Source organism: Oncorhynchus gorbuscha, linkage group LG10 (genome assembly GCF_021184085.1).
Source record: "Oncorhynchus gorbuscha isolate QuinsamMale2020 ecotype Even-year linkage group LG10, OgorEven_v1.0, whole genome shotgun sequence".
NCBI lineage: Eukaryota > Metazoa > Chordata > Actinopteri > Salmoniformes > Salmonidae > Oncorhynchus > Oncorhynchus gorbuscha.
Genome location: NC_060182.1, coordinates 42,795,610 through 42,927,216, shown reverse-complemented (window position 1 = coordinate 42,927,216; position 131,607 = coordinate 42,795,610). Strand labels below are relative to the sequence as shown.

The following is a 131,607-nucleotide window of genomic DNA, read 5'->3' as shown; positions in this document are numbered from 1 at the left end:
AGACCCTAGCCGTGATTGGGAGTCCCTTAGGGCGGTGCACAATTGGCCCAGTGTATCCCGGGTTAGGCTATGGCCGGGGTAGGCCTTCATTGTAAAGAAGAATTTGTTATTAATTGACTTGCCTAGTTAAATAAAGGTTAAATACATGTTTTTTTTAATTACAGCTGAAATATCTAAACTGAGTTGACAAAAGATTAGGAACACCTTCCTAATATTGAGTTTCACCCCCCTGTGCCCTCAGAACAGCCTCAATTTGTCAGAGCATGGACTCTACAAGGTGTTGAAAGCATTCCACAGGGATGCTGTCATGTTGACTCCAATGCTTTCGACAGTTGTGTCAAGTTGGCTGGCTGTCCTTTGATGTGCTGGACCATTCTTGATAGACACAGGAAACTGTTGCAGTTCTTGACACACTCAAACCAGTGTTCCTGGCACATACTACCATACCTCGTTCAAAGGCACTTAAATATTTTGTCTTGCCCATTCCTCCTTTGAATGGTGAACATCCACAATCCATGTCTCAACTGTCTCAAAGCTTAAAAATCCTTCTTTGACCTGTCTTGCCCCCTTCATCTACATTGATTGAAGTGGATTTAACAAGTGACATCAATAAGGGATCACAGCTTTTACCTGGATTCACCTGGTCAGTCTGTCATGGAAAGATCAGGTGTTCCTAATGTTTTGTACACTCAGTGTGTATCTGACAGCAACACCTGAAACCATAAGGGAACGCCTGAGACACAGAAATGTTATCACCATCTTTACAGTATACTTCTTGTCTTATGCCCAAAATCAAATACTACAGTAGGTTCCTGATTGTCCAGAATAAAGTCAAAGCATGAGAGAGCAAAGACAACAAACATAGCGAAGTAGACAAAAGGACACAACGTGAAAGCAAGGCATTGTCAACTCCCAAACTCTGCCAGCTAACTGGCAGCCCTTTGGGGAAAGCAGACTTTGAAGGAGACCAAATCACAAAACATTTGTTGTTTGGTCTTAAGCGGTCCGTTCTCTCCCAGTGGCTTTGAAGACTCTCCATTGATTCTAGATGGGAGCAAGCAACCACAACAAAGTATTATACAATGACATCCAACCACTCCAAATCCCTTGCAGCCTATTATTCATTGAAATGGTAAAATATTGCATATCTCTCATGCATTTGGTGACACGTCATTCAGGGCAGTGTTTTCAGCCCCACATTTTTTACAAAGAACCAACACTTCAGCGAGCAGGCCTTTCTAATCGACCTGGCCCCGGGTATCCTGGAAGGATATTGACCTCATCCAGTCAGTAGAGGATGCCTGGTTGCTCTTTAAAAGTGCATTCCTCACCATCTTAAATAAGCATGCCCTGTTCAAAAAATGTAGAACTAAGAAGCGATACGGCTCTTGGTCCACCCCAGACTTGACTGCCCTCGACCAGCACAAGATCATCCTGTGGCGTTCTGCATCAGCATCAGCATCGGATAGCTACCGCGATATGCAACCTTTCAGGGTAGTCAGGAACAAATATACTCAGTCAGTTAGGAAAGCGAAGGCAAGCTTTTTCAAACAGAAATTTGCATCCTGTAGCACTAATTCCAAAAAGGTTTGGGACACTGTAAAGTCCATGGAGAATGAGAGCACCTCTTCCCAGCTGCCCATTGCACTGAGGATAGGAAACATTGTCACCACCAATAAATCTACAATAATCTATCATTTCAATAAGCATTCTTCTACAGCTAGCCATGCTTTCCACCTGGCTACCCCTACCTCGGCCAACATCTCAGCAACCCCTGCAGCAACTTGCCCAAGTCCCCCCGCTTCTCCATTCATCCAAATCTAGACAGCTGATGTTCTGAAAGAGCTTCAACATCTGGATCCCTACAAATCAGCTGGGCTAGACAATCTGGACCCTCTCTTTCTGAAATTATTTGCCAAAATTGTTGCAACACCTATTACTAGCCTATTCAACCTCTCTTTCGTATCGTCTGAGAACCCCAAAGATTGGAAAGCTGCCATGGTCATCCCCTTCTTCAAAGGGGGAGACTCTAGACCCAAACTGCCAAAGACCTATATCCATCCTGCCCTGCCTTTCTAAAATCTTCAAAAGCCGGGTTAACAAACAGATCACTGACCATTTCGAATCCCACCGTACCTTCTCCACTATGCAATCTGTGTTATGCTGGTGAATGAGGACCCAAAAGCGACTTAACAGAAACAGAGTCTTTATTCCAGTCTTTAACAAAAACGATAATCCTGGAAATTATCTCAGGAAAATACTAACAGGAAAACTGAAATCCTCTCGTCAGTAGAGAGGAACAACTGGAGACGCGACTACAGACTGCAGGTCGCTTCGGGAAGGCACAGGCCGTAGCTGACATAGACACCTGCTCACACGCAGCATCTGAAGAAGGCAAAAACACGACGGAACAAGAACACAGCACAGCAAACATCAAACAATGATCCGACAAGGACAGAAGCGGAAAACAGAGGGAGAAATAGGGACTCTAATCAGAGGGCAAAATAGGGGACAGGTGTGAAAGAGTAAATGAGGTAGTTAGGAGAATGAAGAACAGCTGGGAGCAGGAACGGAACGATAGAGAGAGAGAGAGAGAGAGGGAGAGAGGGAGGGGGAGAGAGAGGGATAGAAAGAGGGAAAGAACCTAATAAGACCAGCAGGGGGAAACGAACAGAAGGGGAAGCACAAGGACAAGACATGACAATATATGACAAAACATGACAGTACCCCCCCACTCACCGAGCGCCTCCTGGCGCACTCGAGGAGGAACCCTGGCGGCAACGGAGGAAATCATAGATCAACAAACGGTCCAGCACGTCCCGAGAAAGAACCCAACTCCTCTCCTCAGGACCGTAACGGGAGACGATGAAGAGGGAATCTAGGGCTATTACTCTTATAAAAATGAGACACGGGTAGAGAACTGTAAGCGTTAGAGCAATCAGGACCAAACAGGCCAGGAGAGTAACAACTAGGGACAGACTGAGACACAGCAAGGCTAAGACCAGGAACAGGAGAGAGGCGGTGGCTGTGGACTGACTGAGACACAGCAAGTGCAGGAGCAGAACCAGGAGAGATGCGGTGGCAGGGGACAGACTGAGACCCAGCAAGACCAGGAGCAGAAGCAGAAAAAAAATTACCGGACTTATTCTGCGCGCAGTCCGAACAAGCAGCCACGAAACGGCGCGTGTCACGCTCCTGAGTAGGCCACCAAAACCGCTGGCGAATAGAAGCAAGCGTACCCCGAACGCCGGGGTGGCCAGCTAACTTGGCAGAGTGAGCCCACTGAAGAACAGCCAGACGAGTAGAGACAGGAACGAAAAGAAGGTTACTAGGACAAGCGCGCGGCGACGGAGTGTGAGTGAGTGCTTGCTTGACCTGTCTCTCAATTCCCCAGACATTCAACCCGACAACACGCCCCTCAGGGAGAATCACCTCGGGATCGGTAGACGCTACAGAAGAACTGAAGAGACGGGATAAAGCATGAGGCTTGGTGTTCTTAGTACCCGGGCGATAAGAAATCACGAACTCGAAACGAGCGAAAAACAACGCCCAACGAGCTTGACGCGCATTGAGTCATTTGGCAGAACGGATGTACTCAAGGTTCTTTTGGTCAGTCCAAACGACAAAAGGGACGGTCGCCCCCTCCAACCACTGTCGCCATTTGCCTAAGGCTAAACGGATGGCGAGCAGTTCGCGGTTAGCCACATCATAGTTACGTTCTGACGGCGACAGGCGATGAGAAAAATACGCGCAAGGGTGGACCCCATCGTCAGTATGGGAGCGCTGGGACAGAATGGCTCCCACGCCCACCCCCGACGCGTCTACCTCGACAATGAACTGTTTAGTGACGTCAGGTGCAACAAGGACAGGAGCGGATGCAAAACGCTTCTTGAGGAGATCAGTACAACAATTATACGACCGGTGAGGAGGAAGGGAGTTGGCTCTGGACCGACTGAAGACCGTGCGCAGATCATGATATTCCTCCGGCACTCCTGTCAAATCACCAGGTTCCTCCTGTGAAGAGGGAGCAGAAGAAACAGGAGGAATAGCAGACATTAAACATTTCACATGACAAGAAACGTTCCAGGAAAGGATAGAATTACTAGACCAATCAAAAGAAGGATTATGACACACTAGCCAGGGATGACCCAAAACAACAGGTGTAAAAGGTGAACAAAAAATCAAAAAAGAAATGGTCTCACTATGGTTACCAGATACTGTGAGGGTTAAAGGTAGTGTTTCACATAATATACTGGGGAGAGGACTACCATCCAAGGCGAACATGACCGTGGGCTCCCCTCACTGTCTGAGAGGAATGTCATGTTCCCGAGCCCAGGCTTCGTCCATAAAACAGCCCTCCGCCCCAGAGTCTATTAATGCACTGCAGGAAGCTGCCGATCCGGTCCAGCGTAGATGGACCGGCAAGGTAGTACAGGTACTTGACGGAGAGGACAGTGTAGTAGCGCTTATCAGTCGCCCTCCGCTTACTGATGAGCTCTGGCCTTTAACTGGACATGAAATGACAAAATGACCAGCGGAACCGCAATAGAGACAGAGGCGGTTGGTGATTCTCCGTTCCCTCTCCTTAGTCGAGATGCGAATACCCCCCAGCTGCATGGGCTCAACACCTGAGTCAGTGGGGAAAGATGGTAGTGTCGGGGAGAGGGGGGACACAGTTAACGCGAGCTCTCTTCTATGAGCTCGGTGACGAAGATCTACCCGTCGTTCAATGCGAATAGCGAGTTCAATCAAAGAATCCACGCTGGATGGAACCTCCCGGGAGAGAATCTCATCCTTAACCTTAGCGTGGAGTCCCTCCAGAAAACGAGCGAGCAACGCCTGCTCGTTCCAGTTACTGGAGGCAGCAAGAGTGCGACACTCTATAGAGTAATCCATTATGGATCGATTACCTTGACATAGGGAAGACAGGGACCAGGAAGCTTCTTTCCCAAAAACTGAACGATCAAAAACCCGTATCATCTCCTCTTTAAAGTTCAGATAATCGTTAGTACACTCAGCCCTTGCCTCCCAGATAGCTGTGCCCCACTCCCGAGCCCGACCAGTAAGGAGTGATATGACGTAGGCGATCCGAGCTCTCTCTTTTGAGTATGTGTTGGGCTGGAGAGAGAACACAATATCACACTGGGTGAGAAAGGAGCGGCACTCAGTGGGCTGCCCAGAGTAACATGGTGGGTTATTAACCCTAGGTTCCGGAGACTCGGAAGACCAGGAAGTAGCTGGTGGCACGAGACGAAGACTCTGAAACTGTCCTGAGAGGTCGGAGACCTGAGCGGCCAGGGTCTCAACGGCATGACGAGCAGCAGACAATTCCTGCTCGTGTCTGCCGAGCATCAAATCAAATCAAATCAAATCAAATCAAATTTTATTTGTCACATACACATGGTTAGCAGATGTTAATGCGAGTGTAGCGAAATGCTTGTGCTTCTAGTTCCGACAATGCAGTGATAACCAACAAGTAATCTAACTAACAATTCCAAAACTACTGTCTTATACACAGTGTAAGGGGATAAGGAACATGTACATAAGGATATATGAATGAGTGATGGTACAGAGCAGCATACAGTAGATGGTATCGAGTACAGTATATACATATGAGATGAGTATGTAGACAAAGTAAACAAAGTGGCATAGTTAAAGTGGCTAGTGATACATGTGTTACATAAGGATGCAGTCGATGTTGTAGAGTACAGTATATACATATGTATATGAGATGAATAATGTAGGGTAAGTAACATTATATAAGGTAGCATTGTTTAAAGTGGCTAGTGATATATTTACATCATTTCCCATCAATTCCCATTATTAAATGGCTGGAGTTGGGTCAGTGTCAATGACAGTGTGTTGGCAGCAGCCACTCAATGTTAGTGGTGGCTATTTAACAGTCTGATGGCCTTGAGATAGAAGCTGTTTTTCAGTCTCTCGGTCCCAGCTTTGATGCACCTGTACTGACCTCGCCTTCTGGATGATAGCGGGGTGAACAGGCAGTGGTTCGGGTGGTTGATGTCCTTGATGATCTTTATGGCCTTCCTGGATCTCGACAGTAGAGTAGAGAGAATCCGTAGTCGCTGGGTCCATTCTTGGTCGGATCATTCTGTTATGCTGGTGAATGAGGACCCAAAAGCGACTTAACAGAAACAGAGTCTTTATTCCAGTCTTTAACAAAAACGATAATCCTGGAAATTATCTCAGGAAAATACTAACAGGAAAACTGAAATCCTCTCGTCAGTAGAGAGGAACGACTGGAGACGCGACCACAGACTGCAGGTCGCTTCGGGAAGGCACAGGCCGTAGCTGACATAGACACCTGCTCACACGCAGCATCTGAAGAAGGCAAAAACACGACGGAACAAGAACACAGCACAGCAAACATCAAACAATGATCCGACAAGGACAGAAGCGGAAAACAGAGGGAGAAATAGGGACTCTAATCAGAGGGCAAAATAGGGGACAGGTGTGAAAGAGTAAATGAGGTAGTTAGGAGAATGAAGAACAGCTGGGAGCAGGAACGGAACGATAGAGAGAGAGAGAGAGAGAGAGAGAGAGGGAGAGAGGGAGGGGGAGAGAGAGGGATAGAAAGAGGAAAAGAACCTAATAAGACCAGCAGGGGGAAACTAACAGAAGGGGAAGCACAAGGACAAGACATGACAATATATGACAAAACATGACAATCTGGTTTCCGAGCTGGTCATGGGTGCACCTGAGCCACGCTCAAGGTTCTATTTATTGCCTTTACCTCCCTACTCTTCCACATTTGCACACACTGTACATAGATTTTTCTATTGTGTTATTGACTGTCCTTTTGTTTATGTGTAACTCGGTGTTGTTGTTTTTGTCGCACTGCTTTGCTTTATCTTGGCCAGGTCGCAGTTGTAAATGAGAACGTGTTCTCAACTGGCCTACCTGGTTAAATAAAGGTGAAATAAAGAAAAAAAAAATAAATACACAATTATATATCTACACTACCAATCAAAAGTGTTATTATAACACCTACTCATTCAAGGGTTTTTCTTTATTTGAGCTATTTCCTACATTGTAGAATAATAGTGAAGATATCAAAACTATGAAATAACAGCCACCCTTTGGCTTGTTGACAGCTTTGCTCACTCTTGGCATTCTCTCATCCAGCTTCATGAGGTAGTCACCTGGAATGCATTTCAATTAACTGGTATGCCTTGTTAAAAGTGAATTTGTGGAATTTCTTTCCTTCTTGATGCGTTTGAGCCAATCAGTTGTGCTGTGACAAGGTAGGGGGGGGTATAGAGATGATAGTCCTATTTGGTAAAAGACCATGTCCATATTATGGCAAGAACAGCTCAAATAAGCGAAGAGAAAAGACAGTCCATCATTACTTTAAGACATGAAGGTCAGTCAATCCGGAACATTTCAAGGACTTTGAAAGTTTCTTCAAGTGCAGTCGCAAAAACCATCAAGTACTATGATGAAACTGGCTCTCATGGACCACTTTTAAAAAATTAAGGAGAGCCGCACACTCTTGGAGCTCAGATGCAAAAATATTTATGTCCAATGTTTCGACAGACCGCTGTCTTCATCAGGGTGTAATGACAAACTATGCGGGATGACTCATTTATATGGTGTCAAAACACACACGCAAGTGTCTGTAATCATGACCTGGTGTGGATAGCAAAAAATAGCATACAAAAAACATAAATGGATAGTGTACGATCATAGATACAGTTTGGCTACGTAAGCCTACAAACATTTACAATAGCAAAATCACAACAATCACAAGAATGGCTTCAGATCAAAGTCTACGTTGAGACCAATAGTCTTTAAATTAAAGATCCAGGCAGCCTCTCATTTTAACAATAAATTGTCGAGGTCACCCCCTCCCCTAGAGAGGGTGACATGTTCAATGCCAATATAAAGTAAAGACGAAATCAAGTGGCTGTCTTCCAAAAAGTGGGCCGCAACTGGGTAATGCCTCTGGACTACCTGGCCTGATGACTCCTTGCTGTCCCCAGTCCAGCTGGTCATGCTGCTGCTCCAGTTTCAACTGTTCTGCCTGCGGCTATGGAACCCTGACCTGTTCACCAGATGTGCTACTTTGTCACGGACCTGCTGTTTTGGACTCTCTCGCAACCACACCTGCTGTTGGCTATGAAAAGCCAACTGACATTTAGTCCTGAGGTGCTGACCTGTTGCACCCTCTACAACCACTGTGATTATTATTATCTGACCCTATGGTCATCTATGAACATTTGAAAATCTTGGCCAAGTACTGTTATAATCTCCACCCAGCACAGCCAGAAGAGGACTGGCCACCCCTTAGAGCCTGGTTCCTCTCTAAGTTTCTTCCTAGATTCTGGCCTTGCTAGGGAGTTTTTCCTAGCCACCGTGCTTCTACATCTGCATTGCTTGCTGTTTTGGGTTTGGGTTTCTGTACAGCACTTTGTGACATGATGATGAAATAAATCATTCTCATACTATTACTATAGTATTCTCATAGTATTCTCATACTATACTAGTATTCTTATACTATACTATTATTCTGACATTTCAAATTCTTAAAATAAAGTGGGGATCCTAACTGACCTAAGACAGAGAATTTTTACTAGGATTAAATGTCAGGAATTGTGAAAAACTGAGTTTAAAGGTATTTGGCTAAGGTGTATGTAAACTTCCGACTTCAACTATATATGTAAAAACAAAAATTGGTGGACTTGCCTGTTTTGCATATTTATTTATTTTATTTTATTTTGATATTAAATGCAGGTGTTTCAGCCTAGCTCAGTGCTATCTGTGGTGGTGGGGAGAGCCAGCAAAAAATAGGAGCATTGCGCCATGATTGGCTCATGATTGGCTCATTATGTCACTCATGGGGACACTACGCCATCGCAAAGTTTATGTCCTTCATATGGATAGACATTCAACATTTCAGCCCTTTGGGTCCTGCCATAGAGTAATATTATAAGTGCCCTTCCAAGAAGCCCCAAGGTCATTGGCCACAGATGAAATGATGTCAAATCACATTATATGTACAGTAGCTTTGATTCGACTGATCATGTCAACATCTTACATTCAAAGTCTTAGCTAGCAGTCATCCTCATGAATCAAGTCGACAATCTACTGGCAAATCCTTTTTAATCCTTGTCATACGAATAGAAATAATGAAGCGAAATTATCGATAAAACGTATCGGTGCTCATCGGCCATTGGACATAAAGACTACACAACAAGTCGGAAATTGCAAATTCAATGAGTCTTTTGGAAGGAATCAGTGGTTAACTGCAAGTAGTGCAAAGTAGCCTGCTATTCAATTCAGTGGCTGTGTTTTTTTTTAGCATTCCCACCATAAATCCAGAGAATACCAGACTTTGATGACAAAGTTTGATGACAAAACCGCCGCACCAGCTTTATGATTAAGTGAGCACATCACAAGCCAAGATGAGTCCAAAAATGTGTTGTATGCTGCTGCATAAATTATGTAATATGTAAGGGAGATATGTATACTATAGCTAAGAAAGTAATACTAAGTGTATGTTGTGTAGTAAGCTGTTAGTAGCCGATGTGCCTCACTGTAATAATTTGGTCTATTTTCACCTCTTAATTTCCCCTAACGTTACTGTTCTGACTCGGTGGCACTGTACATGTAGCCTATAACCCTTTTTTGAGAAATGTCATAATCTAATATTGTAAGAGGTTTCATTATCTGCTTGTGTGCCCCCTTTATTTATCCTACGGTTGTGACTTGGTGTACAGGGAAAATTCTGTAAGAGCAGCCCATGTTCTGCATTCTGTCGCTGTACATTTCAAAGGTGCTGAACACATAATTATATTGACTATGTTCGTCGTCGCTCGCTCAGTAATGTCTTAATCGAAATGACGGAATGCCTCTTATCCGCTCATTGTTCCTTTATGCCATAGTTTGTACATCTCAATTGTCAATATAAACCACATCTGTTGAAGCAAGTCAGCCATATGAGCTATGTTTTTTTTAAAGGCAGTAAACGAGGCCAGACAAGGTTCCGCTGATAGCCAGGTGTAGCGGTGGTAAGGATGAACTTCATTGTGCTGGATAGAAAGCTCTGCTGTCGGGACAGCTTTATGTAGGCCCTAACAGTTTGTGGGCATCGCTTGTCGCCATTACAGTGCAATTAATGCATTGTTTAGTGTTGTGTTGTGTAGTGTCTTTGCTGGCATGCATCAACATTTTTTGGTTGTTGAGTTTGCCCCACCAAGATTTACATGCTAAAATCGCCACTGCTTTCATGGATCTTTGCTACAGTAGTGCCAAGTACCTTCTCGTTATTCCCAGAATATTGTTTCTCTAAACTGGTCTATTTTGCATCTGAGACAACACAGAATAAGATTCTAGAGTGGAAGAAAGTAGCACCAGACTCTGTGTAAGGAGAGTGGCATTGATGGTTACTGTCTTGATTTGGCGCAGTGATGATGTGATGGGGAGTTGGGGGGTCCTGTTCATTCTACTGAAGGTCACAATGAGCTAACCTCTATTCTATCACTTCAACTATGGTGAGGTTCCGCATGCCGAATCAGAGGGGGAGATCAAATGAACCCCGTCATGCAATGGATCGGTCCGGCCAAGTGTGACGAGGAGCGTGTAACATTGCACAATCGCCATGTCACCACAGCGCACTGTCACGGTACAATTTACCGTGCAGTGGAATCTCCATTTCAGACTGTAGTGTCAGCTGTCTGTGAAAGAGGCTCTGTGAGTGAGTGAGTGAGTGAGTGAGTGAGTGAGTGAGTGAGTGAGTGAGTGAGTGAGTGAGTGAGTGAGTGAGTGAGTGAGTGAGTGAGTGAGTGAGTGAGTGAGTGAGTGAGTGAGTGAGTGAGTGAGTGAGTGCGTGCGTGCGTGCGTGCGTGTGTGTGTGTGTTCATAGCTGTGTGCATGGGATGACATGCGTTTGCGACTGCTTGTGTGGTGGAACGGGTGTATGTGTTTGTGCACACAATCTAACATTTAAAAAAGTGCTTATGCAACATTATTTGTTAACCAGAGGGGTGGAGCCTGCTGTGAATACTGTAAAACAAATGGAAGTTAGAGGAAGCAAGTTAGAGGAAGCTGTTATCAGGTTGAAAAACATCATAAAGATGTAATCATACAACATATGTTTCCTATAGGCATACCTGATTGATTGATCTAGTCTAGCCTAAACCTTCCAAAGTATGCCCAATAAATGTATTTCATTACACCCTAAAGAATAGGTGCATGCATGCTAAAATGTGAAAGTTTTTCCATATGATAGCAGTACAATGCATCCTAGCTAGGCACAAAACGTTCTCCTGCTCCGTTGGACAGCTTAATAATAACAGCCAAACTGTTCTGGAACTGCTCTGCTCTCAGGGCCCAGGAGAATACCAGCCATGCTACGGCATTTCTAACAGACCTCAACAATAAGTTGATGACCTATGATAGCATGGCCAGAAACATTATAGAAAGACTGAATGAATGGGCATTATAGAACAATATAGCATTTATCCATTCACAATGGGATAATCCACATGGTTTCCATAATTCCTTAAAATGAAACAATAGTAACCATTGTTTAGGTTTTAATATTCCCCGATTTATAATCGGCAGGAATGCATGTCATGTCCACATTCATCAACTGTCCACTATTTAATAATGTTGTGTTTTTGTTGATGGAATTCCCACATAACATTCCTTATAGACCCAGTATACTCATTACTGGTTCTCTGCTCTATGCCACCCTGCTCCATGCTGCAGATGAAGACAATGGGTCCTGCACTCAGTCAATTTTTTATCCAGAGAAACCAGAGTGGAAGAAGGTTTTCAGACCTCACATGCACCGCCTGTACCTTTCGGGACATGAATGATTGAAATGCAGCTCCTGGTGGGAAAACAACATGAGACAATCATACCTGTTGTTGATGAACTTGAGCATACATGAGTTGGTATTTCATTGAGAAATTTGGACCATTTTTTAGTTGCAGGTATTTGCGTGCAGCCCAGTGGGTGTTCGGTATAACATGTGTTGGCTGCCCTGTCAGCCGAGCCAATATCAACCATTACTGAAGTCCTTCCAACAGATTGTGTTTGAGTTGTTTTGACACAAAATGAGTTTTGATCGAACTCTTTGTTATTAAAAGACTATGAAGTTGAAGACTTCTATGCAAAGCAGAGAGCTGTTTGTAAATTCTCCCCCAGGCTCCTTGCAGGCCCATCTCTGAGCAGGTAGGTTTCCTTTCGACAAATCACTCCACTCTCCACACAGTGTGTTATTTATGACTCATGGTATTTTCTGGGTCATTAAATGCATCTTTAAATGGCTAAGGGCTACTGGGGCCAGGGCCCAGCAGTCATGCGGATTGTATCCAGGCGGAAATGCAGTCAACCTCCGCAGAAGAACAGGGTCTGAGAGTGTTTTGGAGTTGTGGGGTTGTGTGACCACATTTTAATTTTTGGACCTTTATTAAACAGGATAACCAGTCTGGCCGCCAACTTAGTCATTTTCAGTCATTCATTCATAGATGGTGTTAAGTGAAACAAGCCCAAGATTATTAACCTCTCAGTCGATTAACTTGGCGTAGTCACTGTTGCATTGTTTAATGCATAACATGCATCGGTTATAGGCCAATAATGAAGAGGGATGTGGGGAATAGGGGGGAAGCCTTTCATAATACAGTTTCAATAGGGAGTCTCATTTAAGGAGTACTCTTGTTTTAGAAGCCCTCCTTGACATGTGTATGCTTTGTGTGAGAGTTCAGTGACCAGTTGGAGGAAGACGACACAACGGCACCCTCCTCGGGGGATAGGTACTCAGTGTAAAGCCAATTAGTACACACCTGGGCCCACTAATTGCTTTGTGTCTTCCTCTGTATAGGGGTGCCAGGAGAGCAGCTGGGGGAGAATGGGGGAGAATAGAGACGGGGACCTGGGAGGACATCAGATTTTCCTGTCTCAGAGAAAGCTTCGTTTACTGGGGCACCTTGACTCTCTGTTAACCAAGGCAGGCTTTAGGTAGAGAGAAGCATTCCTCCTGTAACTATTATGTCTAGACGATAGTCTAAAGACAGGAGTAGCCGTTTGTTGTTTTGCTTTCCCTTTTTGGTCAAAGGCTTAGTTTATGTTTATTTGTATTGTTACGCTGGTGTTTCAGCGTTGGACGTTACCCTGTACTAGAGTTATTTTGTGGGGTGAAAGAAAACCCGTTTAGTAAACATTCACAAGAAAAGGAATCACAACCACTGCCTCTGATCTGTTCATTTTTTTTAACCTCCCGCCTGTGTTAAAACTTCTTATGGCTGGGGGCAGTATTGAGTAGCTTGGATGAATAAGGTGCCCAGAGTAAATTGCCTGCTACTCAGTCCCAGAAGCTAAGATATGCATATTATTAGTAGATTTTGATATAAAACACTCTGAAGTTTCTAAAACTGTTTGAATGTTGTCTGTGAGTATAACAGAACTCATATGGCAGGCAAAAACCAGAGAAAAAATCCAACCAGGAAGTGGGAAATCTGAGGTTTGTAGGTTTTCCTATCCAATATACAGTGTCTATGGGGTCGTATTGCACTTCATAAGGCTTCCACTAGATGTGAACAGTCTTTAGAACCTTGTTTGATGCTTCTACTGTGAAGGAGGGGGGAATGGGAGCTGTTTGAGTCAGGGCTCTGGCAGAGTGCCACGAGCTTACTCAGGCACGCCCCCGTGAGAGTTAGCTGGGTTCCATCGCATTTCTACAGACAAAGGAAATCTCCGGTTGAAACATTATTGAAGATTTATGTTGAAAACATCCTAAAGATTGATTCTATACATCGTGTGACATGTTTCTACAAACTGTAACGGAACTGTTTGACTTTTCGTCTAGCCTGCGCATCATCAATTTGGATTTTGGAACTAAACGCGCGAACAAAAAGGAGGTATTTGGACATAAATTATGGACGTTATCGAACAAAACAAACATTTATTGTGGAACTGGGATTCCTGGGAGTGCATTCTGATGAAGATCATCAAAGGTAAGTGAATATTTATAATGCTATTTCTGACTTCTGTTGACGCCACAACATGGCAGATATCTGTATGGCTTGTTTGGGCTCTGAGCGCTGTACTCAGATTATAGCATGGTGTGCTTTTTCTGTAAAGTTTTTTAAAAATCTGACACAGCGGTTGCATTAAGGAGAAGTTTATCTAAAGTTCCATGTATAATACTTACGTCTTTTATCAATGTTTATTATGAGTATTTCTGTAAATTGATGTGGGTCTCTGCAAAATCACCAGATGTTTTGGAGGCAAAACATTACTGAACATAACGCGCCAATGTAAACTAAGATTTTTGGATATAAATATGAACTTTATCGAACAAAACATACATGTATTGTGTAACATGAAGTCCTATGTGTCATGTTTGTCATTTATTATCATGTCTTGTCCCTGTGCTCCCCATTCTATTCGTTTCCCTCTGCTGGTCTTATTAGGTTCTTTCCCTCTTTCTATCCCTCTCTCTCCCCCTCTCCCTCTCTCACTCTCTCGCTCTCTCTTCTCTCTATCGTTCCGTTCCTGCTCCCAGCTGTTCCTATTCCCCTAATCATCATTTAGTCTTCCCACACCTGTTCCCGATCCTTTCCCCTGATTAGAGTCCCTATTTCTTCCTTTGTGTTCCGTTCCTGTCCTGTCGGTTCCTTGTTTAGAATTCACCGTGCTGTGATTGTGTATCGCCCTGTCCTGTCGTGTTTTTGCCTTCATCAGATGCTGCGTGTGAGCAGGTGTCTCCGTCAGCTACGGCCTGCGCCTACCCGAAGCGACCTGCAGTCTGTGGCCGCTTCTCCTGTTATTCCCCTCTACAGACTAGAGGATTTCTGTTATTCCCTGTTTGGACATTTCCTGTTAAGGATTCAGGATTTGTCGTTTTCTGTTTGGACTTGAATAAACTCTGTTTCTGTTAAGTCGCTTTTGGGTCCTCTTTCACCTGCATGACAGAAGGAACCGACCAAGGAATGGACCCAGCGACTTCAGACGCTCGTTACACTGCCGTCGAGATCCAAGGAGCCATGCTCGGCAGACACGAGCAGGAATTGTCTGCTGCTCGCCATGCTGTGGAGAACCTGGCCGCTCAGGTTTCCGACCTCTCTGGACAGTTCCAGAGTCTACGTCTCGTGCCACCTGTTACTTCCTGGCCTGCCGAGCCTCCAGAACCTAGGGTTAATAACCCACCTTGCTACTCCGGGCAGCCCACTGAGTGCCGCTCCTTTCTCACGCAGTGTGAGATTGTGTTCTCTCTCCAACCCAACACATACTCTAGAGAGAGAGCTCGGGTTGCTTACGTCATTTCACTCCTTACTGGCCGGGCTCGAGAATGGGGCACAGCTATCTGGGAGGCAAGGGCTGATTGCTCTAACAAGTTCCAGAACTTTAAAGAGGAGATGATTCGGGTTTTTGACCGTTTAGTTTTTGGTGGGGAGGCTTCTAGGGCCCTGGCTTCCTTATGGCAAGGTGAACGGTCCATAACGGATTATTCTATTGAGTTTCGCACTCTTGCTGCCTCTAGTGAGTGGAACGAGCCAGCGCTGCTCGCTCGTTTTCTGGAGGGACTCCACGCAGTGGTTAAGGATGAGATTCTCTCCCGGGAGGTTCCTTCAGATGTGGACTCTTTGATTGCTCTCGCCATCCGCATAGAACGACGGGTAGATCTTCGTCACCGGGCTCGTGGAAGAGAGTTCGCATCAACGGTGTTTCCCTGCTCCGCATCGCAACCATCTCCCTCCTCTGGCTTTGAGACTGAGCCCATGCAGCTGGGAGGGATTCGCATCTCGACTAAGGAGAGGGAACGGAGGATCACCAACCGCCTGTGCCTCTATTGCGGAGTTGCTGGACATTTTGTTAATTCATGTCCAGTAAAAGCCAGAGCTCATCTGTAAGCGGAGGGCTACAGGTGAGCGCAACTACTCAAGTCTCTCCATCAAAATCCTGTACTACTTTGTCGGTCCATCTACGCTGGACCGGTTCGGGTGCTACATGTAGTGCCTTGATAGACTCTGGGGCTGAGGGTTGTTTCATGGACGAAGCATGGGTTCGGAAACATGACATTCCTTTCAGAGAGTTAGAGAAGCCTACGCCCATGTTCGCCTTAGATGGTAGTCATCTTCCCAGTATCAGATTTGAGACACTACCTTTAACCCTCACAGTATCTGGTAACCACAGTGAGACTATTTTTTTTGATTTTCCGTTCACCGTTTACACCTGTTGTTTTGGGTCATCCCTGGCTAGTATGTCATAATCCTTCTATTAATTGGTCTAGTAATTCTATCCTATCCTGGAACGTTTCTTGTCATGTGAAGTGTTTAATGTCTGCCATCCCTCCCGTTTCTTCTGTCCCTACTTCTCAGGAGGAACCTGGCGATTTGACAGGAGTGCCGGAGGAATATCATGATCTGCGCACGGTCTTCAGTCGGTCCCGAGCCAACTCCCTTCCTCCTCACCGGTCGTATGATTGTAGTATTGATCTCCTTCCGGGGACCACTCCTCCTCGAGGTAGACTATACTCTCTGTCGGCTCCCGAACGTAAGGCTCTCGAGGATTATTTGTCTGTGTCTCTTGACGCCGGTACCATAGTGCCTTCTTCCTCTCCGGCCGGGGCGGGGTTCTTTTTGTTAAGAAGAAGGACGGTACTCTGCGCCCCTGCGTGGATTATCGAGGGCTGAATGACATAACGGTTAAGAATCGTTATCCGCTTCCCCTTATGTCATCAGCCTTCGAGATTCTGCAGGGAGCCAGGTGCTTTACTAAGTTGGACCTTCGTAACGCTTACCATCTCGTGCGCATCAGAGAGGGGGACGAGTGGAAAACGGCGTTTAACACTCCGTTAGGGCATTTTGAGTACCGGGTTCTGCCGTTCGGTCTCGCCAATGCGCCAGCTGTTTTTCAGGCATTAGTTAATGATGTTCTGAGAGACATGCTGAACATCTTTGTTTTTGTCTATCTTGACGATATCCTGATTTTTTCTCCGTCACTCGAGATTCATGTTCAGCACGTTCGACGTGTTCTACAGCGCCTTTTAGAGAATTGTCTCTACGTAAAGGCTGAGAAGTGCTCTTTTCATGTCTCCTCCGTTACTTTTCTCGGTTCCGTTATTTCCGCTGAAGGCATTCAGATGGATTCCGCTAAGGTCCAAGCTGTCAGTGATTGGCCCGTTCCAAGGTCACGTGTCGAGTTGCAGCGCTTTTTAGGTTTCGCTAATTTCTATCGGCGTTTCATTCGTAATTTCGGTCAAGTTGCTGCCCCTCTCACAGCTCTTACTTCTGTCAAGACGTGTTTTAAGTGGTCCGGTTCCGCCCAGGGAGCTTTTGATCTTCTAAAAGAACGTTTTACGTCCGCTCCTATCCTCGTTACTCCTGACGTCACTAGACAATTCATTGTCGAGGTTGACGCTTCAGAGGTAGGCGTGGGAGCCATTCTATCCCAGCGCTTCCAGTCTGACGATAAGGTTCATCCTTGCGCTTATTTTTCTCATCGCCTGTCGCCATCTGAGCGCAACTATGATGTGGGTAACCGTGAACTGCTCGCCATCCGCTTAGCCCTAGGCGAATGGCGACAGTGGTTGGAGGGGGCGACCGTTCCTTTTGTCGTTTGGACAGACCATAAGAACCTTGAGTACATCCGTTCTGCCAAACGACTTAATGCCCGTCAAGCTCGTTGGGCGTTGTTTTTCGCTCGTTTCGAGTTTGTGATTTCTTACCGTCCGGGTAGCAAGAACACCAAGCCTGATGCCTTATCCCGTCTGTTTAGTTCTTCTGTGGCTTCTACTGATCCCGAGGGGATTCTTCCTTATGGGCGTGTTGTCGGGTTAACAGTCTGGGGAATTGAAAGACAGGTTAAGCAAGCACTCACGCACACTGCGTCGCCGCGCGCTTGTCCTAGTAACCTCCTTTTCGTTCCTGTTTCCACTCGTCTGGCTGTTCTTCAGTGGGCTCACTCTGCCAAGTTAGCTGGTCATCCCGGTGTTCGAGGCACTCTTGCGTCTATTCGCCAGCGCTTTTGGTGGCCGACTCAGGAGCGTGACACGCGCCGTTTCGTGGCTGCTTGTTCGGACTGCGCGCAGACTGTCGGGTAACTCTCCTCCTGCCGGTCGTCTCAGACCGCTCCCCATTCCTTCTCGACCATGGTCTCACATCGCCTTAGACTTCATTACCGGTCTGCCTTTGTCTGCGGGGAAGACTGTGATTCTTACGGTTGTCGATAGGTTCTCTAAGGCGGCACATTTCATTCCCCTCGCTAAACTTCCTTCCGCTAAGGAGACGGCACAAATCATTATTGAGAATGTATTCAGAATTCATGGCCTCCCGTTAGACGCCGTTTCAGACAGAGGCCCGCAATTCACGTCACAGTTTTGGAGGGAGTTCTGTCGTTTGATTGGTGCGTCCGTCAGTCTCTCTTCCGGGTTTCATCCCCAGTCTAACGGTCAAGCAGAGAGGGCCAATCAGACGATTGGTCGCATACTACGCAGCCTTTCTTTCAGAAACCCTGCGTCTTGGGCAGAACAGCTCCCCTGGGCAGAATACGCTCACAATTCGCTTCCTTCGTCTGCTACCGGGTTATCTCCGTTTCAGAGTAGTCTGGGTTACCAGCCTCCTCTGTTCTCATCCCAGCTTGCCGAGTCCAGCGTTCCCTCCGCTCAAGCGTTTGTCCAACGTTGTGAGCGCACCTGGAGGAGGGTGAGGTCTGCACTTTGCCGTTACAGGGCACAGACGGTGAGAGCCGCCAATAAACGCAGGATTAAGAGTCCAAGGTATTGTTGCGGCCAGAGAGTGTGGCTTTCCACTCGCAACCTTCCTCTTACGACAGCTTCTCGTAAGTTGACTCCGCGGTTCATTGGTCCGTTCCGTGTCTCCCAGGTCGTCAATCCTGTCGCTGTGCGACTGCTTCTTCCGCGACATCTTCGTCGCGTCCATCCTGTCTTCCATGTCTCCTGTGTTAAGCCCTTTCTTCGCACCCCCGTTCGTCTTCCCTCCCCCCCCTCCCGTCCTTGTCGAGAGCGCACCTATTTACAAGGTACATAAGATCATGGACATGCGTTGGACGGGGTCACCAATACTTAGTGGATTGGGAGGGTTACGGTCCTGAGGAGAGGAGTTGGGTTCCGTCTCGGGACGTGCTGGACCGTTCACTCATCGATGATTTCCTCCGTTGCCGCCAGGATTCCTCCTCGAGTGCGCCAGGAGGCGCTCGGTGAGTGGGGGGGGTACTGTCATGTTTGTCATTTATTATCATGTCTTGTCCCTGTGCTCCCCATTCTATTCGTTTCCCTCTGCTGGTCTTATTAGGTTCTTTCCCTCTTTCTATCCCTCTCTCTCCCCCTCCCTCTCTCACTCTCTCGCTCTCTCTTCTCTCTATCGTTCCGTTCCTGCTCCCAGCTGTTCCTATTCCCCTAATCATCATTTAGTCTTCCCACACCTGTTCCCGATCCTTTCCCCTGATTAGAGTCCCTATTTCTTCCTTTGTGTTCCGTTCCTGTCCTGTCGGTTCCTTGTTTAGAATTCACCGTGCTGTGATTGTGTATCGCCCTGTCCTGTCGTGTTTTTGCCTTCATCAGATGCTGCGTGTGAGCAGGTGTCTCCGTCAGCTACGGCCTGCGCCTACCCGAAGCGACCTGCAGTCTGTGGCCGCTTCTCCTGTTATTCCCCTCTACAGACTAGAGGATTTCTGTTATTCCCTGTTTGGACATTTCCTGTTAAGGATTCAGGATTTGTCGTTTTCTGTTTGGACTTGAATAAACTCTGTTTCTGTTAAGTCGCTTTTGGGTCCTCTTTCACCTGCATGACACTATGAGTGTCATCTGATGATCATCAAAGGTTAGTGATTAATTATATCTCTATTTCTGCTTTTTATGACTCCTATTTTTGGCTGGAAAAATGGCTGTGTTTTTCTGTGACTAGGTACGGACCTAACATAATCGTTTGGTGTGCTTTCGACGTAAAGCCTTTTTGAAATCGGACACTGTGGCTGGATTTACAACAAGTGTATCTTTAAAATGGTGTAAAATACTTGTATGTTTGAGGAATTTTAATTATGATATTTTTGTTGTTTGAATTTGGCGCCCTGCACTTTCACTGGATGTCGTCAAGTCGATCCCGTTAACGGGATCTCAGCCATAAGAATGAAGGTGTTTCCGATGAGCTGATCCGTTCACATTTGCTTCGAAACAACTGTTTCATGTTCCTTTAGGTGTGCATTGCCAGAGAATTAGAAATCCACTAGATTACTTTTGAAGTAATCCAAAGTAAAAGTTTGATAAATGAAATGATCCACTATTTTCAATAAAAAGCATTTGGAATATCCATAAACATCATATATGGCCAGTCAGAAGTTAGTAAAAACGCTTTCTTCTCCATAATCTACCTTCTTTTACAAGTTCATAAACACATGCAGAGCTTACCCTTTCTTGAGGAAAAATAGGATCTAAATATTGGCCCCCTTTATCCTGGCGTAATTAGCCTGCATCGCCTGAGGGAAGCTCTGATCATTTAATCTATGTTTGAATATCCAACACAAAGACACTGAGCCAGGCGGACCGCAGCCAGTGTGCCAGCACACCTGTAGAGAATTACCCACTGTTTTGTAACATTACACAAAGACATTACACATCATTTTAACAAGCAAAGGAGAGGAGAAATATACATGCCTTACCTTAAACCTGAACTCTATGGATAACCATTTCATACACATTAGCACTAATTGGGTTTCCATTTACACTTTTAAAGTGTTTCTTGATTCAGCCAAGTAAGTGTTACTTGCAAGTTTTTAGTGTTGTGTTTCTGTTATTTATTTTCCCGTCATGTCAATCATTTTTCCGCTTGAAATGGCACGAGGAAGTTATTTTTTCAAGGTGGTTTAATGACCTCTAACCTTTTCATGCAGAAACATTGCAGGGAAAGTAATTTACACACAGCCAGACCTGTTGGCTGAGTACAGTAGTACAGAGATGTCAGGTAACACCCATCTGTTCGCCGAAGCCTATGGACATTAGATGAGATTGGAAAAAATGACTGTTCTGGATACATTTACTACATAGTTACTGTATTTGACCAACAGATGGGTGAAGGAATGATCTCATAACCCAATTAACACAATCTCATCAGACATCTAATCAGACTTGGCAGATGAGATTGGCTGTTAGCTGCCAGCACCCAGGCTGGTGGAACTGGAACATGGGATCATGGGATGGACAGGGAAACACAAGCATGGCTGGGGCTAAGATTGTGGGACAATGACTGACTGTCTCAATCATCGTCCGGGACAGGAGTGTACTTTCTGTGGATGCTATTGTTTTTAGAGCTTTAGTGGGGGTTTTTAAATTCAGGTTTAGTTTTTTTTTCACAGAAAAGGCAGATGAAGCTACTGTTGTTGCCTCTCGTTTGTGGGTCTATGCTTGGCCACCTAGCCCCCACCCAGTCACGGTCCATGGCATAATCACTCCTCACATTTCAAATGTCTCCCTCCCTTCACCAGAACCATATTCAGGGTTAGGATAAACACTCTAAATCAATCCCTGCCTCCCCTTCCCCCCTCAGGAGAAGTCCTAAAGACTCAGAGTGGCAAAGTCATGTTTTGTATCAATCTTTGGAATATGCCTAGGCATTGATGATGATGACAGTGTGGATTCACAAAAAATACGGAATGTACTCTCATACAAATGTGCTGCTCTTTAGGAAGTGCGTGTCAAATATTTGGAATTGTGTAATATCTACGTAGCTACTGTCCTGACATGTTGATGTAAATAAGTTATCAGGATAATGAAGACTGCAATGCTCCATTTCTCCAACAAGAGAATGGTCATTCTGGAAAACATGTACCCATCCTTCACAACGGGAAGGACCGGAGGGATACGGGCATCTTTCCAAATGGGCCCCATAAACAGCTTATTTTTACGGTCATGACTCTGCACCTTTATCCTGCCCCCCCATGTATCCCGCTGTGAATGAGTGCACACACACACACACACACACACACACACACACACACACACACACACACACACACACACACACACACACACACACACACACACACACACACACACACACACACACACACACACACACACACACACACACACACACACACACACACACACCACCACATCCAGTGGGGCCCCACTGCTGACTGACTGACTGATAGAGGCCCATTCACAAGTGTAAACATGTCAGAATGTCAGTCAGAGCATGGCTATTCCCTGTCCTCAAAATACGTTCTGTATTGTTTTGAGCTAGCACCTCAAAAGATTAGCATTCCAAAGACCACTCTTTCAATGAATGTCACATACAGTGCCTTCAGGAAGTATTCATTGATATTCCACATGTTGTTGTGTTACAGCCTGAATTCAAAATGGATTTAAATAAATAAAAAAGCTCACCCATTTACACACAATGCCCCATAAAGACAAAATTAAAGCATGTTTCCATACATTTTTGCAGATGTAATTGAAAATTCAATACAGAATTATCTCATTATTCACACCGTTGAGTCAATACATGTTAGAATCACCTTTGGAGTATTTTCTGGGCAACTCTCTAAGAGCTTTGCACACCTGGATTGTACAATATTTGCACATTATCCTTTTCAAAATTCTTCAAGTTCTGTCAAGTTTCTGGGGGTTCATTGCTAGACACACAATTTGTCATGAGGCTGAGAGAAAAAGTTGATGTAATAAAGCAAATTCCGTGCAATTCTATGCATTTTGCCATGGGGCAGAGTGAGAATTGTGCAGTTTTATAGTTAATGTAGTGCTATTATACACATTTTTTTCATGAGGCTGAGAGAAAATAATTCAGTTTTTTTGGCATGGCTTATGACGTATTCATGTGCTAGAAAAAAAACATGTTTTTTGGGGGGCCCCAGAGCCCGTGGGGGCTGTGGGGGATGTGGTATGCCAGTCATGACGGTATGTACTTAGTAGTACAGAGTACAATTTAACAGGTTCAAACATGACACATCTTCAAAACAAGACAGAGAGCCAGCATTTCTTTTTTTACAATTAGACAGCTCAAGATATTAGGAAGACCCTGACGCAGAAACTGAAGGCAAAACATAGAGACAGGGTCAATTTGAGAAGGAGTAACCTAAGTGAATGAGTGAGTGAGTGAGAGAAATAAGTAGAGGGAAAAAAAGAACTGGAGATCCCAAATGGTGATGGAAGGGGGGTTGTCGGGGGGGGGCAACTGTGATTTAAGAACTCCACTACATTTTATACACTAGTTATTTATGGCCTCCGAGAGCCAGCAGCTACATTATTGTTAGAAACACACTTAGAGAACTTTTTGGAGAGAAAAAATTACTGTCAATTACCAGCACACTTTTGAAAGGGAACATTAGACTGCCATAAAACCTGGAAACACAACACCCTTACAGGAAGAATTTCTCATTCAAAGCGGCCCTACGGGCTTATGAATGCACGGAAATCACAAGGTAGAGTTGAACATATTCACCACAGGCACTCCTACACTGCTTACGCTTTTAGGGGCCGATTCAGACTTAGGAACTGTAAGCCTTTCCTATGCAATTCTTAGTAGCTGGTTCCATTGCGCGTGCTGAATAAATTTAACTCAACCATTGAAAACCCTCCCACTTGCTGGCCAACAGCAAACTCTTGTGGAGTTTTCATTCAATGGGGTTTTTAGTACATGTATCTAAAGCCATCCCTTTAAATTTGGTATACCCTTCATTTGAATATATGGCGAGAACGGTTCAAATTATTAGAGACCAATTATTTCAAAATATAGGCCTAAAAACATGCATATAGCGGCTGAATAGCATGCTATTCTCATGCTTAAATTCAAGGTCAGAATACGCGTAGAGAGAAAAGTACATAATAAGGGAATTACGTCTATTTACATGTGCTTAACTTGGGTCGGAATCCCCCCCATTGTACACACACCTTAGAACATCAGGAGACCTTTAAAAATACCCACAACTTTCACAGCTGGGTTGTTTTGGCCTGTTCTACCACATAGTGTTGACTGTTCCTGACTGGTCTAATAGTTCACATACCTGTAGGATATTCTATCTAAACATATTTATGGACTATCAAAGTGTCTTCACATCTATCTTAAGCATTTATGTATTCTATGAAAAATATTCCTCTTAAGCCATTTCATTTTTATGCACTTTTCTCTTGTGGTCCAAGGAACCATAGTTCTAAAAGGCTTATTCTCTTTCCATACTTTCAAGAATTAAGGCAAGTAGCTTCCTGTGGAGCTTCCTGTTTGCACAGTACAGAGTTGAATATTTAGTGGAAAATATACTGGTAACAATGGCTTTTTTCATAGAACCTAGAATGTTTACAGTGGGGAGAGTGAGGTAAGATGAGCCAACGTGTTAGTTGAGCCATCCCTTATATCTAGGAAACCATACACAAAATGAGTAATGTGACCATTTAGGAAGAGGTAATCATTTCATGGAGTCTGTGAAGGAACAAGCCACATGGAAAAAGTTAGATCCAAAAAAACGGATTTTCATCAAGTCAAATCAATGTATTGTGTTATACTGTAGGTTTCGTGAAGCTTGTATCTAAACCAAAGTAGATTGTTTCAAGATTATTTTATACATCAGTTGGGGTCTCTATAAGCTACAATATGAGGTCCTAAACTTAGCCTGAAAGTGCATCATTGTAGCAGTGTGGACATATAAAGTCAAAATGTTTGCCTTGGGTTAAGTTGAGCTAATGGCCACCATGCACGTGATGATTACATTTTCATCCATACTATGCACAGTATTTTTTCAATGTGTCATGCATATGAAGGGAATGTGTTATTGTACAGAGCAGACATCCTCATGAGCAGTGTGTACAAACCCGAAAACAAGCACGGGTCTAGCAGCAAAGGAAGTGAGAGCCGGGAAGAAGTCTATTAGAGCAGGAGCAAGAAAGGTAAAGATAGTCTGAATGATACTGAAGACGTACATTGACAAAACATATTATGAACATGTACCTATGTGAAAGAGAGGTTATGACAGAGTAGCAGAGGCACACAAGGTCTCATCTGATGACACGGGGCCTTAACTTACTAAACATATCAAGATGGACCCGTTTGGACCAGTTTCATGGTCTCAAATGCAGAGAACTTACCTACGAATTTGCACATCAAAACAACATCCCTGTCCCAGGGCACTGTTCAAGAAATGGAAAGGTACGTGATATTGAACAGAGATATCTGTTCAGTATATCTGTATGTCTGAATGTGGGCATACATTTAAGATATACAACATACCAACCCCGCATTCCATGAACTCAACTTTGACCTATGGACCGTACCAGCACCATCCCCCACTGTCACAGGACACCATCACCCACTTACCCCAAGGTGGCTCACCATGTCCCTATGCACAATTTACCCCATGCCCGGGGTAAGTTGTGCGAAGAGACCACATTCTTTGGACAAGCTATGTATTAAAATCTGTAATGTTGACATGAATTCGGATTGTTTCCATGGATACACGACATCCTGAAATATATGTAGCTATCTTTGTTAGAAATAATACTATATTTCCCTTGGCGTAGAGATGCTGAATGTAAAAATAAAGTCTCAACTTACCCCACTCTCCCCAATGTGTGTTGGTGTGCGTTGATGTGTGTGTGTCTATGATGAGGTAGTGTGTATTTGTGGAGTGGGGGGGGAAGTGTTCTAACCAAAGGAGTTCATCAGGTCCACCCAAAGCTCATATAACAACACACAGCACAGCCAATTCGTTTTGTCATTTTCACTTCATTGATGCGTAAATGTATTTGTAAAAACTAACATACTTCAGTTGTCAACCCTCTTATCTTGAACCTGGCGAACACATCACGTTGTGCTAATAATCACAGTAACACATGCCCTCTCTCGTTCATTATTGCTTTAGTAAGGTGTTCTCAGCACTCCCAGGCAACTTGAGGTTTAATCAAACAGTCAGCAATCAGATGTGGTCCAGATCCGTGCCTCCCATCACTAGTGTGAGCTTATTACTGTAAGCATGCTTGACAGCAGATCAAAGAGGTTATATACCTATACTTTATAAGACTGAAAATCTGCAGTATCTGCAAATGCCCTTTACCTTCTACACAGCTGCACCTTGAATTGATTGATTCATTTTATTTGCCAGTTATAAAAACATATACACACAATGCATGCATTTTCAAAAAGTGACGAGGATATCACAAAAAGTCAGACCCTTACAAAAACAAACACATGAAAACGGGAGAAGATGTTTTCAACATGTGTGAACATACTTATGAACAAATCACCTAAAAAATGTCATGTGAATAATATACATACAGTATATACAGTACCATCAAAAGTTCGGACACCCCTACTCATTCAAGGGTTTTTCTTTATTTGTACTATTTTCCACATTGTGAAATAATAGTGAAGATATTAAAGCTATGAAATAACACATATGGAATCATGTAGTAGCCAAAAAAGTGTTAAACAAATCCAAATATATTTTAGATTTTAGTTTCTTCAAAGTAGGCACCCTTTGCCTTGATGACAGCTTTACACACTCTGCCATTCTCTCAACCAGCTTCACCTGGAATGCTTTTCCAACAGTCTTGGAGTTTCCCCATATGCTCAGTGCTTGTATCGCTGGTTTTCCTTCACTCTGCGGTCCAACTCATCCCAAACCATCTCAATTAGGTTGAGGTCGAGAGGAGGCCAGAATCATCTGATGCAGCACTCCATCACTCTCCTTCTTGGTCAAATAGCCCTTACACAACTGGGTCATTGTCCTGTTGAAAAAGAAATGATAGCCCCACTAAGCTCAAACCAGATGGGATGGCATATCGCTGCAGAATGCTGTGGTAGCCATGCTGGTTAAGTGTGCCTTGTATTCTAAATAAATCACAGACAGTGTCACCAGCATAGCACCCCCACACCATCACACCTCCTCCATGCTTCACAATGGGAACAACACATGCAGAGATCATCCGTTCACCTACACTGAGTCTCACAAAGACACGGTGATTGGAACCAAAAATCTCAAATGTGAACTCATCAGACCAAAGGACAGATTTCCACAAGTCTCTTCTTCTTATTGGTGTCCTCCAGTAGTGGTTTCTATGCAGCAATTTGGCCATGAAGGCCTGATTCACACAGTCTCCCCTGAACAATTGATGTTGAGATGTTACATGTCTGTTACTTGAACTCCGTGAAGTATTTATTTGGGCTGCAATCTGAGGAGCAGTTAACGCTAATGAACGTGTCCTCTGCAGCAGAGTTAACTTTGTGGATCTGTTGGGGCGGTATGCAAATTGGAGTGGTTCTAGGTTTCTTGGATAATGATATTGATGTGAGCCATGACCAGCGTTTCAAAGCATTTCATGGCTACAGAGGTTAGTGCTACTTGTCAGTAGCTAGGTTACCCTAGTGTTCTTAGGCACAGGGACTATGGTGGTCTGCTTGAAACATGTTGGTATTATAGACTCAGACAGGGAGAAGTTGAAAATGTCAGTGATGACACTTCCTAGTTGGTCAGCGCATGCTCGGAGTACATGTCCTGGTAATCTGTCTGACCCTGTGGTCTTGTGAATGTTGACCTGTTGAAAGGTCTTAATCACATTGGTTGCGGAGAGCGTGATCACACAGTCGTCCAGAACAGCTGATGCTCTCGTGCATGTTTCAGTGTTACTTGCCTCAAAGCGAGCATAGAAGTTATTTAGCTCGTCTGGTAGGCTCATGTCACTGGGCAGCTCTCGGCTGTGCTTCCCTTTGTAGTCTGTAATAGTTTGCAAATAGTGCCACATCCGATGAGTGTCGGAGCCGCTGTAGTATGATTCAATCTTAGTCCTGTATTGACGCATTGCCTGTTTGACGGTTCATCAGAGGGCATAGCAGGATTTCTTATAAGCTTCCGGGTTAGAGTCCCGCTCCTTGAAAGTGGCAGCTCTATCCTTTAGCTCAGTGTGAATGTTGCCTGTAATCCATGGCTTCTGGTTGGGCTATGCACTCATCGATGCACTTATTGATGTGGTGTACTCCTCAATGCCATTGGAGGAATCCCGCAACACATTCCAGTCTGTGCTAGCAAAAGAGTCCAGTAGTTTAGCATCTGCTTCATCTGACCACGTTTTTATGGACTGAGTCACTGGTGCTTCCTGCTTTAATTTTTTGCTTGTAAGCAGGAATCAGGAGGATAGGATTATGGTCAGATTTGCCAAATGGAGGGCGAGGGAGAGCTTTGTATTTGTCTTTGTGTGTGGAGTAAAGGTGGTCTAGAATTTGTTTACCCTCTGGTTGCACATTTACCATGCCACAAAAATGATTCACATTAACATTATTTCCTTGCAATATTTAGTTTTGCCACCAATACTTTTGGGTTTATGTTTCACTTTGAATATAATTATTTGTGTTTGCAATACTAATAATTGTGTTATCTTTTGATTTGCTTGATAATAATGGTACAAATGTAACTCACTCACTAGAGGATTGCACCATCTAAAAACACTATTTTTCCACACCACAGTTTCTGTAAAAAGCTGAGGGATGGTGCTGAAGAAATGCAACCATAGGGATGCAAGCTTTTATTTTAGGTTCTGATGGGGTACAACAGTTGTACTAAGCTCATAAGGGAATTATACGTTATATTCTTCAAGAATCAATGGGTTCATATCATTCATTTCTAAGTCCAGAAATGTGTGGTGCAACTAAGGATTGCCTCTTTAACAGGCAGTGAACTTCATACAGCCATTTGAATGTGATTCATTAACCTGCCACCCGAAAAATTATTCTGTCCACAATGTCCTGCAAAAATTGTTTCCTTGTCCTGCATTTGGGCTTGTGGTCAACCTAATTCCACTGGAGGAAACATTGCTACTGCAACATGTTAACACCATCTTTGCACGTAAGGAGAATGACATTATTTCAACCTCACATGTGATCTGAATTTAAAAATCCTTCTTTATTCTGTCTCATCCCCTTCATCTGCACTGATTGAAGTGGATTTAACAAGTGACATCAATAAGGTTCAGTCTATGTCATGGAAAGAGCAGGTGTTTTTCATGTTTTGTACACTCAGCGTATACTTCATTATCTGATTAGGGTTGATCAAACTATGGATTTCATCTGAATGTATGGGGACATACTCATACTGTACAAGTAACATGCACGTGACTATGAAGCATTCTCCAGATGGTGAACAAGCTGAACAAAAAACTATTTTTAGAATTTGAACATTATTAGAATAGAACCACTTGTATAAGTTGCAAATGCATTAGTTGACACATTGAACATGCAAATGTTTCCGATATCATTGCAGTACTTAAGAGAGATTGTGGGGTTTGAGAAATGGGGTGGAGTACCATTCATGATGCAGCCCTGCAGCCCTAGAAGTTCTGAAAGACAGACTGTGAGTGCCAGGTTGACTGGTGTCTCTGTCCAGAAGCAGTGTGGGTATTAAGTGGGCTGCCACACCCGTAGGCCGCAGGACGTGACTGTAAGGAAATCAGGCTCCAACTGAAATTCAAGTGTTTATTGGAAGCCATTAAACAAAATGATTTAAAATTGCAATAATGAAGGTAATTATTTTGGATCTCAGGTCAAATGATCTCTTGTCCTCGACAGTGGCGAGGCTTTCTGTAAATACAGACCACCATTAGGAAAAGTCAATCATACAAACTTGAGTGTCAGTACGAGTTGACAACTTCTAAAACAGTCTGACAGTAAATGTCTGTCTTAGTGGAGAGAGTTGAGTTGGTGGTGTTGGTAGTGTATTGGCTTCTTCCTAAACTGAACTGTTTTGACTCTGCAGATGGATTTCTGCCATACAAAGTTCTATGACCTCAGGGTTAAAGGGATGTTTCACCATTGAAGAAAATTTTTCATACCGTTTTCCGAAAGTCGATCTACAACCAGCTAATTCTAGCACATTTCTTCCAAAATATTACTTCAACTGATCAAGAAAATAAGTGAGCAAATGGTATGTTGAAAGGTGAACTCCTAAACGAGCTGTACGTCTTCCGTACTGTTTTTGGCCGTATTCCTGTCAGATCAGCCCAAATCACCATGCATGCTTAGTAACTAAGCATGCGCAGAACCACGCAGGTAGTAATAATAATAATAATAATAATAATAATAGTAACCGAAAGGTTGTAAGATCGAATCCCAGAGCCGATAAGGTAATAATCTGACATTCTGCCCCTGAACAAGGCAGTTCCTAGGCCGCCATTGAAAATGAGAATTTGTTCTTAACTGACTTGCCTAGTTAAATAAAGGTTTAATATACATTTACATTTACATTTAAGTCATTTAGCAGACGCTCTTATCCAGAGCGACTTACAAATTGGTGCATTCACCTTATGACATCCAGTGGAACAGCCACTTTACAATAGTGAATCTAAATATTTTAAGGGGGGGGGGGGGTGAGAAGGATTACTTTATCCTATCCTAAGTATTCCTTAAAGAGGTGGGGTTTCAGGTGTCTCCGGAAGGTGGTGATTGACTCCGCTGTCCTGGCGTCGTGAGGGAGTTTGTTCCACCATTGGGGAGCCAGAGCAGCGAACAGTTTTGACTGGGCTGAGCGGGAACTGTACTTCCTCAGTGGTAGGGAGACGAGCAGGCCAGAGGTGGATGAACGCAGTGCCCTTATTTGGGTGTAGGGCCTGATCAGAGCCTGGAGGTACTGAGGTGCCGTTCCCCTCACAGCTCCGTAGGCAAGCACCATGGTCTTGTAGCGGATGCGAGCTTCAACTGGAAGCCAGTGGAGAGAGCGGAGGAGCGGGGTGACGTGAGAGAACTTGGGAAGGTTGAACACTAGACGGGCTGCGGCGTTCTGGATGAGTTGTAGGGGTTTAATGGCACAGGCAGGGAGCCCAGCCAACAGCGAGTTGCAGTAATCCAGACGGGAGATGACAAGTGCCTGGATTAGGACCTGCGCCGCTTCCTGTGTGAGGCAGGGTCGTAATCTGCGGATGTTGTAGAGCATGAACCTACAGGAACGGGCCACCGCCTTGATGTTAGTTGAGAACGACAGGGTGTTGTCCAGGATCACGCCAAGGTTCTTAGCGCTCTGGGAGGAGGACACAATGGAGTTGTCAACCGTGATGGCGAGATCATGGAACGGGCAGTCCTTCCCCGGGAGGAAGAGCAGCTCCGTCTTGCCGAAGTTCAGCTTGAGGTGGTGATCAGTCATCCACACTGATATGTCTGCCAGACATGCAGAGATGAGATTCGCCACCTGGTCATCAGAAGGGGGAAAGGAGAAGATTAATTGTGTGTCGTCTGCATAGCAATGATAGGAGAGACCATGTGAGGTTATGACAGAGCCAAGTGACTTGGTGTATAGCGAGAATAGGAGAGGGCCTAGAACAGAGCCCTGGGGGACACCAGTGGTGAGAGCGCGTGGTGAGGAGACAGATTCTCGCCACGCCACCTGGTAGGAGCGACCTGTCAGGTAGGACGCAATCCAAGCGTGGGCCGCGCCAGAGATGCCCAACTCGGAGAGAGTGGAGAGGAGGATCTGATGGTTCACAGTATCGAAGGCAGCCGATAGGTCTAGAAGGATGAGCGCAGAGGAGAGAGAGTTAGCTTTAGCGGTGCGGAGCGCCTCCGTGATACAGAGAAGAGCAGTCTCAGTTGAATGACTAGTCTTGAAACCTGACTGATTTGGATCAAGAAGGTCATTCTGAGAGAGATAGCGGGAGAGCTGACCAAGGACGGCACGTTCAAGAGTTTTGGAGAGAAAAGAAAGAAGGGATACTGGTCTGTAGTTGTTAACATCGGAGGGATCGAGTGTAGGTTTTTTCAGAAGGGGTGCAACTCTCGCTCTCTTGAAGACGGAAGGGACGTAGCCAACGGTCAGGGATAAGTTGATGAGCGAGGTGAGGTAAGGGAGAAGGTCTCCGGAAATGGTCTGGAGAAGAGAGGAGGGGATAGGGTCGAGCGGGCAGGTTGTTGGGCGGCCGGCCGTCACAAGACGCGAGATTTCATCTGGAGAGAGAGGGGAGAAAGAGGTCAGAGCACAGGGTAGGGCAGTGTGAGCAGAACCAGCAGTGTCGTTTGACGTAGCAAACGAGGATCGGATGTCGTCGACCTTCTTTTCAAAATGGTTGACGAAGTCATCTGCAGAGAGGGAGGAGGGGGGAGGGGGAGGAGGATTCAGGAGGGAGGAGAAGGTGGCAAAGAGCTTCCTAGGGTTAGAGGCAGATGCTTGAAATTTAGAGTGGTAGAAAGTGGTTTTAGCAGCAGAGACAGAGGAGGAAAATGTAGAGAGGAGGGAGCGAAAGGATGCCAGGTCCGCAGGGAGGCGAGTTTTCCTCCATTTCCGCTCAGCTGCCCGGAGCCCTGTTCTGTGAGCTCGCAATGAGTCGTCAAGCCACGGAGCGGGAGGGGAGGACCGAGCCGGCCTGGAAGATAGGGGACATAGAGAGTCAAAGGATGCAGAAAGGGAGGAGAGGAGGGTTGAGGAGGCAGAATCAGGAGATAGGTTGGAGAAGGTTTGAGCAGAGGGAAGAGATGATAGGATGTATATATATATATACATATATTTATATATATATATATATAAATATATATATATATTTTTTTTTTTGTAATGGATATGTACAACTATTGTAGGAGTCCTAGTAACTGAATCATTTACTAACATTTGAAGTTGATTCTTTTTAATAGTTGTACTAGAATTACCTGGTGCTTTTTTTCATTCCTACTGGGAACTAGACCACACAATAAAAATATATAAACGTGCCCACAATGCCCAGTATAATTGTTTGAAATACCAGGATTGCCCTCAAAGCTTCCAAAAATGGACAGTCACACTTTACAGAACACAAGTTCAAATGTACAGTATGTAATAGCACATGTTCAATCAATGACAACAGTTCAAACCCTGTAGGGAATGTTCTCTTTCAAATACCATGTCACTACACCAAATAAAAACTCAAGTGGTTTGTCACGACAACACTGGTCCATGTCAAGTGAAACTTGAGTCATGTGCACCCAGTCAGGCCTGACAGCTGACAGGCAGCAGTGATGACGTCCTTACGGAGAGCAGGACAGCACAGCGGTGGTGTGACGCTCAGCTAATATGGAAGAGGTGGGGTATCAGCAGCACTGTTCACTGCTGTGCAGGGTGCTGGGGGATGGCAAGCACAGGGCTGTTTCCATCGGGTCACTGACACCAGGCCAGAAACACAAGGGGAGAGGAGCCAGGAAGGCAGGCAGGCAGGCAGGCAGGCAGGCAGGCAGGCAGGCAGGCAGGCAGGCAGGCAGGCAGGCAGGCAGGCAGGCAGGCAGGCAGGCAGGCAGGCAGGCAGGCAGGCAGGGTGGTTGGGTCAGCAGGTTGGATCAGCAGGGCTAGCTCTCCATGAAGGGTCTTGGCTCTGTGGCTAAGTATAGACACTTATGATGGGGTGATGCACCAGCCAGCTGTAATGGGAAACGTGCTTGCGTTATAGTGTATTTCTTTAGGGTACAAAACAAACAAGACATATTATTTACCATTGGGACTAGAATTAGGCTAATAGCAATGGCACACAAGTCTTACACAAGAGAGTACACACTCTTTATCAGCCAGACCAAATGAGGCGTATTGATGAATACCCCAGAGTAAAAAGAAAATAGTTTGGACATTATGTTGAGATATGTTTGTGTGCCTCAAGTCAGCTTATAATCGGCTCAGAAATCAAAATATTTCAAAACATTTAAGGGTTTTGGGTCTCTGGGAATGAGAATGCCTGTGATTGTGAAGAATAATTTAGCTATCACAATTGGCCAAGCACCGCCTTAGTAATAGCCCTGTCATTATGGCTATGATTACACAGATCGTAAGTAGGAGTTCGCTGTCAGCTCACAGAGAGGGATAGCTGTTGACATATCTAGATATGGAATTGATATTGAAAAACTGCTGGGTAATTCTGTTTCTCTGGCCTGCTTCCGCTCCTAAGGTGTGTGTGGACATTGTGTGCTGTACTGTAGCAGTGGAGCACGTGGCAGACACTAGAAGCATGCCCTGTCCTGTGTCAGTTCTGATAAGAGGTGAGGAGGGAGAAATGAAAGGAAGCATTAATTAATTTTTCAACAACAAACTGATCTGACCCACATATGAGATGGAGATGGTCATCCTCAAAGAGGATTGTTTTGGTCCTGTTTTGGTCCTGTTTTGGTCCTGTTTTGGTCCTGTTTTGGTCCTGTTTTGGTCCTGTTTTGGTCCTGTTTTGGTCCTGTTTTGGTCCTGTTTTGATCCTACCGTTGTGGCTTTAGCCTTAGTTTAGTCATACTCCCGTTGTTGACACTTAATTGTGTTCAGCTCAAGGGGAACTCATATGTATGGGTTTCCTTTGAACTCATATGTATGGGTTTCCTTTGAAATGAAAACAGTTATTCTAATGGAGACATGTAGGTGGGTACAGTAGAGGGTCACCTACACTACCATTCAAAAGTTTGGGGTCACTTAGAAATGTCCTTGTTTTCGAAAGAAAAGCAAATGTTTTGTCCATTAAAATAACATCAAATTGATCAGAAATACAGTGTAGACATTGTTAATGTTTTAAATGACTATTGTGGCTGGAAACGGTGGATTTATTATGGAATATCTACACAGGCCTAGAAGGCCAAAATCTGCCTACAACATTAACACTGTATTTCTGATCAATTTGATGTTATCTTGATGGACAAAAAAATAGCTTATCTTTCAAAAACAAGGACATTTCTAAGTGACCCCAACCTTTTGAACGGAAGTGTAGGTCAGTATGTTTAATATCACACTAATCAGAAACAATTTCTACGTGTCCAATTAACCCTGCTCAGAGGACATGATTTGAATTTAAAACAGATTATAAACAGCAAATTTGCTCCTCCAAACGGCATGTGGCACAAACTGTTCCTTCATATTAATTGCCTCATCCTCATGCAAAATATAGGCATAATTAAGACATTCGTTACATTTCCAGCCTTAGGTAAGATGCTGATTAGGACTCACTTATCTTCGTCTTAGACTCTAGAGAGGAGGACTCCATGTTCTTTGCATTAGGAGATGTTAATAAATAGTAGTGGGTCCATTACACCAGCCAAATCCTAATCTTGCAGATAAGGGTGTAACCCAGTTCCTTTACTACGACTTCTAATACAACTGTCACAACTCATGATACCATAACAGTCCAGGAAATGATCATGGGAAGAGAGATACCACTGAAATTAGCCAAAACATGACCTTTTTTTGCACTATTGGTTAGAGCCTGTAAGTAAGCATTTCCCTGTAAGGTCTACACCTGTTGTATTTGGCGCACGTGACAAATAAACTTTGATTTGATTTGAGTTTACCCTGACGGTGTGACAAGGTGCTTCAGAGGCCATGGTTTCCTGCTCGGTGTATAGGACTAACAGAAAGCACTTCATATAGCTTCTGTTAAATAGCAACATTTAACAGTGGCGAGTGTAAAAGTACAGTCAAATAGTCATAAAAGTGGGACTTGAGAATGACATGATGTGTATGTAAATCTTTTGTGAGGATTTGCACACACAGGCCCCTGGAAGGACTACTGTATTTCGTCAATGCCACTCCGACATTGCTGTGAGGACCAAACAAAAGTGTGTCATGTAACAGCTGAAGATGAATGAGAGAGCCAATCAGCAGTGTCATTGAGGAGGCTTTTATTGACCAGTCTCTGGTTTGGTTGGTTATTATGATGGCTGCTCCCTGATTGGGTGATGGCAACATAAACAGAGAACATTATACACAGTTAGGCGCAGAAGGGTTTAACAAAGTCCATCTTTATGTGCTGGGGATAAACTCTGTATCTCAGAGTATAGTGCTTATTAAACAGGGTATAGTGTCACTGCTATGTTAGGGAAGCAAATGCTGTGTGGCAATACCGCTGTAGTCTACTCGTCTGAATGAATGTTCAATGAATTCAGTCTGTTGATTCATATTAGAGTTATTCATCGACCAAGGCTCCAATACTCCGTTGGTTACCACGTCACACTAATACCTCCAATGTCCTACCAGGCCGTATAATGTTTTCCTGGTTGTGTTTGTTTGCTGTTTCCCTGTACAGCAGTGAACCTCTACATGCATTGTTCAATAAAGAGGACATTGTTACCCCAACACTTCCTAGTGTAATGCAATGTAAGGCAATAATATTGTCGTCACGAAAAGGGCAATCGTTTTCATTACTTGAAATCTATGAACTATGTACTTGCTGTTATTCGTTAAAGGCAAGGGGCAATATGATTATGTGATCTACATAGACACATATTAATAACAGCACTGGCAAAAAGCTATCAACAAATCCAATCCAGAGGGGCAACATCAAAGCGTTTGTGATTGGGGTTGATTACAGAGTCTTCACCTTACCCATGTGCAGCACAGAAGGATCTGGGCTCAATGGGCTGACTTTTTAAGTACCAGCAAACACTTTGTTTAAAGGAATGAGTGCAGAAAAAAAACCCACAGAGTGGGTACCATACGTATAACATACATTTCCAACAGAAATGAAATCCCGTCACTAAGCTGTTTCTCAGTCAATTTAACGTTTCTACTTTGAGCTGTGTTTCATTGTGTTTTTCTTCTCAGACCGCTTTTGAGTTTTCAGCGTCTTCTGGTTTCTCCACATTCCTGTGCACCGTTCAATGTTTTCATTCATCCTATAGAAACAAAGAGACTCTCTTCCTTGAGTTTAGAAAATCACATTACCATCTGCAGCTCCATATGGCTAGGCTTTTGCTTTCACAAACACAGATTCTCTCTACGAAATCCACACACACGGGGATGCACCCGCACGTGCTCACACACGCACGCACACGCACACACACACACACACATACACACACAGTCAAACACAGGCACGAATGCATGCACACCTGTTACTGTTTTATATAAATGGACAACTTCTCTCAATGCTTACCTAACCATGATGTGGTCAACACTTTCTATTTAATATCAGTGTGCAAAGAGGAGCAGAGAATATCACACTGTAAACCAGATCCTTTAAACCATCCCCCTTTGCAAGACTATGTGGAAAGTCTGACCCATTTCAACAGTCCATAGTATCTGTTACAATTTAACAGACTGGTCTGGTCTCTCCACAATGCAAACAGATGGGAGATAGGAGAACACTTGGCAGTATGAGTTTATTACTGTTTGGTTACATATTCCAACATGATAGATCGCTTCATACAGGTCAAGACACAATATGAACGCAATATTGTTACACCTCATGTGCAACTGAGTGTACAAAACATTGGGAACATCTGTTCTTTGTGAATCAGCAGACAAAACATTTAAGTGCCTTTGAATGGGATAAGTCGCTCTGGATAAGAGCGTCTGCTAAATGACTTAAATGTAAATGTAATATGGTAGCTGGTGCCAGGCGCACCGGTTTGTGTGTGTCAAGAACTGCAAAGCTGCTGGGATTTTCACGCTCAACAGTTTCCCGTTTGTATCAAGAATGTTCCACCACCCAAATGACAACAAGCCAACTTGACACAACTGTGGGAAGCATTGGAGTCAACATGGGTCAGCATCCCTGTGGAACGCTTTTGACAACTTATAGAGTCCATGCCCCAACGAATTTAGGCTGTTCCGAGGGCAAAATGGGCTGCAACTCAATAGTAGGAAGGGTTTCCTAATGTTTTGTACGCTCAGTGTATAAAAGACACTCCATAGTTCTCTAGTTACAGTACATTCACATTTGGGTTGCATTTACACATCAGTTCTTCCCTTCAAGAATACTGTTGCTGTTGTATCAAGCAGCATACATTCTTCTCTCTCTCTCTCGCTTTGTCTTTGTAATGGAGATATTAAGGGACACAGCAGGGACAGAGGAAAGAAGAAAGAACATTATATGCAGTCGAAAACAGGAGGAAAGAAACCCAACTGATGACAGTGAAAGGACTCTGTGCCAGAATTGACTGCCCCACAAGAGCCTCTGGATGTGAAAGTAAACACAGAAACACACACACACATGGGTTTGCTCACTGGCACCATATAATTTGTGGTGGAATCTCAAAATTGGGCCTCTGAACAACTCGGGCTCTGGCGGGATGGTAAACAGACTTATATTGTTGCAAGAATGGAATGGAGGGAGAGAGTGAGGAGGGAAGAGGGAGGACAGAGGGGGGTTTCAAGTAACAAAGAAAGGAGAAAATAATGTCCTCAGATCTAACCGTCGTAAAAGAAAAAGCACTCTAAATAAAGAGAATGCTGAGGGAACACATTCATAAGACAGGCTTCTGTTTTTCTTTTCCTTCTTTTTGTTGCATTCGTTTATTAGAGATTCCTTTGGTTGAAATGCTTGGGGAGGTATGGTATGTTCAGGATGCCGATTCAAGAATTTCTTCTTCCATTGTGGGCACCTGGGTATAAAAGAGATGTGTTGATCAGTTGAGACAGGGCACTGACTCAATGGATCTGTTTCAACATTTCACAGTAAATTCAGTACATTTTTTGCATTTGTATTCCCTTAACTTTACGCTGACAGAGTGTTTGATCGATTCCACTAGGTGACTTCAGGTGGAAAAAGCACTGAGGGCATGTCTCAGGGTGTCTGAAAATATTTGCTTCACCACAAGAGACCCATGCCAAGGAATTGTGCAGTTTGGGATCCTAAATCAGCCACCATATTCCAGTCCCTCCAGGATGTTGGCTCAGTTTTAGAAGTCACAATGCCCCAGGGCTGCAATCTGTCAAATGTATTCTTTAGTAGCTACAACTAGATAGCCTACATCAGGGTTCCCCAACTGGTGGCCCGCGTCCGTATTAGGCCCTCCAATTTTTCTGAGCAAAAAAATTATAATTTCTTTTTTTTATGGTTGGACATAAAGTACTTTAAAAACACCAGCAAATCAGCTCCAAATGATTTTACATTTACATTACATTTAAGTCATTTAGCAGACGCTCTTATCCAGAGCGACTTACAAATTGGTGCATTCACCTTATGACATCCAGTGGGACAGTCACTTAACAATAGTGCATCTAAAACTTAGGGGGGGGGTGGGGTGAGAGGGATTACTTAACCTATCCTAGGTATTCCTTAAAGAGGTGGGGTTTCAGGTGTCTCCGGAAGGTGGTGATTGACTCCGCTGTCCTGGCGTCGTGAGGGAGTTTGTTCCACCATTGGGGGGGCCAGGGCAGCGAACAGTTTTGACTGGGCTGAGCGGGAGCTGTACTTCCTCAGTGGTAGGGAGGCGAGCAGGCCAGAGGTGGATGAACGCAGTGCCCTTGTTTGGGTGTAGGGCCTGATCAGAGCCTGGAGGTACTGAGGTGCCGTTCCCCTCACAGCTCCGTAGGCAAGCACCATGGTCTTGTAGCGGATGCGAGCTTCAACTGGAAGCCAGTGGAGAGAACGGAGGAGCGGGGTGACGTGAGAGAACTTGGGAAGGTTGAACACCAGACGGGCTGCGGCGTTCTGGATGAGTTGAAGGGGTTTAATGGCACAGGCAGGGAGCCCAGCCAACAGCGAGTTGCAGTAATCCAGACGGGAGATGACAAGTGCCTGGATTAGGACCTGCGCCGCTTCCTGTGTGAGGCAGGGTCGTACTCTGCGGATGTTGTAGAGCATGAACCTACAGGAACGGGCCACCGCCTTGATGTTAGTTGAGAACGACAGGGTGTTGTCCAGGATCACGCCAAGGTTCTTGGCGCTCTGGGAGGAGGACACAATGGAGTTGTCAACCGTGATGGCGAGATCATGGAACGGGCAGTCCTTCCCGGGAGGAAGAGCAGCTCCGTCTTGCCGAGGTTCAGCTTGAGGTGGTGATCTGTCATCCACACTGATATGTCTGCCAGACATGCAGAGATGCGATTCGCCACCTGGTCATCAGAAGGGGGAAAGGAGAAGATTAATTGTGTGTCGTCTGCATAGCAATGATAAGAGAGACCATGTGAGGTTATGACAGAGCCAAGTGACTTGGTGTATAGCGAGAATAGGAGAGGGCCAAGAACAGAGCCCTGGGGGACACCAGTGGTGAGAGCGCGTGGTGAGGAGACAGATTCTCGCCACGCCACCTGGTAGGAGCGACCTGTCAGGTAGGACGCAATCCAAGCGTGGGCCGCGCCGGAGATGCCCAACTCGGAGAGGGTGGAGAGGAGGATCTGATGGTTCACAGTATCGAAGGCAGCCGATAGATCTAGAAGGATGAGAGCAGAGGAGAGAGAGTTAGCTTTAGCAGTGCGGAGCGCCTCCGTGACACAGAGGAGAGCAGTCTCAGTTGAATGACTAGTCTTGAAACCTGACTGATTTGGATCAAGAAGGTCATTCAGAGAGAGATAGCGGGAGAGCTGGCCAAGGACAGCACGTTCAAGAGTTTTGGAGAGAAAAGAAAGAAGGGATACTGGTCTGTAATTGTTGACATCGGAGGGATCGAGTGTAGGTTTTTTCAGAAGGGGTGCAACTCTCGCTCTCTTGAAGACGGAAGGGACGTAGCCAACGGTCAGGGATGAGTTGATGAGCGAGGTGAGGTAAGGGAGAAGGTCTCCGGAAATGGTCTGGAGAAGAGAGGAGGGGATAGGGTCAAGCGGGCAGGTTGTTGGGCGGCCGGCCGTCACAAGACGCGAGATTTCATCTGGAGAGAGAGGGGAGAAAGAGGTCAGAGCACAGGGTAGGGCAGTGTGAGCAGAACCAGCAGTGTCGTTTGACTTAGCAAACGAGGATCGGATGTCGTCGACCTTCTTTTCAAAATGGTTGACGAAGTCATCTGCAGAGAGGGAGGAGGGGGGGGGAGGGGGCGGAGGATTCAGGAGGGAGGAGAAGGTGGCAAAGAGCTTCCTAGGGTTAGAGGCAGCAGCTTGGAATTTAGCGTGGTAGAAAGTGGCTTTAGCAGCAGAGACAGAGGAGGAAAATGTAGAGAGGAGGGAGTGGAGGGAGTGAAAGGATGCCAGGAAATCTGTTCCAAAGTATTCCTACGGATAATAATATATATGTGATTGTATACAAATGTATGCTAGATTTGAAATGAGGATGCTTCAGTCAATTTGCAGTCTATACATTTTTGTAGTTGTGTTCTGGCCCCCTAACCATCCTCTCAAGATAAAAAAATCGTCCACGACTGAATCTAGTTGATGATCCCTGCCCTACGTACTAAATGTTTTGTGAGATTGGAGAATACTTTGGGAATACTCCATACAGATCCTTGATATCCATCATCCGCGCTGGACTGCTCTCTTCAATTCAAACCACAGGTTTTCAATGAGGTCCAAGTCCGCAGATTCAATTAACAATTTTGATGTGTGCTTGGAGTTAAGCCCCATAACATCAAAACTGCACCACCATATTTTACTGTAGGTAAAGTATGAGATACTTTTCTACATATTCTTCAGTTTTTTTTAACGCCAAATCCACAACTGGTGTTTCTTGGCCAAGGAGCTCTATTTTCATGTACAGTAATCTGACCATAGCACCGCATGGAGTTTTATCACCAGCGCTTTGGGTTTGGTATGTGGCTTGAGTGTGGCAGGCAGCCTCTGTCCAACTCTGATATCACCTCCCTTTACGACTGAAAATACCTACATTTAATACATTGTCATCTCAACACTACTAAACCTATCCTCCCCCCTCTCTCTCTTTCTCTTTCTCTCTCTCTCTCATTCTCTTTCTAAGTAAGAGTAAAATACTTGGCATAATGTAGTAGCTTGATCATGTTGTGCATAATACCTGGGTCATCTAATGTGTTTTACATTAACCTTGGTTAACCCTATGACCCATCAGTCACGCGCCCAGCTCCCTGTGGCAGTCCAGTGAGTCCACCCAGCATGTTTCCCTGCTCACTAATGAACTGAACCTTCTCTTCATTACTCAACTCTTTGCCACTTTGGATGTGGAAACAAGCACTTTCAATCTCTGGCTGTTTCACATACAGCAGCATTTACACTATAATTAAGTAAATATAGCTACTGTAGCAGATCATTTTCCTTATGAGTTCTTTGTTCAGCACACTGAATGCTAAGAGGTCTTTGTTCAGCACACTGAATGCTAAGAGGTCTTTGAAACAGCACACTCCGAATGCTACAGTAAGAGGTCGTTGTTCAGAACATTCTGAATGCTAAGATGTTTTTGTTCAGCACACATAGAATGCGAAGAGGTCTTTGTTCAGCACACCCTGAATGCTAAGAGGTCTTTGTTCAGCACACCCTGAATGCTAAGAGGTCTTTGTTCAGCACACCCTGAATGCTAAGAGGTCTTTGTTCAGCACACCCTGAATGCTAAGAGGTCTTTGTTCAGCACACCCTGAATGCTAAGAGGTCTTTGTTCAGCACATTCTGAATGCTAAGAGGTCTTTGTTCAGCACACCCTGAATGCTAAGAGGTCTTTGTTCAGCACATTCTGAATGCTAAGAGGTCTTTGTTCAGCACATTCTGAATGCTAGAGATATTTGTTCAGCACATTCTGAATGATAAGAGGTGTGAAGGTGAAGGAATTATTTTATTTCTTTCCAACACACCTCACACGATTGAGCTTTTGCATGCATATGATGCATGAATGAAGCACAGGTGAAATTATTGGATTGTTTGGACAGCTGAGCTCACTGTGACATATGATATGCACATTAATAAACACACACACACCCTTGTTGACTGACACCGATGCTGATCGGGTATCAGCTTTATGTCACTGTTAAACCTATGTGTCCTGAATATTTGGCTGTAAGTTGATTTTCTGCAAGTCTGTATCAATCTGGGTTATAGGCCTTTTGCTTTTTATTGCAGACTGTGTACTCTCTGAAGTAATCAGAAATACCGGATATACGGTACATGGATGAAAGATGCAAACAAGTAAACAGCAGACAAATGCATATGTGAAAACGATCTCTCTCTTCAACTTCTCTCATTCATTATCTATCTATCTAGCACATGCACACAGACGCATGGACACACTTACCCTAGTCACAAGATAGAATTTGAGCTCTTTATGTAATTGTGCTGTGTTCTGCCAAATATATAATTACAAGGGCCTTCGGTGCATTCACTTTACTGATACTGCATCACACATGTTCTCTCCCTGCCCCCTCAAACTGTGAACTCAGAGTACCGGACTGTTTCCCCGGTATGGTAGGTTCCGGTCATCAATGGAGGCCAATGCAGCCAGTTAATCTGGGTCCTTGGATCAGAACAGGTGAATGGAGCGGACAGATCTTAAAGGGATACTTTGAGATTTTGTCAATGAGGCCCTTTATATACTTCCCCAGAGTCAGATGAACTCGTGGATACCATTTTTATATCTCTGCATGCAGTTTGAAGGAAGTTGCTAGCTAGCATTAGCGCAATGACTGGAAGTCTATGGGTATCTGCTAGCATTTAGCATTGGCTTGCTAAACTACCTCTAACTTCCTTCATACTGGACACAGAGACATAAAAATTGTATTCACAAGTTCATCTGACTCTGGTAGTAGATCAAATACATTATTGGCAAAATATCGAATATCTTTTTTTTTTGTTCTTTTTTTTGAGGTGGCCAAGCACAGCGCATCACGATGACATGACTCACAACTCACACTTTTACTTTGTGTACATTAATAATGTGATATGGCTCCTAGGATATCTCCTTTTCCTATAAAAGGGGACTTTACAAAGACAGACATTGCCACTCCACTGCTGCAGGTTGGCACAAGCAGAGATAGACCACCTTTGATAAATGGCTAGCAGTGGAAAGTGAGAAAGACCTTGCTGCCTCTGCTCACTGCGTCAAGAGTTATTTTAAACACTACCACATGCAAGGAAGCACATGGTGATGGATCCCAGATGTGTGCGAGAGAAGGAGCTAGCTCCATTTGGACTGTGGCCACAACAGTCCAGACCAGATTGCAATTGTATTGTCCAGTGTTGTGTTGATGGTTTAGACTAATTATAAGACTGATTAGAGTAAGCTTGGCGATGGACTGAAAGGCCTTGAGTGCTTTGAGTCAACAAGTACCAATGCCAAAGACTGATAGTGGTTGATAAACATACAAACCCGCACGCATGCACGCAAAGGGAAATGTACATGAATGCACACCATCGGTGCATAATACAACGCACAATGTCTTTCAAACCAATTTATGCAATGTGTTAAAGATGATGCCAGAAATGTGTTTTATAGAGACTGTCATCATCCACTAGATCCAGGATAATGTTCCCCGTCCATGCTCTGAATATTTTCTCCGTTTTTTCTTTCCATTTTATGATTGTCAGCACAGCCCTGTATATTTCCAAGAGAGCCAGTAACCAACAAGACATCATGCTTAAATGCCTTAATGAGCTGATAAAATCAGATTCAGGAGATTTCTCGGGGAGATTTTCCTTGACTGATCAGAGGCTTGTAGGCCTAAAGAGGGATATCTTTGTGTTTGTGTTTGTGAGATGGGGAGGTGGGGGGGGGGGATTTTAGAGTCATATGTAAGATATTAAGATATTCCTTTGAAGAGCAGCATAAAATGTGGAGGATTCCAGAAGTACCGACAGAAAGGGCCAAACCCAGAAGATTATGTCATGCACACACACACACACACACACACACACATGTGTGCACATGCACACACACGGACACACACACACACATCATAGTGATTGTAGATGCAGGACTTGCCAACAATTTGACTCAGGGTGTCATGCATTTGGTGTGTGTCCGAGTAAAACTTGTGGGCCAATGGGTCACACGATTAATGAAATGCTAGTGTGGGAAACATTCAATTGTGATTGTGATGTTGACTTTGTTTCCCTTTTTAATCTCCTCCTAATCTTGTTTTAATCTTTGATTCATCAGCATTGATTATATTGAATAACATAGCCCAAGGTCCTGGCGCTCAGTGTTGTTTTGCCTGTAAATGAGGACCAGGTCCCCGTTTCCTCGGTTCTCTCACTTTGAACGTTGTCTAATATGTAACTAAGAATGGCCAGATAATTTAGACATGTTGTGATGTCATTGTGATCTAATTCTGTGCACTTACACTAAGTTGTGATCAAACAAATGTCCAAAGCACAAATACAGATCTAAAAACAAACTGCTTACCAGAGGAGGCTGGTGGGAGGAGCTATAGGAGGTCGGGCTCATTTTAATGGCTGGGATTGAATAAATGGAACATGTGGTTTCCATTTGGTTCACGTGTTTAATACCATTCCATTTAGCCACTACAATGAGGCGATCCTCCTATAGCTACTCCTACCAGCCTCCTCTGCTACTTTCTATTGGAAGATTTGGGAGCTGAAAAACACAAGACAAAAGTAAAATCGACAAACATGCACGTACAGGCACATGCCCACGCACACACACACACACACACACACACACACACACACACACACACACACACACACACACACACACACACACACACACACACACACACACACACACACACACACACACACACACACCACTGGTTTCTCTCAATACCCAGGCTATCCAGACATCCACCCACATCTTTCCACAGTACTTGTCTACAGTAGCCCAGTCAAAGCCAACACACGTAGGTCGCAGCACCCTTGGGCCCGTTTTTCCACCAAAACATCATGTTTCCTGGTGTGTAGCCTGCCAGGTGCACGGAAGACTGGACAAAAACATTTTGTTCAGGGTAAATGCTTCTCCACCACAGCCCTGCAACCATTCTAACCACTGAGAATAAGTAGTAGGGGCCTATCTGAAATTCCCTTGGGTGTGAATAATTGAATTAATTTATATTTATAGTGCATAGCCTGTACTCATAATCATGCTAATGTATATGATTTAGTGTAATCAACTGCAAAGCTCTAATGGCTAGTTCTCTTCACAATACGGAAAAGGCCAATGGTATTATCTTTTCACCCAATACTTTAAGGGTAAGGAAATCAGAGTCAAGATTGTAAGGCAGTGTTTAATAGTTTCCTATCTCAGCTTCCCAAACTGATCTTTAATTAGTCAGAGTTATATTTATTGAAAGATTGTCATCATTGAACACATCATTATGCATGTGTGTATGTCTGTGGATGAACACTAGTCCATTGTGCAGGGAGGAACACCGAGCTAGCTGAATAAATATATTATACATTATTATGTCATTACATGTTTAGATTGTAAATAACGTGTTGTTATGTAACACTCCATTCCCCCAAAATAAATAGAGCTATTTGAGATCAGAACATAGTCCTGGGAAATTCTTGAAGTATATCTGCCAATTTGACATGAACATAGTCAAACACTAGTCTACATAGTGCGAGAGGGGAATGAGAGAGCCAGGAATCCAGAGAGATCCAGCCTTGTTATTTGATTTGAACATGTCAGCAATACATGAAGCAATCCCTCAGCTTCCAGGGTCAATCTTGAAAATATATTATGCTTGCCAGCATGCTACTTTCCAGGTTCTTTTGATCTCTTCAGCTCACAGCTTGCCACGGTGCTGTGAGATTAATCAAATAAACCCTGCAGAACAAACACATAAAACAAACTAGCCTAATTTTTATCAAGGACATTTATCAGCAATTAGTAAGGCAGATATTAAATCACCATCAATGAAAATGAATCTGCCTTCAATCACTACAACTTCAATCACCTACTGTAATTCAAGTTTGATCATAGGTATCTATTCCCCTTTCCCGTAAGGGTCAGGGGTGTCAGGGCTCAGGAGTACATGTACATGTGTGTGAAAGTGTGCCTAAGTGAGTGTGTGTGAAAGGGGGAAGGGTTGTTAACACCTGCTGTTATTCTGGGGAGAGCATGTGCAAAAGCAGAGGACGGTGTGAAACTGAGGAGGCTAGAGGAATGCAAATGGACAGTAGGGTTGATTTCCTGCTGGCAGCATCTGTCAGAAAGTCGGCCTCAAACCAACATGCTGACACTGCTCCGCCCAGCATTAGACCCTAACTTGACCACTGCAGACCCACTCTAATCTTATCGAATGTCAATTTGAACAAAAAAAGAAAACGGTTCAGGGTTTCATTTGATACAGCCTGGTTCGATTCCGTTATTGGGAGTCCCATAGGGCAGCACACAATTGGGCCAGCGTCGTCTGGGTTTGGCCGGTGTAGGCCGTCATTGGAAATAAGAATTTGTTCTTAACTGACTTGCCTCGTTAAATAACGGTAGAAAAAAAAGTAAATATATTTTGCCCTTCCTCTCTAAAATCAACATATCGGGTTCCCTATGTGTTATAATTTGATAAGACTGGGAAGAAAAGGAAGGTTGAGAATACAAGCAGAGAAGAAAGTATTGGCACAGCGCAACTGTAAGCCGAAGCCATCATCAATCAAGTTCAGTACGATTATGTAATATATTTTTTTATGAAAGGGTCAGAAGGCAGCGTAATAACAGATGGTGGATCTGAACACATTCAGTCATGGTGCGGATATGTGTCTGCTCAAACACACACACATGCATTGCACCCACACGTGTTTTCTTCTGATAGGGTCGTGCAAAGGCTGGCTTCAGCAGTAAATGTTATTGCCATCAGACAAAGGGTAAAATAAGCCATGTACTAAATAATTATTAGGTGTGCAGTTTACTCCCTCTGGACTAAGATCTACTTCACATCTATGACATTTAGGTTGGTCCACAACTCAGCACGGGGAAACAGATGGAGACTTTGTTTGGACCAGGCTGGAGGAGTCATGACCTAATGCACGAGAGGAAGTCCTTCATATCAAACAAGCCCTTTGAATGACTGCCACTGCTTTACAGAAACACATAGGAAACTCCTCAACGATTGGAGTGTCCCCATACATGTGAGAGCTTGATGAATACTATACCCACCGTCTGCTTAACAAGATCAGCTTCCACATACGGCTCCCAGGTGGCAGCACTGAGGGCCACATCTAAGCACAGCAGGTTGGTGGCCCCTTAATTGAGGAGGACAGGCTCGTAGTAATGGCTGGAGCAGAAGAAGTGGAATGGTATCAAATACGTCAAACATATGATTTCCCATGTGGTTTGATGCCATTCGATTCGCATCTTTTCAGCCATTGATTATGAGCCGTCCTCCGCTCAGCAGCCTCCACTGCATCTTAGGGTATTATTTAATTTGGTTTTATTACTACTGGTATCCCAAGCAGCTGAAGGGCAGACAGTGCTCAAGATGAGCTTCAGTGATAGTGGTGTGAATGAACACTAGCGCCCTTGTGAGATTAGGCTTTGAGGATCTTATCAGGGGAAGTGACAATTTATCTGGGCATATGTAAACGTGATGACAAGTGTTCACAGTGGATTTGGTTCCTACGACTAGATTTAATAGATACAAATAGATGTAGGATTTTAATTTGAGTCCATTTGCTACAACAGTCCTGCAGAAACAGGAAATGTGAGTTATTATGTGGATTATAACATCATGGAATTATTATTATTATTTTTTTGATACATTTTTTTATGAGGGCAGATCAAGTCTGACATTTTAAAGTGGAAATTACTAACTTCAGAAGCCTTTTTAAACCTTGAATACACTACAAGTTTGAATTTCCAACTGTGCAGAAAATTCTCAGCAACAAAAGTTTGATCAAGATAAGATCAAGATCCTACATCTGTACATAAAGTAAATTACCATAAATAGACCTGCATTCAGTTTTTCAAGCAACATTTTTTTTGTTGGCATACAGTGCATTTGGAAAGTATTCAGACTCCTTGACTTTTTCCATATAATGTTAAATTACAGCCTTATTCTAAAAATGATTAAATAGCTGTTTTCCCTAATCAATCCACACACAATACCCCACAATGACAAAGCAAAAACAGGTTTTAAGAACTTTTTGCAAATGTAATACTACATTTACATAAGTATTCAGACCCTTTACTCAGTACATTGTTGAAACACCTTTGGCAGCAATTACAGCCTTGAGTCTTCTTAGGTATGACTACAAGCTTGGCACTCCTGTATTTAGGGAGTGTTTCCCATTTTTCTCTGCAAATCCTCTCAAGTTCTGTCAGGTTGCTGCATAGCTATTTTCAGGTTTCTCCAGAGATGTTCCTTTCTTCACCGTAGAGATGGTGCCAGGTTTCCTACAGATGTGACGCTTGGCATTCAGGCCAAAGAGTTCAATCTTGGTTTCATCAGATCAGAGAATCTTGTTTCTCATGGTCTGAGAGTCCTTTAGGTGCTTTTTGACAAACTCCAAGTGGGCTGTCATGTGCCTTTTACTGAGAAGTGACTTCTGTCTGCCCGCTAACGTAAAGGCCTGGTTGGTGGAGTGCTGCCGAGATGGTTGTCCTTCTGGAAGGTTCTCCCATATCCACAGAGGAACTCTGGAGCTCTATCAGAGTGACCATATGTTTCTTGGTCACCTCCCTGACCAAGGCTCTTCTACCTCGAATGCTCACTTTGGCCGGGAGGCCAGCTCTAGGAAGAGCTGTGTTCTTGGGGACCTTCAATGCTACAGACATTTTTTGCTACCCTTCCCCAGATCTGTGCCTCGAACACAATCCTGTCTCGGAGCTCTAAGGGCAATTCCGTCAACCTCATGGCTTGGTTTTTCCTCTGACATACACTGTCAACTGTGGGACCTTATATAGACAGGTGTGTGCCTTTCCATACATGGCCAATCAATTGAATTTACCACAGGTGTAGTTGTAGAAACATCTCAAGGATGATCAATGGAAACAGGATGCACCTGAGCTCAATTTCAAGTCTCATAGCAAAGGGTCTGAATACTTATTTAAATAAGATATGTGTTCTATATTTTTTATTCATTTGCATAAATGACAAAAAAATCTATTTTGGCTTTGTCATTATGGAGTATTGTGTGTAGATTCATGAGATCTTTTAAATTTATTTAATACATTTTCGAATAAGGCTGTAACAAGAAAATGTGGGAAAAGGGAAGGGGTCTGAAGACTTTCCGAATGCACTGTAGATATACTTCCGGAGTATTGTGTTGGGCAATGAATTTTCACCACAAGTCATTGTGTAAATATATAAAATGTACACTTGGCAGAGTAAAAGGAATGCAAGTCATGCTAAAAGTGTAGGATAGAAAGTGTATGAGAATGGTGTGGGAGAATGAACAATAAATAAATGCCTGCAACAATATCATAAATCACACTTCTGTTTCAATGGAAGTCCTTGAGTGACACGACACCCACATGATTTCATTGGCATACAACCAGTCAGCCCATTTTCTCTTCTCATGGGTTGTGCCTATGGTGACAGTGTCAGAGATCACACACAGAGGTGATGCAGGAGTGTTGGAGAAGAGAAAAGTGAAAGTAGCATTGAGGCTAACAGCTGTTGGTTGTTGGGCTGGCAACAGGTGTCCAGAGACAGACAGCCCAGGCCCAGGGACATGTATTTTTAGCCCTGAGTTTCCACCATGCTGGCCAGAGGGTCTGGAAATACCTATCCTCAGGTTCAGAGAAGCTAGGACAGTCCCCTTCTGTTGAGTTTAGACACTAACTCAAAATACTCAATTCAATGATCCACACCACCATTGATATAACCGTCTCATACTCCAAATGACAAATACCAAACATTTATAAGACAGAAAATTGCAATAAAACTTCACCAGTGAACAGCAGAACTGTTTGATTCTCAAGTCACAGATTTAGCAGCTTTAGCAGCTTTAGCTAGAGGGGACTGTTTCCCCTTAAGGCATCAGCATGCTTCGGTTCAGCTGGCGCCTAGTTGAACTCGGCTAGGAGAACAAGTGTGCTTGCATACTCCCTTAAAACCCCTCTTCAAAAACGTGATTAAAGCAGAAATAGTATTGTTTGTCCATCTTGAGACGCCGTAGTCTGAAAAGAATTGTCCGAATTAATCCAAGATATCTCAAGAAATCTTTGTCGCACAACTAGAGGAGATCTTTGTCACACAACTAGAGATCTTTGTCACACAATTTTGCATCGAACTAAGATGTTTGGTGTAGTATTCTCAAGTGAACAAATGTACATGAAAGCAATTCATCTCTTGTGGAATGACAGCAAACACTTTATTGGCCAATCACAGATGAAAGGGCATAGACTTCAGCTACCAACTTCGGCTTGTCTTGAGGAAACATTTATTGTGCATGAACAGCTGAAAGAAAACACTTGCCGAAGACCAAAACTAACAAAAACATCCCAAAATGTCCATATACTGTCAAACTGTTTTGGGTGGGATGCCTTTAAGGCATCCGCATGCCTTTTCGACAGCTCCAGAGTCCACAGTGACGCCCCTGAGGCCCTCCTGTGGAGTGCACGTGTGGAGTCCATATTGAACTGTATGTATGATTTCGGCATGGAGGTGTTAATGAAGTGATGAAAACATCACAGTTCATGCTGACGGCGGATTCACTGCCAAAAATCCTAATGCAAAAAAAAGTTGGGGAAAATGAATAAAGGGAAAACAGACATAAAGGTAGTATTTGCACCTTACTGATTTCGATTTAATATGACGTTAAAATAAATATCAGTGGACCGTCAACCAGATCCCATTCATCTATCTCCTAGATAGTTTGTGGGTATACATGGATATGTAGGCTACGTGAGCCTTTACATTTGTTTTATGTAGTTCTGTCCTTGAGCTGTTCTTGTCTATTGATGTCCTGTATTATGTCATTATGTTTCGTGTTTTGTGTGGGCCCCAGAAAGAGTAACAGCTAATGGGGATCCTAATAAAATACCAAATACATTTCCACCTCTCAGAGGGGGCTTACACTCAACTCCATAACTACAACAAAGATGATGAGAACAATACGACTGCTACTACTACTTCTACTGCTACAAACAATACAACCATTCATTGTGTCCTTACTACCATTACTACCATGTTGTATTGACAGGAATGGAAATATGTTTCGAAACGATTCTTTCAAATCGGATCAACATGCCACTGTACATTTCAGTATGTGGCTCCTGTAAAACAGCACTGCTGTCTGCTGTTAGACATCAGCAACTCTGTTGCAATCCACAGCCAACTATCAGTGAAGGATTCCCGCTATAATGTGGTGAGTGATACAAATACATTTTTACCTGCATGGCTGACTGAGGAATAATAAAGACATTTAGGTTTTCACTTTACAGTATGTTCTGTTTGATTCGTTATTCCATACCACCACCTAGTGGAGGACCACACCACTCTGCAATGGGAAGGTTTGGTAAAAGGTGACAGAGGAAAACATCTCAGAGCCCTGTGGAACGGTTAGGATTGAGCATTAATCTATGGACATGAAGTTAGGGTTAGGGTTGAGGCTAGAGTTAGGGCTGAGCTGGGATGGGAAAATAAAGCTACAGTAGGGTTTCTGGTTAGGGTAGGGTTGATGCTAGGGTTATGGTTGAGCCAGGATTAGGGTTATGGTTGAGCCAGGATTCGGACAAGAAATCAGATGCAACAGACTGCAGATGTTAATGTGACTGCAGCAAAATGCTTGTGCTTCTCTAGTTCCGACAATGCAGTAATAACCAACGAGTAATCTAACCTAACAATTTCACAACAGCTACCTTATAGGTGGTATAGAGTACAGTATATACAGTGGGGCAAAAAAGTATTTAGTCAGTCACTTATTTTCCACCATAATTTGCAAATAAATTCATTAAAAATCCTACAATGTGATTTCCTGGATTTTTTTTTCTAATTTTGTCTGTCATAGTTTAAGTGTACCTATGATGAAAATTACAGGCCTCTCTAATCTTTTTAAGTGGGAGAACTTGCACAACTGCTGGCTGACTAAATACTTTTTTGCCCTACTGTACATATGAGATGAGTAATGTAGGGTATGTAAACATTATATTAAGTGGCATTGTTTAAAGTGGCTAGTGATACATTTTTACATGTATGGCAGCAGCCACTCAATGGCTGTTTAACAGTCTGATGTCCTTGAGATAGAAGCTGTTTTTCAGTCTCTCTGCTTTGAAGCACCTGTACTGACCTCGCCTTCTGGATGATAGCGGGGTGAACAGGCAGTGGCTCGGAACAGGCAGTGGCTCGGGTGGTTGTTGTCCTTGATGATCTTTATGGCCTTCCTGTGACATCGGGTGGTGTAGGTGTCCTGGAGGGCAGGTAGTTTGCACCCGGTGATGTGTTGTGCAGACCTCACTACCCTCTGGAGAGCCTTACGGTTGTGTGCAGACCAGTTGTCGCACGAGGCGGTGATGCTCTCGATTGCGCATCTGTAAAAGTTTGAGTGCTTTTGGTGACAAGCCAAATTTTTTCAGCCTCCTGAGGTTGAAGAGGCGCTGCTGCGCCTTCTTCACCACACTGTCTGTGTGGGTGGACCAATTCAGTTTGTCCGTGATGTGTACACCGAGGAACTTAAAACTTTCTACCTTCTCCACTACTGTCCCGTCGATGTGGATATGGGGGTGCCCTCTGCTGTTTCCTGAAGTCCACAATCATCTCCTTTGTTTTGTTATTTTCCTGACACCACACTCCGAGGGCCCTCACCTCCTCCCTGTAGGCCATCTCGTCGTTGTTGGTAATCAAGCATACCACTGTAGTGTCGTCTGCAAACTTGATGATTGCGTTGGAGGCGTGCATGGCCACACAGTCATGGCTGAACAGGGAGTACAGGAGAGGGCTCAGAACACACCCTTGTAGGGCCTCAGTGTTGAGGATCAGCGGGGTGGAGATGTTGTTACCTACCCTCACCACCTGGGGGCGGCCGTCAGGAAGTCCAGGACCCAGTTGCACAGAGCGGGGTCGAGACCCAGGGTCTCGAGCTTGATGATGAGTTTGGAGGGTACTATGGTGTTAAATGCTGAGCTGTAGTCGATGAACAGCATTCTCAAATAGGTATCCCTCTTGTCCAGATGGGTTAGGGCAGTGTGCAGTGTGGTTGCGATTGCATCGTCTGTGGACCTATTGCGGGGGAAAGCAAATTGGAGTGGGTCAAGGGTGTAAGGTAGGGTGGAGGTGATATGGTCCTTGACTAGTCTCTCAAAGCACTTCATGATGACGGGGCGGTAGTCATTTAGCTCAGTTACCTTAGCTTTCTTGGGAACAGGAACCATGGTGGCCCTCTTGAAGCATTTGGGAAAAGCAGACCGGGATAAGGATTGATTGAATATGTCCGTAAACTCACCAGCCAGCTGGTCTGCGCATGTTCTGAGGACATGGCTGGGGATGCCGTCTGGGCCTGCAGCCTTGCGAGGGTTAACTCGTTTAAATGTTTTACTCACGTCGGCTGCAGTGAAGGAGAGCCCACAGGTTTTAGTAGCGGGCCGTGTCAGTGGCACTGTATTGTCCTCAAAGCGAGCAAAGAATTTGTTTAGTCTGTCTGGGAGCAAGACATCCTGGTCCGCGACGGGGCTGGTTTTCTTTTTGTAATCCATGATTGACTGTAGACCCTGCCACATACCTCTTGTGTCTGAGCCATTGAATTGCGACTCTACTTTGTCTCTATACTGACGCTTAGCTTGTTTGATTGCCTTGCGGAGGGAATAGCTACACTGTTTGTATTCGGTCATGTTTCCGGTCACCTTGCCCTGGTTAAAAGCAGTGGTTCGCGCTTTCAGTTTCCCACGAATGCTGCCAACAATCCACGGTTTCTGGTTGGGGAATGTTTTAATAGTTGCTGTGGGTACGACATCGCCAATGCACTTGCTAATGAACTCGCTCACCGAATCAGCGTATAGGTCAATGTTGTTGTTTGATGCAATGCGGAACATATCTTGAAGCGTGGAATCAGATTGGTCGGACCAGCATTGAACAGACCTGAGAGCGGGAGCTTCCTGTTTTAGTTTCTGTCTATAGGCTGGAAGCAACCAAATGGAGTCGTGGTCAGCTTTTCTGAAAGGGGGGCGAAGGAGGGCCTTATATACGTCGCGGAAGTTAGAATAACAATGATCCAGGGTTTTATCAGCTCTGGTAGCACAATCGATATGCTGATAGAATTTAGGGAGTCTTGTTTTCAGATTAGCCTTGTTTAAACCCCCAGCTACACTGAATGCAGCCTCAGGATATGTGGTTTCCAGTTTACATAGAGTCAAATAAAGTTTGTTCAGGGCCATCGATGTGTCTGCTTGGGGGGGTATATATGCGGCTGTGATTATAATCAAAGAGAATTCGAAGAGAATCATTGGATGATCAATGGAAACAGGATGAACGTGAGCTCAATTTTGAGTCTCAAAGCAAAAGGTCTGAATACTTATGTAAATAAGGTATTTCTGTTTTTTATTTGTAATACATTTGCAAAAATGACTAAACCTGTTTTGGCTTTGGCATTAAGGGGTGTTGTGTGTAGATTGATGAGAATTTAATTTAATCCATTTGAGAATAAGGCTGTAGCGTAACAAAATGTGTAAATAATCAAGGGGTCTGAATACTTTCCGAATGCACCGTATGTCTCTTCTGCCTATTTGAAGCAGGATGTGAAATCTGACACCACTTGAAGCTGGGATGTCCCTCCCATAGCCACGGAAAGTATCAGGTCACTGGGCCATTTACTATCAGTAGCGGTGCATGGGAAGCCAAGCCCACCCTGATAAAAAAAAAGCCATATTAGAACCTTGTGTTGTGATAATTGTGTTGTTTGTTCTATAAATCGTGTTAATTCATATGCATTGTGACTGTGATATATAGGCCTAAAGGCAGAGACAATAACAAGGAGACACAATGGCAGAATAAATTCAACCACACCTTTGTTTTATCACAAAACCGGACAGCAACATTTGTCCAGTGAAGCCCACAAATCATATTGCATGTACAGAAACAGACAGTTACATTACCTACAGCATGATCAAGCAAGTTAATGTTTCCAACTAAACAACTATTGATTTAGAACCACAGAGTTACCTCAAATCGCAAAGAAAACAGGAGCTGCCTCCACTAATTCCAGCAACTTCAACATTTCAACATCATCAAATCACCTCTGCTTAGTCTAATACAGTGATAACTAAAAGATACCAAAAACAATTTAGTCCAATCAACGTAAGCTTAATATGATGTGACTGTCCATGGTTCTTATTTCTGTGCGTACAGGGCGTGTGGGTGTGTGCGCGTGCGCATTTATGAAAGTAGAAAAACTCACCCTACTTGTAGAAAATCGCCAATGCCATCCTCCCTCTTTTTCATGTTGACGAAACAGTCTATCACTGTCATACAGTACATGCTTTTATTTTTTGTTGTCCTAAGCTACCTGGCTCAAAAGCTTGCTCGCTAGCCTAACTTCCATTCATGGACAACGTTAGCTAGTTAACATTAGCCTTCTACATCTAGCTACATATTGAACTTCCATCCTCTCAGGCCAGCGGCACAACAATATATAAATTAATGGTTGGATCAGAATCGTCGTTATAATCATTGGCCAGTACGGAGAATTAAGTAAAACCACAAGTCCAAATCCCTATCTCCATACATTGCTAATTTAGGAAAGGGGCAACTTTAGCTAGCTGGCTAGCTAGCCACCAGAGGACAACAACACAACGAGATAAATCAATGCAAGTTTTTCTGTCAATGACGTATGCTCTTAATGTGATTTGATAGGAGTGATGCCAAATCCAAGCTGGCTTTCCACACAAAGTTTAGCTCAAGGCTGATTGGCAAAAATGTATACTTTTTTGTCAAGAGAGGACAGATGCTCGCTGGCTTCCTTCCCTTGCATTCTCTATGGGCGGGAACAATGTCATACTGTGATCATTTGGATCAGATAGAATCATATAGATGGCTACACGTAGAGAGACAGAGGGGGGCTGTTTCGCTCGCTCGGAAGCTTTCTCCTGTGAGATACATTCAGCCTCTTCCGAATTTAAGGAAAATTATGAAACACAGAGAGACGAAAGATAAATAATTTTATGTTATATATATTTTTTTTTATTGGTACATTTTTTGGGAGAGCCTGGCTTCTCTTGGCATTCATGAATACACGCCACTGATTACTAGTCCTCTATTAGCGGACCGATACAGCCGTCTGTAGCGCAGGCTAATGTTTCTTTTTTAAATTTGTATTTTTTTTCTCACAAAAGTAGTGCACTTGGCCATTACTAGTTCTGTATTAACGGACTGTTATAGCAGTCTGTCGCGCAGGCAAATGTTTTCTTATTTAGATTTTTTTCACAAAAGTAATGCACTGGGCCTTTACCAATCATGTGCACTACTTTTGTTAAAAAATAATAACAAATGAATAAATAAAACATTAGCCTGCGCTACAGATGGCTATATCGGTCCACTAATACAGGACTAGTAAAGGCCCAGTGCACTACTTTTATAAAATATTTATATTTTCATATTTTTACTGTGTACTTGAGCTTGTGTCCTCAAAAGTGACTACACATTTACATTCAACATTTAAGTCATTTAGCAGACGCTCTTATCCAGAGCGACTTACAAATTGGTGCATTCACCTTATGACATCCAGTAGAACAGTCACTTTACAATAGTGCATCTACATCTTAAAGGGGGGTGAGAAGGATTACTTATCCTATCCTAGGTATTCCTTAAAGAGGTGGGGTTTCAGGTGTCTCCGGAAGGTGGTGATTGACTCCGCTGTCCTGGCGTCGTGAGGGAGTTTGTTCCACCATTGGGGGGCCAGAGCAGCGAACAGTTTTGACTGGGCTGAGCGGGAACTGTACTTCCTCAGTGGTAGGGAGGCGAGCAGGCCAGAGGTGGATGAACGCAGTGCCCTTGTTTGGGTGTAGGGCCTGATCAGAGCCTGGAGGTACTGAGGTGCCGTTCCCCTCACAGCTCCGTAGGCAAGCACCATGGTCTTGTAGCGGATGCGAGCTTCAACTGGAAGCCAGTGGAGAGAGCGGAGGAGCGGGGTGACGTGAGAGAACTTGGGAAGGTTGAACACCAGACGGGCTGCGGCGTTCTGGATGAGTTGTAGGGGTTTAATGGCACAGGCAGGGAGCCCAGCCAACAGCGAGTTGCAGTAATCCAGACGGGAGATGACAAGTGCCTGGATTAGGACCTGCGCCGCTTCCTGTGTGAGGCAGGGTCGTACTCTGCGGATGTCGTAGAGCATGAACCTACAGGAACGGGCCACCGCCTTGATGTTAGTTGAGAACGACAGGGTGTTGTCCAGGATCACGCCAAGGTTCTTAGCGCTCTGGGAGGAGGACACAATGGAGTTGTCAACCGTGATGGCGAGATCATGGAACGGGCAGTCCTTCCCCGGGAGGAAGAGCAGCTCTGTCTTGCCGAGGTTCAGCTTGAGGTGGTGATCCGTCATCCACACTGATATGTCTGCCAGACATGCAGAGATGCGATTCGCCACCTGGTCATCAGAAGGGGAAAGGAGAAGATTAATTGTGTGTCGTCTGCATAGCAATGATAGGAGAGACCATGTGAGGTTATGACAGAGCCAAGTGACTTGGTGTATAGCGAGAATAGGAGAGGGCCTTGAACAGAGCCCTGGGGGACACCAGTGGTGAGAGCGCGTGGTGAGGAGACAGATTCTCGCCACGCCACCTGGTAGGAGCGACCTGTCAGGTAGGACGCAATCCAAGCGTGGGCCGCGCCGGAGATGCCCAACTCGGAGAGGGTGGAGAGGAGGATCTGATGGTTCACAGTATCGAAGGCAGCCGATAGGTCTAGAAGGATGAGAGCAGAGGAGGGAGAGTTAGCTTTAGCAGTGCGGAGCGCCTCCGTGATACAGAGAAGAGCAGTCTCAGTTGAATGACTAGTCTTGAAACCTGACTGATTTGGATCAAGAAGGTCATTCAGAGAGAGATAGCGGGAGAGCTGGCCAAGGACGGCACGTTCAAGAGTTTTGGAGAGAAAAGAAAGAAGGGATACTGGTCTGTAGTTGTTGACATCGGAGGGATCGAGAGTAGGTTTTTTCAGAAGGGGTGCAACTCTCGCTCTCTTGAATACGGAAGGGACATAGCCAGCGGTCAGGGATGAGTTGATGAGCGAGGTGAGGTAAGAGAGAAGGTCTCCGGAAATGGTCTGGAGAAGAGAGGAGGGGATAGGGTCAAGCAGGCAGGTTGTTGGGCGGCCGGCCGTCACAAGACGCGAGATTTCATCTGGAGAGAGAGGGGAGAAAGAGGTCAGAGCACAGGGTAGGGCAGTGTGAGCAGAACCAGCGGTGCCGTTTGACTTAGCAAACGAGGATCGGATGTCGTCGACCTTCTTTTCAAAATGGTTGACGAAGTCATCTGCAGAGAGGGAGGAGGGGGGGGAGGAGGATTCAGGAGGGAGGAGAAGGTGGCAAAGAGCTTCCTAGGGTTAGAGGCAGATGCTTGGAATTTAGAGTGGTAGAAAATGGCTTTAGCAGCAGAGACAGAGGAGGAAAATGTAGAGAGGAGGGAGTGAAAGGATGCCAGGTCCGCAGGGAGGCGAGTTTTCCTCCATTTCCGCTCGGCTGCCCGGAGCCCTGTTCTGTGAGCTCTCAATGAGTCGTCGAGCCACGGGGCGGGAGGGGAGGACCGAGCCGGCCTGGAGGATAGGGGACATAGAGAGTCAAAGGATGCAGAAAGGGAGGAGAGGAGGGTTGAGGAGGCAGAATCAGGAGATAGGTTGGAGAAGGTTTGAGCAGAGGGAAGAGATGATAGGATGGAAGAGGAGAGAGTAGCGGGGGAGAGAGAGCGAAGGTTGGGACGGCGCGATTACCATCCGAGTAGGGGCAGTGTGGGAGGTGTTGGATGAGAGCGAGAGGGAAAAGGATACAAGGTAGTGGTCGGAGACTTGGAGGGGAGTTGCAATGAGGTTAGTGGAAGAACAGCATCTAGTAAAGATGAGGTCGAGCGTATTGCCTGCCTTGTGAGTAGGGGGGGAAGGTGAGAGGGTGAGGTCAAAAGAGGAGAGGAGTGGAAAGAAGGAGGCAGAGAGGAATGAGTCAAAGGTAGATGTGGGGAGGTTAAAGTCGCCCAGCACTGTGAGAGGTGAGCCGTCCTCAGGAAAGGAGCTTATCAAGGCATCAAGCTCATTGATGAACTCTCCGAGGGGACCTGGAGGGCGATAAATGATAAGGATGTTAAGCTTGAAAGGGCTGGTAACTGTGACAGCATGGAATTCAAAGGAGGTGATAGACAGATGGGTAAGGGGAGAAAGAGAGAATGACCACTTGGGAGAGATGAGGATCCCGGTGCCACCACCCCGCTGACCAGAAGCTCTCGGGGTGTGCGAGAACACGTGGGCGGACGAAGAGAGAGCAGTAGGAGTAGCAGTGTTGTCTGTGGTGATCCATGTTTCCGTCAGTGCCAAGAAGTCGAGGGACTGGAGGGAGGCATAGGCTGAGATGAACTCTGCCTTGTTGGCCGCAGATCGGCAGTTCCAGAGGCTACCGGAGACCTGGAACTCCACGTAGGTCGTGCGCGCTGGGACCACCAGATTAGGGTGGCGGCGGCCACGCGGTGTGGAGCGTTTGTATGGTCTGTGCAGAGAGGAGAGAACAGGGATAGACAGACACATAGTTGACAGCAATGTATAACTATTTCTTACCAGAAAGGTGATATTTGAGCCTTTATTGGAGTACGCAGCATTACTAGTTATTGTTTATGGCCCTCTCATGATAATTACTTTTGGGGATTATGTAGATTACATTTAGTTACATTTAAGAGGTTTTAATCCCCACTGATGTGTATAAAGGTAGTTTACTGGAGGTATACACCATATACATTAATAAGGCTGATGGAACAGATCAGAATGTTTAGCTTAAAATGTTGATAAACTATATCTTCACATTTGAAGTGCAGCAATGTGCACTGTAGGCCTACGCATGAATGTTACAAAATGCATTTTGTGGGAAAACACTTTTCTAAAATGCGCACTGCACATGAAAGCAGTTTCATGGAAAGAGATGGAAATATCAATTAGAAATTTAGAAAGAGATGAGATCTAAAGATGCAACAACTATCATGGGTTGCTAATATGACTACGATAATGCGTTTGCCTGCTAGACAATAAAAGTTGATTTGCAAACCAATAGAACAGGAGAGCACATATGTTTATCAAATATTTACATCAACATTTCTATTTGTCGAATTTTGACATGCCTCATAACATGCCTCATAACATGAAGTAAAACATCCAGGTTTAAAACAATTAAGGAAGTGGAAAAATGAGGATGCATAGAAGGAAATTATTAAATGTTAGCTACAAACTAGCCTATACCTACCCGAAAGAATGATTATTTGCATCAATCCAGTTGCCATTTAATTTGCAAACCATATCGTAATAAACATGGCTAACCAAAAAAAACAGTGCTAGGTGCCGGCTTGCTTGAATTAAAGGGTAACTAAACAACAACAAAAACTAAATTCTCCAGACCTCGAAATTGATCTCCTGATGTGGCATTGTTGTGGATTTAGAATGTCCAATTGTGTTGTTTTTCTATTTAAAAAGTGTGCCTTTGAGAGCGACAACCTGAAAATGTTGAATTTCTGACTTAGTTGACAGCCTCATGTATTAGTACAGCTTGGGTTGGCCTGACAGAAAAACCAACATGGCATTTATAATTTTAGTTCTTTCTGAGTACTTGTCACTGTTTCTCATAGGGCAGCTTTACTTCGCCAGGCAGGCCGTTTGGGATTGTTTGTCGTTGTTGCTATATCAGAGTATTGTCATGTTCGCTGGAAGGAATATCGGACCAAGGCGCAGCGTATGTTGAGTTCCACATCATTTTAATGATAAAGTGAATCTTAACAAAGACAACAAAAAAACACAACAATAAATAAACTAACAACGAACCGTGACAACAGAGATGCTAAGTGCACTAACTCAAAATAATATCCCATAAAACACAGGTGGAAAAATTCTACTTTAAGTATGATCCCCAATTAGAGACAAGGATAGCCAGCTGCCTCTAATTGGGAATCATACTAAAACACCAACATAGAAAAAACTAACTAGAACCCCACATAGAAAATATAAACTAGACTAAACCCCTAGTCACACCCTGACCTACTCTACCATAGAAAATAAAGGCGTTCTTTGGTCAGGACGTGACAAGTATACCCACTTCTCCAGGCACCACTACAGCACTGGTTTCTTACCTTGATCCATTTCTGATTGGGCTGGTTCAGTGTGTGACATTTCAAAGTGTCTTAAATGTGATGTCACTATATGCCTCTGTGTAGTTGAGTTTCAACACTCCTTACACTAAGCATATAGGTACAGTGCAGGCTACAGTGTTTGAAATCCCAAAGCTCAATAAAATATGAAAAGAGGGTTGGATATCACTCAACTTTAAAGGTCCAATGCAGCTGTTTTTATCTCAATATCAAATCATTTCTGGGTAACAATAAAGTACCTTACTATGATTGTTTCAATTATAATGGTCAGAAAGAAACAAAAAGAGTTTCTTGGCAAAGATCAATTTATCAAGCAAGACTTTTGCTAGGACTGTCTGAGAATGGTCTGAGTTGGAAGGGGAAAACTGAAAACTTGCTGTTATTGGCAGAGAGGATTGGACATCTCTTTCTTATTGGTCTAGCTAGCCGGTGTCATTGCTAAATTCTCAATCATGGCCACCCAATCATCCCTAGCTTCCAATTGTCTCATTCATCTCCCCCCTCCTTTTTAACTATTCCCCAGGTTGTTGATGTAAATAACAACGTTTTCTCAGTCAACTTATTGGTAAAATAAGGGTAAAATAAATCAATAAAATAAAATGAATATATCACCAGGCAGGCCATAGCTCCATCCCAACAAAACAGGTTGAAATTTCAGGTGGCCATTTCAAACAGCTCTTAACCTAAAAGGGCATTATCAGCATTTACACAATTTAACAGTATTATTCCAACCTCATAAGGCAAAAATATATATAAAATACAAGCAAATCTCATTTTGGACTACACTAGGTCTTTAAAAAAAATAGTTGCCACTGACCATAGGAGCACTTGAGTAAATGACTTGGCACTGATGCTGGGTAAACTCAAACAAATTCCTCTGATGTGGGTGCAACCATTGCAATTTGAATTTCTGTTCAGTCAAGTTGCTTACATACGTACTTGTAGTTTACACACAAACAAATGTAGTGATTTGAGTGTTTGAAAGTGCTTGCTGGCTGCTGCTGTCGCCATCCTCTAAGGCAGATGAGGTCAGGCAGGCGGGTGGTATCCTAATTTGCCAACCGGGCTGAAATTTAAGACGACCCCCTCTTTAAGCCACCAGTTCTGGAGCCCCCACTCCATAGATCAGTTATTCTTGGTGTCCACTGAACTTTGTGACCATATTTTTCTGGAGCACTATCTCGGCCTCATATGCTCTTCTTTAAGAGCTTCTGCAACAACAGGTAAGAACATTGAATATGACCGTTGCATATGAGTGTTGTGTTTAGAATGACTGCATCAGGATCCACAGCATTGAAAGAACAGGTCAGATAATGAGAAAATGTATAAACTTGCTAATGTAAAGAACAAATTACAAAGTACATTCATTGGAATGTAATAGATTAATTATAGTTCTGATGTTACAAGTTATTGTTTTGCTTATTATTAAATGAAATTGAAGACTATAATAGAATATAGTATGTTCCTCAATGAATTCATCAGTCATCAATGATATAGCCTATCTTGTTTTTAATGGATACATATATAATGCCTTAGGCTACTGCTGTCGTCGTTGTTTCCAGAGCTACAATATGGATGGAATTTAATTTCACTTTCCGTCACACCATCACACACCACTGTTCACTTTCTCTAATGGGCGGGGTTATACATTACTCTACTCCACTACTCCAATTCCGATCCAATCAGACTCTTTTGCTGGTGTAACCATTGGTTACCAATGCACAAGCATTATGGGATGTGCACGTCAGCTTCCTGTACAATGGTATTCCCTACAACTACACGTCAACATTTTCGCTAGGCTAAAGCTTCTTACTACTTTAGGAATTTATTTTAACAAGCTTTCAGAGGTTTCGTCTTGATAATCGGGACTTGCTTTATCAAAGGGAAAATGAAGGAAAATAGTCAGCGGGAATACCTGGACATAACGTCAGAGCAGTGGGGTAATCGGATTTGATTGCTACATAGCTGTCTGTTGAATCAGGGGTGTAAGTAATCAATACTCAAAAATTTGCAACGAAAACAAGCGTTTCTATTGGACAGCTTTAGTAAACAGGGCGGTACCTACCCAATTATGTCCAATAGAAACACTAGTTTTCGTAGTAAAACAGAACGTTTTGCAACTGTTTAGGGTAATGCTTACACCCCAGGTGGTGACAGTATAATGAATGGTTCAAGGCAGGAGTAGTGGGTCATTGTCATGCATAAATCTATGGTTGTCATCAACCAACCGTTTTTGTTTATGCATGCTATCAAACATAAATCACGTATCATTCGTTGGCAAGGTCTTGGCGTACTTTCTACTAAAGAGCCTCTACTACATTGTCAAAAAGGCAAGGGGTCAGGTTTTATCCCACTAAGTAGTTTTTGGTGCAGTCCAGACTGGCTTTTATTTTCAACGTCGTTGATGTTTGGTTCAGATTTTGTCCAGTTCTGGACGACAATTTCACGGATCCACCAGCACCTGAATACCCGATAATTGCAGCTAACGTCATGGGTCTGGGTCAGATATGATATGATTGTCTGGGGTATGTGTAATTTGAATTGTGTTGTCCGGTAGGGCCCATACAGATCCGAACACGATTGCTGCAGTGGAGATAAATTGTATAATTAATGCTGCTGCTCTTGTTTTTTACGAGAGTGGAGCGTGGCACGTGTAGCTTGTTGTTGGCCAATCACGAGTCATCAAAACGGGAGTAGGCTACATTCATAGAGCCTCTGTGTGTCAAAAATTTGGAGCGTGGTTGGGGAGTAACGGATTACATGTAATCGTTGGCAAGGTCTTGGCGTACTTTCTACTAAAGAGCCTCTTCTACATTGTCAAATCCGTTACATGTAAAGGATTACAAAAACGGTAACTGTAGTCCGTTACAGGCAAATATATTGTCATCAGATTAGATACTTTTGAAAAACTAGATAATTTAATTTTAAATTCAGAAGGGATGTTTGCGAAAAAAAATATTTGATAGTTATGTTTTCTCAATGACATTCAAATCAGCATTGAAAAACGCAGCAAGTTTAAATGTATTCAATTTAAGCGAGTCTGACCATAAATCAGAGACCACTATGATGACACACCAAGTGAAAAATGCCTCTTGCAACAGCTGCATAGTGTGGATCCCAGCCTATGGAATAAAAGTGAAGCTTTTTTTTTGCTCAAATTAATTCATGCTGATTTTTAAAAATAAATCCATAAGCCTAATGGACACATGCTCAAACTGGCACACTTTTGATAGACTTAAAGGGTCTGAATCTGGGGTATGTGTAATTTGAATTGTCTTGTCTGTTAGGGCTCATACAGATCCAAACACAATTGCTGCAGTGAAGAGAAATTGTATAATTAATGCTGCTGCTCTTGTTTTTTTACTAGAGTGGGGCGTGGCACGTGTAGCTTGTTAATTTTTGGATTTATAATAGGCAGCATTGCAAAGAAAAAGCCGTATCTCAGACTGGCCGGTAAAAAGAAAAGATTAAGATGGGCAAAGAACACAGACACTGGACAGAGGAACTCTGCCTAGAAGGCCAGCATCCCTCCCACTCCTCTTTCTATTCTGGTTAGAGGCAGTTTGCGCTGTCCTGTGAAGGGAGTAGTACACAGTGTTGTACCAGATCTTCAGTTTCTTGGCAATTTCTCGCATGGGATAGCCTTAATTTCTCAGAACAAGAATAGACTGACGAGTTTCAGAAGAATGTTATTTGTTTCTGGCCATTTTGAACCTGTAAACAAACCCACAAATGCTGATGCTCCAGATACTCGACTAATCTAAAGAAGGACAGTTTTATTGCTTCTTTAATCAGACCAACAGTTTTCACCTGTGCTAACATAATTGCAAAATGGTTTTATAATGATCAATTAGCTTTTGAAAATGATAAACTTGGATTAGATAACACAAGGTGCCATTGGAACACAGGAGTGATGGTTGCTGGTAATGGGCCTCTGTACGCCTATGTTCCGTTTTTTTATTTTTTTTATCTGCTGTTTCCAGCTACAGTAGACATTTACAACATTAACAATGTCTACATATTTCTGATCAATTTGATGTTATTTTACTGGACAAAAAAACAGCTTTTCTTTCAAAAACAAGGACATTTCTAAGTGACCCCAAACTTACGGTAGTGTAAGTGCATGTGGTAGATGGGAGCAATAATAAATATTTTGGTGCATTCTTCAGTTGGCTCGTCTTTCCTATATTAAGACACTTGAAAAAATATTATTGTGATATAATGCTTACTAATTATGTGCAATTGAAATTTGGCCATAAAAATCAATGACCGAAATGACATATTTTCATCTGTAAATTACGTATTTTGAACGTCCCGAAAATACGTTTTTTCAACATCCGAAATGGACATCTTTTCAATGTTCTAAAAATGCATGTTTATTTATAGCCCGGAAAATACATATTTTTGATGTTCAGATAATATATATATTCGACATCCAGAAAAGTCTTTATTTTCACCTTTCTTTCAGCCACTAAAATGCACATGACGTCAATGGCAGGAAAAGACGTCTAAAATAGGTATTTTCATCATGAGTTTGCTTACTGGGATGTTTCTGCAATGTTGCCATCATGCTGGAGCTTGCCAGTGCCAATGCAAGACATATTACAATTTGCCCTATGTCACTGTATCTAGCAAGCAGGTCTGGTGCATGATATGTAAGACTATTGATTACCTTTGTGTGGAACGTGTTATCTCTCTTCAGTGTAAGACATCACATCCACCACCACCATGCCAGAAGGGGAGGTACACCAGAGGAAGGGGAAGTCCAAGAAGTCCAAGTCAAAGGGCAAGGGGAAAGGCCAAGGTGGCAGTGCCAGCCCCAAGGTGGGAACCTTAGATGGGCAAGATGAGCTGCCATTATTGCCCCCCATCCAGCCCGTCAAGAAGGCTGTGGAGGAGAAGGTGGCCGTGGCCAAGGTGGAAGAAGAGTCGTCCATTTTCATCGGTCTCCAGGTGCTGTTTCCCTACCTGCTGGCTGGGATGGGGATGGTGATGGCTGGGATGGTGCTGGACAGTGTCCAGGTGAGTGCTCCATGTTGTCTTGAACCCCGATATCCAGCCTTCTCATGTTCGAGTGAATGCATCACATGACTATGAAGTATATACAGTAGGCAGTCACTTACGCTGTTGGATGATCTATCAGGTAATAATACCAACATCTTGGTGTGTCTAATCTCATCAGTATTTGAGGACATAAATCATACTTCCAAAGGAATAAAAGTGTATTAACACTTCAATATTGATTCTTAAAACATAAATGACCTTAAAAAAACATGCCACTCAGATTGGTTAAAACATGTCATTTGTTTTGCTATAATGCTTTCATCAGTCCAAAGTAGATCCAGCTCGAAATGTGTTTAACCCTTCAAGACCTTGCTAAATATGCATTAGATTTTTGACAGTTTTTGACAGTGTTTGGATGACAACCAGCTGGTTACAGCTTTAGTTTCAAATCATTTTTCTAATTCCTTGCTACCTTTGGGGAAATACATTTTCAACTAATTTATTCAAAGGTTCAAGATGTCCACCCCAATTGTGTTTTCTAGTTGGACTGGCAAAGCCGTCTGATCTCGCGAGCTTACATATATGTTCGCTAGCGAAACAGACGGTAAGCTTGCGAGATCAGGATGGTTTGTACGAGGCTACCATCTAGTGCCCTAAAGCTCAAAAGCAAATGACAGTCAGTGGCAGTGCAGTGAAGAAGAAATCAACATGGGCTAGGTGTTGTTTAGAAATAAATGGGATTCAGGGACATGTTAGTATGTTAGGCATAATGTTAGTACGCAAGAAGTTGGCATACTTTAGGTTTAGGTTATGCATTGTGTCCTTAAAGTTGGGCTGGGCAATATATCTAATATTCAGGGTGGTTGTGAATGTGATGCATATTTTATTAGATTGCAGCATTCCATGATTTCAACATTATTGGATTAGAAAAGTAAAGAGAAGTGTCAACAGCAGAGGGTTGGTATGCTGCTGAAGTATGGCTCATTGCATGTCTCTTTCGCTGAATCACTGCTCTGATGCTCCATGGCGCTGGCTTTGTCCTCTACTCTGCCCGTCGTCCCTGGCATTTGGCAGCCGGCTTACCCACCGGTGAGTAATCAGATGCTGGCTCTCGCTTCCTCTCTCTCCCTCTCTGTCTCGCCTTCTCTTTCCGTCCCTCCGCATCGTGCATGTGGTTTAGGTGGAAACACAGCGGTGAGATCAGCTCTACGTATACTGCTGACGGCAGAGAGGGAAGTGGTAGGATGCCCTAACATAAAGAGACAGTCACAGCATGCAGAGGGATAGACAGAGGCAGCCTGAGCAGAGGGGCATGAAAATAAGGACTGAGGGAGGATACGAGAGGGGCAGATACCAAGTGGTCACATGAAATGGGGTGACACTACACCCAGAGAGGAGCAAAGCCAGCCCACCAGTTAGAGTAAAGAGCAGGTCCCTGACATATGTTTCTGACAGGACTTGAACCTGTTAATACAACCGAAGAGGAAAGAGACTCTGTGTGCTAGAATAACGAGAGGAAAGTCAGAGGGGGGGATAAACTGTGCATTTAAGAGGGAGAGGGAGCATGGAGTGAGTGAGTCACGATACTAGAGAGAGAGAGGGAGGAATAGAGAGAGTGTGTCTCAGTCTGTAAGCCGGTCATCCTCCTGAATGACTGTGGCGCAGACAGCCCTCCCCCTGCAGAGGCCTCCCTTGATGGTGAATGAGTCTCCAGGAACCTACTGCGTTGCCGTTTTCTCAGAGGACACAGAGAACACTTCAGCAAAGGACCATCGAAAAGTCAAACAAATGGAACAGGAGCATCTAATGGGGCAGAAGGATCAACTGCACCTGCTGCCTCTTTCTCTTCTCTCTCAAGGACCGGCGATTGAGTGAAAGCCTCTTGGTATAGGTTAATGGTTTGTTTGTGAGGTAGTAAGATGGAGCCTGCAAGCTGCTGGTGTATCATATGATGGAGAGAGTGATCACTCTCGTGACATCTGGACCCCTCACCAGGACTGACGCATCAAAGGACTCGACTGTTGGTGTTTTCTGGGTTTGTTCCATTCACTCTCATTTCTTCTGGGGTAAAGGAGTATTCTAAGGTCAAGGGCATGGCGAGGACAGAAGAAGAACAACGTCTAACTTTAAGAGGACTTTAATCAAGTTCACCCACTTTTCAGGGTCCATTGTTACTACTTCATAGTCACCAGCTTTGTTGTAATGACCTTTCATGAATCACAGAAAGCAACATTGCAGTGAAGTCAAGCTCCCACCTGTGAGGTAAGCGGCAGAGACACTAGCTTGTGGTGCTTACTGGCGAAAGAACCAAGTACTTGTCTGTGGATCTCAGGCTGTCACTGTCCACCCCCCGGCCCTTTATCCCTACCAGTCAAGGGTTTGACTAATGGGGTAAGTGTGTACAATCATGGTGGTGACTCGGCTGGAACTGGAGCTGTGCTACCAGGGGAAGAAGTTGCGTGGCTTCACCTGTAAGCTGACCCGCTCTGCCCATGGCTTCCTGCCTGAGAGCTCCTGGCAGATCGCAGCCCAGGTGCTGCTGCCATACCTGGTGGCTGGACTGGGAATGGTCTCCGCTGGCATCATCATGGATATTGTTCAAGTATGGATCTATGTGATGTGCTTCCTATCTCCTCCTACTTCTGTATAACCGTGTGTGTGTGTGTGTGTGTGTGTGTGTGTGTGTGTGTGTGTGTGTGTGTGTGTGTGTGTGTGTGTGTGTGTGTGTGTGTGTGTGTGTGTGTGTGTGTGTGTGTGTGTGTGTGTGTGTGTGTGTGTGTGTGTGTGTGTGTGTGTGAGCGAGCGAGCGTAACCTATTATAGTCCTATTTTTATGTAGTTTGATAGGAATCAAAATGGTCAGATCATTAAAGGCCAGCAGGGACAGGACCTCTTACAGCACTGCATTTTAGAATATCTGAGAGAATTGTTTTGAGAATGGTTTCCCTCCTGTTGTAACCCCTCTGGGAAATAGCAATGCATTTGGGGCAGGTGTGGGCAGCGATCAGTTGAAGAGCATGCATTTGGTTTTACTTGCATTAAAGAGCAGTTGGAGGCCACGGAAGGAGAGTTGTATGGCATTGAAGCTCGTCTGGAGGTTAGTTAACACAATGTCCAAAGAAGGGCCAGATGTATACAGAATGGTGTCACCTGCGTAGAGGTGGTTCAGAGAATCACCAGCAGCAAGAGCGACATCATTGATGTATACAGAGAGAGAGAGAGTCGGCCCGAGAATTGAACCCTGTGGCACCCCCATAGAGACTGCCAGAGGTCCGGACAACAGGCCCTCCGATTTGACAGACTGAACTCTGTCAGAGAAGTAGTTGGTGAACCAAGCTAGGCAGTCATTTGAGAAACCAAGGCTGTTTAGTCTGCCGATAAGAATGTGGTGATTGACAGAGTCGAAAGCCTTGGCCAGGTCGATGAACACGGCTGCACAGTAATGACTCTTATCGATGGCAGTTATGATATCGTTTAGGACCTTGAGCGTGGCTGAGGTGCACCCATGACCAGCTATGAAACTAGATTGCATAGTAGAGAAGGTACAGTGGGATTCGAAATGGTCGGTAATCTCTTTGTTAGTTTGGCTTTCGAAGACCTTAGAAAGGCAGGGTAGGATAGATATAGGTCTGTAGCAGTTTGGGTCTAAAGTGTCTCCCCTTTGAAGAGGGGGATGACCGCATCAGTTTTCCAATATTTGGGAATCTCAGACGATACGAAAGAGATGTTGAACAGGCTAGTAATAGGGGTTGCAACCATCCGAGGACACCCCCGGACAGGGCCAAACAGGAAGGATATAACCCCACCCACTTTGCCAAAGCACAGGCCCCACACCACGAGAGTGATATCTTCAACCACCAAATTACCATCCTGAGACAAGGCCGAGTATAGCCCACAAAGATCTCCGCCACGGCACAACCCAAGGGGGGGCGCCAACCCAGACAGGAAGGTCACATCAGTGACTCAACCCACTCAAGTGACGCACCCCTCCTAGGGACGGTATGAAAGAGCCCCGTAAGCCAGTGACTCAGCCCCTGTAATAGGGTTCGAGGCAGAGAATCCCAGTGGAAAGAGGGGAACCGGCCAGGCAGAGACAGCAAGGGCGGTTTGTTGCTCCAGAGCCTTTTCGTTCACCTTCTCACTCCTGGGCCAGACTACACTCATTCATATGACCCACTGAAAAGAATCAGACTGGGAGTGAGAGAGACAGAGGTTTGCATCCAAAAATGGCACCCTATTCCCTATGTAGTGCATTATATAAGGGCTAGGGTGCCAATTTGGTCACAGAGTCTGAGCTCTGAGCTGGAGCTAGGGCTCTGGACCGCCGACCAGTGGAGGCAAAATTAACTGGGACGCTTCCCAAGATAGGGCCCGAATGTGACAGCCTTTAGTCGACATTTGAGAAGAACTTGAGAGCGGCGTTTAAAAATAACCTACCCCACCCCCATCCTGGCAAAGCTGACTTGTCTGTTTATTTATACATGCCTCTATTTTTAGATCTTCAGTAAGGGGTTTGTAGACACGTTGTCAAGAGGAACTCTTAGACACTCAATTAAGCTATTTTAATGTTCTGTCTGACAAAGTCTATCTGACAAAATAGTTGCCAATATATCACTGAGATTAAACTCAAGTAGAATTTGAGACTAATATTTCATTTTGAAGATCACAGTTTACAATTGAAAGAAGGGCTGCTGGTGTTGGATGATTTTCTTTTGTGTTGGGATGATGGTTGTATTTAAGGACAATATAAGTGTTTATCCCTGTCGGGGTCTGGCTGAAAGGATACAGTTGATGATGATTTCTGTGTGTTTCAGCACTGGGAGGTATTTAAGGTCATCACAGAGATTTTCATCCTGGTTCCAGCTCTGGTGGGACTGAAGGGCAACCTGGAGATGACCCTGGCTGCTCGCCTCTCCACTGCAGTGAGTCCACATTTAAACATTTTTTATTTTTTTCACCTTTATTTAGCCAGGTTGGCAAGTTGAGAACAAGTCCACATTTACAACTGCGACCTGGCCAAGAATAAAGCAAAGCAGTTCGACACATACAACAACACAGAGTTACACATGGAATAAACAAAACATTCAGTCAATAATACAGTAGAAAAAAAGAAAAAAGTCTATATACAGTGAGTGCAAATGAGGTAAGATAAGGGAGTTAAGGCAATAAATAGGCCATGGTGGCGAAGTAATTACAATATAGCAATTCAATTAAACTGAGATAGAAAGATGGGCTGTTTACAGATGGGCTATGTACAGGTGCAGTGATCTGTGAGCTGCTCTGACAGCTGGTGCTTAAAGCTGGTGAGGGAGATATGAGTCTCCAGCGTCAGTGATTTTTGCAGTTTGTTCCAGTCATTGGCAGCAGAGAACTGGAAGGAGAGGCGGCCAAAGGAAGAATTGGCTTTGGGGGTGACCAGTGACAACTACGTGCTGGAGGGTGTGCTACGAGTGGGTGCTGCTATGGTGACCAGTCAGCTGAGATTTACCTAGCAGAGACTTGTAGATAACCTGTAGCCAGTGGGTTTGGTGACAAGAGAGTACCACGTGAGCGTACAGGTCGCAGTGGTGGGTAGTGTATGGGGCTTTGGTTACAAAATGGATGGCACTGTGATAGTCTGCATCCAATTTGTGGAGTAGAGTGATGGAGGCTATTTTATAGATGGCATCGCCAAAGTCGAGGATTGGTAGGATGGTCAGTTTTACGAGGGTATGTTTGGCAGCATGAGTGAAGGATGCTTTGTTGTGAAATAGGAAGACATTTCTAGATTTAATTTTGGATTGGAGATGCTTAATGTAAGTCAGGAAGGAGAGTTTACAGTCTAACGAGACACCTAGGTATTTGTAGTTGTCCACATATTCTAAGTCAGAACCGTCCAGAGTAGTGATGCTGGGCGGGCGGGCAGGTGTGGGCAGCGATCAGTTGAAGAGCATGCATTTGGTTTTACTTGCATTAAAGAGCAGTTGGAGGCCACGGAAGGAGAGTTGTATGGCATTGAAGCTCGTCTGGAGGTTAGTTAACACAATGTCCAAAGAAGGGCCAGATGTATACAGAATGGTGTCACCTGCGTAGAGGTGGTTCAGAGAATCACCAGCAGCAAGAGCGACATCATTGATGTATACAGAGAGAGAGAGAGTCGGCCCGAGAATTGAACCCTGTGGCACCCCCATAGAGACTGCCAGAGGTCCGGACAACAGGCCCTCCGATTTGACAGACTGAACTCTGTCAGAGAAGTAGTTGGTGAACCAAGCTAGGCAGTCATTTGAGAAACCAAGGCTGTTTAGTCTGCCGATAAGAATGTGGTGATTGACAGAGTCGAAAGCCTTTGCCAGGTCGATGAACACGGCTGCACAGTAATGACTCTTATCGATGGCAGTTATGATATCGTTTAGGACCTTGAGCGTGGCTGAGGTGCACCCATGACCAGCTATGAAACTAGATTGCATAGTAGAGAAGGTACAGTGGGATTCGAAATGGTCGGTAATCTCTTTGTTAGTTTGGCTTTCGAAGACCTTAGAAAGGCAGGGTAGGATAGATATAGGTCTGTAGCAGTTTGGGTCTAAAGTGTCTCCCCTTTGAAGAGGGGGATGACCGCATCAGTTTTCCAATATTTGGGAATCTCAGACGATACGAAAGAGATGTTGAACAGGCTAGTAATAGGGGTTGCAACAATTTTGGCAGATCATTTTAGAAAGAGAGGGTCCAGATTGTCTAGCCCAGCTGATTTGTAGGGGTCCAGATTTTGCAGCTCTTTCAGAACATCAGCTATCTGGATTTGGGTGAAGGAGAAATGGTGGGGGCTTGGGCGGGTTGCTGTGGAGGGTGCCGGGCAGTTGACCGGGATAGGGGAAGCCAGGTGGAAAGCATGGCCAGCCGTAGAGAAATGCTTATTGAAATTCTCAATTATAGATGATTTATCGGTATTGACAGTGTTTCCTAGCCTCAGTGCAGATGGCAGCTGGGAGGGGGTGCTCTTATTCTCCATGGACTTTACAGTGTCCCAGAACGTTTTTGAGTTTGTACTACAGGATGCAAATTTCTGTTTGAAAAAGCTAGCCTTACCTTTCCTAACTTCCCTGAAAAGTTGCATATCACTGGGGCTATTCGATGCTAATGCAGAATGCCACAGGATGTTTTTGTGCTGGTCAAGGGCAAACAGGTCTAGAGTGAACCAAGGGCTATATCTATTCCTGGTTGTAATTGTTTTTGGAATGGAGCATGCTTATTTAAGATGGTGAGGAAGGCACTTTTAAAGAATAAACAGGCATCCTCTACTGATGGGATGAGGTCAACATCTTCAGCATCCTAATATAAATATAACAATATACTGTATACCATTTAGAATATGCTTTAATCCTAATAATAATACTTGCATACATTTTATGTACGGAATCGAACCCACTATCCTGGCGTTCAAAGCACCATGCTCTACCAGCTACTGAGCTACATAGGACCGCATACTATTGTATATAGTATGTAGTATTAGCCCAAGTAGGACGGCAAAGTGACCTGGTCTCTCTATGCTCTCTTGCTAACTCCTAGGGGCTAGTGTCAAAGTGTAAATAAACACACATTTCCCCACACATAATCAAATGCAACGCTCTTGTTGAAATGCCAAAGTTTGATGTTGGTGTAGGCTGTACTAATGATGAGCTCTCTTGTTTAGGCTAACACTGGACAGATGGATGACCCCAAGCATCAGTGGACGATGGTGTGCAGCAACCTGGCTCTCATTCAGGTAATCTCCAATTGATTTATTGGGAGACAGGAAGATGAACATAAGTCTTCCACGGCACTACTTGGCCTTTTATATCCAAATCTGAAAGACAACCTTGGGCTACAGTTACAGTGCCTAACTTGACCTCGAGGATCAACAGGATCACCATAAAAACAGCTGTGTTAGACTCGTCCAAGGTTAGGAAGAGGTCAAGATAGCACTTGGTCACACATTATCCAAGGCATAATAATGAAGGTAGCCTAAGCCCATAAGGTACATTAGATGTGATGGATGGACCCAGGGGATATGAAGATTGATTCTCTCCACAGGTTCAGGCCACGGTGGTGGGCTTCCTGGCTGCAGTGGCAGCCATATTACTGGGGGCCATGTCTAGAGGTGGGGTGGAGCTGGACCAAGCTGCTGTGCTCTGTGCCAGCAGCATCATCACTGCATTCGTGGCAGCACTGTCTCTAGGTGCGTTCACCCTCAGTGTGTCTTTATTAGATGGAGATTCCAATTGTCTTGACCGTAGTATCTGTTAACGGTTGTGCTCACAGTCACCCCCTCTCTCACTTCTCCATCCCTCGCTCTACCACCCTTCCCTTCCCTCTCTCCTTCCTTCCCTCCATCCCTCGCTCTCCCTCCCTCCATAGGTCTAGTAATGATTGGGGTGATCATTGGCGCCAGGAAAGTGGGCATCAACCCAGACAATGTGGCCACACCCATCGCTGCCAGTCTGGGAGATCTAATCACACTGTCTCTGCTGGCAGGAGTCAGTACTATACTCTACCAGTACCGAGGTATGGCTTTATAATAATGGATGAAGGGTTTAATTCAACTTTTAATTAGAAATCAGTAATTAGGGCCTCCCGAGAGGTGCAGCGGTCTAAGGTACTGCATCGCAGTGTTGCGGCGTCACTACAGCCTGGGGATCGATCCCAGGTACAATTGGCCCAGCGTCGTCCGGGTTAGGGGAGGGTTTGGCCGGGGGGGCTTTACTTGGCTCGTCACACTCTAGTGACTACTTGTGGTGGGCCGGGTGCCTGCAGGCTGACTAAGGTCGTCAGTTGAACGGTGTTTCCGCCGACACTGGTGCAGCTGGCTTCAGGGTTAAGCGAGTGGGTTAAAGAAGCTCGGTTTGGCGGGTCATGTTTCGGAGGGCGCATGACTCGACCTTCGCCTCTCCCGAGCCGTTGGGTAGTTGCAGCGATGAAAGAAGATTGTAATCACAAAATGGGGGTAAAAATTACAAAAACAATACACAAAAAAAAGATGGCAGTAATTAAACAATTAATAGAGTCAGTAGAGTGCATGTATCTGGGTAAATAACTATTTAAGCAAATTAAGACCTCCACATTGTGGTAGTATTATTCAGAACCAGCAGAGGTCAGAAGTTACACTGAACAAACATATAAATGTAACATGTTAAGTGTTGGTTCCATGTTTCATAAGCTAAAATAAAAGATCCCAGACATTTTTTCATATGCTCAAAAATATTATTTATCTGAAATGTTATGCATATTTGTTTATATCCCTGTTAGTGAGCATTTCTCCTTTGCCTAGATAATCCATCCCTCTGACAGGTGTGGCATATCAAGAAGCTGATTACACAGCATGATCATTACACAGGTGCACCTTGTGCTGGGGACAATAGAAGGACAGTTTTGTCACACAACACAATGCCACAGATGTCTCAAGTTTTGAGGGAGCGTGCAATTGGCATGCTGAGTGCGGGAATGTCCACCAGAGCAGTTTGTAGTTGCATTTATTATGGATCTGCCAAGGCAGCAGCTACTCTTCCTGGAGTCCAGCAAAAATGAAGGCAGTAATATACATTATATTACCATTTTTAAACATTAAAATACATTTTTACAACAGATTTCACAATACATTAAGTGTGTGCCCTCCGGCCACAAGTTAATACTATAACTCACAATCCAGATGTACGTGTGTGTATATTGTGCATGTTATGTGTGTTTTTGTATGCGTGTGTTTGTACCTGTGTGTGACTCTTCATAGTCCTCGCTGTTCCATTTATCTGTTATTTAAATCAGATTTTACCGCTTGCTTGAGTTACTTGATGTAGAATAGATTTCCATGTATCCATGGCTCTATGTAGTACTATGCGCCTGTTCTGGACTTGGGGACTGTGAAGAGACCTCTGGTGGCATGTCTTGTGGCGTTATGTTATGCATGGGTGTCCGAGCTGTGTGCTAGTAGTTTAAACAGACAGCTCGGTGCATTCAACATGTCAATACTTCTTACAAAAACAAGTAGTGATGAAGTCACTCTCTCCTCTACTTTGAGCCATGAGAGATTGACATGCATATTATTCATGTTAGCTCTACGTGTACATTAAAGGATCAGCCGTGCTGCAGTGTTTTGGGCCAGTTGTAATTTTCCCAAGTCCCTCTTTGTGGCACCTGACAACAATACTGGGCAGTAAATACAGGTGTGACAAAACTAGGGCCTGTAGGACTTGCCTTGTTGATATTGTTGTTAAGAAGGCAGAGCAGCACTTTATTATGGACAGACCTCTCCTATTTTTAGCTACTGTTGCATCAATATGTTTTGACCATAACAGTTTACAATCCAATGTTACTCAAAGCAGTTTAGTCTCCTCAATTTGCTCAATTTCCACATTATTCATTACAATATTTAGTTGAGGTTTAGGGTTTAGTGAATGATTTGTCCCAAATACAATGCTAGGACTAACTGATTTCTTGCCACCCATTCTGAAACTGACTGTTACTCTTTGTGAAGTGTTGCAGTGATTTCACTCACTGTAGTAGCTGACGTGTATAGTGTTGAGTCATCCGCATGCATAGACACACAGGCTTTACTCAGACCCAGTGGCGGGGCATTAGTAAATATTGAAAAAAGTAAGGGGCCTAGACAGCTTCCCTGTGGAATGCCTGATTTTACCGCAGTTATGTTGGAGAGGCTACCATAACAGAACACTGAGGGTGTTCTTTAAGACAGGTAACTCTTTATCCACATTATAGCAAGGGGTGTAAAGCCATAACACATGTTTTTCCACCAGCAGACTATGATCAATAACGTCAAAAGCCGTACTGAACTCTACAGTGCTTGTCTTTCATAATTTGATCAATTTTGGATGGATACTTGGATGCGTAGGTTCGTTTGTCGTTTGTTGCTGCATGCCTAAATTTGCTAATCTTGCCAATTAAAAATGTTTTGAAGTTGTTGGCAGTATCAGAGGGTTTTGTGATGAATGAGCCATCTGATTCAGTGAATGAGTTTGCCTTTTTGCCCAACATGTTATTTAATTAAGGTGCTCCAAAGCTTTTTACTATAATCCTTTATATATCTTTGTTTCATAGTATAGTTTCTGCTTCTTTTTTGTTTGTTTAGTGACATGATTTCTCAATTTGCAGTACATTTGCCAATCGGTTATGAAGCCAGACTTATTTGCCACTCCTTTTGCCTCATCCCTCTCAACCATAACATTTTTAAATTCCTCATTAATCCATGGGGATTTAACCGTTTTTACAGTTATTTTCTTAATGGGTGCATGCCATTTAGTAACTGGAGTAAGCAATTTCATAAATGTGTCACGTGAAGGGTCTGAAAGCTCCTCATTACACACCACAGACCAGCAAATATTCTTTACATCATCAATTTAGGAATCACTACAAAACCTAATTGTAGGAACTCTTATACACAATATTAGGTCCAGAATTTGGAACTTTGGATTTCCTAGATATGGCTACCATAATTGTGATAACTCTATCCAATGGATGTGGCTACTGCTTTACAGGAGAGTTCTGTAGCATTAGTAAATATGTGATCAATACATGTGGATTTCATTCCTGTGCTGTTTGTAAATACCCTGTTAGCTTGATTGATAACCTGAACCAGGTTGCAGGTACTGGTTACAGTTTGAAGCTTTTTCTTGAGTGGGCAGCTTGAAGAAAGCCAGTCAATATTTAGGTCACCCAGAAAATATACTGTTATATATCTGTTGACATCACACACATTATCAAGCATTTCACACATATTAACCAGATTCGGACTTTTAGCACTTGGTGGTCTATAGCAACTTCCTACATTTTTTAAATAAAAGAATTCCCCCCTCATCAATCTACACCCCATAATGACAAAGCAAAAACAGTTTTTTGTCAATTGTTGTGCATTTTATAATTAACTGAAATATCACATTTACATAAGTATTTAGACCCCTTTTCTCAGTACTTTGTTGAAGCACCTTTGGCAGTGATTACAGCCTCGAGTCTTCTTGGGTATGATGCTAGAAACTTGGCACACCTGTATTTGGAAATTTCTCACATTCTTCTCTGCAGATCCTCTCAAGCTCTGTCAGGTTTGATGGGGAGCAATGATGCACAGCTATTTTCAGGTCTCTCCAGAGATTTTCGATTGGGTTCAAGTCCAGACTCTGGCTGGGCCACTCAAGGACATGCAGAGACTTGTCCCGAAGCCACACCTGCATTGTTTTGGCAGTGTGCTTATGGTCCTATTGGAAGGTGAATCTTTGTCCCAGTCTGACGTCCTGAGTGCTCTGGAGCAGATTTTCATCAAGGATCTCTCTGTACTTTGCTCCGATCATCTTTCCCTCGATCCTGACTAGTCTCCCAGTCCCTGCTGCTGAAAAACATCCCAACAGCATGATTCTGCCACCACCATGCTTCACCGTAGGGATGGTGCTAGGTTTCCTCCAGACATGACACTTGGCATTCAGGCCAAAGAGTTCAATCTTCGTTTCATCAGACCAGAGAATCTTGTTTCTCATGGTCAGAGTCCTTTAGGTGCCTTTTGGCAAACTCCCAGTGGGCTGTCATGTGCCTTTTACTGAGGAGTGGCTTCCGTCTGGCCACGCTTTTACTGAGGAGTTAGCTTCCGTCTGGCCACGCTTTTACTGAGGAGTGGCTTCCGTCTGGCCACGCTTTTACTGAGGAGTGGCTTCCGTCTGGCCACGCTTTTACTGAGGAGTGGCTTCCGTCTGGCCACGCTTTTACTGAGGAGTGGCTTCCGTCTGGCCACGCTTTTACTGAGGAGTGGCTTCCGTCTGGCCACGCTTTTACTGAGGAGTGGCTTCCGTCTGGCCACGCTTTTACTGAGGAGTGGCTTCCGTCTGGCCACGCTTTTACTGAGGAGTGGCTTCCGTCTGGCCACGCTTTTACGGAGGAGTGGCTTCCGTCTGGCCACGCTTTTACGGAGGAGTGGCTTCCGTCTGGCCACGCTTTTACGGAGGAGTGGCTTCCGTCTGGCCACGCTTTTACGGAGGAGTGGCTTCCGTCTGGCCACGCTTTTACGGAGGAGTGGCTTCCGTCTGGCCACGCTTTTACGGAGGAGTGGCTTCCGTCTGGCCACGCTTTTACGGAGGAGTGGCTTCCGTCTGGCCACGCTTTTACGGAGGAGTGGCTTCCGTCTGGCCACGCTTTTACGGAGGAGTGGCTTCCGTCTGGCCACGCTTTTACGGAGGAGTGGCTTCCGTCTGGCCACGCTTTTACGGAGGAGTGGCTTCCGTCTGGCCACGCTTTTACGGAGGAGTGGCTTCCGTCTGGCCACGCTTTTACTGAGGAGTGGCTTCCGTCTGGCCACGCTTTTACTGAGGAGTGGCTTCCGTCTGGCCACGCTTTTACTGAGGAGTGGCTTCCGTCTGGCCACGCTTTTACTGTGGAGTGGCTTCCGTCTGGCCACGCTTTTACTGAGGAGTGGCTTCCGTCTGGCCACGCTTTTACTGAGGAGTGCCTTCCGTCTGGCCACGCTTTTACTGAGGAGTGGCTTCCGTCTGGCCACGCTTTTACTGAGGAGTGGCTTCCGTCTGGCCACGCTTTTACGGAGGAGTGGCTTCCGTCTGGCCACGCTTTTACTGAGGAGTGGCTTCCGTCTGGCCACGCTTTTACGGAGGAGTGGCTTCCGTCTGGCCACGCTTTTACGGAGGAGTGGCTTCCGTCTGGCCACTACCATAGGCCTGATTGGTGGAGTGCTGCAGAGATCGTTGTCCTTCTGGAAGGGTCTCCCATCTTCACAGAGGAACTCTGCCAGAGTGTCTATCGGGTTCTTGGCCACCTCCCTGACCAAGGCCCTTCTCCCCCGATTACTCAGTTTGGCCGGGCAGCTAGCTCTAGGAAGAGTTGCTGATTCCAAACTTCTTCCATTTTAAGAATGATGGAGGCCACTGTGTTCTTGGGGACCTTGAATGCTGCAGACATTTTTGGTACCCTTCCCCAGATCTGTGCGTCGACACAATCCTGTCTCTGAGCTCTACGGACAATTCCTTCAACCTCATGGTTTTGGCTTTGCTCTGACATGCACTGTCAACTGTGGGACCTTTCCAAATCATGTCCAATCAGCTGAGCTAAATTTTGAGTCTCATAGCAAAGGGTCTGAATTCTTATCTAAATAAGATATTTCTATTTTTAATTTTTAATAATCTTACCAAACTTTCTGAAAACCTGTCTTTTGCTTTGTCATTATCGGGGTATTGTGTGTTGTTTGAGAATTTTTATTTCTTTAATCCATTTTAGAATAAGGCTGTAACGTAATAATGTGGAAAAGGGGAAGGGGTCTGAATATTTTCCGGATACACTGTAAATTAGGTTACTTACATTATGACTTCCAACACTCCTGGGACAATTTACATTTACTGCAGCACTATGACAACTCAGCGACACAATGGTAGGGATTATCTGAGCAGGGCTTGTGTCATTGATAAGTAATTGTCTCAACGCAGCCTTGAAATGCGTGGACAAGATGATTTGGATGGACCACGTCATTCCTGTAGAGCATCTTTTGTTTCCAGAAGGTGTCAAAGTTATCGATAAAAGTTATACCAACAGAGCTACAGTAATCTTTTAGCCAGATATGTAATGCCAGTAGCCTGCTGAATCGCTCACAGCTGCGGCCCAACGATGGTACTGGGCCTGAAATAATTGTCTGCTTTCCGAGTTAGGATCAGTTCTTTAAAATCACTTTTCTGCAGTTCCGAGCTAGCCCTCCTAACGTCGTTTGACCCGCACATGGACTACGACAGTGTCAGCCCCCGACATCTGTTGTAGAACGGTAGGAAGTTGTCTTGTAATGTCCAGTACTCGTTAGCACAGGGTTTTTTTCCCTCCGGGGACCAATATGTTTTGCCTCGGGTACCAAGGACCACAGCTGGTGCAAAGTCTGAGGAGGTGCGGCCGCTCTTTCATATCGAGTGGCCTCGCAGACCCCCAAGGATTGATGGGCGGAGAGGCCCGATGGACCATAGCCAACTGTAGAATCCATAGTGGCTGATGGAGGGGCCTGATGGAGTCTCAGACACCCTCACGCTCTTAAGAGGGGGGGGAGGTTCTGAAGATCTGAAACCAAGTTAAAAGCCACCGATAATGGAGCCAAAACAGAGGACGAAGGCCAGAGAATTGAATGTTAAGTTCTCTACCAAAAGCCGCCTTCAACGTATTTTTAGAGAATTTGGCAGTACGTCCAACCTGCCTCGAAACCGCAGACCACGTGTAACCACGCCAGCCCAGGACCTCCACATCTGGCTGCTGCACCTGCAGGATCATGAGACCAGCCACCCAAACAGCTGATGAGGGTGGGTTTGCACAACCAAAGAATTTCTGCACAAACTGTCAGAAACCGTCTCAGGGAAGCTCATCTGCGTGCTCGTCGTACTCACCAGGGTCTTGACCTGATTGCAGTTCGCCATTGTAAATGACTTCAGTGGGCAAATGCTCACCCTCGATGGTCACTGGCACGCTGGAGAAGTGTGCTCTTCACATATGAATCCCGGTTTCAGCTGTACTGGGCAGAAGACAGACAGCATGTAGGGCGTGGCGTGGGCGAGCGATTTGCTGATGTCAACGTTGGGAACAGAGTGCCCCATGGTGGGGTTATGGTATGGGCAGACATAAGCTACGATGGCAATTTGAGTGCACAGAGATAACGTGATGAGGTACTGAGGCCCATTGTCGTGCCATTCATCCACTGCCTTCATCTCATGTTTCAGCATTATAATGTCGCAAGGATCTGTACACAATTCCTGGAAGCTGAAAATGTCCCAGTTCTTCCATGGCCTGCATAGTCACCAGTCATGTCACCCATTGAGCATGTTTGGGATGCTCTGAATCGATGTGTACGACTGCATGTTCCAGTTACAGCCAATAAGCAACTTTGCACAGCCATTGAAGAAGAGTGGGACAACATTCCACAGGCCACAATCAACAGGCTGATCAACTCTATTCAAAGGAGATGTGTGGCGCTGCATGAGGCGAATGGAGGTCACACCAGATACGGACTGGTTTTCTGATCCACGACCCTACTTTTTTCTAAAAAGTATCTGACCAACAGATGCATATCTGTATTCACAGTCATGTGAAAGCCATAAATTGGGGTCTAGTGAATTTATTTTTAATTCACTGATTTCCTTATATGAACTATAACTCAGTAAAATCGTTTAAATTGTACCTTATTGCATTAATTCCTTTGTTCAGTGTAAGTTCCCACTCATCTCTTGCCTGTGGTCTGCACAAACTATACAGTTAGCTACTTTTACAAAGCCCAATTTAAACATGTCTAAGTAAAATTTCTTTAATGTTTAAATATCAGAACATTTCTAACAATTTTGGAGGTGCTCTTATGTCAGATGAATTGTGTTCTATTTGTGTGGGAGAGTGGTAAACAGTGCATTGTGGACACTATTCTAACGTGTTTTCTCTGTTGTGTAGACGTCTGGTACCTGTCTCCCCTGTTGTGTGTGTTCTTCCTGGCTCTGATCCCTCTGTGGGTGGTGGTGGCCCGGAAGAGCCCTCAAATCAAGGAGGTCCTCGTCTCTGGCTGGCAGCCTGTCCTCGTAGCCATGTCTATCAGCAGGTAAGACACACATGACACCTTATCATTCTTATCATAACCTTATCATATGGTCCTGTATGACTCCGTTGATAGAGCTTGCAATGCCAAGATAGTGGGTTCGAATCCCGGGGCCACCCATATGTAAAACGCATGACTGTATGTCGCTTTGGATAAAAGTGTCTGATAAATGGCATATATTATTATTCTTTGTATTATATATTATTAAAAACATGTATCTGATCAGTAGATGTTTGACTGATGTTTTTCATTGTGACCTTTTTTCAGTTTTGGGGGACTCATATTGGACAAGACTGTTAGTGACCCTAACTTTGAGGGGATGGCCGTCTTTACACCCGTCATAAATGGTGAGTGGACTCATCTTGGTTAAATGAAACTAGAAAGTGGTCTCTGAACACAGTATACAAGGATGGAAAGGGGAGAGTTGAGTTATTAATGACCATGGGACATTCATGTGCCTGGCTCAGTCAGTTAACTGTCTATAAATGACACATGCTGGGAAATCCTTTCAAATGAGAGTGTTTAAGAGCACACGGTCAGATGTTCTTACCCACAAATGGCAGTGTCCCAGGCTGATATTGGCTGCCTGACGCTGAGCATTGGATAGCCTTTGGACCTCTGGTACTATGACTATTACCCGGCACTTTGTGTTTGACCAATGTCCCCTCAAGTCTCGTCAAGTCTGAGATACACATCTGTATTGGTGTTTGATTAGTATATGACAAAAACAGTATTTTGGTAGATGTTACCATAGAATCACGTCACACACCACACACATGCCTGTACGCACACAAACACACAACTACTGTTTGTTTGCTGTTGCATTTGTGCTGTTAACAGTAGCCCCTGTCCACACAGGATTGCAAGGCCGTCATTGTAATTAATTATTTGTCCTTAATTGACTTGCCTGGTTAAATAAAGGTAATATTTTTTACATCAAAATAAGTAAGACAAATGTATCAATAGCAATTTGTTTCTCCACTTGGTGGCAACAGTGGCAAGACCTCAAGCAGGAAGAGGGCTGCACCTTTGGATCCAGACAGACAACTTTGGGATGAAAAGGGTTTTTGTCCCGCAGATTATTTGCAACCCGTCGTCTTTCTGCATCGTATGCATGTGCCTACCTATTGTAGGCATATTACAAGCACTTATGTGTTCTTTCAAGACCCTTCACACTTCACCCGTGCGTTCTGATGGCCTCACAGCCACTATCCCACTTCTGACACCAGTGTAGCAAACTTAGGGGGGCAGGAAGCACACCCTGGTCTCTGGCATGAAAGGCAAACATCCTACACATCGCACCAATAGGGTTAAACCTCTTGGTGTAAATTGTAACGTGGATCATATATCAAAGATTGCTAAAATATGTGTGGTCTCAATAAAATAGAGAAGACTGCCTATGCATGGGCGGAGAAAAGTGTGGCAGTTACACTGCATGACCAAAGTATGTGGACACCTGCTCGTCGAACATCTCAAAATCATGGGCATTAATATGAAGTTGGTCCACCTTTGCTGCTCTAACAGCCTCCACTCTTCTGGGAAGGCTTTCCACTAGATGTTCGATCATTGCTGCGGGGACTTGCTTCCATTCAGCCACGAGCATTAGTGAGGTCGCAGCACTGATGTTGGGCGATTAGGCCTGGCTTGCAGTCGGCATTCCAATTCATCCCAAAGGTTGAGGTAAGGCCTCTGTGCAGGCCAGTCAAGTTCTTCCACACTGATCTCGACAAACCATTTCTGTATGGACCTGTACACAGGGACATTGACTGAGGCAAGGAAGGGCCTTTCCCAAACTGTTGCCACAAAGTTGGAAGCACAGAATGTCATTGTATGCTGTACGTTAAGATTTCTCTTCACTGGAACTAAGGGGCCTAGCCCGAACCATGAAAAACAGCCCCGGACCATTATTACTCCTCCACCAAACTTTACAGTTGGCACTATGCATTGGGGCAGGTAGTGTTATCCTGGCATCTGTGAAACCAAGATTTGTCTATCTAGAGAACGCGTTTCCACTGCTCTAGAGTCCAATGGCAGCGAGCTTTACACCACTCCAGCCGTCGCTTGGCATTGCGCATGGTGATCATAGGCTTTTGTGCAGCTGCTCGGCCATGGAAACTAATTTCATGAAGCTCCCGACGAACAGTTCTTGTGCTGATGTTGCTTCCAGAGGCAGTTTGGAACTCTGTAGTGAGTGTTCCAACCGAGGACAGACGATTTCTACGCGCTTGGGTACTCTGCAGTCCCGTTCTGTGAGCTTGTGTGGCCTACCACTTATTGCTCCCAGACATTTCCACTTCAAAATAACAGCACTTACAGTTGACCGGGGCAACTCTAGCAGAGCAGGAATTTGACAACTGACTTGTTGGAAAGGTGGCATCCTTTAAGTCACTGAGGTCTTCAGTAAGGCCATTCTACTGCGAATGCCCGATTTTATACACCTGTCAACAACGGATGTGGCTGAAATAGCTGAATCCACTCATTTCAAGGGGTGTCCACATACTTTTGGTGATGTATTGTATATTTTCAAGGAAATTAACTTAAATATGATTAGGCTACATAGTTTACAGTGTCGGTAGATAAATATTGACAATGGAAAGAAGTGGAGGGCCCTCAACCAACGAGTCCGTCTACAAATCTACAAATGAACTGCTCTTAAAGGTAGGCTATATCCTATATGCAAAACATAGCTCGTGAGAAAGTGCAAGTGTCCGGTCTCATTAATCTTGCAGCTTCAAGTGCAGTAGTGATACCTCTCTTAGTTGGGCGTGCAATATCAGGCGTGCTTGTGGTCTCAATTAAATAGAGTATGAGGCTATATCCTATGCAGAAGCACGGGTAGATATCTTTCCAGGGAAATTAACTTCCTAAATAACGTAGCTTGAAGAGAGCAGAGTTGGAGAGCGAGAGCGGACACTTGCACTTTCTCTTCGTTTAGCCTACCTTTCAGGAGAGGGGCGAATTTCAGAAGGACACAATCAATATTTATTTCTAGGCAATGTAGTAAACTATAGCCTAATCAGAATAGTTTACTACATCGCCTAGAAATAAATATTGATCACCCGTATTTGTGTCCGTCTGGAATGTGTCCCTCTCCTGAAAGGTAGGCTATTAGGCCTATGCTGAACGTAGCTGAAGAGAAAGTGCAAGTGTCCGCTCTCTCTCTCCAACTCTGCTCTCTTCAAACTACATCTAGTCTAGCATATTGGCCGATATAGCCCAGTCATACCGATCGCCTAATATAACGGGCTACGTGAAAATCTCTGGTCATTTAACCTAACCTATTTCTTAGGTTATTTTAGAGCGTTTTGATATTACCTATAGTATAGGGCGCACACTTGCTGGAACCATGGCTGTCAAGCGAGCTGCCTGAAATAACATTTCAGGACTGCGGTTGGGTTCAAGACCAGGGAGCAGAAGAGAGTCCGACAGAAAGCCAGCGGGAGCGGACAGGTGCGGTATGAAAAGCTGCAGGATGAAGACATCAGTCCCGTGCAGACCTCTACAAGCAGGGATCTGTCAATGTGGAATTGATGAATCAAATAAGAAATTAAATAAATCATGAGGATATACTCTGGAATGTTTGATGTCAAATGCATGTGGTGGGCAACATGTGTTTTACATATAGTCATATTTCAATGGAAAAGCAGGTGACTGTATAATAGGAGACTTGTGTGGTTGATATTCTTTCCATGCTCGGTGCTTCCCCTCAGGTGTCGGAGGAAACTTGGTGGCCATCCAGGCCAGTCGGATCTCAACCTACCTTCACTTCTGGAGCATGCCTGGAGTCTTGCCCTATAAGATGAGGCAGCACTGGCCCAGCCCCTTTACTACCTTCTTCACCTCAGGAAAGGCTCCTCCACTCTGTCTTTCTATAGAGGGTCATAGATTGCATATAGATATGTCTGTAACAAAAAGAAAATAAGGAGAATATATGCCAGTTACTTCCTCTCTGTTTGTGATTTAGCAAATATGAACTTTACTATTTGGAACCCTCTCTTGCCATTCCTGTTATATTTATCCTCTCTTTGTCATAGTATTTGTACAGATTTACATTTCAGACAGTGATGCCACAGTAACTAAACAAGATAAGAAAACTACCTACAGTATTCATTAGTTGCCTTTGTCTCTCCAGGTGTGAACTCCAAGTCAGCGAGGGTGTTGTTCCTATTGGTGGTTCCGGGCCACCTGGTGTTCCTCTATACCATCTCTCTGCTCCAAGGCGGCCACACTGCCCTCACTGTCACTTTCACCGTCTGCTACCTGTGTGCTGCCCTTCTCCAGGTACGCCCTATCCCCTCGCCTGCTACCCCTCAGTCACTGGTACACTAATGGAGTTTGGTAAAGTCTCATACAGACTTGTAAGGACTTTTCATTATACAGTTATTGAAGTATAAGGACTTATGGATTTCTCATTCAAATCTGCTGTGTGATGGATTGTCTGTCTGTATGGGATGTTCCTCCAGGTGGGTATCCTCCTCTATGTGGCTGACCTGATAGTCCGTCTGATGTGGAGGAGGAGTCTGGACCCAGACAACTTTTCCATCCCCTACCTGACAGCCCTGGGAGACCTGCTGGGGACCGGCTTCCTGGCTTTGGTCTTCCGCTCCGTCTCACTCATGGAGGGGCTGGGACTTTGAAAGGGATGAAGGTCATCGGTCTGCTACAGGCCTCTCTGTGCTGTGCCTTCCCAGATCAGGGGTCTGTATCATCTCCCTGCCCTGCCTCTCCTCTGCCTTCACCACTGGAGGGAGTTACTCTGCTGGGCGTGGGGATGGCAGTGTGACTGACTGACTGCACGCACACTCTCTCACTCACTCACTCACTCAGCTTACAGTTCATCAGGAGGTGTGGGTCATTTCAAACCTCAGAAAGTATGGGTTGATGGGACACACTGCAAACTCATCCAGGTCCTATTTCACACACCCCGCATGTCACTTGTGAATGTGAGACAATGGAAAAACAACACACTAAAATTGAACTTTTTCTGAAATTAGGGAACGGTTATTGATCGATAATGGGTGCATTGTATGTTGGTGTATGAAAATGAATTTTAACTTGTTTACAGTACTTCTGGATGTAGAATGCAGAGTGGGGCTTGGCAACATCCCTTTCATTATAGACATAACTCAAAAAACCTTACTTGACTGGTAACTACAGGAATATTCTGTTGTAGATCCAAGTAGAATCATCTTCATACATCACCACCAATGCGTAGCTTGAAACTACTGCACCCATTGAAATTGCAACTAGGGTGTGAATGGAATGGACCTGTGAATGTATCAAGGATCGAACATATTTGAAGGCAATCAGTATTATTTTGTGATTTTTCTATGAGCAGCTTACTGTCACAGTGTTAAGTTAAATATCTGCAAATGAAACTTTTAAGGGAGGCACTTCTTAAACCAGAGTTAAGTTACCATTGGCATGTCATCAGTAATGTGAGATGGGGTAAGGGCAAAACATTGAAACTGTTCTCAAATCTGGTTCAAGGTGTTTAGGCGTCTTATCACATATGACAGGACGGGAAACGGTATCATAGCAAAGTGCCTGATAAAGTGTTACTAATGTTTGTCACTTCTTAATGTTCAGCAGCAATCTTAAATGCAAAAACAAAACCTTAAAGTACACAGTATCTGTCAAGTCCGTGTATCATGAATGTTACATGTCGGGTGTGTTTTGTATAATCACAAATGTCTATTTAAAGAGAAGGTAGCTTTATTTAAAACATTGCAATGTCCCCATTCACATGCCTTCTGTACGTTACAACTGTAGTGCCCTCACACATGGTTAAGGGGCTTGAACATAAAAATGAAACAAAAACTAATGTAAATGTATTCTTTATTTTGTTTATCCTACCGTCATCAACATTTCATGAATTTGAATCACTTTAAAATGTACATGCATCCATAATTTCACTACATTGAATCACACATTTTAAAGCTCATTTCATAGAGAATATTACAATCTGGACAATACTGTATCTAGTAACTTACTTTGAAGAGATGGTCGTTGGGTCAAAATAGGCATTTGAAAAATTCAGTGTACTTGTCTTTTAACTGCCATTTCCCGAATGTCAGACTGGACAGATGTCACTGTCCAACTCATTTTTCTCAGCTTCAGAAGCATCTTAATTCACCAAAGTGTGTGTGGTTATCCTTAGATATATTCTCCGGAATTACTCAGAGGGAATTGTTGATTTGTCACATATTTATTATAGACTACATTACAAATTTTCCAAAAACGCTTTTTATGTACAAGTATCTGCCAAAATATTGGAAACGAGTAAATGAGGGATACAAAGTATATGGAAAGCAGATGCTTCCACACAGGTGTGGGTCGTTATGCTTAGTTTCCTTATTTTGGCTACCATGGCTATTCCCCCATCCACAGGGCACGATTGGTCCCTGAATGGTTTGATGAGCATGAAAACACTGTAAAACCATATGCCATGGCCGAATACAACAGGGGCGGCAGGGTAGCCTAGTGGTTAGAGCGTTGGACTAGTAGCCGGAAGGTTGCAAGTTCAAAACTCCTAGCTGACAAGGTATAAATCTGTCGTTCTTAACAGGCAGTTAACCCACTGTTCCGAGGCCATCATTGAAAATAAGAATTTGTTCTTAACTGACTTGCCTGGTTAAATAAAGGTACAATTAAAAATTAAAAAACAGGTGTAGGTAGACCTCACCGTGAAATGCTTACTTACAAGCCCTTAACCAACAATGCATTTTGAAGAAACTAAAGTTAAGACAACATTTCTGAATATACTAGAGTAAAAAAATTAAGTAACAATAAAATAACAATAATGAGGCTATATACAGGGTGTACCGGTACTGAGTCAATGTGCGGGGGTACAGGTTAGTCGAGGTAATTTGTACATGTATGTAGGTTGGGGTAAAGTGACTATGCATAGATAATAAACAGTGAGTAGCAGCAAATAGTCCAGGTTGCCATTGGATTAATTGTTCAGCAGTCTTATGGCTTGTTGAGGAGCCTTTCGGACATAGACTTGGTACCGCGTGTGTGGTAGCAGAGAGAACAGTCTATGACTTGGGTGACTGGAGTCATTTTTTGGGCCTTCCTCTGACACCGCCTAGTATATAGGTCCTGGATGGCAGGAAGCTTTGCCCCAGTGATATACAGGGCTGTACGCACTACCCTCAGTAGCGCCTTACGGTTGGATGCCGAGCAGTTGATGCAACCGGTCAGGATGCTCTCAATAGTGCAGCTGTAGAACATTTTGAGGATCTGGGGACCCATGCCAAATCTTTTCAGTCTCCTGAGGGGGAAAGTCTTTCGTCAAGAAAGTCGTGCCCTCTTCACGACTTTCTTGGTGTGTTTGATAGTTTGTTGGTGATGTGGACACAAAAGGAACTAGAAACTCTTGACCCACTCCACTACAGCCACGTCGATGTGAATGGGGGCATGTTCGGCCCTCCTTTTCCTGTCCACGATCATCTCCTTTGTCTTGCTCACGTTGAGGGAGAGGTTGATGTCCTGGCACCACACTGCCAGGTCTCTGACCTCCCTATAGGCTGTCTCATCATTGTCGGTGAACAGGCCTACCACCGTTGTGTCGTCAGCAAACTTAATGATGGTGTTGGAGGCGCGCTTGGCCATGCAGTCGTGGGTGAACAGGGAGTACAGGAGGAGACTAAGCACGCACCCCTGTGGGACCCCATGTTGAGGATCAGTGTGGCAGATGTGTTGTTGGCTACCAGGATCCAGTTGCAGAAAGAGGTGTTTAGTCCCAGGGTCCTTAGCTTAGCCCAGGGTCCATACTTACCCCAAATGAAGTGACTGAGCCACGAGTTGAGAACCAACGAAATCAGCTTCCCTCCCTGTTGCAAATATTGCATCATCATCCCCTTAATTTGAGGAAGATGACTGATAATATTTCATTAATCAAATGTTTTAAAAGTTGTAATATTAAAATACCCTTCACATTACACATTTAGTAACGACAGGATACATTTGAAAGTTCATGCACAGTAAAACTTTTGTAGGACTTTATAAAATTATTTTATCGATAGATGGGGGAAAATGTGCCTGTGCATTGATAAGCATTTAATAACATAAAAATGGCACTTGTAATAGCCCATTTCACAGCAGAGCCTGCTGAATTGCCAAGATAACTTTTCTTTCGTGTTGATTTCGGAAATAATGTAAATGTGGCACTGACACGCCCATGGATTGATGTTTAAGCATTGGCTCAATGAATAGTCAAGCATTTGACTAGCCATGCATAGTTACAAGCCTGCTAGAGTTAGCGGCATGCAGATGAGCAATATCCACAGTCATACTACGGATGAAGCTTGAGCTGGAATGTGAAGCTAACTGAAGCTGGATAGCTTTAAAAAATGCCTGAGTAGATCTAGCTTACTTTGTAATGTATACCACTCTGATCTCAACCCACTTGCACACTTATGGGCGATTCTGGAGCAGCGCTTGAAACAGCGTTTTCCACATAGAAATGAGAATGAATAGAACGGGCTTGGAACCTCTAACCCTGGCATTTGTGATGTAGTCATTTCCATGGTAATGTATAATGTTAATTCAGATGATGCTAACTGGCTCATGGAAAGGAATTCACTTTTTAAATGTCATTTGAATTGAATCAACAAATCACAGCACAGACTGATGGTTGGACTTCCTGCTTTTACTTTATTCTTTGCTCTTATGGGTACACGCAATGGCCGCCAGTCCACCCATTATGCCATCATTCACTTGAATGTTCCAGACATTTGTAGAATCAAGGTGCATTGAAGCTGTTCTGGCTCGTAGTGGCCCAACGCCCTATTAAGACATTTTATGTTGATGTTTAATTTATTTTGGCAGTTACCTGTACATGTCTTTAATATTTTACAGACAGAAAGATGAAAACATGATTTATCTTTAATCTGGTCTAAGTAAATCCGGTCCTGGAGTGTCTTAACAAAATGAAACCAAAATATTTGGGCTGACTTCATCCAGAAAAATTTTGATTTTGTGGTTTATGAAAATAGGTGCAAATTTAATGAGAACAAAAAATTTGCATGTTTTAGACAATATTTCAGAAATATTGTAATACAAAAAAAGTATTATATTTGTGTCTACATGTAACTGGAAAAAGTTGATTGTGATAGGGTGTGGTGCCTGGCCTTAACATGCCTTTTTCTGCACAATTGCAGAACTATCATAATATTTAAATTACCTTTCATAGACATTTGAAATTATGATATCAAATACTTCATAAATGTACAACAAGCATCAATATGTTTTCTGTGGTCTGTGGCTCTGGTCAGTCGCATTGTAATAAAAAACGCTGAACAGTATGTAACCGCATAACCTGTAATCTTTCTCTCTCAGCTCTCCCTGTGCTCGTCAGTCAGTCCCATTGGTTTAACACAACTGACCACTGGTCTGTATCAGTTAGTGTACATTGGTATTAAATTCACAGTTTGTTGGTAACACACAATGAGCACATAAAATTGTTTTTAAAGCCTGTGCAAAATATTCTTCAATGAATGAGTCGTGCCGAAATTGCAGATTGGGTTTTTGGACTTTTCAAAAGTGGAGAAAACTTTCATTCCTTCACAATAGTTTCATAGCCACAACATATATTTCTGTCACATAACAACAGTATTTCATAATGGAAAATAAGGACATGGAAAAGGGTATCCTATGATGGTTGATCTTATGATGGCCCTATGATGGTTGATAACCGGTAATGACAATATAAGATGTCATCACTTTCTACTACTGTGTGCTTGGATGTTGAGAAATTAGTGTGTGAAAGTATAATTTATATTGAATGGTGGATATTGTTACTATAAAATACAATTTGCCACTTGCAAAGTGAACATAGAGGGCTCTAACATTAGACAACATGTACAGTAAAACAGCAAGACAACTGTGTAATACTGGGATAATAAATAGTGTAACTACCTGCTCGTTTCTCTGTAGGCTAAATTGGTAGCAGAAAATACCAGGTTTTATAGACCATTTGTCAACAACAGTCAAATGCTGTGTCATTTCCCAGCTGAGGAGTTCATGAATGATGCAACTCTACTGAGTGCGACCTCTGTTCTCTCCAGACATTATTCACAGGCTACGGGTGTTTGTCTGAAACAGGCTGTCTGTACATAACTACATCAATTGCACTCCACACAGCCCTCTCACACCTAGACAAGATGAATACCTATGTGAGAATGCTGTTCATTGCCTACAGCTCAGTGTTCAATACCATAGTCCACTCCAAACTCGTCCCTAAGATTGGGACCCCTTGGACTGAACACCTTCCTCTGTAATTGGATCCTGGGCTTCTTGACAGGCCGACCCCAGGTGGTTAGGGAAGGCAACAACACCTCCGCCACGCTGACCCTCAACATAGGGGCCCCGTCAGGGGTGTGTGTTTAGCCCCCTCCTGTACTCCGTTTACCCACGACTGCATGGCAACGCACGACTCCAACGCCATCATCAAGTTTACTGACGACACGACAGTGGTGGGCCTGACCCCCGAAGGTGATGAGACAGCCTACGGAGAGGACGTCAGAGACCTGGCAATGTGGTGCCAGCACAACAATCTCTTCCCTCAACGTCAGGAAGACTAAGAAGCTGAGCATGGACTACAGGAAAGGGGGTGGGCTGAAGAGATTTGGCATGGCCCTTCAGATCCTGAAGAACTTTTACAGGTGCACCATCGGAGCGCATCTTGACTGGTTGCATCACCGCCTGGTATGGCAACTGCACCGCCCTCAACCGCAAAGGGTGGTGCGGACAGCCCAGCACATCACTGGGGGTGAGTTTCCAGCCATTCAGGACAATCAAACCAGGTGGTACTGAGGAAGGCACAAAAAATTGCCAAAGACATCAGTCACACCAGCCATGGACTGATCTCTCTGCCACCGGCAGGCGGTACCGAAGCATCAGGTCTCTGACCAACAGGGTCCAAGAAAGCTTCTTTCCCCAAGCAATAAAATGATTGAATAGCTAAACAACAGCTGTCCTCCCTTTCCCGTGCGCACACACACAAACATACACACAACTGAGCACCTAAGTACTCTTTCCAGGAACTCCCTTCCACTAGGAATGTTCCCTCATGAGGATTATTGGCTATACCTTGAAGAGATACAACAAAGAGTCTTTCTCCAACCAATCATTTATTTCAGTGTCATTGTCATTTCAGTGTCATTGTTATTTCAGTGTCACAGACATGCGCTCCATGACATACCTTCCATCTTCACAAGGTGCGTCATTCGGGGAAAGGACATCACCAAGTGTCTTAAGCAGGTACAGTAAGTACAGTAGTAGTCAGTTCCACCCCCTTTAAATGACCAGCAACCTTAGGGGAACCAGCATCAAGAACAGGGGAAAAGGTTGGCCATCTTCATAGGGAAATAGCACCACCCACAGTGGCAGGTGATACACGACAATGTACCCAGTCTGCTGTATGGGCTCAGGGGTAAGGGTAGCATGGGGCATGGAAGGTTCGGCCAGATGTGTTGCAGCAGCACAGCTCTCAGCAGGCAGCGGTGTAGTAGGCCGTATCTCAGGGCCAGAAAACACTGGAGAGGTGTCCAACACACAGGATATGCATCAGGAAACATTGTGACCACAGATTTGGAAAACTGCTCTGATGACTAAGGCTCCGATCCTGATAGGCCAGATTCCTCCAGTGCCACTTCACCAACGGGCAGCTCCTCTGTACCTACGGCAGCAGTAGCGATATCAGTAGCCGGCATCCCCTCAGATGGAACAGGACCACCCAGGGCTCCAGCCCCAGTCTCCAGTAGCTCTGTGATGGGCTCGGCCTGCATCTGGATCATGGACTCTTTGTCTCAGCCCACATCTGATGGAACACACATGTAGAAAGGTCATGCCTTCGGCCAGCTGGCCCAGTTGTAGTCAGTCTGCAGGCAGTAATTTCAGTAGTGATGCACTGGAGATGACAGCTGCAGGGCTCATCAACTGGAAGGTCAAACTTCAACACCGTCAGCAAAAACCGTTGGGCTCTGAAGAACCCTTCTTCCAGGGTCTTTGCTGGATACAGCTTCGCCCACCTTTGCCAGTCGTCAGGGAAACAGCCTTGTAGTTACTCTACCAGAAGAGTGGCGTCGTCCCAGTAGTGTTGATTGTGTAGCCACCCCCACAGGTAGTTGGCCTCCTTCTTGTCGCACCAGTTTGGTAGCGTTGTGGTCAGTTATTCACTGTCCATGACATGGGATCCCACCGCTGCCACCATATGTGAAGCAGAAACCAGATCAGACAGTGAGGAGACAGACAGGATGTTCTGGTGCTCCGCTCTCTTAGAGGCTTTTATTTACAATAGTAACAGGTGCAGGACTAATTGGCCAATAAACTTTGTACAGAAAGTAACAAACAGGAGGTTAACAAAGACTTGAATAAATCTAACATATTCTCAGTGTAAACTATTCTGGCAACAACTCTTTGCTTGTAACCAAACTCAAGTATGGATCTACTCTAGCCAAACTGTTACCTGCCCAGCCTGCTCTCCCCCAGGCAAAGGCCAACTGAGCACCTAAGTACTCCTTCCAGGAACTCCCTCCTGCTAGGAATGTTCCATCAGGATAGCCCCAAAACACATTTCTACCATAAACGCATAAACAACAGTTTTACATAAACACACACTTCAATAACTTGTTCCATGGCTGCTTATTCCCGTCAACCAATAAAAAAAAAGAAGACTCGTAGACTAATTTGAGAAATGTGTAATGCACACCAGCACTTCAACAAGGAAACAAACAAACGAGATAGGTTAAATTATATGATTATTCTCTACCAACACTTCGATCGCTATTCAAAAAATATATTTCACATTGCTAGAGCATGTTCGTTTAAATGGGGGGCTTTATACACAGTAGAAACATAGCTAACAAGTTACATTGTTTTAGTAACTGGCGTACACAACAAACACTCGACTTTAGCGCCTCATGTCAAAGTTTTTGTCAAACGGAATGCACAACTCTCTTGCGGAATGCACAACTCTCTTGCGGAATGAGCAACTCTCTTGCGGAAGGCACAACTCTCTTGCGGAATGCGCAACTCTCTTGCGGAATGCACAACTCTCTTGCAGAATGCGCAACTCTCTTGCGGAATGCGCAACTCTCTTGCGGAATGCGCAACTCTCTTGCGGAATGCACAACTCTACCCAACATATTATCTTTTGTTTCAGGGTTTTGGCTATACCTTGAAGATACAATAGTCTTTCTCCAATAGTCTTTTGTTTCAGGGTTCTTGGCTATACCTTGAAGATACAATAGTCTTTCTCCAATAGTCTTTTGTTTCAGGGTTCTTGGCTATACCTTGAAGATACAATAGTCTTTCTCCAATAGTCTTTTGTTTCAGTGTCATTGTCTATAAGTCACGGACATGCACTCCATGACACATACACACGCTCAGACGCCACACATGTCACCCCTTACACTGCTGCTATATTGATTATTATTTATCCTGCCATCAGTCACCTTTTCACCGCTGTTTACATGTACCTCAATTACTCTAGTACTCCTGCACATTGTCATTACGGTACTAGCACTGAACTTGCATTCTCATGTTTTTTTTATGTAGTTTTTCCATTCTTATGAGTTTTCTTACTTTATATTTATACTGTATATTATTCCTTTATATTATTTCCACTCACCTTCATACTGAATACTGCATTGTTGGGAAAGAGCTTACATACAAGTAAGAATTTAACTGTACTGTTTTACACCTGCCTTTTCCTATTGCAAGTGACAAATACACTTTAAAACTTGAAACTCTTAGGAGAGGCTATTTCTATTTCAAGTCAGCAAATAAATGCTGTTTGCAATATAAAGGTAAATACAGTGCAAGTATTCAGACCCCTTGACTTGTTCCAAATGTTATTAAGTTATAGACCTAAAAATGGATTTAAAAAAAAATGTTACCTCATCAAATCTACACACCATACCCGATAATGACAAAGCAAAAACAGGTTCTTTTTTTTGCCACTGTATTAAAAATAGTCTAAGGGCACTGCATCGCAGTGATAGAGGCGTCACTACAGACCCGGGTTCAATCCCGGGCTGTATCACAACCGGCCGTGATCGGCTGTCCCATATGGTGGTGCACAATTGACCCAGCGTCGTCCGGGTTAGGGGAGTGTTTGGCGGGGGGGGGGGAGGCAAACCCTTCCCCACTTGGCTCATCGCTCTCTAGCGACTCCTTGTGGTGGGCCAGGCGCCTCGGTCTTCAGTTTAACAGTGTTTCCTAATACACATTGATGCAATTGGCTTCAGGGTTTAGCGGGCAGGTGTTAAGAAGCACGATTTGGCGGGTCATGTTTCGGAGGACACATGACTCGACCTTCACGTCCCACGCCCGTTGGGGAGATTGAAAGAAAAGGGGGAAGGGGGGTAACAACAACAAAAAATATATACCTTATTTACAGAAGTATTCAAACCCTTTGCTATGAGACTCTAAATTGAGATCAGATGCATCCTGTTTGCATTGTTCATCCTTGAGAAGTTTCTACAACTTGATTGGAGTCCACCTGTGGTAAATTCAATTGATTGGACATGATTTGGAAAGGCACACACCCTGTCTATATAAGGTCCCACAGTTGACAATGCATGTCAGAGCAAAAACCAAACAATTATCTGTACAGGATTGTGCCGAAGCACAGATCTGGGAATGGGTACCAACACATTTCTGCAGCATTGAAGGTCCCCAAGAACACAGTGACCTCCATCATACTTAAACAGAAGAAGTTTGGAGCAACCAAGACTCTTCCTAGAGTTGGCCTCCCGGCCAAACTGAGCAATCAAGGGAGAAGGGCTTTGGTCAGGGAGGTGACCAAGAACCCAATGGTCACTCTGAGGACAACCATGTCTGCAGCACTCCACCAATCAGGCCTTTATGGTAGAGTGGCCAGATGGAAGCCATTCCTCAGTAAAAGGCACATGACGGCCCACTGGGAGTTTGACAAAAGGCATCTAAAGACTCTCAGACCATGAGAAACAAGATTCTCTGGTCTGATGAAACCCATATTGAACTCTTTGGCCTGAATGCCAAGCATCATGTCTGGAGGAAACCTGGCACCATCCCTACAGTGAAGCATGGTGGTGGCAGCAACATGCTGTGGGGCTGTTTTTCACTGGCAGGGACTGGGAGACCAGTCAGGATCGAGGGAAATATGAACGGAGCCAAGTACAGAGAGATCCTTGATGAAAACCTGCTCCAGAGGGCTCAGGACCTCACCTTCCAACAGGCCAATGCCCCTAAGCACACAATCAAGACAACGCAGGAGAGGCTTCGGACAAGTATCTGAATGTCCTTGAGTGGCCCAGCCAGAGCCCAGACATGAGCCCGATCTAATATCTCTAGAGACCTGAAAATAGCTGTACAGCGATGCTCCCCATCCAACCTGACAGAGTTTAAGAGGATTTGCAGAGATTAATGGGAGAAACTCCCCAAATACAGGTATGCTACGTTTGTTGGCTTCATACCCAAGAAGACTCAAGACTGCCAAAGGTGCTGAGTAAAGGGCCTGAATACTTATATAAATGTGATATTTTAGTAAAAAAATTTATGCATTTGCTAAATTTTCTAAAAACCTGTTTTTGCTTTGTCATTATGGGGTATTGTGTGTAGATTGTTGAGGAAAAATTGAATCAATTTTAGAATAAGGCTGTAACGTAACAAAATGTGTGAAAAGTGAAGTGGCCTAAATACTTTTCGAATGCACTATACAGTATACCGTTGTTATGGACAAACTTTGTTCCAAAAGGTTGCAATGTGGCATAACATCAACAGTCATGAAAACTCATTTTATTTACTGCTCTCATAGTCAAGAAAAATACTGCATGCTATAAATGTAATTTAATATTTGCTTTTTACCAGATGGCCTACCCGGTTTTAACATGCAGTGCCCTTGTAGGTAGGTAGTTAGCCCTAGGTGGCTTTCCACAGTTCAACAAGGAGTGCTCTGATGAGGGGCTGCCTTGGCCCAAACCACAGCTATGCACCGTTTGCTCAGTCTGACGTGAGCTAAATAAAGAGGTGACTCTGCAAAGCATGTGCCATTTCTGTAATTAATTCCCTATCTGCAGGCAATCTGCCTGCCAGGCTTTATATAACCAGCATACATTGTTTATCAGAACACGTTTACTATCAACTGTGGCTTATGTAACATCAATGAACAGGTGGCAATCATTTTATAATGTGGGAAAATTGTGACATGGTACAGTATGAATGAGGACTTCACTGTTTATTTTTTAAAAAAAGATGCTACCATGTAAGATATACCATTTAAACTGGTTCAATTCATATTGGGTCTGTGCAAGCCTCATACTTCTGTCAATAGAGAGTAAATTGCTTATTTATATATATTTTTTTTCGATCTTTTTATTTGTGGACTATGCTTTCTTTTGTTTGGTGGTTTATGTAAGTTTTATGACACCCTTTGTCCCCCAGAGGAACATTTTTGGCTACAGAAGATGTCCAAGAGCCAAAGAAACATGCTGTATGGGCAAGCAGAAAGAAATGCATGAATTAGAATGTCCTCACCCAATGCGCTCTGTCCATGACTCAATAAATACTCAATTGTATAAATAAAGAAGAAGGCATAGTCGAGGGATTCTGTGATACACACAACAAGTTCTTTACAACCCTCGACACATTCAATTGTAAAAGAAGAACCTGCTTCTCTCTTATCTAGGCCACATGACGAGGATTAAAGCAAATATAGCGACTCCAAGGTCAGCCACCTATGCCCATAAACTTCTTACATCTGACAATGTAGTGATTCCCCCTACTGGCAAGGCCTGTATAAATAACATCTGGAACATCAATTACAAGCTCTACGCACCCAGATGAATTACAAATTACAGAGCCAAACAGATTGATTACTAAATCTCTAGCTGACATGGAGAGAGTCGCCCTCATCTAGTCTTCAAGTACTCTGGGTTGGAGTAATTGAAGAGCAGGAAGTCCATGCGGTAAAGGTTGTACAGCTTCTTTTGGTAAAAGGGGCTGATGTTTTGGAAGAACTGAGCCGCCATGTCCCCGTTGGTCCTGGTGCTCTTGCCTGAGGTAGGGAAGCGGACCTCCCCATCAGTGCCAGCCAGCCGCAGCACAGAGCGGGAGTCCTGCTCCAGAGTCTCATACTTCCCCACCACATCGTAGTGGACGAGGCAGGGGTGGCACAGTGAGTGGATCCGCTCCCAGTGCTCATTGAAGGGCTCCTCTCTCTGTGTGCGGGGATCCACCAGGTAGTACACAAACTCCTGGAAGGAGACATCGTTGCCCCGCTCCAGCGCATCCGGCTGGGGTTGGGGCCGATGCCGGCGGATTATCTTGGTACCGTAGCGCTTGTGGAAGGCCGTGTTGTAGCTGCGGGTGAACTTGTTGCGGTAGGCCGACACTAGCCTCTCGAAGGGCTCCCGCACAAAGATGAATTTCAGGTAGCTGCGCAGACGGCGGTTGATCTCAGAGGTAGAGTACTCTGACAGTGTGCGCAGGTTGCCAGCCACGTGGGCCTCGTTGGCAGGGATGGCTAGGGGCTCGTGGTAGCGTCCGTCCCCCGTCAGGACCATGAAGACGCGTTTCCAGTTGGTACAGGCCACCTTGGGGACGTAGCAGTACAGCAGGCCATGCTTATCGTCCACGATGAGGTGGCGGAGGTCGTCTGGGGTCAACACCCGTCGCTTCTTGGTGTGGGTGAGACACGCCTGCTCCAGCAGCTCCCGCCGACCACGCAGAGACGTCTGCACTGCAGACAAATCCAACTACGGCCACAGAAAGAGGAGGGGACATACAAGGTCAACACTCACATTTAGAATTAAACACTCAAAAGTGATGAAATATTACATCTCTCCAAGTGATAACATCTTCATGTAGTCACATTCTCTGACTAAAACAGAGAAACAACAACAATGTTTTAATCTATCTTGTCGGATTAGTAAAATGAACTGGAATTGGCAACATCAAGGCCATCCACTGTGTTTCCCAGTAGACAGCCTGTGGCACTAGTCACATGCAATAGACAAAGTGTTTAACATTATAATAAAGAGAAGCAAACGATGTGGCTTGATTTGAGCAATGAGGAACCAATAGAAGGATCAAGGATGGGCATGTTGCTTTGTGTTGCTGACCCACTGTGAATAATGAACAGAAGATAGAGGGGTTGCCAGGTGGACAGAGTCCAAGAGAAAAATTACACAACAGATAAGATTAGTTGCATCAGCAGCACCAAACGAACTGCTCTCTGTGTGAGAGAGAGCAAAATAGAAAGAGAGAGAGAGAGAGAGAGAGAGAGAGAGAGAGAGAGAGAGAGAGAGAGAGAGAGAGAGAGAGAGAGAGAGAGAGAGAGAGAGAGAGAGAGAGAGAGAGAGAGAGAGAGAGAGAGAGAGAGAGAGAGAGAGAGAGAGAGAGAGAGAGAGATGCAGTATCACTCAGCATACACTGGATTCCTGAGATTTTGGATATTGGAGCTGAAAAAGAGAGCTTTGTCTCTCGGAGGAAGAGGGGGTACTGTTTTTATAGTAACCACTAAGGACCTGAGTCACAACTTCTAAGTCAAATCAAATGAACTCAACTCAGTCTTGCAGTAACGCTTGAGCCATTACCTCTGAGGAAAGTTCAAGAAAAAAGGTGGTTGGTATGTAGTATGATGTAACAATATTTAATGTATAGCAGCAATAGTTCAGTTCAGAGTCCAAAGGCTACCCATTTGTTGGGAAATCAAATGTGTCAAAGTGGTTCTCCAAGATCATTGCTTTGTCAAATTCTGGAAATCTGGAAACAATTACACATCAACATCAAGTGAATAAACAGTACATAACCGTGAGTGTTCACACGCATTCAAGGCATGATAGAATAGGGCCATTCTAAAGCTAGTCACCTGGTCTCCGTTGTAGAGGGTCTGTAGTGGACTTCTCCTGGTCTTCCCTGGGGCGATGCCCTTCCCCCCAGACTGCTCCACAGCTATAGGCACAAAGACAGAGAGGGAGAACAGATGAATCATCTGAAAAGGGCATTATTGTCTGTTTTCTTTAGTGATTAGTGACGGGTACTCGATGTTCAAGGAACTTTGGCCTCACTGAGCATCCTTTTGGAATACAAAAAGACATCATATTCTTTACTGGTTGAGCTGTCCTGAACAGTATCCGACTCTATCACCCTCACCTTGTCAAGCAAATCTGACTGTGGCCAGTGCTGCTATAGCACACTGTAGTACAGTAGCCCATTGAGTTCTAATTTCAATATGTTTTACCTTATGCTGCATGATCTCACATGAGCCCCAGCACCTTAGGGCTGGAGGCATGTCAGTGTTGGGGCCCTCCTCACTAGTGAGAGGAAACGGATTGGATTTGCACATGTGCCAGTTGAATGCAGAGGATTGCTTTACATCTCACAGGGAGGGAGGGAGGGACAGAGTGAGAAATAGAGAGAAAGAGAGAGAGAGAGAAAGAAAGAAAGAAACCATAGAAGGAAATGAGAAAGTGGGTCAAGAGGTCTTATCACATAGATTCAACACAACAAAAACTCGAAAATTATGTGTGAGAGGATCGTATCTTGATGAAATCTCGTCAACCTGGCAAGTGACTGTGTGATCACGCTCTCCGTAGCCAATATGAGTCAGCCCTTTAAACAGCTTAACATTCACAAGGCCGCAGGGCAAGATGGATTACCAGGACGTGTACTCATAACATGTCTTCACTGACATATTCAACCTCTCCCTGACCAAGTCTGTAATATGTACATGTATCAAGCAGACCTGAACGTACTTTGGTGCGAAAAGTGCAAATCAATCTCAGAACAACAGCAAAGGACCTTGTGAAGATGCTGGAGGAAACAGGTACAAAAGTATCTATATCCACAGTAAAACCAGTCCTATATCGGCATAACCTGAAAGGCCGTTCAGCGAGGAAGAAGCCACTGCTCCAAAACCGCCGTAAAACAGCCAGACGATGGTTTGCAACTGCATATGGGGACAAAGATCATACTTTTTGGAGAAATGTCCTCGAATCTGATGAAACAAAAATAGAACTGTTTGGCCATAATGAACATCGCTATATTTGGAGGAAAAAGGGGGAGGCTTGCAAGCCGAAGACCACCATCCCAACCGTGAAGCACGGGGGTGACAGCATCATGTTGTGGGGGTGCTTTGCTGCAGGAGGGACTGGTGCACTTCATAAAATAGATGGCATCATGGGCATCATAAGGAAAATTACGTGGATATATTGAAGCAACATCTCAAGATATCCGTCAGGAAGTTAAAGCTTGGTCGCAAGTGGGCCTTCCAAATGCACAATGACCCCAAGCATACTTCCAAAGTTGTGGCAAAATGGCTTAAGGACAACAAAGTCAAGGTAACTGACGACTGGATCCTGGACATCCTGACAGGCCGCCCCAAGGTGGTGAAGGTAGGCAACAACACATCAGCCATGATGAACCTCAACACAGGGGCCCCACAGGGGTGTGTGCTTAGTCGCCTCCTGTACTTCCTGTTCATCCACGACTGCGTGGCCGCGCACGACTTCAACACCATCATTAAGTTTGCCGATGACACGGTGGTGGTAGACCTGATCACCAACAACGATGAGATAGCCGGTAGAGAGAAGGTCAGAGACCTGGCAGTGTGGTGCCAGGACAACAATCTCTCCCTCGACATCAGCAAGACAAAGGAGCTGATCGTAGAAAACAGGAAACGGAGGGCCGAGCATGCCCCTATTCACATCGAAGGGGCTGTAGTGGAGCGGGCCAAGAGCTTCAAGTTCCTTGGTGTTCACATCACTAAGGACCTATCATGGTCCAAACACACCAACACAGTCATGAAGAGGGTATGACAACATCTCGTGCCTCTCCCCCTCAGGAGGCTGAAAAGATTTGGCATGGGCCCTCAGATCCTCAAAAAGTTCTGAGAACATCTTGACTGGCTGCATCACCACCTGATATGGCAACTGCTTGGCAAATTGCTAACAGAGGGTAGTGCGTATGGCCCAGTACACCACTGAGGCTGAGCTCCCTGCATCCAGGACCTCTATACCAGGTGGTATCAGAGGAAGGCCCTAAAGATTGTCAAAGACTCCAGCCACCCAAGTCATTGACGGTTCTCTCTGCAACCGCATGGCAAGCGGTACCGGAGCGCCAGGACAAGGACCAAAAAGCTCCTGAACAATTTTTTTCTTGTGCTTTGTGCTATTTGCTCCATGACTCCAACATGCTTTGTTGACTATGAACTTGCTTGCTTACCTGATCCTGGGACAGACAATGCTTGATTCCACACTCGCGACCCTGACTCTATCGGTTACACGGACCTAACCCCCTCTCGCCGGCTGTGATCTCATGTTAACTGATGAAATTGCTGTACAATATGATCTTGTTGCCATCTGATGTCATAGTAAAATCTAAGTGAGTGCAATTCTGATTTCTGCTTCACTGATTTCTGCTCTCATAAAAGCCTGGGTTTTCAGCACATTAACACTAGAAGCTTATTACCTAAAATGTATCAATTGAAGGTGTGGGTTCACAGCTCCAATCCAGATGTGTTGGTCATTACTGAGACATGGTTAAGAAAGTGTTCTGAACACTGATGTTTACCTTTCTGGTTTGAACCTTTTTCAACAAGACAGATCTTCCAAAGTATTACATGCTGACCAGACCGGACACATCGCATGCGCGAGCATCGCAAAATAAATGTAGAAATCCATGTTATTCAATTATTGCACCCACACTGCTCGCGCACACCAACGAGTCATTCCATTTCTGACGCAGATCGCGCTGAAAGTCCTGCCTCTCCCATCTCCTCATTGGTGTATAGAAGCAGGTACCCACGTGCCATCTCCTCATTGGTTATACCCACGTGGGTGACAGAAAGACAAACTGTTTTGCCGGTAGTCATGGTAATACAATGAAAGTTTATCACCATGTAAATTAAACAATTAAAAAGCCTGGAAGGCGGAGAGATGACTAGAAACGATTCGGTTGGCCTTTTAATGTGTGGATTAATTGTCGAAGTAGATGTCCTTGTGCATTTCAGGTAAAATAACAACTCAATGTTTATATCCCAGGACAAATTAGCTAGCAACAGCAAGCTAGCTAAATAGGACAAATTAACGTTAGCTAGCAAGTGCAAGCTAACTAGCTAAATTGCCATACATGTTTAATGATTTTCGACCTGTCCCCAAATGAATGTCATTGGTTTGTTTTGATATTTTAACCTGCGTGTCGTGATCGCGTTTGGTGTGGGGGGGGGGGGGGGAAATAAATGTATGCATGATGGCGCACGCGCGCAGCCGGTTTGGGTTCCGTGTCAGTGTCTCTGAGGGGTATTTGGCCTCGTTTGCTAACTACCTCTCTCAAAGAGTGCAGTGTGTAAAGTCAGAACATCTGCTGTCTCAGCCACTGCCTGTCACCAAGGAAGTACCCCAAGGCTCGATCCTAGGCCCCACACACTTCAATTTACATCAACAACATAGCTCAGGCAGTAGAATGCTCTGTCATCCATTTATATGTAGATTATACAGTCAGCTGGCCGCTCCCCCGGATTTTCTGTTGAATGCTCTACAACAAAGCTTTCTTAGTGTCCAACAAGCTTTCTCTGCCCTTAAACTTATTCTATAGTAATCATTCCTTTTTCACCCCAGCTGACAAACTAACCCTGATTCAGATGACCATTCTACCCATGCTAGAATACAGAAACATAATTGATAGGTCAGCTGGTAAGGGCTCTCTCGAACGGCTAGATGTTCTTTACCATTCAGCCATCAGACTTTTCACCAATGCTCCCTATAGGACACATCATTGCACTCTATACTTCTCTGTAAACTGTCCATTTCTTAATACCGGACAATAGACCCACTGTTTGATGCTTATTTATAAAACCTTCTTAGGCCTCACTCCCCCTTATCTTAGTAACCTACTGAATCCGTCATCCTCCACATAAAACACCCGTTCTGCCAGTCACATTCTGTTAAAGGTCCCCAAAGCACACATAAACCTGGGTCGCTCCTCTTTTCAGTTCGCAGCTAGCGACTGGAACAAGAATTAAAAACACTCAAACTGGACAGTTTTATCTCCATCTCTACATTCAAAGACTCAATCACGGACACTCTTACTGATACTTGTGGCTGCTTCACGTTGTCTCTACCTTTTTGCCCTTTGTTCAGTTGTCTGTGCCTAACAATGTTTGGACCATGTTGAGTTGCTACCATGCTCTGTTGTAATGTGTTGCTGCCAGACTATGTTGTTGTCTTAGGTCTCTCTTTATGTACTGTTATGGTGTCTCTATTGTCGTGATGTGTTTTTTCCTACTTCACATTTGTTTTGTATCCCAGCCCCCGACCCTGCTGTTATTAATTGACTTGCCTAGTTTTTAAAAAGATGCTAAATAAAATAAAAAGCTACCTCGTACCCCTGAACATTGACTTGGTATACAGTGCCTTCAGAAAGTATTCATACCCCTCGACACATTTTGTTGTGTTACAGCCTGAATTCAAAATGGATTCAATTGATCATTTACATAAGTATTCACACCCTTGAGTCAATACTTTGTAGAATCACCTTCAGCTGCGTTTACATCTGTGAGTCTTTCTGGGTAAATGTTTAAGAGCTTTCCACACCCATTACCCATTATTCTTTTAAAAAATTATTCAAGCTCTGTCAACTTGGTTGTTGATCATTGCTAGACAAACATGTGCAGGTATTGCCATACATTTTCAAGTAGATTTAAGTCAAAACGGTAACTCAGCCACTCAGGAACATTCACTGTCTTCTTGGTAAGCTACTCCAGTGTAGATTTGGCCTTGTGTTTTAGGTTATTGTCCTGCTGAAATGTGAATTCATCTACCAGTGTCTGATGGAAAGAAGACTGAACCAGGTTTTCCTCTAGAATTTTGCCTGTGCTTAACTCCATTCCATTTCTTTTTTATCCTGAAAAACTACCCAGTTCTTAATGATTACAAGCATACCCATACCATGATTGTAACGGATATCGTCCTCTTCGTCTGAAGAGGAGTAGCAAGGATCGGACCAATACTTAGTGTGGTAAGTGTCCATGTTTTAATAGTATAAACTGAACACGACAGAATACAAAATAACAAAGTGAATATAAACGAAACAGTCCCGTGTGGCACAAACACTGACACAGGAAACAAACACCCACCAACCAACAGTGAAACCCTACCTAAGTATGATTCTCAATCAGAGACAACTAACGACACCTGCCTCTGATTGAGAACCATACTAGGCCAAAACATAAACCAAACATAGAAACACAAACATAGACTGCCCACCCCAACTCACGCCCTGACCATACTAAATAAATACAAAAGAAAGGAAATAAAGGTCAGAACGTGACAATGATGCAGCCACCACTATGCTTAAAAATATGGAGAGTGGTACTCATGTGTTGTATTGGATTTGCCCCAAACATACAGTAACACTTTTGTATTCAGCACAAAAAGTGAATTGCTTTGCCACATTTTTTGTAGTATTACGTTAGTGCCTTGTTGCAAACAAGATGCATGTTTCGGAATATCTGTATTCTATACAGGCTTCCTTCTTTTCACTCTGTCAATTAGGTTAGTATTGTGGAGTAACTACAATGTTGTTGACCCATTCTCAGTTTTCTCCTATCACAGCCATACAACTCTGTAATTGTTTTAAAGTCACTATTGGCCTCGTGGTGAAATCCCTGAGTGGTTTCCTTCCTCTCCGGCAACTGAGTTAGGAAGAACGCCTGTATCTTTGTAGTGACTACATGTATCGATACACCATCCAAAGTGTACTAAAAACTTCACCATGTTCAAAGGGATATATGCAATGTGTACATTTTTTAAATATTTTTATCTACCAATAGGTGCCCTTCTTTGCGAGGCATTAGAAAACCTCCCTGGTTTTTGTGGTTGAATCTGTGTTTGAAATGTACATCCCGACTGTGAGACCTTACAGCTAATTGTATTTGTGGGGTACAGAGATGAGGTAGTTGTTCAAAAATCATGCTAAACACTATTATTGCACACAGAGTCCATGACACTAATGTGAATTGTTAAACAAATGTTTACTCCTGAACTTACTTATGCTTGCCATAACAAAGAGGTTGAATACCTATTGACTCAAAACATTTGACTCAAAACAAAATGTGGAAAGGTGTCACAGACTAAGTATTTTTTTGTGACAAGCATGTGACTTTGCATGTGACTCCTGATCTGATAAAACACACTTCCCCCTCTACATCGCTGTCATTTCATCTGCTCTACACATCAGCCTGCGTCACTGATTGTGACTTAAGCTTTTGTGGAAGCCACATGCACCGTGGGAGATTCAGAGAAGTGGGAGATTCAGTGTTGCGAAACAACGTCAAGATACCAAATTAAACCCTTCCCAGTGAAGGAACACGCTGGTTGAATCAACGTTGTTTCCACGTCATTTCAATGAAATTACAATTGAACCAACACGGAATAGATGTTGAATTAAACTGTGCCCAGTAGTTTATCACTACTCTATACATTAGTCCAAAGATAAATCAGAAGATTTTTATTTTTGAAAAGATAATCTTTTAGCTTCTCTTATCAATGGATATGTGGAGATCACAGGATAGACCATAGCTACAGTGCCTTCGGAAAAAGTATTCACACCCCTTGACAAAAACTTTTTTTCTTCATATTTTGCAAAAAAATTAAATGAACGGTAACATTACATTTACATTTTTTTTTTTTACATTACATTTAAGTCATTTAGCAGACGCTCTTATCCAGAGCGACTTACAAATTGGTGCATTCACCTTATGACATCCAGTGGGACAGTCACTTAACAATAGTGCATCTAAAACTTAGGGGGGGGTGGGGTGAGAGGGATTACTTAACCTATCCTAGGTATTCCTTAAAGAGGTGGGGTTTCAGGTGTCTCCGGAAGGTGGTGATTGACTCCGCTGTCCTGGCGTCGTGAGGGAGTTTGTTCCACCATTGGGGGGCCAGGGCAGCGAACAGTTTTGACTGGGCTGAGCGGGAGCTGTACTTCCTCAGTGGTAGGGAGGCGAGCAGGCCAGAGGTGGATGAACGCAGTGCCCTTGTTTGGGTGTAGGGCCTGATCAGAGCCTGGAGGTACTGAGGTGCCGTTCCCCTCACAGCTCCGTAGGCAAGCACCATGGTCTTGTAGCGGATGCGAGCTTCAACTGGAAGCCAGTGGAGAGAACGGAGGAGCGGGGTGACGTGAGAGAACTTGGGAAGGTTGAACACCAGACGGGCTGCGGCGTTCTGGATGAGTTGAAGGGTTTAATGGCACAGGCAGGGAGCCCAGCCAACAGCGAGTTGCAGTAATCCAGACGGGAGATGACAAGTGCCTGGATTAGGACCTGCGCCGCTTCCTGTGTGAGGCAGGGTCGTACTCTGCGGATGTTGTAGAGCATGAACCTACAGGAACGGGCCACCGCCTTGATGTTAGTTGAGAACGACAGGGTGTTGTCCAGGATCACGCCAAGGTTCTTGGCGCTCTGGGAGGAGGACACAATGGAGTTGTCGACCGTGATGGCGAGATCATGGAACGGGCAGTCCTTCCCCGGGAGGAAGAGCAGCTCCGTCTTGCCGAGGTTCAGCTTGAGGTGGTGATCCGTCATCCACACTGATATGTCTGCCAGACATGCAGAGATGCGATTCGCCACCTGGTCATCAGAAGGGGAAAGGAGAAGATTAATTGTGTGTCGTCTGCATAGCAATGATAAGAGAGACCATGTGAGGTTATGACAGAGCCAAGTGACTTGGTGTATAGCGAGAATAGGAGAGGGCCAAGAACAGAGCCCTGGGGGACACCAGTGGTGAGAGCGCGTGGTGAGGAGACAGATTCTCGCCACGCCACCTGGTAGGAGCGACCTGTCAGGTAGGACGCAATCCAAGCGTGGGCCGCGCCGGAGATGCCCAACTCGGAGAGGGTGGAGAGGAGGATCTGATGGTTCACAGTATCGAAGGCAGCCGATAGATCTAGAAGGATGAGAGCAGAGGAGAGAGAGTTAGCTTTAGCAGTGCGGAGCGCCTCCGTGATACAGAGGAGAGCAGTCTCAGTTGAATGACTAGTCTTGAAACCTGACTGATTTGGATCAAGAAGGTCATTCAGAGAGAGATAGCGGGAGAGCTGGCCAAGGACGGCACGTTCAAGAGTTTTGGAGAGAAAAGAAAGAAGGGATACTGGTCTGTAATTGTTGACATCGGAGGGATCGAGTGTAGGTTTTTTCAGAAGGGGTGCAACTCTCGCTCTCTTGAAGACGGAAGGGACGTAGCCAACGGTCAGGGATGAGTTGATGAGCGAGGTGAGGTAAGGGAGAAGGTCTCCGGAAATGGTCTGGAGAAGAGAGGAGGGGATAGGGTCAAGCGGGCAGGTTGTTGGGCGGCCGGCCGTCACAAGACGCGAGATTTCATCTGGAGAGAGAGGGAGAAAGAGGTCAGAGCACAGGGTAGGGCAGTGTGAGCAGAACCAGCGGTGTCGTTTGACTTAGCAAACGAGGATCGGATGTCGTCGACCTTCTTTTCAAAATGGTTGACGAAGTCATCTGCAGAGAGGGAGGAGGGGGGGAGGGGGCGGAGGATTCAGGAGGGAGGAGAAGGTGGCAAAGAGCTTCCTAGGGTTAGAGGCAGATGCTTGGAATTTAGCGTGGTAGAAAGTGGCTTTAGCAGCAGAGACAGAGGAGGAAAATGTAGAGAGGAGGGAGTGAAAGGATGCCAGGTCCGCAGGGAGGCGAGTTTTCCTCCATTTCCGCTCGGCTGCCCGGAGCCCTGTTCTGTGAGCTCGCAATGAGTCATCGAGCCACGGAGCGGGAGGGGAGGACCGAGCCGGCCTGGAGGATAGGGGACATAGAGAGTCAAGGGATGCAGAGAGGGAGGAGAGGAGGGTTGAGGAGGCAGAATCAGGAGATAGGTGGGAGAAGGTTTGAGCGGAGGGAAGAGATGATAGGATGGAAGAGGAGAGAGTAGCGGGGGAGAGAGAGCGAAGGTTGGGACGGCGCGATACCATCCGAGTAGGGGCAGTGTGGGAGGTGTTGGATGAGAGCGAGAGGGAAAAGGATACAAGGCAGTGGTCGGAGACTTGGAGGGGAGTTGCAGTGAGGTTAGTGGAAGAACAGCATCTAGTAAAGATGAGGTCGAGCGTATTGCCTGCCTTGTGAGTAGGGGGGGAAGGTGAGAGGGTGAGGTCAAAAGAGGAGAGGAGTGGAAAGAAGGAGGCAGAGAGGAAAGAGTCAAAGGTAGACGTGGGGAGGTTAAAGTCGCCCAGAACTGTGAGAGGTGAGCCGTCCTCAGGAAAGGAGCTTATCAAGGCATCAAGCTCATTGATGAACTCTCCGAGGGAACCTTACATTTACATAAGTATTCAGACCCTTTACTCAGTACATTGTTGAAGCACCTTTGGCAGCGATTACAGCCTCGAGTCTTCTTGGGTATGACGCTACAAGCTTGGCACACTTGTATTTGGGGAGTTTCTCCCATTCTTCTCTGTAGATCCTCTCAAGCTCTTTCAGGTTGGATGGGGACCGTCAATGCACAGCTATTTTCAGGTCTCTCCAGAGATGTTCGATCGGGTTCAAGTCCGGGCTCTGGCTGGGCTACTCACGGACATTCAGAGAATTGTACCGAATCCACTCCTGCATTGTCTTGGCTGTGTGCTTAGGGTTGTTGTGCTGTTGGAAGGTGAACCTTCAGCCCAGTCAGAGGTCCTGAGCACTGTGGAGTAGGTTTCACCAAGGATCTCAATGTACTTTGCTTCGTTCATCTTTCATCTTACCCTTCTTTGGACACTGTGCTAACAAACCTCCAAACGAGCTTCAACACCATACAACACTCCTTCCGTGGCCTCCAACTGCTTTTAAATGCTAGTAAAACTAAGTGCATGCTCTTCAACCGATTGCTGCCCGCACCCTCTCGCCCGACTAGCATCACTACTCTGGACGGTTCTGAATTAGAATATGTGGACAACTACAATAACTAGGTGCCTGGTTAGACTGTAAACTCTCCTTCCAGACTCACATTAAGCATCTCCAATCCAAAATTAAATCTAGAATCGGCTTCCTATTTCGCAACAAGGCCTCCTGCACTCATGCCGCCCAACATACCCTCGCAAAACTGACTATCCTACCATTCCTTGACTTCGTCGATGTCATTTACAAAATAGCCTACAACACTCTACTCAGCAAACTGGACGTAGTCTATTACAGTGCCATCCGTTTCGTCACCAAAGCTCCATATACTACTCACCACTGTGACCTGTATGCTCTCGTTGGCTGGCCCTCACAACATATCCGTCGCCAAACACACTGGCTCCAGGTCATCTATAAGTCTTTGCTAGGTAAAGCCCCGCCTTATCTCAGCTCACTGGTCACCATAGCAACACCCACCCGTAGTATGCGCTCTAGCAGGTACATTGCATTGGTCATACCCAAAGCCAACACTTCCTTTGGCCGCCTTTCCTTCCAGTTCTCTGCTGCAAATGACTGGAACGAATTGCAAACATCTCTGAAGCTGGAGTCGTATATCTCCCTTTCTAACTTTAAGAATCAGCTGTCTGAGCAGCTTACCGATCACTGTACCTGTACACAGCCAATCTGTAAATAGCACCCTCTTGCTCTTTTGCACCCCAGTGTCTCTACTTGCACATTATTGCTATTTATTGCCTACCTCCCTACTCTTCTACATTTGCACACATTGTACATAGATTTTTCTATTTTTCTTTTATTTTGTGTTATTGACTGTATGTTTGTTTATGCGTAACTCTGTGTTGTTGTTTTTGTCGCACTGCTTTGCTTTATCTTGGCCAGGTCGCAGTTGTAAATGAGAACTTGTTCTCAACTGGCCTACCTGGTTAAATAAAAATAACTAAATCTTTGCCTCGATCCTGACTAGTCTCCCAGTCCCTGTCACTGAAAAACACCCCCACAGCATGATGCTGCCACCACCATGCTTCACCGTAGGGATGGTGCCAGATTTCCTCCAGACGTGACGCTTGACATTCAGGCCAAAGAGTTTAATCTTGGTTTCATCAAACCAAAGAATCTTGTTTCTCATGGTCTGAGAGTCTTTAGGTGCCCTTTGGCAAACTCCAAGCGGGCTGTCATGTGCCTTTTACTGAGGAGTAGCTTCCATCTGGCCACTTTACCATAAAGGCCTGATTGGTAGGGTGCTGCTGGAAGGTTCTCCCATCTCCACAGAGGAACTCTAGTGCTCTGCCAGAGTGACCATCGGGACCTTGGTCACCTCCCTGACCAAGGCCCTTCTCTCCCGATTGCTCAGTTTGGCCGGATGGCCAGCTCTAGGAAGGGTCTTAATGGTTCCTCACAGTGTTCTTGGGACCTTCAATGCTCCAGAAATGTTTTGGTACCCTTCTCCAGATCTGTGCCTCTACAAAAATCATGTCTCGGAGCTCTACTGACAATTCCGTTGATCTCATGGGTTGTTGTTTTTTCCCACAGTTTTTTTTCAACTGTGGGACCTTATATAGATAGACCTTATATTTGCCTTTCCAAATCAATTGAATTTACCACAGGTGGACTCCAATCAGGTCGTATAAACATCTCAATGATGATCAATGGAAACAGGATGCACTTGAGCTCAATTTAGAGTCTCATAGCAAAGGGTCTGAACATTATGTAAATAAGTTGTTTTTCTCATTTCATTTTTTAAAAATGTTTTATTAACCTGTTTTTGGTATTGTGTGTCGATTGTTGATTTTAAATTGTTGATTTTAAATCTTTTTTAAAGGGGTCTGAATACTTTCCGAAGGCACTGTATATAGACCATAGCTACATAGAATAGCTGTATCTATACAGATAGACCATAACTGTATAGACTAGCTGTATAGACCATAGCTGTATAGACCATAGCTGTTTCTATACAGATAGACCACAGCTGCATAGCAAAGGCACCCCAGAAATGGAATAAACAGGCCATACTTGTGTTAAAATAGTGAGCAATTTACTTTTAACGTCTTCCAATTGCTTATTCAGCAAGAACAAACACCCAGCAGGTGTGACTTTTGACTGATTCAGCTTTCTATGGTGCCATGGGCATGTGGCAGGGTTGGGACATATGCCAGCCTTGTTTGTTGACTAGACAAGACCCACATGATGCCAACGTAGGAAGATGTTGCTTGTGTGTGATGGTAAAAAGAGCATAGTAATGAAAGTGTGTGTGGGCCCAACCCAGTGAGCAAAATGTGTTTATCTATTAAAAAATACTTACAGTATTTTCAACATCATTATCTCATAAGGAATACATTGCTGCTTGAAATTGCTTTCTGTTGTAACTTCAGTAACTCAATTACGCTGATGTCAGCTTTTCACAGAAGAAGAAGAATTTAGAATATAAATGATATCTGACAGTGAAGTATTTGAGGTTTAGAACAAGACCAGAAAAATCTAAATGACGAAGAGTTGAGAAAGTCTGCTCGAGCAGACCTTGGATCATCATGTGCGTTTAAGTCCGTGGTACAGGGCTCACGACATGCTCAACCTAAAAGGATGTCAGGAGAGAGTATAGACAAACTAAATATTATCTGAAGGATCAAAGGTCCTGTTTGAAAAGTAGACATGAACTATTTTCACATGCATTTTTTTCACATTTTACATGTCACATTGAGCTGACTTGTAAAGCAGGCTTGGCGCATCTAGCACCTTTCAGTAACTGACAAGTGTGTACACCCACCCACACGTTTAGTCAGCTCTTTCTCAGACTGGACATAGTACTGCTAAGTCCGAGGTGTGAATCCTTCTGCCCACAGAGGAGAGACACTCACTATAGGGAAATACACAGATATGTTTATTCTGAAACAAGTTAGTTTCCACCTTTTTGTGTGCACTATGTCATCAAGCACTGATGTTTATCTTGTTGCAGATAAAAACTGTACTTTTTTCGCTTAAGTTTTCATATACCGAATAAAAAAGAAAATGGTCTCTGGTCTTGGGACATGCACTCTAGCCAACAGCTCGCAGATACTGGTAGTCTACATGATGTGATTATTATGGATAGGAGCCAGAATATTTGTATTTGTCAAACGACAGTCAATCATCGTGTCCCCAGAATCCGACCCTCAATACTTATTGGAAAGGGGCATCAAGATCCCTGTGCACTTTCAGCACCCTGTGAAGTTCATCATAACTTATTTAATGTGTCACCTAATAAACTGCATTTCCCTAGTCGTAGTGTGAGTTCCAGACAACATATCATCGTGTGACTCCAAGTTTACTTCGATATAATGGTTACTATATTAATATTTGCGCATAAAGGCCTTACCACCGCCATTTCTCGCATAATACATTTTACCGACACAAATTGATCCCATTATGTTGAACGAAAGATTTATCTGTTAGCATTCATAAAATTGTACAGAAACTTCCTTCTTCCATCACAGCTGTTGTGATATTTTTTTATATGGTACAGTATGACTGTACTCGCATAAAAACTGTGGATGGTAACGTGGTTACAGATAAATATACCCAACCCCCGGCCTGCTCACCGAGCTATCATCTAGAAGGCGGAGAAGGTACAGGTGCATCAAAGTTGGGACCGAGAGACTGAAAAACTGCTTCTATAGCCAGGCCAGCAGACTGTTAAATAATTACCACTAGCCGGCATCCGCCTAGTACCCTGACCTGAACTTAGTCACTGTTACTAGCAAGTTACCACCTGGTTCTCTACCATGCACCTTAGAGACTGCTGCCCTATTTACAGTTGAAGTCGGAAGTTTACATACACCTTAGCCAAATACATTTAAACTCATCTTTTCACAATTCCTGACATTTTAATCCTAGTAAAAATTCCCTGTTTTAGGTCAGTTAGGATCACCATTTTATTTTAAGAATGTTAAATGTCAGAATAATAGTAGAGATAATGATATATTTAAGCTTTAATATCTTTCATCACATTCCCAGGGGGTTCGAAGTTTACATACACTCAATTAGTATTTGGTAGCATCTCCTTTAAATTGTTTATCTTGGGTCAAACGTTTAGGGTAGCCTTCCACAAGCTTCCCGCAATAAGTTGGGTCAATTTTGGCCCATTCCTCCTGACAGAGCTGAGCTAATGTAACTGAGTCAGGTTTGTAGGTCTCCTTGCTCGCACACACTTTTTCTGTTCTGCCCACACATTTTCCATAAGATTGAGGTCAGGGCTTTGTGATGGCCACTCCAATACATTGACTTTGTTGTCCTTAAGCCATTTTGCCACAACTTTGGAAGTATGATTGAGGTCATTGTCCATTTGGAAGACCCATTTGCGACCAAGCTTTAACTTCCTGATTGATGTCTTGAGATGTTGCTTCAATATATCCACATCATTTTCCTTATGATGCTCATGATTCCATCTATTTTGTGAAGTGCACCAGTCCCTCCTGCAGCAAAGCACCCCCACAACATGATGCTGCCACCCCCGTGCTTCACGGTTGGGATGGTGGTCTTTGGCTTGCAAGCATCCCCCTTTTTCCTCCAAACATAAAGACGGTCATTATGACCAAACAGTTCTATTTTTGTTTCATTAAACTAGAGGACATTTCTCCAAAAAGTACTATCTTTGTCCCCATGTGCAGTTGCAAACCGTAGTCTGGCTGTTTTATGGCGGTTTTGGAGCAGTGGCATCTTCCTCGCTGAGCGGCTTTTCAGGTTATGTCGATATAGGACTGGTTTTACTATGGATATAGATACTTTTGTACCTGTTTCCTCCAGCATCTTCACAAGGTCCTTTGCTGTTGTTCTGGGGTTGATTTGCACTTTTCGCACCAAAGTACGCTCATCTCTAAGAGACAGAACGCATCTCCTTCCTGAGCGGTATGACGGCTGCGTGGTCCCATGGTGTTTATACTTGCGTACTATAATTTCTACAGATGAACGTGGTACCTTCAGGAGGTCTACAATAGTTTTTCTGATGTCTTGGCTGATTTCTTTTGATTTTCCCATGATGTCAAGGAAAGAGGCACTGAGTTTGAAGGTAGACCTTGAAATACATCCAAAGGTACACCTCCAATTGACTCAAATTATGTAAATTAGCCTATCAGAAGTATCTAAAGCCATGACATAATTTTCTGGAATTTTCCAAGCTATTTAAAGACACAGTCAACTTAGTGTATGTAAACTTCTGACCCACTGGAATTGTGATACAGTGAATTATAAGTGAAATAATCCGTCTGTAAACAATTGTTGGAAAAATGACTTGTGTCATGCACAAAGTAGATGTCCTAACCGACTTGTCAAAACTATAGTTTGTTAACGAGAAATTTGCGGAGTGGTTGAAAAACGAGTTTTAATGACTCCAAGTGTATGTAAACATCCGACTTCAACAGTACATACATAGTTATTGAACACTGGCCACTTTAATAATGTTTACATACTGTTTGGCCCATTTCAAATGTATATACTGTATTCTAGTCAAGGCTCATCCTATATAACTATTGCTGTACACAGCTTTTCTATTTATACTGTCTCTACACACCATCATATACAACGCCTTCAGAAAGTATTCACACCCCTTGACTTTTTCCAAATTTTGTTATGTTACTTCCTGAATTTACAACCGATTCAATTGAGATTGTTTTGTCGCTGGCCGACACACCATGCCTTTGAGCATGGTGAAGTTATTTAGTACACTTTGGATGTTGTATCAATACACACAGTCCCTACAAAGATACAGGTGTCCTTCCTAACTAATATGCTGGGGTGGAAGGAAACCGATCAGGGATTTCACAATCAGGCCAATGGTGACTTTAAAACAGTTACAGAGTTTAATGACCGTGATAGGAGAAAACTGCAGATAGATCAACATTGTAGTTACTCTACAATACTAATCTAATTGACAGAGTGAAAAGAAAGATGCCTGTACAGAATACAAATATTCCAAAACATGCATCCTGTTTGCAACAAGGCACTAACGTAATATTAAACAATTAACTTTTTGTCCTGAATACAAAGTGTTATGTTTGGGGCAAATCTATTACAACATACTACTGAGTACCACTCTCTACATTTTTAAGCATAATGGTGGCTGAATCATGTTATGGGTATGCTTGTAATCAGCAAAAACTAGGGAGTTTTTCAGGATAAAATATAAATACATAGAATTCTAAGCACAAGCAAAATCCTAGAGTAAAACCTGGTTCAGGTCCAAGAAAACTGTGAATGTTCCTGAGTGGCTGTAATCGCTGCCAGAGGTGCTTCAACAAAGTATTGACTCAGGGATGTGAATACTCACAGAATGTAGATGAGATATTTCTGTATTTCATTTTCAATAAATTTGCTAAAATGTCTAAAAACATGTTTTACTTTAATAAATGTTGAATGCAGGCTGTAACACAACAAAATGTGGAATACTGTACATATGTATTTATATTCTGGACTTTGACATTGCGCTTTCTAATATTTCTATATTTCTACATTCCTTTTCTTGTTGTAATTGTTTTGTATTGTTAGTAGGTATTACTGCACTGTTGGAGCTAGGACCATAAGTATTTCACTACACCCACGATAACATCTGTAAAATATGTGTAACATTTGATTTGATTTGTAGACAATATTCAAAATACATCAACATATGTTTATGGGGTTTTAATCTGTGATTTCCGACCATCCTCACGCACTGTTGACCAGATACAATGCTATTTTACAGTAAACAAATTGACAACAGAATTTCAGCAAGCTTATAGGGAAGAGCATTCAACATGCATGGCACTTACACAAAGTGTGTAACACATACAACCCCTGCTATATTGTGGAGAATTTGTCATTTATTTAACTAGGCAAGTCAGTTAATAACAAATTCCTATTTACAATGATGGCCTAGGAACAGTGGGTTAACTGCCTTGTTCAGGGGCAGAACAACAGATTTTTACCTTGTCAGCTCGGGGATTCAATCTAGCAACCTTTTGGTTACTGGCCCAATGCTCTAACCACTAGGCTACCTGCCACCCCTGTTAGAGTTACCTGTCTAACAGAACACAGAGGGTGTTCTTTAATTGAAGCCTCGCCAACATAATCCAGGTAGAATCAGGCATTCCCCAGGGCAGCCGTCTAGGCAGCTGTCTAGTCTTTGAGTAAAGCCAGTGTGTCTATGTATGCAGGTGACTCAAACAATACATATCAGCTACTACCCTGCAACTCTTAACAAAAAGAGGTGCAGTCAGTTTCAGATTTTGTGGCAAGAAATACGTTAGTCCTAAATATTTTGAAAACGAAAAACATTGTATTTGGGGGCACCCAGCCCCGGCCCTTAGACTGTAGGAGTATACAATACGCATTTCTTTAGTAAAGACAGGTGCTGCTGATAATACTGCCATCGTTGTCGAGGCAGAGGACATGGATGTGTAGCCCATATATCTGATGGTGTCTGGACAGAAAGAGTAGAAAGAGTGCCAAGTCATACTCTTTTTTGGCCAGACAGCATCACATACTGTACATAATATAATAATAATATATGCCATTTAGCAGACGCTTTTATCCAAAGCGACTTACAGTCATGTGTGCATACATTCTACGTATGGGTGGTCCCGGGACTACATACAGTGTTGTCGGACGGAGGGGGGCTATTTCACTCACTCGGATGCTTTTTCTGGTAAGATAGTTTCAGCCACTTGTGAAGTGAAGTGAAGGAAAGTTGGAGGGTGCACAGTGCACTGTCAGGATGCCGGAATTATTTTGGATGAACGTGCAAAGGTAACCTACTTTTTTTTCAAACAAAGTGATTTGTTTGATGATCAGATGAAAACATCATGACTAAGCTGTTTTAATAGCACATTAAAAGGTCATACATATTTCCAATGAAATTACATCTTTACTCTAAACCCCATTAAGAAATGTTGTGCACGCGCTTGGAGCGTGGGGGGGGGGGCATAATGTATGACATAATGTAATAGCATAGTAAGAGTGTCCCTTCCTTAGTTGCTCACTTACTCTTGGAGGCTCTGTAACATGAGGAACCTGGACTTATTACATATTAGTTCTTTCCCCATATATGTGGTATAACAACAGCATACTGTGGAATTGAAATATATGGTTTATCTTTAATTCTCTCCATTGTTAAAACTTCAGACATAACCTGGGAGTGAGGTAGGTTAGGTTATCTTCCCTCCTATCTTTCTCTGTCCCTCAGTATCACTCAATCCCTTAAGGGTATACGTTTCTTCTTCCTCTGCCCTAGCACAGGGGAGCACAGGAGAGCTGAGGAAACGAGTCCAAAAAGGCCCAGGAATGCTTAAGGGTCTCTCAGAGGGGGCTACCAAAACATTCCATGGTTCACACTCATAGTGCTCTTACTCATGCCCCGCGACTTTACCCCTGCATTGTGTCTCAACTCAACACATGCTAATTTAGAGAGAAATTGAGCAACAGTCATGGTAGTTAATTTCAGTTTGACATTATGCTTGTGATAAACGATTTATTGAATATAATATTTAATAAGTGAGTGGGACTAGCCTAATGAAAAACAGCCTACACTCAGTGTATGTAATACACCAAAGCGTCGCCCTATAAGAACATCATAGGGCACCATCTCATAGCACCCTGATGTGTGGTGATGCTCGAAACTTACCTGGCCTTGTGATGTTCTGAAAGTACAATATGACCATAAAAAGTGACCCAACGCATGTCGCCAGAAACATTCGTCCAACTTTGGGTTTTCTCATCCTGATTCCCCGAGCAGGCAGAGCAGAACACTCGCCCCGAGGTGGCTCATGCGAGGCAGCTCGTCTGATGCAGCTTTGCGAAAGAAGGGAAAGAACGGACCTTCATGCGGAAAAAGTTGGAAGTGGCACCGTTAGGTCAGCCTCTTCAGCAATTAAGTCTATTCGCCTATGCCTATGAATATCCAACAATAAATAAACCGCCGCGAAAATATTGGAATGTGCAACAGAATGTCGGTTGTCTTTGTTGGTGTGTTCCGATAAATTATGACATTTTTAAATCAATATTTTCTGCTCCGCTGAAATGTCTCATCGCAAACATGTTCTGACAACCCCAGATGATAGAATTGTTTTATCAGAGTTCTCCGATCATTCAACAGTTGTTGTTTCCTCAATTTTGTCAACCTTAAAATTCCCAGAAAAATGGTCGGCGGCACTTGTGCCTTGACGTCACACCCAACCCTAATACTTTGTAACAGTGACTGACACCACAGCTTTGCCTCAGAGACATACGAAACATAGACCGACACCGACATTACGTATATCTAAGCACTTCCAAGATGTATAAGAGCGTCTGCTAAATGACTTAAATGTAAATGTAAATGTATTATACATAGGGATGACCGGGGATCAAAGTAACAGTTTTAGGCTTTTACTTAGTATGTAAATAATATTTGTGTTACATTCATAATATGTGTATACAAACAACATAGGCTACATATTTTAGCTACCATTAGGCCTACACGTTGTGAAGAAGTTTCTATGACACCGAAAGTGGTGGAAGTGAAATGTCCCTCTGGTATTTCTCACGGGTTAATTGTAACACTGTCTTCATTTTTTTTAAATAGGTGTAATTGAAAAATATTCAGATTTTAATCTGATATTTATTTTTTATTATTTCATCTTTTAGGCATGGCATGTTGACACAAAACGGAGTAGCCAAAATTAATATAGCCTATTTTATTTAAGATACTTTTAGCATTAAAAACAACTGTAGCATTTTAGCTAACCCTTCCCCCTAACCCTTATTCTAAAATTAACCGAATTTTCCCAACCTGCTCCATAAATTCATCTATCCTTCGTGATTTTAGTTCTCATAACCTTTTAGGTAAATGATCCTAACCTTTGTCATTAGTTCCACTAACAACCAACTTAAATTCTCCGTGTAATTTAAGCAATGTGATCTCAGAAAAAGACGTATAATACCAATGTTGTGGAAATTCTTAGACAGGACACTCAAAGTCAATATTAAATGAAGTCAAACTTAGATGCATAAGCACCAGTCTGAAGTGGGCATCTTAAAGGGTGTTCCTTACATAGAGCCTTATATACTGCTATCTAAACCTACATAAACATGATTTATTGGAACGGTTTCCACATGTGACTGGCTCCATCTCTATCTTAACATAAAGAATATATTCTGGGCATTCTGCCAGATGTTCCTCCAGAGCCTCTCCTCTCTTGACCAGACACAGGCAGGAACCAAGGATTGTTTATGACACCAAAGATAAGATGCACAAAGTAAATTTCATTCATTACACTAACATATAATACGTTACATCATCCAATTGGTATGCTATTGGACAACAGGATAAGATGTATGATACAATACGTCTTGTAAATCGTATGATATTGTATGACGGCTATTCCACTCATAATGTAACCAAATGTGACATAATATAAAGTACTAAATGGAGTGGAGTAGATTTACTCACAGAATAATACCAATTGCCCTAAGACCACGTTGGTCACCAATCTTCCCTGTGACAAATGTATCCAAAAATATTTTGTGGACTACTTCTTACAATGTTTACAAAGAAAATGTACAAATATGATGAATGATCTGATGATTTCTGCCATTGTTGGTATGATGGATTAAAGGGAAAACATTTTTATTTTACAATTTGATTTACTGTACATTACAATTTACTTTAAAGGTAGACTCAGCTAAGATCAACACTGTCCATATTGAGATGGGCTAAGATGCGAGACTTCGCTTTCACACAGTATCTGTGCATGTTCACTACAAGCTGTTACAGCGTGGTAGCCACGGGACCAAAACAGCGGAGAAGTTGAGCCTCTCACTTCAACAGTCTTAATTATTCCAGAAATTGACCCACTATACAATTTACTTTCTGCATACACCATATCGCTTCATCTACCTTTAATATTTAAGTTCTTGTAGTCAAAATATGAGTTGGTATCTCAGACCGGGTGTTAACTTTTTAGTTTATCGAAGAGAGTTACTGCCTGTTTAGGTCTACAGCATCCAGTGTATACTTTGGGGCCTTATTGGGGAGGTAGGTTTGACTGATATGGTGTGCATTTGACCTAGTAGATGTCATCACAGTAGGATTGTGGGGAAAGTAGATTTAGCTGATAGAGCCTCTGCAATGTTTGGGAAAGCAGTCCCTCAGTAGCCTTTCTTCGAGTTATGATGTTGGATTTACTTTTAGCTTTATGTATTTAGACCTGCGTTTTCTGTTTGTCTGTTGCCAGTCCGTCAAGTCCTAATAGCATGTTCCCATGTTTCCTGTGCTCTAGACAACTTCCCAGTTCTGACCTTTCTGCCTGTCCTGACCCTGATCCTGTCTGCCGTCCTGTACCTGCCTGACTCTGATTTGGATTACGACTCTTTGCCTGCCTTGACAATTGCCTGCCCCTTGTACTGTAATAAACTCTGAGACTCGTACTATGCGCCTTCTGTCCACGAAGTGGCCATGACCAACCCAGCAGACTCGGACCAGCTCCGCAATGCTGTCTCCTTCCAAGGAGCCACCATTGGAAGACACGAGGAGTTACTGCAAAACCTTATGGAGGGACTCCATAGCCTGGCAGAACGCCATGTCCATGCGTTTAATACATTTCTGGAGCAATTCCGTGGATTCCCAACTAGGTAGCAAGCCACAACAGTAATCCCCCAGACTCTCAGCAATCCCGCCATCAATGGCGCTTCTTCCCAGCCTACCCCGGTGTCATGAGAACCTCTCTTACCTCCATCGGAGCTCTATGTTGGAGATTCTGGAACCTGCAGAGTGTTTCCCCCCCAGTGCTCCCTCATCTTCAGGCGGCAACCTTCTTCGTTCCACTCGGACCGCTCGAAGATAGCATACTTGATAACGCTGATGTCCGGGCGGACACTCGCCTGGGCTATGGCAGTGTGGGAGCAACAGTCCACCGTTTGCCTCAGTCTGGAGAAGTTCGTGGAAGATGCTCCAACTACATCAAGATTCCTGTAGTGTGGCAGACTATGCGGGGGATTTTTGCCTGGAAACTGGAAGCCCTGGTCGACATGTTCCTTCACGGATTATCGGAGGTGATTAAAGATGAGCTCGCAGCCCGGGAGCTGCCCATGGAGGTCGACTCCCTCATATCCTTGACGCTCTGGATCAATGGGCGGCTACGGGAACGTAGGAGGGAGAGGGGATCTGTTTCTTGTCGCCCTCGCTCGTCCTCTAATTCCATCTCGCCTCTGAGGAATCCCGGAAATCCCCGAAGTCTACATTTCTGAGAGAATCCGGTGTCACCCGAGTTCCCTCTGAAATCACAGAGGCCTGTCGACTCGCCTCCTCCGGAGCCCACGCAACTGGGCAGGACTATATTGTCTCCAACTGAGCACTCAAGAGCTGTCTGTATTGTGGAGCTACAGGACATTTCTTATCTACCTGCCAATTCAAAGGCTCATCAGTAGGTATGAGTACACTGGTGAGCCGTGCCTGGAGTTTCCAATCTCTCACTACTCGTAAACCCCTCTATGCTACCCTGTTGTGGGGAGACCAGTCCAAATCCATCCGGGTGCTCATTGACTCTGGGGCCGAGGAGAGCTTTATGGATACTACCATGGTGTTGGAGCTGAGTATCTCCACTCAACCCCTTTCCATCCCGATGGATGTCAGAGCCGCTGGATGGGCGCTCTATTGGCAGAGTCACCTACAATACAGTTCCTATCAACCTGCGAGTGTCAGGCAGCCACAGTGAGTCTCTACAGTTTCTGCCCCTGGAGTCTCCTCATGTACCCATGGTTTTGGGGTTTTCATGGCTCCAGCGGCACAACTCCCTAATCGACTGGGCTATGGGTTCCATCATGGGTTGAGGTCCGTTTTGCCATGAACATTGTCTGAAGTCGGTGTAGCGGACCCCGGGATGTCTCCCTGCGGGCTTGGGTAAAACCTCGGATCTCTCCGCCACTCCCGCAGAGTACCAGAACTTATGGGAGGTTTGCAACTCTGCCCGCGTTATATCTCTTCCTCCGCATTGGCCCTATGACTGTGCTATCGGCCTTCTCCCGGGCACCCCACCGCCTCGGGACAACTTTATTCCCTGTGGGGTCCGGAGACCAAAGCAATGCAAGGGTACATTGAGGGCTCTCTCACTGCAGGGATTATGCATTCATCTGCCTCCCCAGATGGCGCAGGGTTCTTCTTTGTGGAGAAGAAAGACAAGGACAAGCGTCCATGTATCGACTACCAGGGTCTTAATGCCATTACGGTTAAAAACCGTTACTCGCTACCACTCATCTCCTCTGCTTTGAGCCTCTCCAGAGGGCGGTCATCTTCTCCAAGTTGAACCTTCAGAACGCCTACCATCTGGTTCGGATACGGGAAGGAGACGAGTAGAAGACAGACTTTAACATGGATAGCGGGCACTACGAGTACCTAGTGATGCCGTTCGGACTGACCACCGCTCCCGCAGTGTTCAAAGCCCTGGTCAATGATGTGCTCCATGACATGTTGTACCGATTTTTGTTTGTCTACCTCGACGACATCCTAATTTATTTCCGGTCAGCTCAAGAGCACATCCTCCATGGCCGACAGGTCCTCCAGCATCACTTGGAGAACCAGCTTTTCGTGAAGGCGGAGAAATGTGAGTTCCATCGCTCCACCATCTCCTTCCTAGGATACGTCATCACTGCAGGGCATATTCAGATTGACCCTGAGAAGTTGAGAGTGCTGGTGGATTGGCCTCAACCCATATCCAGAGTGAAGCTGCAACATTTCCTGAGGTTTGCCATCGTTTCGTTGACGGTTTCTACCGTCGTTTCGTACGGGTTTACAGCACCCTTGCTTCCACACTCTTTGCACTCACCTCTCCCAAGTTTTGTTCATATGGTCTCCAGTGATGCACTACAGCTATCTTAATACATCCATACCCGCCCCGTCAGTTCGTGGTGGAGGCCGATTCCTTGGACATCGGAGTGGGGGCTGTCCTGTCCAAGCATTCTGTCCAGGACCAGATGCTGCATCCCTGCGCCTTCCTTTCCCATCGTCTTAACCCCGCTGAGAGGACCTATGATGTTGGAAATTGAGAATTAATAGCAGTTAAGATGCCGTTGGAGGAGTGGAGAAGGGACGGAACATCCATTCTTGGTCTGGAAGGACCAAAATAACCTGGAATATCTCTGCACTGCCAAGCGCCTCATCTCCAGGCAGGTGAGATGGGCCCTGTTATTTACTCATTTCCATTTCACTATCTCCTACCGCCCAGGGTACAAGAATGTGAAGCCTGATGCACTCTCACATATGTACAGCCCCGCTACTTCACCATTGGACTCCAAGACCATCCTTCCTACTTCCTTTTTAGTGACTGCTATCATCTGTGGAATAGAGAGTCAGGTCCGCAAGGCGCAGTGTTCCCAGGGAGGGGGGCCCGGCTAACCATATGTTTGACCCGAATTCTGCCCATGTTACAGTCCTGGAATGGGCACATTCCTCGAGACTCACCTGTCATCCTAGCTCCATCGGATCTTGGTTTCGTCCGACAACGTTTTTGGTGGCTCACCATGGTTGCTGACAACGTTCATTACCGCCTGCACTGTGTGTGCGCAGAACAAGACTCATCAGCAAGCTCTGGCTAGCGACCTTCAACCACTCCCTGTTCATCACCGCCCCTGGCCCCATATATTCTTGTACATCGTCATGGGTCTCCCTCCGTCAGATGGCAACACCACCATCATTATGGCGGTGGTTAGGTTTTCCAAAGCCGCCCATTTTATCCGGGGCGGCAGCGTGGCCTAGTGGTTAGAGCGTTGGACTAGTAACCGGAAGGTTGTGAGTTCAAACCCCCGAGCTGACATCTGTCGTTCTGCCCCTGAACAGGCAGTTAACCCACTGTTCCCAGGCCATCATTGAAAATAAGAATGTGTTCTTAACTGACTTGCCTGGTTAAATAAAGGTAAAATAAAAAATCCCCCTTCCTAGGTTTCCCTCAGCTAAGGAGACGGCCCAGCTCATGGTGCAGCACATCTTCCGGATCCATGGATGTCCGGTCGACATGGTTTCCGATCGCAGTCCTCTGTTCTTATCACGGTTCTGGAAGGCGTTCTGGACCCTCATTGGGTAGTCTGGCTTTCATCCCTAGTCTAGCGGGTCAATCAGGGCCTGGAGACGACTCTTTGTTGCCTCATTTCCACCAATCCCACCACCTGGAGCCAGCAACTCATGTGGGTGGAATACATCCGCAACACTGTTCTGTTCTGCTACCCGCAAACTTTCCCCCCATTTTATCATCCCTTTCCCCATCTATAAGGTCCTTAGCCCCTCTGCTGTTCGCCTTCTGTTGCCCTACAACAGTACCCGCATCAGAATCTCTCATGGCTTCACGTTAAAAACAACTGAATATCTAGTCTTCTGATTTTCTTCAGGAATGTTATATTTGTTTTTAAAAACACAGTATTTTTCAGTCCAGTTAGTACATTCTAGCAACACGCATAACCACCAAACCAGACAGGCAAATTCAGGGCAGCTAAAACAACCCAAGCCAAGGACAAATCACCTTAAATCTAGAGTTTTATATAGAGCCATAGCTGAATGGAACTCTTTACCAATCCATATTTCTCAGGTAAAAAGTAAATCCACCTTCAAGGGGAAAAAAACAACATCTAATGCGAAAGACCATATGTCTGGACAGGAAATAGAAAGCATCAACTGAATGTTAAATGTGTTTCCTGTCAGGTATTTTAATGATCTGTATTGTATATTTGTTGAATGTTTGTGAAGTCTTGATAGTGGTTGTTTGTAATGTCTTGTTAATTGGTGTTGGACCCCAGGAAGATTAGCTAGCGTTACGGTGTTAGCTAATGGGGATCCTAATAAAAACAACGAATTCTGTTGCTCCGCACCCTCCGTATACATCCCAATTTCCATGTATCTAGAATTAAACCTGTTTTACAGCCCTCCTGTTTTAAGCCTGCATTTTCTGTTTGTCTGTTGCCAGTTCGTCTTGTCAAGTCCTACCAGCGTGTTTCCGTGTTTTCTGTGCTCTAGTTATTGCTATTCCTAGTCTTCCTAGTTCTGACCTTTCTGCCTGTCCTGACCCTGATCCTGCCTGTCATCCTGTACCTGCCTGACTCTGATGTGGATTACGACGCTTTGCCTACAAGGGGCAGGCAATCTACCGATTGCCTGCCCCTTGTACTGTAATAAACTCTGAGACTCATACTATCCACCTCCTGTATCTGCATCAGGGTCTTAGCCTTAGCCGTGATAGAAGGTTATTGCAGTGTCTTGTGTTATATAGATGGATTTCAGAATTAACCTGGAAGAATCCATTGAAAGGTTTAGGTAAACTGTGCAGATGTATCAAACAATAATTTTGATTCAATGAATTTACCCAACTCAGTCATGGCCAAATTTTCTGAATGGTTCCAGGTAAGCAAATTATGTTCAAAAATCCAACTTTGTTGAAAGGCACGCACCTGTCTATATAAGGTCCCACAGTTGACAGTGCATGTCAGAGCAAAAAACAAGCCATGAGGTCAAAATAATTGTCCGTAGAGCTCTGACACAGGATTTTATTGAGGCACAGATCTGGGGAAGGGAACATTTATGTAGCATTGAAGGTCCCCAAGCACACAGTGGCCATCATTCTTAAATGGAAGAAGTTTGGAACCACCAACACTCTTCCTAGAACTGGCTGCCCGGCCAAACTGAGCAATCGGGGGAGAAGGGCCTTGGTCAGGGAGGTGACCAAGAACTTATGGTCTGGTGGTGGTAGCATCATGCTGTGGGGATGTTTTTCAGTGGCAGGGACTGGGAGACGAGTTAAGATCGAGGCAAAGGTGAACAGAGCCAAGTACAGAGATCCTTGATAAAAACCTGCTCCAGAGCACTGAAGACCTCAGACTGGGCCGAAGGTTCACCTTACAAAAGGACAACAACCCTAAGCACATAGCCAAGGCAACACAGGTGTGGCTTTGGGACAAATCTCAGAATGTCCTTGAGTGGCCCAGTCAGAGCCTTGACTTGAACCCAATCTCCAATCTCCGGAGAGACCTGAAAATAGCTGTGCAGCGACACTCCCTGTCCAACCTGACAGACCATGAGAGGAAGAATGGGAGAAACTCCCCAAATACAGGTGGCCCAAGCTTGTAGCGTTACACCCAAGAAGACTAGAAGCTGTAATCGCTGCTAAAGGTGCTTCAACAAAGTACTGAGTAAATGACATTTTAATGGTATCAGACCGAGGCTCTGCATCTGTTCTTGTGCTCCTAGACCTTAGTGCTGCTTTTGATACCATCGATCACCACATTCTTTTGGAGAGATTGGAAACACAAATTGGTCTACACGGACAAGTTCTGGCCTGGTTTAGATCTTATCTGTCGGAAAGATATCAGTTTGTCTCTGTGAATGCTTTGTCCTCTGACAAATCAACTGTAAATTTTGGTTAGACTACTGCAATGCTCTACTTTCCGGCTACCCGGATAAATCACTAAATAAACTTCAGTTAGTGCTAAATACGTCTGCTAGAATCCTGACCAAAAAAAATGTATCATATTACTCCAGTGCTAGCCTCCCTACACTGGCTTCCTGTTAAGGCAAGGGCTGATTTCAAGGTTTTACTGCTAACCTACAAAGCATTACATGGGCTTGGTCCTACCTATCTCTCTGATTTGGTCCTGCCGTACATACCTACACGTACGCTACGGTCACAAGACGTAGGCCTCATAATTGTCCCTATAATTTCTAAGCAAACAGCTGGAGGCAGGGCTTTCTCCTATAGAGCTCAATTTTTATGGAATGGTCTGCGGCTATGGAATCCTGACCTGTTCACCGGATGTGCTACCTGTCCCAGACATGCTGTTTTCAACTCTCTAGAGACAGCAGGAGTGGTAGAGATACTCTTAAGATCGGCTATGAAAGGCCAACTGACATTTACTCCTGAGGTGCTGACTTGCTGCACGACAACTACTGTGATTACTATTATTTGACCATGCTGGTCATTTATGAACTTTTGAACATCTTGGCCATGTTCTGTTATAATCTCCACCCGGCACAGCCAGAAGAGGACTGGCCACCCCTCATAGCCTGGTTCCTCTCTAGGTTTCTTCCTAGGTTTTGGCCTTTCTAGGGAGTTTTTCCTAGCCACCGTGCTTCTACACCTGCATTGCTTGTGTTATGCAGGTGAGTGAGGACCCAAAAGCGGTTTAACAGAAACAGAGTCTTTTAATGTCCAAACACAGGGAAGACATATATCCTCTTCAGATGTATCGATTGACAAAATAGACAACCCGCAGAGAGGGCGACAAATAAATCATAAAGTCCTCTGATCTTTACAGGAGAGTCCCCTTCTAGCAGCAGAGGAGAATAGCAGGGTTAGCGGCAACAGACTGCTGGTCTCTCCGGGTAGGCGCGGGTTGTAGAGGACAGAGGTACCTGATCACACGTAGCATCTGATGTGATGTGTAGATTGACGAGGGGGGGGAGAATTTAATGCATTTTAGAATAAGGCCGTAACATTAAAAAACGTGGAAAAATCAAGGGGTCTGAGTACTTTCCGAATGCATTGTAGATTAGGAACAACAAAGGTCCAATCATTCAACCCTGTGGCACACCACAGGATGTCTTGGCCCTGGTAGATGCACAGTCATTTGCATAAACACATTGTTCTCTATCATAAACATAACTATATAGCCAATGGTCCTCCTGAGTGGCACAGTGGTCTAAGGCACTGCATCGCAGTGCTAGCTGTGCCACCAGAGATTCTGGGTTTGAGCCCAGGCTCTGTCGCAGCTGGCTAATGACCGGGAGGCCCATGGGGCGGCGCACAATTGGCCCAGTGTCATCCGGATTAGGGAGGGTTTGGCCGGCAGGGATATCCTTGTCTCATCACGCACTAGCGACTCCTGTGTCGGGCTGGGTGGAGTGCATGCTGACCAGGTCACCAGGTGTACAATGTTTCCTCCGACACATTGGTGCGGCTGGCTTCCGGGTTGGATGTGCATTGTGTCAAGAAGCAGTTCGGCTTGGTTGGATTGTGTTTCGGAGGACGCATGGCTCTCGATCTTTGGATCTCCCGAGTCCATACGGGAGTTGCAGAGATGACACTGTACCCAATTGGGGAGAAAAAAGGGGTACAAAAAAACTATATAGCCAATCACATGTATAATCATGAAAATTGTAATAATGCAATTTAGAAAGTAATATTTAATGATCAACCGTGTCAAACGCTTTGGATGAATCTAAAAAGAAGCCAAGAGTGTATTCATTGTTGTTCGGGGCTGTAAAGCCCTGTAAAGAGCCATATCTGTGGAGTAATTTTTACAAAAACTATATTGATGCTCTTATAGAATTATTTAAATATTTTAACATTCTCTTAAAACATCTTCAGGATTGGTGGGTCCTTCACGGAACGGTTGAGCTAATTAACAAGAACATTTCTCAGGACATAGACATATCTGATATTGGCAAAAAGGTTAAATTCTTGTTAATCTACCTGCACTTTCCAATTTACAGTAGATA

The 131,607-nt window shown here is 44.3% G+C and overlaps 2 protein-coding genes across 8 annotated transcripts; one reads left to right on the top strand and one right to left on the bottom strand.

Annotated features, from left to right (window-relative positions):
* The first annotated feature begins 62,814 nt into the window (after window positions 1–62,814).
* On the top strand, window positions 62,815–89,096 carry LOC124046143 (solute carrier family 41 member 1). Of its 7 annotated transcripts, none has more exons than XM_046366209.1 (12): window positions 62,873–62,934; window positions 66,180–66,228; window positions 66,414–66,733; window positions 71,529–71,636; window positions 74,381–74,452; window positions 74,761–74,905; window positions 75,085–75,231; window positions 83,131–83,275; window positions 83,540–83,619; window positions 86,983–87,117; window positions 87,405–87,553; window positions 87,736–89,096. In XM_046366209.1, the coding sequence occupies exons 3-12, from the start codon at window positions 66,440–66,442 to the stop codon at window positions 87,907–87,909; spliced, it is 1,449 nt and encodes a 482-aa protein (XP_046222165.1). In that variant the 5' UTR covers window positions 62,873–62,934; window positions 66,180–66,228; window positions 66,414–66,439; the 3' UTR covers window positions 87,910–89,096. The 7 variants fall into 7 exon arrangements, with proteins under 7 accessions (XP_046222162.1, XP_046222165.1, XP_046222164.1 ...); XM_046366208.1 differs by lacking the exon at window positions 62,873–62,934 and adding an exon at window positions 63,465–63,696; XM_046366206.1 differs by lacking the exon at window positions 66,180–66,228 and having other exon boundaries at window positions 62,815–62,934.
* A 9,765-nt stretch (window positions 89,097–98,861) lies between these two features.
* Window positions 98,862–121,326, bottom strand: LOC124045174 (carbohydrate sulfotransferase 11-like). The gene is made up of 3 exons (XM_046364421.1): window positions 120,781–121,326; window positions 102,135–102,217; window positions 98,862–101,019 (listed from the first exon to the last, which is right to left on the bottom strand). The coding sequence occupies exons 1-3, from the start codon at window positions 120,872–120,874 to the stop codon at window positions 100,174–100,176; spliced, it is 1,023 nt and encodes a 340-aa protein (XP_046220377.1). The 5' UTR covers window positions 120,875–121,326; the 3' UTR covers window positions 98,862–100,173.
* Window positions 121,327–131,607: the final 10,281 nt, after the last annotated feature.

What these genes read in the sequence shown, in the direction of transcription:
- LOC124046143 (XM_046366206.1), top strand. Translation starts at nt 66,440, where the DNA reads ATGCCAGAAGGGGAGGTACACCAGAGGAAGGGGAAGTCCAAGAAGTCC. An exon ending in TATACTCTACCAGTACCGAG is followed by an intron (nt 75,232 to 83,130) that starts GTATGGCTTTAT and finishes TCTGTTGTGTAG; the next exon opens with ACGTCTGGTACCTGTCTCCC. An exon ending in TACTACCTTCTTCACCTCAG is followed by an intron (nt 87,118 to 87,404) that starts GAAAGGCTCCTC and finishes TTGTCTCTCCAG; the next exon opens with GTGTGAACTCCAAGTCAGCG.
- LOC124045174 (XM_046364421.1), bottom strand. Translation starts at nt 120,874, where the DNA reads ATGAGAAAACCCAAAGTTGGACGAATGTTTCTGGCGACATGCGTTGGG. An exon ending in TCAGAACATCACAAGGCCAG is followed by an intron (nt 102,218 to 120,780) that starts GTAAGTTTCGAG and finishes TTGTGCCTATAG; the next exon opens with CTGTGGAGCAGTCTGGGGGG. An exon ending in CCCTCTACAACGGAGACCAG is followed by an intron (nt 101,020 to 102,134) that starts GTGACTAGCTTT and finishes CTGTGGCCGTAG; the next exon opens with TTGGATTTGTCTGCAGTGCA.